General features: G+C 41.1%; 6 protein-coding genes, 1 long non-coding RNA gene and 1 other non-coding gene across 9 annotated transcripts; 5 read left to right on the top strand and 3 right to left on the bottom strand.

The window, feature by feature from the left end:
• Positions 1 to 51: 51 nt before the first annotated feature.
• trnaa-ugc lies at positions 52 to 123 on the top strand. The gene has a single exon. It is a non-coding gene; the product is annotated as a tRNA-Ala (tRNA).
• Positions 124 to 52,788: 52,665 nt separating this feature from the next.
• Positions 52,789 to 60,199, top strand: LOC121606730. Its single transcript, XR_006006845.1, has 4 exons — positions 52,789 to 52,930; positions 54,742 to 54,874; positions 58,660 to 58,806; positions 59,146 to 60,199. It is a non-coding gene; the product is annotated as an uncharacterized LOC121606730 (long non-coding RNA).
• A 4,277-nt stretch (positions 60,200 to 64,476) lies between these two features.
• Positions 64,477 to 69,513, top strand: zgc:64051 (leukocyte surface antigen CD53). Its single transcript, XM_041937643.1, has 8 exons — positions 64,477 to 64,629; positions 65,393 to 65,476; positions 66,281 to 66,469; positions 67,313 to 67,387; positions 67,494 to 67,601; positions 67,722 to 67,826; positions 67,991 to 68,074; positions 68,969 to 69,513. The coding sequence occupies exons 2-8, from the start codon at positions 65,414 to 65,416 to the stop codon at positions 69,038 to 69,040; spliced, it is 696 nt and encodes a 231-aa protein (XP_041793577.1). The 5' UTR covers positions 64,477 to 64,629; positions 65,393 to 65,413; the 3' UTR covers positions 69,041 to 69,513.
• Positions 69,514 to 70,023: 510 nt separating this feature from the next.
• Positions 70,024 to 90,385, bottom strand: araf (A-Raf proto-oncogene, serine/threonine kinase). The gene is made up of 16 exons (XM_041937642.1): positions 90,352 to 90,385; positions 88,241 to 88,451; positions 86,731 to 86,834; positions 86,021 to 86,123; positions 85,747 to 85,901; positions 84,616 to 84,714; positions 83,462 to 83,606; positions 83,090 to 83,117; positions 82,851 to 82,981; positions 82,481 to 82,683; positions 82,208 to 82,384; positions 81,837 to 81,883; positions 81,470 to 81,588; positions 79,657 to 79,788; positions 75,682 to 75,816; positions 70,024 to 75,412 (listed from the first exon to the last, which is right to left on the bottom strand). The coding sequence occupies exons 2-16, from the start codon at positions 88,346 to 88,348 to the stop codon at positions 75,272 to 75,274; spliced, it is 1,827 nt and encodes a 608-aa protein (XP_041793576.1). The 5' UTR covers positions 88,349 to 88,451; positions 90,352 to 90,385; the 3' UTR covers positions 70,024 to 75,271.
• Positions 90,386 to 90,815: 430 nt separating this feature from the next.
• Positions 90,816 to 95,763, bottom strand: imp4 (IMP U3 small nucleolar ribonucleoprotein 4). Its single transcript, XM_041937370.1, has 9 exons — positions 95,681 to 95,763; positions 94,736 to 94,844; positions 94,530 to 94,613; positions 94,313 to 94,422; positions 93,154 to 93,286; positions 91,935 to 92,089; positions 91,745 to 91,839; positions 91,575 to 91,648; positions 90,816 to 91,234 (listed from the first exon to the last, which is right to left on the bottom strand). The coding sequence occupies exons 1-9, from the start codon at positions 95,681 to 95,683 to the stop codon at positions 91,122 to 91,124; spliced, it is 876 nt and encodes a 291-aa protein (XP_041793304.1). The 5' UTR covers positions 95,684 to 95,763; the 3' UTR covers positions 90,816 to 91,121.
• A 335-nt stretch (positions 95,764 to 96,098) lies between these two features.
• Positions 96,099 to 99,256, top strand: si:ch211-102c2.4 (uncharacterized protein LOC568178 homolog). Its single transcript, XM_041936993.1, has 5 exons — positions 96,099 to 96,160; positions 96,624 to 96,911; positions 97,595 to 97,684; positions 97,976 to 97,998; positions 98,111 to 99,256. The coding sequence occupies exons 1-5, from the start codon at positions 96,124 to 96,126 to the stop codon at positions 98,195 to 98,197; spliced, it is 525 nt and encodes a 174-aa protein (XP_041792927.1). The 5' UTR covers positions 96,099 to 96,123; the 3' UTR covers positions 98,198 to 99,256.
• Positions 99,257 to 101,542: 2,286 nt separating this feature from the next.
• Positions 101,543 to 117,066, bottom strand: rabl6b (RAB, member RAS oncogene family-like 6b). 2 transcript variants are annotated; one of them, XM_041936991.1, is made up of 17 exons: positions 116,933 to 117,066; positions 114,149 to 114,534; positions 113,883 to 114,017; positions 113,458 to 113,505; positions 113,224 to 113,253; positions 112,786 to 112,838; positions 112,529 to 112,617; positions 111,077 to 111,217; positions 109,601 to 109,706; positions 108,783 to 108,886; positions 106,647 to 107,032; positions 104,738 to 104,891; positions 104,312 to 104,515; positions 103,115 to 103,376; positions 102,669 to 102,855; positions 102,286 to 102,344; positions 101,543 to 102,209 (listed from the first exon to the last, which is right to left on the bottom strand). In XM_041936991.1, exons 2-17 carry the CDS (start codon positions 114,276 to 114,278, stop codon positions 102,018 to 102,020), a joined length of 2,280 nt encoding a protein of 759 aa, XP_041792925.1. In that variant the 5' UTR covers positions 114,279 to 114,534; positions 116,933 to 117,066; the 3' UTR covers positions 101,543 to 102,017. The 2 variants fall into 2 exon arrangements, with proteins under 2 accessions (XP_041792925.1, XP_041792926.1); XM_041936992.1 differs by lacking the exon at positions 113,224 to 113,253.
• Positions 117,067 to 118,459: 1,393 nt separating this feature from the next.
• traf2a (Tnf receptor-associated factor 2a) lies at positions 118,460 to 141,093 on the top strand. The gene is made up of 11 exons (XM_041936431.1): positions 118,460 to 118,647; positions 122,059 to 122,137; positions 122,599 to 122,697; positions 126,515 to 126,676; positions 127,835 to 127,909; positions 128,046 to 128,120; positions 131,829 to 131,915; positions 132,117 to 132,311; positions 132,680 to 132,857; positions 132,992 to 133,140; positions 140,875 to 141,093. The coding sequence occupies exons 1-11, from the start codon at positions 118,460 to 118,462 to the stop codon at positions 141,091 to 141,093; spliced, it is 1,506 nt and encodes a 501-aa protein (XP_041792365.1).
• Positions 141,094 to 143,851: the final 2,758 nt, after the last annotated feature.

The following is a 143,851-nucleotide window of genomic DNA, read 5'->3' as shown; positions in this document are numbered from 1 at the left end:
GAAAAAACGTCAGGCTCTGACGAAAAATATGTGATATCGTCTTTTTCATAAGGGGATGTAGCTCAGTGGTAGAGTGCATGCTTTGCATGTATGAGGCCCCGGGTTCAGTCCCAGGCATCTCCATATTCAAGGTACAATATCTTTACCTGTGTTAACCTAAGCTTGTAGTTAAGTTGTATGTGGGTCCATAATCAGACAATTATAAAACATCAGGATGTACCAGACTATTAAACATTTATAGAAGATTATAATGCATCACTTGGACACAGTAATTAATCAGTATTTGGGCAGACAAAAACAAACAAGGAAAGAGAGAGACAACACAATAACTGTTGTGTGGAGGCAAAATGTCCTCCATGTTTATTATGTTTATTTGCACTTCTGTCTGCTCACACCTACCCAACAACAAAAAAAGTGTTGTGTTTCTTGCACTTTGATGGGTTTGTGTGTTTTTATGAAGTGCAGATTTACATCAAAGCAACAAACAATTTACAACAAAGCAAAGTTCTTCACTCAGTTAAATACGTTAAATAGGAGGAACATGTAACTGAGAGTAAAATCTGTGTTTCAAAAGAGTTGCACTGCAGTATGTGTTTTCAGTACTTCAAAGACATAACCTCTTTTAGAATGAGTTTTTCTGCACTGCAAAAAGACATTCACACGTTCAATTACTGACATTTCCATTTAGATCCAACACTGTGGCTACACCGATGCAGATGAGCTTGATTTTGTGTGACCTTATCACAAAAGATTAGAACCAAACCAAACGATAGTTAACCTAAATAACATCTCAATCGGCTATGGGTTGATACAGAAAGTATTCATCTGTGGCTCTGAGTAAACAAAGGTTGAGGTCGTGCGATTGAGATAATGAAGTTTAAGATAACATGAGAAACTGCTTGGCTTCTGTTGTAAGGTAGCAAAATAGCTTGTTTCAAAGTAAGCAGCCTAAAGCTCATTTAAGTTATATTATATGTGATATTATATGGATAAAGCTCAGACTGATATTTGCGAGAAAACATTTCCATCCATCATGTTTAACCACTTCAGTGGCTTCTATAACTGCATAAACTGCATCAATAACTGGATCAAACTGTCTGGTCGGCCTGGAGGCCGGACATCCTCCGGCCCTGCTACTGTGTGTTGAGTTGTTTTTTTTATTTTTATTTTTTTTGTGCATGTAAAGCATCTGCCAAGATGTAAAGCCCAAAGTCCATGCCAAAGGGAGTTACCCTCCTACAGATAACACTGCTCCTGAACTGCCTGGAATTCCTACTTAGTTTGAATGGGCATGATGCATCTGACAGGTACCAATACTAACAGACACCGATGCGTAAAATGCACCATAACTTTGGGAAAATGTCTTTTTATTCAACAATACAAATAAAAAGACAACAACAATACAAACAGGAATGTAACAGAAACTTGAATACAGAAAAAAATACAAACTTCACAAATGAACTAGAATTAACTGACAGAGTATGAGTGAGAATGGGATGGTTAAATATCTGCAGGGCTAATGGCGATGAATGTGTTTAAGCACGTGGGAACGTGGTTGAAGGGAAGGACAGAGAGGCAGATTGTGACATGTGGCAGTAATTGGTGCAGCTCAAACTTGCATGGTTCCTGGACAGTTCCAGTACCAATGGCACACCTTGAAAGCCAGCCTTGAAAGGGACCAAAGCAACAATGGTAAATGTGTTTTTAAGTAACCAAAGAAGCAGAAACGGTAAAAAGAGAAATTATCGTTGGATACTCACATTTCTGACTGTACTTGAACAGATCATGATACTGTAACCCTAAGAAGGTGGTTTGGCTCGAGCGTCTTCAGGGCTGTGGGTCTGGCGGCTTACAGTTATCTTTATTGTGAGTTATTGTTAGGTTTTGCTATTTTCCATGCTAATACATCACCAACACGGCAGGACAGTTCAGCTCATCAACCAAGGCTAACCACGCTCTCATCTCATACGCTCTCTGTGTATCCCCCTAATCTGCAGTACCAACACAAGAAAAGTAGGAACTAACACGTGGACATACAAGAGGGCAAGGAGTAAATGTAAAATAACAAAATATCTGACTTATTAATTAATTAAATAATATGTATGGCACAACATAAATGAATACCAAAATAAATGTAAATGTATATAATTAGAAACAAATCTGTTATACTACCAGTGCTTCCATCAGGAAAAATCATCAAATCTATTGCAAAAGTAGATCAAGATCACTTTATTCTGCAGGTCTCATTTAAAATTCAGCCAAAGAGCGTTTGCACTAACCAGTTCTTGTAAACATGTAATTCTGAGCTCATCAGTACATGAAACACGCTGATCCTGGTTTGAATGTTCACTCATAAAAAGAGCTCTTTTGATTAACCTGTAACATTCACTGGAAAAGCTTTAGCATATCACACATCACTCATAGCTTTCTGAACACTGAAGATGTCTTGCCCTTCGGGCTGGCTTGAAGTTGGCTCCTCAGATATCGTGTCACAGAAAGCAGAGGACAAATAATAATAGTCAATCTGGATAAGGACTAAAGCACCAATTTCTTAAGTAAGTGATCATATATTTAAAGAGTGAAAGCGAGACCTACGTCTTGACTTGTGGTTTCTCCCGCTTAAGGCTATTTAGCAGACGACGAACAGGTGGGTTTTCGAGCAGGTTGATGGTAGATGGATCCAAACAGCACAGATGAAATTGAATACCAGAATGGTTTTAACTATTGTGAAGCAACAGAAAAACTTCAAAGAGTTACACGTTGTTTGTAACTGAGCTCATCTTCAGGGAGAAGTAAGGGGTCTCTTCTGCTTCAGCTCTACGATCCAAACGTGGGCTGCCACCTACAGGGAGCCTCCATGTGAATCTAACATCATGTAAATATTTCTGTGTATTCCTGTAATGTTATATTATTTAAAGGCTGCTGGACACTGTGAGACTTGACTGCAGCTTTTTGTCAGTGTCCCTGCTGATCCGAACCTTTGCATCCGAAACACAGTTCATCTCAAACTGTAACATTCCTGTCATGTTTCCTGTTTTATTTTTGTAACTCTACCTCTTGTGTCATTCCAGTTTCCTGTGTTTCCCCGCCTCTCATCAACCCCACCTGAGGCCACTTACTCACCTGCCCCTGATTAGCCTCCCTCCCTTCCCTTTGTGTATACATCCCCACCAGTTCCACATGTCTCTGCCAGATCGTCTTTGTTCCTAGTGATATTTCCTTGTGCTTAGCTACGTTTGGCTTCCAGTGTTTGTTGAATTTCCCTGCCTTAGTTTTTGAAGAGTTTTGCCTTTTTCCTGTCTGTATTGTTTGCCTTCGTGTTTGGCTTTTTTTGATAACTCAGTAAAGACAGTGATTTTTGTTTCAACTGCTACCTGCCTCCTGTGTTTTTCTCTGCGTCTGGGTCTGAGCTCACCAGGGCCATCACAGTACGATCTGGCCATGTCAGACCCAGCAGAGAATGACGCTCTCCGTGCTGCTCTCCAGTCGCAAGGGCAGCGACTGAAGGACCATGAACAGGTGATGAACAAGTTGGGCGGAGGTGTTCAAGAGCTTCATGTACGCCAAGATGCCTTCCAGAATGCCATGAAGGAGCAGCTTCTCGCACTCACAACCCAGCTCCAGCAGTGTTTAACGCTTCTTGGCAAGCAAGCTCCGGCAGAGGCTGCCTCTACTCCGCCTGCCCCCCCTGCCTCCACAGCCACGCCTGATCCCCAGCCGGTCCTTCGCCATGAACCACGTGCTCCACCCATTGAAAGGTATGACGGTGACCCTGAGACCTGCCGCTCCTTTCTGACTCTCTGCTCTCTAACATTTGGCCTCCAACCATCAGCGTTTCCCACTGACCATTCCCGTGTTGCCTTCATGATCACCAACCTCACTGGAAGAGCACGGGAGTGGGCTACTGCGGAATGGGACAGACAGTCACCTGTATGCCAGTCTGAGGAGACTTTTTCTGCTGCCCTAAAAAGGGTTTTTGGACATTGCACCCCTGGTCGAGAGGCAGCCCGGGGTTTGTTGGCTCTTAAACAGGGCAACAGTCGTGTTGCTGACCACGCCATTCGCTTTCGGACTCTGGCTGCTGACAGCGAATGGAACACTCAGTCTCTGTCTGACACATTCCTGCATAGCCTGTCTAATGAAATTAAGGATCACCTCGCTCCACTTGATTTGCCCTCAGACTTTGATGCTCTTGTTGCCCTAGCCATCAAAATTGATAATCGCTTGTTTGACAGAAGGAGAGAAAAGACTCAGGCTGAGAGGAGAACCCCCGGCCACTGGGGGCAGCCCACCTCCTGGTCTCCAACCAAGCTTCATTCCAGTTTTTCTGGGAGCTCCAGGGGGGAAGTTACAGCATCTCCTGGGGAAAAGGAGGAACCTATGCAGGTGGGCCGAACTCAGCTTTCCCCAGAGGAGCGACAGCGCCGCTTTAGAGAGGGAAGATGCATTTACTGTGGTCTCAAAGGACATTTCCTGGCAGCTTGCCCAGTAAAAGGCAGTGCTCATCAGTAAATGGAGGGTTACTGGTGAGCAGAACTTTTTCTACAAAACCCTCCCGTGCACTTACCCAGGCCCATATTTCATCTCCTGTGGTTTCCCTGGAATTGGCTGCTTTCGTGGACTCCGGAGCTGATGAGAACTTTATGGATCAAGGCCTCGCTCGCCAGCTCCAGCTGCAACTCAAGCCTCTCCCCTCCCCCCTGGTGGCCCACGCCCTTGATGGTCGTCTCCTCTGTCATGTGTCACTCCAGACTCCAGCTCTCGCCCTCCTCATGTCAGGTAACCATTCAGAGACTATTTCTTTTTACATCATTGACTCTCCTGAACTTCCTCTCATTCTTGGTTTTCCGTGGCTGACTAAGCACAATCCGCATATAGACTGGGCTACTGGCACCATCCTGGGCTGGAGTAACCAATGTTATTCATCCTGTCTCCTATCTGCTGATCTCCCCAAGCCTGTTGACCCCTCCTCAGAGTTCCCTGATCTGTCTGGCGTTCCCTCTGCTTACATGGATTTGAAGGAGGTTTTCAACAAGGCTCGTGCAACTTCACTGCCTCCACACAGACCTTATGATTGTGCTATCGACCTTCTCCCTGGGACCTCCCCCCCCCAAGGGCCGCCTCTACTCCCTGTCAGCTCCTGAGAGGGAAGCCATGAAGCAATACATCCAGAGCTCCTTAACTGCTGGCATTATCCGCCCTTCTTCTTCTCCTGCTGGTGCTGGATTTTTCTTTGTGGATAAGAAGGACAAGACCCTGCGACCGTGCATTGACTACAGGGGCCTCAACGACATCACCATCAAGAACAGGTACCCCCTCCCTCTTATGTTTTCTGCCTTTGAACTGTTGCAAGAAGCCACCTTTTTTACTAAGCTCGATCTCAGAAATGCTTACCACCTTGTTCGTATTAGGGAGGGGGATGAGTGGAAGACTGCCTTCAACACTCCTAATGGCCATTATGAGTATCTGGTGATGCCTTTCGGACTCACTAATGCCCCAGCAGTCTTTCAATCCCTGGTCAATGATGTTCTTCGTGATATGCTTAACCGTTTTGTCTTTGTCTACCTGGATGATATTTTGATTTTTTCTAAGAATGAGAATGAGCATGTCCAGCATGTCCGGCAGGTTCTTCAGCGGCTGTTGGAGAATCAGCTTTTCGTCAAGGCGGAGAAATGTGAGTTTCACCAGCAGTCAGTCTCTTTCCTGGGGTTCATTGTGTCACCTGGAAGTATCCAAATGGATCCTGCCAAGGTTAGTGCAGTGGTTGAGTGGGCAACACCCTCTGACCGCAAGCAGGTGCAGAGATTCTTGGGGTTTGCTAACTTCTACCGACGCTTTGTCAGGAACTACAGCTCCATAGCAGCCCCTTTACATGCCCTCACTTCTCCTGGTTCTAAGTTTCAGTGGAACACTCAAGCAGAAGAGGCCTTCAATACCCTGAAGCAACGGTTCACCTCCTCACCCATCCTCTCCATGCCGGACCCCAAGCTTCAGTTCATCGTTGAGGTTGATGCCTCAGATGTGGGGGTCGGGGCGGTGCTTTCTCAACGCTCTCTCAAAGACAATAAGGTTCACCCATGTGCTTTCTTTTCTAGAAAACTGTCCAAAGCAGAGAGAAATTATGATGTGGGTAACCGGGAGTTGTTGGCTGTAAAGTTGGCCTTGGAGGAGTGGAGACACTGGCTGGAGGGGGCTGAACAGCCATTCCTAGTATGGACGGACCATAAGAACCTGGAATACATCAGAACAGCCAGGAGGTTGAACTCTCGTCAAGCCAGGTGGGCCCTGTTTTTTACCCGTTTCAACTTCACCCTGTCTTATCGCCCCGGCTCCAGGAACACCAAACCTGATGCCCTCTCCCGCCAGTTCGAACCTGATGACCTTCCTAGGTCTCCCTCTACCATTCTGCCTGCTGCCTGTGTGATTGGAGCTGTGACTTGGGACATTGAGAGTGAGGTGAGGCAAGCACTGGAGGGGGCTAAAATTCCGGAGGGATGTCCTCAGAACCTCCTCTTTGTCCCTATCCCACTTCGTCCACGGGTGCTGCAATGGGCTCATGCCTCCAGGCTGAGCTGCCATCCAGGGGTGAGTCGGACGGTCAGTCTGCTTAAGCAGCGATTTTGGTGGCCTTCCTTAGTGGAGGATGTGGGGGAATTTGTCTCTGCCTGTTCTGTTTGTGCCCAGAATAAGACCTCACGACAACGACCGCATGGGCTGCTCCGCCCTCTCCCAGTACCCCGACGACCCTGGTCCCACATATCGTTGGACTTTGTCACGGGCTTGCCCCCCTCCGAAGGTAACACCGTCATACTCACCATTATCGATCGCTTTTCCAAAATGGCACACTTTGTTCCCTTGGCCAAACTCCCCTCTGCTAAGGAGACGGCACAGGTCATGTTGTCTCATGTGTTTCGTCTGCATGGCTTGCCACAAGATGTTGTTTCAGATAGAGGGCCTCAGTTTGCCTCCCGGTTCTGGAAGGAGTTCTGCCGACTGATTGGTGCCACAGCCAGCCTCTCCTCTGGTTTTCATCCACAATCTAATGGCCAGACAGAACGTTACAATCAGGAACTCGAAACAGCTCTCAGATGCTTAGTCTCCCATAATCCATCCCTGTGGAGTGAACAGTTGGTATGGATTGAGTATGCTCATAACGCACTTCCTGTTTCTGCCACTGGTCTGTCCCCCTTTCACTGTGTTTATGGGTACCAGCCACCTCTGTTTCCAGACCAAGAGGGTGAGGTTGCCGTCCCATCTGCTCAGGCCCTGGTCCGTCGTTGTCACCTTGCATGGAAGAGGGCTCGGGCAGCTCTTCTTCGGGCCTCAGGACGTTACAAGAAGGAGGCTGACAAACGGCGTACTCCGGCTCCTCGTTACCGTGTGGGACAGAGGGTTTGGCTCTCCACTCAAGACCTGCCTCTCCGTGTGGAAAGTCGCAAGTTGGCTCCCAGGTTTGTTGGCCCCTTCCCCATCTCCAAGATCATTAATCCTGTGGCTGTGCAATTATGTCTTCCCAGAACCATGAAAGTGCATCCCACCTTTCATGTCTCCAAAATCAAACCTGTGAAAACCAGTCCCTTGGTCCCCGCCTCCAAACCCCCTCCGCCCGCCCGGGTCATCGATGGAGGGCCTGCTTTTACTGTGAAGCGCCTGCTGGCGGTCCGCCGCAGGGGTAGAGGTTGCCAATACCTGGCTGATTGGGAGGGATATGGTCCTGAAGAGAGGTCCTGGGTCCCGTCTAGGGACATCCTGGATAAGTCCCTCATAAGGGATTTTCACAAGCGTCATGCAGACCAGCCTGGGACGTCTGGAGCCGTCCATTAAAGGGGGGGGGTACTGTAACATTCCTGTCATGTTTCCTGTTTTATTTTTGTAACTCTACCTCTTGTGTCATTCCAGTTTCCTGTGTTTCCCCGCCTCTCATCAACCCCACCTGAGGCCACTTACTCACCTGCCCCTGATTAGCCTCCCTCCCTTCCCTTTGTGTATATATCCCCACCAGTTCCACATGTCTCTGCCAGATCGTCTTTGTTCCTAGTGATATTTCCTTGTGCTTAGCTACGTTTGGCTTCCAGTGTTTGTTGAATTTCCCTGCCTTAGTTTTTGAAGAGTTTTGCCTTTTTCCTGTCTGTATTGTTTGCCTTCGTGTTTGGCTTTTTTTGATAACTCAGTAAAGACAGTGATTTTTGTTTCAACTGCTACCTGCCTCCTGTGTTTTTCTCTGCGTCTGGGTCTGAGCTCACCAGGGCCATCACACAAACCTGAGTATTATCTCTGAGTATTATCTGTGTTTGTCAATTCACCCATGAGCTCAACGTTAGTCCTCTACACAGATCTCTACAGATCGTGAGTCGCGAGTCGTGAATGACTTCAAGGTCTCCACCAAAGATTATGTCGACTTTACTCAGATATTTAAAGCTTCCACTTTGATAAAAGTACTAACTTAGCTATGCTTCATTATGTATTATGACAGCTGCTGTAAAGGAGGAAACGTGTTGTGGAGGGAAAATAAAGAAAGACTGTGCTGTTGAGACCGCATGGCTATTAAGTTACACTGAAAACAGAAAGGTTAGTGTAACTGTCAGCTATCAATTATGGGGCTATGTGATGTTAACGATAATTAACAAGACATTTTGACACGTTTTTTCACCAGCTTGCCCCTGTCTTTATTAAAGTACCTGAATTTATCTGTAGTGGCACTCTGTGTCTTCAAAGTTCGTGTGTCACCTTTGCAGCTTGTCTACAACCAGTATTGAATCACTCGACTGAAACCAAGTCTTCCTTTTATGCTTTTTACTTAACAAACTTAAATACACATTTTACAGAAAATGAAAGGGTTACAAATCGTTTCAGTACGGTCAAAAAACTGTGTTGCTTCCTTCGCGTCCAGCTGCAATCTGCCTTGACACCCATGCAAGCAGAATTAAAAAGTATTAAAGTATTAAAACGTATGACGCATTACGTAATGAAAGCCAAAATGACATTTCACAGTAAAAGTTTCTCTTCAAATCAACTAAGATATGTATTCCCATGAAACATATAATACACATCATGAATTTCCCAAAACCAAACCAAGCATATTTATACATTTTCAACCAAATTATCATACTCTACAAATTCCCCATCAATTGGCTCTTACATTATCCATTCATGAACTTGTCATGGCCTGGGTTTTGTCACTTCCTGTTTTATGTTGAAGGTTCACCTTATGTGTCCTCTTTTGTTTTACTTCCTGTGTTTTCCCTCCTTAGTGATTGATTTGTTTCACCTGTGTCTCATTAGCTGTCCTCCCCTGGGTAGTGTTTTTCCCTCAGTCATTGTCAGGTTGTCATCTTTGTTCCTTGCGTCAAGCCTGTGAGTCTATGTGATTGTTCTCTAGTGATTCCTGTGATTTTGAACTTTTGCCTTGTTTTTTCACCTGGACCTTTTGTTCGATTTTTGGATTTGGTTTCTTCTAGCAGATTTGTTCTCCTGTTTGGACTTTTTGCTTTTGGAATTACAATTTAGCTTGTTCCTTCCCGTAAGCCCTTTTGCTATTTTCTTTTGTTATTAAACCCCCACGTGTCTGCATTTGGGTCTATCCTTGTTCACCTGTGACCCTAACCTTGTCAGTTCGACGTGACCTAACATAAACCCAGCAGACATGCACCAGTGGCCCCTATTCTGGGGGACGCGACTGGCCATCGAGCCAGTTCCCACCAGGAGGAAGCAGGGTCCCTGACGTCAACATGCTATGCTGTGACACGACTCCTCATCCTTACCCCTGCCAGCTCCTGCCCTTGTGTCAGCTAGCTATCGGCCTGCTAGCCTCCTGCCCTTATCTCCTGTGTCCGAGCTGCAGCTGCTGCCGCCACCGCCTCTTGTGCCCGAGCTTCCCTCGTCCCTGGTGCCACAACTGCAGCGATTCACTGTGTCAGAGCCGCAGCCATCTCCTGGGTCCATCTCCCCCCCGCAGTCTCCCCAGAAAATTACAAATGATGGTAACTGACACAGGATTTATCAAAGCACACCAAATACATTCATGTTCTAAAGTTTGTTTGATGAATCCATCTTTTAAAAAGCACAATTTTCTTAATGTTACTGTACTGTTACTCTATCAAAAACTTAAAACACCATGTTCAAAACTTGGACTTGAATTGTGACTTGCTGGTCTTGACATCGGTCCTGAACTGGGACTTCACAGCTAAAAGAATGACTTTGTCCCGCCTCTGAGGACCAGTGTTTTATGTAAGAACACACACACAAAGCTTAGCAGAGGTAGCACATGCAGGTGCTGTGATATGTCTGTGATAAATGTCATTCTTCAGTATTTTAACCACTGATAAAGCTAAAATAGTTTAAGTGGCATTTGACTTACAGTGAAACATTAAACACTACATTCAAGAACTGAATGGACAGAAAATCTGACATCTACGATAAATACAGCCACTGGAGGATTTTGCTGTTTTATTTTGTATTAATTCAAAATGAGCATCAGGTGGTTCCTGAAATCACAAACAGTCTGTCTTCAGCCCGTTGACCCTGGTGTTGTCCTCTGTAACAGGAGGCATCTGAAGGTTCTGCTGATCTGACAAAATAAAAACCATGAGATCCTGGTACAGATGAAAGAAAGTTTCATGTATCTCTTCTGCCATGATCCAGAGTGTTAATCAACACAAACCATGTTAAGATATCAGTCAGATGATTTCCAGGTGACAAACTATCACAGCTGGGAACTTGAAACTGCTCTGTGTTATATCTAACTCAGGCTGCTGAAGCCTCACATTAACTTCAGATAAACTGTGGAATATATTTGTGCACAGAATGAGCACTGTGGATTTTGTCCCCATCAATTACATTGGACACTGACTGGGGGGCTCTAACTGATAAATATGAACAGGAAGAATGTTTACAGCAGGTAAAAACTGCAGCTGACTATTACTTAAAGACAGACTGTCTTAAAGCAGAGATTCACAATTTTTCCAGAGACCCAAATCTCAGCAGTGTTTTCAGATTGGTCAAGGCTTGTCCGTCTCCACAATTCTACAGGTGGAGACAGCAGTGTAGGTTGGTGGTGCACTAGACCAGTAAGTCCAGGTGACCTTTACATTTCAGGTCCACTTTGTTAAAGGAAATAAATGCAAATTGGAAAGTAGGACTGCAGTCACTGATGACTTGTGACACATGAAGCTTCTGTTTCATCCCAACTGGAAATACTCCTCAGAACAGCTGTGAGGTCTAAAGCCTCTCACACTCGGTCATTATGCACTCTGCAGCTGATGTAGCTGTGGATGGTGCTGCAGGTTGTGGCTCTGGACCTGCCGGTGTTGTGCTGCTCAGGGTCAGAAAAAAAGAAGAAATGAATGTGATGATTGGAAAACTGAAGGGCATAACATTAATATATATCCATACCCTGATGTGATCATGCTTTAAACTCTGAGAAGTAACAGCATTTCAATGACTCCACTCCAGTAATTTCAGAGGTTACACAACTGATACTGATGCTATTTATTTCTTTCCTCAGCATCCAGAGACAACAAACTGCCATATGAATCAAAGGGGGTCAGACAATTAACAGTGTGTTGAAAATAATCACGTGTCATGTAAAATCCTAAAGTGTAAAGCAGTGACCATCAACTGGCGGCCCGCAACTCTATTCCAAAGTTGTGAGGATCAGCTAGCTGACTCAGGGGAGGCTTTGGCATCAGTCCCACAGAGGTCACTGAGGTCGTGCACAGAGGCAAGACGCCCTTGCAATCAGTCCCATGTAACAACCGTGTACCTCAGAAACCATCCCAAACATGCATAATGTTTTTACTGTTATTGTTGCTTTTATCGTTATTGTTGCCTTTATTGTTACTGTTGCCTGTACTGTGCTCTTTGAGATTTGTGTTCAAATGTAAAGTGCGTTATAAATAAAATCTATTATTATTATTATAATGATTTGTAACTACATTTCTCATATAGTTGTCATGCTTTTCCGTCTCAGGTCCAGTCATTGTCAGCATCTTTCAAGATTTTACTTTCAGGGGGGCATCAGACCCTGAGGAAGTGTATTAGAGATCAGTGATAGGGTCCCAGTCCCAGGTATCAATAAACACACACCATTCAAAGGCAAAGCAAACACTACTACCTCCTCCAAACTGCATCATTCTGCTCAGTAGGATTTAAACTATACTATTTCCATGTTCTTGCACAAGAACACGAAAGATGGTTTTGCACACTGTGCCTGCTCACAGTGGCAAACAGGCCAAGTACTCGTGGCTGTGCCTGCCTTAGGTTGACCCCAGGTTCTGCAGGGGGATCTTACCCGTCATAGGCGAACCAGTCTTCCATACTTGCCTTTTTTTCTAATGTTTTTTTCTAATGTTTTTTCAGAATGAAATAAGTGTGCTGACACACACTGGGCCTGCTCACAGTGGCGTGGAGGTCAAGTACTCGTGGCTGTGCCTGCCTTAGGTTGACCCCAGGTTCTGCAGGGGGATCTTACCCGTCATAGGCGAACCAGTCTTCCATACTTGCCTTTTTTTCTAATGTTTTTTTCTAATGTTTTTTCAGAATGAAATAAGTGTGCTGACGCACACTGTGCCTGCTCACAGTGGCGTGGAGGTCAAGTACTCGTGGCTGTGCCTGCCTTAGGTTGACCCCAGGTTCTGCAGGGGGATCTTACCCGTCATAGGCGAACCAGTCTTCCATACTTGCCTTTTTCTCTAATGTTTCCTATTTTTTTCTCCGTCTTTTCATTCCCTATCACACCATGTACTGTGTTCCTGCACATTGTACAAAAACACAAGTCACAGTGTTGACGCACACTGTGCCTGCTCACAGTGGCGTGGAGGTCAAGTACTCGTGGCTGTGCCTGCCTTAGGTTGACCCAGGTTTCACAGGGGATCTTACCCGTCATAGGCGAACCAGTCTTCCATACTTGACCCTTTCTTTTGTGTGATATGACTTTATTTAGTTTTGTCTGAACAACTGGGAACGTATCAACACCAGTAGAGCTTGAGGAGGATCTGAACATGCTTGACCTGATGTGTGCAGAATTGATACTTCTGGGACTCTGGACTCTTTTCACTTGTCTCATTTACTTTCTTCAGGGCAAATATGTATCAGAGACTAAACGCTAAACACTCTTAGCTTTTTCGTTGAAAAAAATACAATTTTTTCTTTTTATTTTCCTTTCTCTTTTTTAATCTCAAATTTTTTGCACTCTTTTATTTTTCCCTTCCTTTTTTTTTAGAGGCGGGGCTTCCATGGTGGCAAGGGGGGAACCCGCCCCCCCTGCAGTCTGATTGGCCACCCCGTGTGCCCCCCCCCAATGGCCATTGACTCATCATAATGTCAATCATTGCGTTGCATAAAGTTACCGACGCTGCATGACGGAAGTAAAGCCAAAACCTTGTTTGATTAGACTATGTTAAAAACTCATGAAGGCTTTTATTTTGAAAAAAGAAGGAAGTGGCTCCTTGGCTCCACGCATGAACTCCTGTAACATCACCAGTCATGGACTTTTTTTCGACGTGATGCTCAAAGGTGCACCAAGCTAAGGTAAGAACAGAACACTACAGGTTCTTAAAAACAGTGTTTTTCCAACTTCTGTTCCACTTGGTTGAATTGGCATGGGAAATTGTTCACTGTGTTTTACTTTAGTTAATTCTCCATCTGGATAAATGTAGGCTAAACATCTCTCCACTGTTTCAGTAGCGTTAGCATCCCTCGCGTGTTGAGCGTTTTGCTACATGAATTAATAGTCAACAACAGAGTATCATGTTGCCACTGTGATGTGACGGTACAAATAACATGTTGCTTTTCGCTGTGTTTGTGGACACGTTTTTCACTGTAGACTGTAGTATGAAACGGAGGCAGGGAGATATCTCCAGCTTCTTCACAAAGAAGAAAATTAGGGAGAGTGACCAGGAGGAGTGTGAGAATCAGGGTGAATGCAGCCAAGCTAACATTGACCAAAGTTCCCAGGGCCTGAACAGCGCTCATGGACTTCCAGGTGAAAATGCAGGAATTAGGGAAATGCTTTAAAATGTGTAATGTGTGGTGCTCTCTGCAAAATTACAGTTAAGGAATTTAAATAGGCTACCTCCTTTTAATCATGGTACTAAACCACTTAAAATTGTGTAGTTGTTAAACAGTTCATATATTCATGCTATATATTATTTAAAAAATTATCATGTACACTTTATAATGTATGTTCAATTAAAAAATGAGTTAATTAAGTGCTGACTTTGTCAATCAATACTTTCAGATGCACAAAGGGAGAGGACTGACAATGGTGATGAGTCTGACCGTGCTGAGTCAGATGACAGCTGCAGCTACAGCAGTTGCAGCAGCTCCAGCAGCAACAGGAACCCCCCAGTCCATCCAACCTTTGCTACGCCGAAAGGTCCCCAAGGTAGAATATTTATTAAAAATTATATTAACCTATCACCAGCAACATCTGAATTACTCTTTTGTATTAATTTTCAGCTGAAATGCAGTTGTCCCTTTATTTATTATAAAGGGCTTGACAATCAAAATGTTACTTTCGAGTTGTTGTTGCTTAATGATCCAACTCAACTTTTAGAAAGTTTCATAAAATCCTCATTTAAAAATTCCAGAATCTTTGCATATATTTTTCAAACATTTGCCATAGGAAGAATAACAAAAGCATATTTCTGTCTTTAATTGTCAGTGTTGATCATGAGTATTAATTTCCACAGACTTATTTTGGATTTATTTTTAATACTTCCAGACATTTCTCAAACCAGAGCTGCAGGTCCTGCGCAACCTGGTCCCTACAGCAAACATCACAGTGTTTTGCAGGTCCTGTGACAACGTTCACCTCAGCTACTGGCTTTTCTGTATTGTTCTTTGCTGAGCCTTTTTTCCTCTGCTTGAAAATTGCATATAATTAATAAAATGAGTACATCTGGAACCACAAGGTCTGTTTGAATAATTTTGGTGTCATAGGGAACACTTTGAGGATTTGTTGAGATGGGTAATTATTAGTGTATAAAAGCACCAACTTCTGACTAACTGTAGGCTACAGCAAACATCACAGTGTTCTGTGTGTTAGCCACTTGGTAAAAGTATACCTAGCAGATTTAATGTGGCCAAGAAAAGCAAGATGAAAACATGCACAAAACAGCAATGGAATATTGAAGTGGGCCGCCTTCATTTTTGTTACTTTTGGGCGGCCCCCCCAGATTTATTGTTGTCACCCCCTGTGCCCCCCACCAGAAAATTCTCTGGACCCGCCCCGGCTCTTTGTTTAGTTTTTTTAAATTGTTTTTCTGTATTTTTCCCGTTTTACGTTTTTTTTTTTTTTTTTTTTTTTTTACATTTTTGACACTTTTTCTTTATTTCCACTTTATCCTTTATGTTTTTGAACTTTCTTTTTTAGCTTTTTGTTTTTTTTAATTTAATGCACTTTTTTTTAGAAATTTCTCCCTCCTTCTTTTTTCATTTGTTTTTTTTTACATTTTTGCACTTTTTTCTTCCATTTTTTATTTCCCATTGTTCCTTTTTTTGTTTTGCTTATTTTTGTATTATTTTTAAACAATTCTTGATTTTTTTAAATTTCCCCCTTTCTTTTTAAATTTAATTTTTTTTTGCACTTCTTTCTTTTATTTTCCCCTTCCTCTTTTATTTCAATTTTTTTTGCACTTTTTCTCACTTATATTTTCCCCCTTCCTCTTCTTTTAATTAAAAAACTTTTTTCTTTTATTCTTTATTCCCCCTCTTCCTCTTTTTGTTTTGTTTATTTTAATTTTTTGCACTTCTTTCTTTTATTTTCCCATTCCTCATTTATTTCAAATTTTTTGCACTTTTTTCTTTCTTATATTTTCCCCCTTCCTCTTTTTTTAATTAAAAAACTTTTTTCTTTTATTCTTTTTTCCCCCTCTTCCTCTTTTTGTTTTGTTTATTTTAATTTTTTGCACTTTTTCTTTTTTATATTCCCCCTTTTTTTTTTTTTACTTTTTTATTGTTTTTCTTTATTTCCCCCTTTTTCCTCTTTTTGTTTTTATTTCTTTTTCATTTTTGCACTTTTTTCTTTCTTTATTGATTTGACCCTCTATCTTTTTGTTTTATTTATTTTTATTTTATTTTTTTACACTTTTCTTTATTTCCCCCTCTTCCTGTTTTTGTTTTTATTTTTTATATTTTTACACCATTTTCTTTATTTATGTATTTCTCCTCTTCCTGTTTTTTTTTTTTGCATTTTTCTTTTTTATATTTTCTCCCTTCCTCTTTTTGTTTTTTTAATTTTACTCTTTTCCCCCCCTTTCTTTCTTTCTTTTTTTTTTTTTTTTTGCTTATTAATTTTTGAAATTTGGCATCTGAGATGGCTTCTCTGTTTGTACACGGTTGTGGAACTTCTTTGGCAGTGGTTTGCAGGGATGCTTGCAGCCTACCTCTGTGCCGTGTGCCTCTACCTCCATCGGACACATCCTGTTCATGTTCCTCCCTCTCATCTTCAGTATCTTCATGCGGCGTTCTATTCGCGTTCTCCTGCCAATCAGCTTGACGCGCCTCCACCACAGCCTCTGAAGCTTCATTGCTTGCTGGCGAACAGTGTCTCCTGCAACTAAGAATATATGAAAGGTTAGTCAAGGAACGTCCAGTTGTACACCTGCCCCCATCCCAACATACTCTATTTGTATCATTTGTTATGTTGTTACAGAATACACTTAGTGAGATTAGTGGGTTATCCAATTATTTCTGGGTCTAACTGAGGTTTTCTGGTGTAACAAAACTGACTCACTGAGTCAGACAACCCCAGCGACCTATGCTGCTCCGCTAACATGCGTCAGAGCAGTTTCAGTTCAGAAGATCAACATCTGACCAATCAGCTGACTGGAAAAACTCATGGAGTTGCTAGTGCTACAGATTTTACAATGCAGTGACAAGTAATAAAAAATGACATTTTTCTACTTTACTGATTTCTATGATGATAATCAGAGATAATGATGGAATATGTGCTGACGGTGCTGTGGGATGAACACAAGTCTTCCAACAAACAGGGTTTACCAAACTACAGCAGCCTGAATGCTGATTGTAGAAGTGGGTTTAGATACTGTAGCTTCTTAAATATTATTACACTGTTACATATTAAGATTTTCTGCAGTTCAAGATAACATGAGCTACTTTGCAAGAATTCAGTCTTTTTAGACAAAATGAGAAAAATCATATTAAAGCTTGTGAATATCTAAATACTGTCATGTGTTTATCAATATCACTTTCATGTCTGTGTGTTAAGTACAGAGCTGGAGTCAGGAGGTGAATGTATTTGGATGTTATTTCTACTGTTTCTACAGCTTCTTGGTTTGGTTTGGTTCATTCAGTGTGTCAGACTGTGTAACAGACTGTGACTTTGGAAGACACACACTTGATTTGTCTCCCTCAGACTTCTGAAGTGACATTAGTGTTTGCTCAACCTCAAAAGCATTTTCATACAAAATGAGGACTGTGGAGTCTCTTGTCTGTTACATTGAAATCACTATAGAAGAGATGTCTTTGCAGCCAGTACAGCAAATAACTCGTTCAATGTCGACGTGAGTCCGTGAGGACAGTTTGAGATTGACATGAAAAAATGCAGCTTTTGTTTCAGTAAAGCTTGAAATACCACAGTGCAGAAATACTTTGTTACAATTAAAAGTCCTGCACCAAAAACCTTCCCAAGAGTTCAGAAGTATTCACCTCAAAATATACTTCAAGTAGAAAAAGTCCTCATCGTGTAGAAGAATACACATGATATAACTGGATTAGAACTGTTGAGTCATTCATGTGTAAACATCACATTAATGTTGGAGTGGGGTCGATTTGAACTACTTTATATAATGCTGGGTAGCTTCATGTATAATAACTCTTTTTTTCTTTTTGTTGAATATTCTTTATATCAATCATCTGAATCTGAAAAGTAACTAGTAACTAAAGCTACCAAATAAATGTGGTGGAGGAAAAAGTGCCAGATTACCCTGCAGATTATGGAGGAGTAGAAGTATGAAATAGCATAAAATTGAAATACTCAAGTAACATACAAGCCTCTGAAAGTTGCATTTAAGTATAGTACTTGAGTAAATGTATTTAGTTACTTTCCACCACTGAAAAATGTCAACTGAACATTTACCTCTTCCCAAAGTGTTTGGGAAGTATTTCTGTAAATTTGTGAGATTCGAACAGTTTATTGGAGTCATGTGACTAACGTGAATCCATTTGCTTATTGAACAGAAATATATGGAAAGCCGTCAGACATCAATGGAAACAATGAGAAGTGAGCGTGTATCAATAGGAGCAATGAACACTTGTATGAAACTTGATGTGAACGTGTGAAACTTACTATTGAGGTTGATGTAGCTCTCCTCCATGAAGCTTCTCTCGATCTCAGACACGATGCGTCTCCTCTGAGCCTCGAGCCACCACATGTAGAGCCGAGTCAGCAGGTCTTGTTTGGGAGCCTTCTCCTCCTCCCTCTTGTGTTTCTCTTTCTCCTGTCTTTTTCTCTCCTTCTCCTCCCTCTTATGTTGAGCTTTCTCCTCCTTCTCCTGTATTTCTCCCTCCTCCTCCTCCTCCTTATTCTCCTCTTTCTCCACCTTCTCCTGTCTTTTCCTCTCCTTCTTTTCACTCTTATGTTCTTCTTTCTCCTCCTTTTCCTGCCTTTTTCTCTCCTTCTTCTCCCTCTTATGTTTCTCTTTCTCCTGTCTTTTTCTCTTCTTCTTCTCTCGCTTATGTTCCTCTTTCTCCTCCTTTTCCTGCCTTTTTCTCTTCTTCTTCTCTCGCTTATGTTCCTCTTTCTCTTCCTTCTCCTGTCTTTTTCTCTCCTTCTTCTCCCTCTTATGTTCTTCTTTCTCCTGTCTTTTTCTCTCCTTCTTCTCCCTCTTATGTTCCTCTTTCTCCTCCTTTTCCTGCCTTTTTCTCTTCTTCTTCTCTCGCTTATGTTCCTCTTTCTCCTCCTTCTCTTGTCTTTTTCTCTCCTTCTTCTCCCTCTTATGTTCCTCTTTCTCCTCCTTCTCCTGTCTTTTTCTCTCCTTCTTCTCCCTCTTAAGTTCCTCTTTCTCCTGTCTTTTTCTCTTCTTCTTCTCTCGCTTATGTTCCTCTTTCTCCTCCTTTTCCTGCCTTTTTCTCTTCTTCTTCTCTCGCTTATGTTCCTCTTTCTCTTCCTTCTCCTGTCTTTTTCTCTCCTTCTTCTCCCTCTTATGTTCTTCTTTCTCCTGTCTTTTTCTCTCCTTCTTCTCCCTCTTATGTTCCTCTTTCTCCTCCTTTTCCTGCCTTTTTCTCTTCTTCTTCTCTCGCTTATGTTCCTCTTTCTCCTCCTTCTCTTGTCTTTTTCTCTCCTTCTTCTCCCTCTTATGTTCCTCTTTCTCCTCCTTCTCCTGTCTTTTCCTCTCCTTCTTCTCCCTCTTAAGTTCCTCTTTCTCCTGTCTTTTTCTCTTCTTCTTCTCTCGCTTATGTTCCTCTTTCTCCTCCTTTTCCTGCCTTTTTCTCTTCTTCTTCTCTCGCTTATGTTCCTCTTTCTCCTCCTTTTCCTGCCTTTTTCTCTCCTTCTTCTCCCTCTTATGTTCCTCTTTCTCCTCCTTTTCCTGCCTTTTTCTCTTCTTCTTCTCTCGTTTATGTTCCTCTTTCTCTTCCTTCTCCTGTCTTTTTCTCTCCTTCTTCTCCCTCTTATGTTCTTCTTTCTCTTGTCTTTTTCTCTCCTTCTTCTCCCTCTTATGTTCCTCTTTCTCCTCCTTTTCCTGCCTTTTTCTCTTCTTCTTCTCTCGCTTATGTTCCTCTTTCTCCTCCTTCTCTTGTCTTTTTCTCTCCTTCGTCTCCCTCTTATGTTCCTCTTTCTCCTCCTTCTCCTGTCTTTTTCTCTCCTTCTTCTCCCTCTTAAGTTCCTCTTTCTCCTGTCTTTTTCTCTTCTTCTTCTCTCGCTTATGTTCCTCTTTCTCCTCCTTTTCCTGCCTTTTTCTCTTCTTCTTCTCTGGCTTATGTTCCTCTTTCTCTTCCTTCTCCTGTCTTTTTCTCTCCTTCTTCTCCCTCTTATGTTCCTCTTTTTCCTCCTTCTCCTGTCTTTTTCTCTCCTTCTTCTCCCTCTTATGCTCCTCTTTCTCTTGTCTTTTTCTCTCCTTCTTCTCCCTCTTATGTTCTTCTTTCTCCTGTCTTTTTCTCTCCTTCTTCTCCCTCTTATGTTCCTCTTTCTCCTCCTTTTCCTGCCTTTTTCTCTTCTTCTTCTCTCGCTTATGTTCCTCTTTCTCCTCCTTCTCTTGTCTTTTTCTCTCCTTCTTCTCCCTCTTATGTTCCTCTTTCTCCTCCTTCTCCTGTCTTTTTCTCTCCTTCTTCTCCCTCTTAAGTTCCTCTTTCTCCTGTCTTTTTCTCTTCTTCTTTTCTCGCTTATGTTCCTCTTTCTCCTCCTTTTCCTGCCTTTTTCTCTTCTTCTTCTCTCGCTTATGTTCCTCTTTCTCTTCCTTCTCCTGTCTTTTTCTCTCCTTCTTCTCCCTCTTATGCGCCTCTTTCTCCTCCCTTTTCTGCCTTTTTCCCTTCTTCTCCTCCCTCTGATGTTCCTCTTTCTCTTCCTTCTCTTGTCTTTTCCTCTCCTTCTTCTCCCTCTTATGTTCCTCTTTTTCCTCCTTCTCCTGTCTTTTTCTCTCCTTTTTCTCCCTCTTATGCTCCTCTTTCTCCTGTCTTTTTCTCTCCTTCTTCTCCCTCTTATGTTCCTCTTTCTCCTCCTTTTCCTGCCTTTTTCTCTTCTTCTTCTCTCGCTTATGTTCCTCTTTCTCTTCCTTCTCTTGTCTTTTTCTCTCCTTCTTCTCGCTCTTATGTTCCTTTTTCTCCTCCTTCTCCTGTCTTTTTCTCTCCTTCTTCTCCCTCTTATGTTCCTCTTTCTCCTCCTTTTTCTGCCTTTTCATCTCCTTCTTCTCCCTCTTATGTTCCTCTTTTTCCTCCTTTTTCTGCCTTTTTCTCTTCTTCTTCTTTCGCTTATGTTCCTCTTTCTCTTGCTTCTCCTGTCTTTTTCTCTCCTTCTTCTCCCTCTTATGTTCCTCTTTCTCCTCCTTTTTCTGCCTTTTCATCTCCTTCTTCTCCCTCTTATGTTCCTCTTTCTCCTCCTTTTTCTGCCTTTTCATCTCCTTCTTCTCCCTCTTAAGTTCCTCCTTCTCCTGTCTTTTTCTCTCCTTCTTCTCCCTCTTGTGCTCCTCTTTCTCCTGTCTTTTTCTCTCCTTCTTCTCCATCTTATGCTCCTCTTTCTCCTGTCTTTTTCTCTCCTTCTTCTCCCTCTTATGTTCCTCTTTCTCCTCCTTTTCCTGCCTTTTTCCCTTCTTCTTCTCTCGCTTATGTTCCTCTTTCTCTTCCTTCTCTTGTCTTTTTCTCTCCTTCTTCTCCCTCTTCTGTTCCTCTTTCTCCTCCCTTTTGTCTTTTTGCCTCTCCTGCTTCTCTTGTCTTTCTTTCTCCTTCGTTGCCCTTTTCTCTCTCTTCTTCTCCTCCATTTCCTGTCTTTTTAACTCCTTCCTCTCCAACTTCTCCCTTTTTCGCTCCTCCTTCTCCCATGCTTTTCTGTTAATTGCCTCCCACTTCTCCCTTTCTTTCTCCAGCCACTCCTGCTTTTCTCTCTCCTTCATCTCTTCCTCCATCCATTCTCTTTCTCTCTCCTCCATTCTTCTGCGCCACCTCTGGACAATTAATGTGGCCAATCTCTTGCTTTCTGTTTCTTCATCTGATTCTCCATTGTCCTCATCCTCCACTGAAGGAGAACAAGATCTGTTTGTTTCTCTCTCCATCTTCTCCCTCTTCTGTTCCTCTTTCTCCTCCTTTTTCTGCCTTTTTCTGTCTTTCTTCTTCCTCTTAAGTTCCTCTTTCTCCCCCTCCTCCTGTCCTTGTCTCTCCTTCCTCTCCCTCTGATGTTCCTCTTTCTCATCCTTCTCCTGTCCTTTTCTCTCTTTCGTCTCCCTCTTATGTTCCTCCTTCCCCTCCTTCTCCTGTCCTTTTCTCTCCTTCCTCTTCCTCTTATGTTCCTCTTTCTCCTCCTTCTCCTGTCCTTTTCTCTCCTTCTTCTCCTTCTTATGTTCCTCCTTCCCCTCCTTCTCCTGTCCTTGTCTCTCCTTCTTCTCCCTCTGATGTTCCTCTTTCTCCTCTTTCTCCTGTCCTTTTCTCTCTTTCGTCTGCCTCTTATGTTCCTCTTTCTCCTCCTTTTCCTGTCCTTTTCTCTCCTTCCTCTCCCTCTTATGTTCCTCTTTCTCCTCCTTCTCCTGTCCTTTTCTCTCCATCTTCTCCCTCTTCTGTTCCTCTTTCTCCTCCTTTTTCTGCCTTTTTCTGTCTTTCTTCTTCCTCTTAAGTTCCTCTTTCTCCCCCTCCTCCTGTCCTTGTCTCTCCTTCCTCTCCCTCTGATGTTCCTCTTTCTCATCCTTCTCCTGTCCTTTTCTCTCTTTCGTCTCCCTCTTATGTTCCTCTTTCTCCTCCTCCTGTCCTTTTCTCTCCTTCCTCTTCCTCTTATGTTCCTCTTTCTCCTCCTTCTCCTGTCCTTTTCTCTCCTTCCTCTCCCTCTTATGTTCCTCTTTCTCCTGTCCTTGTCTCTCCTTTCTTGCACTCTTCTGTTCCTTTTTCTCCTCCTTCTCCTGTCCCTTTCTCTCCTTCTTCTCCTTCTTATGTTCCTCCTTCCCCTCCTTCTCCTGTCCTTTTCTCTCCTTCCTCTTCCTCTTATGTTCCTCTTTCTCCTCCTTCTCCTGTCCTTTTCTCTCTTTCGTCTCCCTCTTATGTTCCTCTTTCTCCTCCTCCTGTCCTTTTCTCTCCTTCCTCTTCCTCTTATGTTCCTCTTTCTCCTCCTTCTCCTGTCCCTTTCTCTCCTTCTTCTCCTTCTTATGTTCCTCCTTCCCCTCCTTCTCCTGTCCTTGTCTCTCCTTCTTCTCCCTCTGATGTTCCTCTTTCTCCTCTTTCTCCTGTCCTTTTCTCTCTTTCGTCTGCCTCTTATGTTCCTCTTTCTCCTCCTTTTCCTGTCCTTTTCTCTCCTTCCTCTTCCTCTTATGTTCCTCTTTCTCCTCCTTCTCCTGTCCCTTTCTCTCCTTCTTCTCCTTCTTATGTTCCTCCTTCCCCTCCTTCTCCTGTCCTTGTCTCTCCTTCTTCTCCCTCTGATGTTCCTCTTTCTCCTCTTTCTCCTGTCCTTTTCTCTCCTTCCTCTCCCTCTTATGTTCCTCTTTCTCCTCCTTCTCCTGTCCTTTTATCTCCTTATTCTCCCTCTTATGTTCCTCTTTCTCCTCCCTCTCCTGTCCTTTTATCTCCTTCGTCTCCTTCTTATGTTCCTCCTTCTCCTGTCCTTTTATCTCCTTCGTCTCCTTCTTATGTTCCTCCTTCTCCTGTCCTTTTCTCTCCTTCCTCTCCCTCTTATGTTCCTCTTTCTCCTCCTTCTCCTGTCCTTTTATCTCCTTCCTCTCCCTCTCATGTTCCTCTTTCTCCTCCTTCTCCTGTCTTTTTATCTCCTTCTTCTCCCTCTTATGTTCCTCTTTCTCCTGTCTTTTTCTCTCCTTCCTTTCCTTCTTCTGTTCCTCTTTCTCCTCCTTTTCCTGCCTTTTCCTCTCCTTCTTCTCCCTCTTCTGTTCCTCTTTCTCCTCCTTTTTTTGCCTTTCTCTCTCCTTCGTCTCCCTCTTATGTTCTTCTTTCTCCTCCTTTTCCTGCCTTTTCCTCTCCTTCTTCTCCCTCTTATGTTCCTCTTTCTCCTCCTTTTCCTGCCTTTTTCTCTCCTTCTTCTCCCTCTTCTGTTCCTCTTTCTCCTCCTTTTCCTGCCTTTTTCTCTCCTTCTTCTCCCTCTTCTGTTCCTCTTTCTCCTCCCTTTTGTCTTTTTCCCTCTCCTGCTTCTCTTGTCTTTCTTTCTCCTTCCTTGCCCTTTTCTCTCTCTCCTTCTCCTCCATTTCCTGCCTTTTTAGCTCCTTGCTCTCCAGCTTCTCTCTCTTCCGTTCCTCCTTCTCCCTTGCTTCCCTGTTCAACGTCTCCATCTTCTCTCTTTCTCTCTCCAACCTCTCTTGCTCCTCTCTCTTGTTCTTTTCTCTCTCCATCCATTTTCCTTCCCTCTCCTCCACTCTATACTTTCGACCTTTCCAGGAGGTAGACGGGTTGATGTTAAAATAAAGTGATGTTTGTGGTCTTTCTTCCAAAATTGAATGAAACATTGTCTCTCGTTGTATATCTGCAGACACAAACACACACAACTGTTAGTTCACTGGTAATCACATTGTTTTTTCAAGCAGTAAACTGTCCTTCTCACTGAACTGACTTTCTAACAGAGCTGCACCAAAGAGTTTGAAGCTAAAAGATTCAGTCATAATCTTGACATCCAAATTTTAAATTAATTCCCCTCATGAAAAAAATGCACTAAAATATTTTAACATTCACTGAGCATACCAAAGTGGGCATGCATCCAGACCATTAGTGTACTATTATTAATCGTGTACTTTTAGTGTACTTCAAGTGTGCTAAATGAACTACAACTAATTTTGTACTTGTTACAATTAAATCGAATTTAGGTGTGCAAATTCAACTTAAGTCGTATTAAGTATTCTTGACTGTGCTAAAAGGGAACTGTTTTAATTATTTTTTAATATACTGCAAATGCACTAATTATTTTATATTGGCTTGTGCCGTTCTTCAATTTAAAATACAACTGAATTACATTTATAATGTAAAGTAACTTGTACTCTTAGTGTGCATTGTACATAAAATCTCACACGAATAGATTACAAATCCATCTACGTTGGGATACTAGTGTATTTTTCCATACTTCTTGAGCATTTCAATACACTGTAAGTTTACTTGAAAACCCCTAAAATGTATTCGAAGTGAGAATTTAAACTGTACTACTAATTTCTTTGAATAGCCTATATTGCAATAATAATATACATATATAATATGACTGAAATGTGCTACTAGTGGATTGCAAGTACATCTACACTAATATACATTGTATACTTGTATACTTGTATATGTATTGCCTGAGCATTTCCAGAACACTGTAAAAAGGACGGCATAATCCTAAAATTAGTGTAGAGCCATTTTAATATAAGCAAATGCAAGACACTAATTGATCCAGTAGGTGTCACCATAGACATACATACGAAGACAACGCATCATACGTTGACGTCACCGCCATATTGTGTGAGGCAAAAGCGATCGGTCGGAGAACACACACACACACACACACACACAAAACTATGTTCATCAGTGCCCCCCCGTACAGATGGACGTATGTATATAGGTTCATCAATCACTGAATATCAAAATGATTAATAAAGTCAGTTAAATGTAGCTACATGTTCGTGCTCTTTATTCAGAAAACCGACCTGTCACATCTACGTTTCAGGGGTCTGGTTAGTATAAACACAGATGTTTAATATGAATATTTCAGTATTTATCACAATAACAGTGGTACCTACACTGGTAGCAGTAAATCTCATAACATCATTAGAAATATACACACATCCGTTGTTTTGGTGCTTACCTATGGAGTAATTTATAACATAACATTTATAACTCATCACATTAAAAGCTACATACGTTGTGTTTGATGCATGTATCTCTCCTGAATGTATTAGTGCGTGTGAATGGGTACATAAAATGAATTAAGTTATCTCACTTTGTGAAAAGCCACTTGATAAAGTTCGGTTCATTTCCTTGCATTAGTTTACGGGACAGATCTGCCTCATCCAATATGGCGGACACGCTGACGTATCGCAGCAGGTGTTGCTGGACGGAGGAGCACGTTTGACCGCGGTGCCAGGAGTGGTAACATGCTGTATTGTATCGTATTGTATTAACGAGTTATGCTCATCAGTCATGGCAACGAAGCTTAAGGGTAAGTTAATGAAATACCACGAAGTAAAGAAACAGAAGTCGGACTTTTAATTCATAAACACGACACGGCAGCCTTACAGCAAGCGCGTCAACTATCCTCATTAGCCCGTTCATGCGGCCCCTCAGTGGCTTTAAGTCTAGTGTTAGCCGCTACAATCAAGTTGCGAGAGTATTTTTACATACTTTTTGAACATTTTATATACATTACATATATTCCACTCTAAGTGTACTTTAAAACTAAGGATGAACAGGATGTAGTGCACATATTTGTTCTCAGATGAAAGTGCAGAAGGACTGCAAACCTTTCGTCAATGTGCAAAGAGCACTACAAACACAGTCCATTTGTCACATATGCAAAGTTTACATGTTAAAACTGTGTTGTGCAAGACAAAAAATACATTTGCATGTCCTGATTACAGCACAAGGTGCACATCTGATTGTAAAGGTGTTTAAAATGCAGCTTAAAAAAAAGAAAACAGCAATTTCCTTAACAGAATAGCAGAAGGAAAACAAATGTACTTCTTCCCCAACACAAAGCAGTTCTACTAAACAGAAAAAGTCAAGTTAAAGTATTTCTACCACAGCTGTGAAGTAGTGGACTTACCTCTCTCTCTCTCAGTCGCAGATCTGACTGTTGCTGAGTGTTGTCATGGAGGCCAACAAACATTCTATTTCAACATTCTAGCATGTTAAAAAAAAAAAAAAAAAACATCCATTCGCTTTGGCAAACCCAAACTTATACTGCCGGCCTGGAAATCAAAGTAGAAACCTTCTGGTCACAAGCGTACATCACTACCCTCGGGTGGCCATCAGTGCTGTTCATTCTGCGGGGCAGCTGGGGTTATTAGCTGTGGTGATTTAGCTACTTCAGAGCTGAAGCACTTTATTTTGCTGCCACATATAGATCTGCTGAGCTTTCCTCAGTCCCTGTGATAGATATCAACCCTGGAGTAGGAGCTTTGTAATACTTTAGTTTTATTTCCATGTCATGCCACAGTCATGTATGTGTATCACCAATACATACCACTCATCAAAAGATATAACAGGACATCTCTCAGTGACAACCCAAACACCAACAAACACAAAACCAACAGGAAGATGCAAGTCACAGCACTATAGAAACATCTGCATTATTTATTTCAGCTCATGTGACTGTGCACAAAATTTCAAATAAATTGTGCAATGAAAAGTTTAGAAAGGGGCTTTTTTCCCTGATCTTCAATGTTTTGTCCAAGTAACTAATCTTAAATGTTTCACATGAAAATAATTTCATTACTGCTTCATCTGTGTTCGGAAACTTAATCTGTTTTATGCATTTTCTAAAGAACATGTTTTCCAGCAAAGGTGACAAATGGAAAACCAAATGAAACTCAAGGTTTTGGACCGTTTTGCTGAGTCTGTTGGGTGTTTTTTAGTGTGAGCTCTCACAGACTGAGCTTCACTTTGTTGTTGTGTTTTCCTGTTTAACATCATATACACAAGAGAAAAATCAGGTGTCACACAATCGCTGGAATACACTGAAGAGAAATGTGTTGTTTTACGTGCACATTGTAGTTGTGGCTTGACATGAAGGATGTGGATGACGTATGAGTGAATGAATGAGTTATATGATGCTCACTGTGAAGCTGCATCAGTCCAGGCCCTCTAGGCTGCCGTACATGCTAGAAAATCAGCTGCCTCCACCTTCCTCCAAATGCTTCAATAGTTAATAGTTTGTTTTGTGTGTTTTTATTCCAGAGCTGCAGTTATACACTACAAGAAAACTAATGAGTACAAAACTGAAATGAGTCATCAGATGATCCAAAAAACTGCAAAAACTAAACCAATCAAAGCATTCAGTACAGTGAATAAACCACACAATGCTGTTTGACTGAAAATAAGATGCTGAGAAAACCAGGATCATGAACAGCTTTAATAGGTGAAGTCTGTCTCCTGTCTCATGTGAGACAGTCTCAGCATTCTGTTGCCACATTTTCTTGTGGATTAAACTTTGTTTTAAGAGGTGATTAAACCTACACACTAAATCTAGTTTTAAAAGCTAATAGAGTGGAATCAGTGCAATCAGAGTAATTACAAAACAACTATTCTGATGAAAGCTGTGGAAAAGTCAACAGAATATCAGAAACTGGAGTTACCACCTTTAATACATTTTGGCTAAACAAAATGCAGCTCAATCCTCAAGTTGTACCAAACTCTGAATTTCAGGTGAAAACAATGATCTCTGTGGACGTGTTTTTACAGTGGGCTGCATGGAAAAGATAAAAGAAGATGAAGTCAACTTTCCAGAATTCATTTCAGACAGTAGAGTCAAATTCACTGTGCGGAAGAACAAAAGGAACAAATAACAATCAATCAGAGCCACGACGTGTTTTGATGCTCTGCACCTCTGACACTCTGAGTGGAAAGTGTGAAACACTGAAATGAAAACATGATGAAACCTGAAATCACTCATCACAGATGAAAACTGATGTCTGATGACGAATTAGACAACTACACGACAGATTTTGGGAGACGACTGCAGCCAGAACCTCAGAGCTGTTTCCAGTGAATGAATGTGTATATTGTCCCTCCCTCCTGCAGGAAACTGGATCCAGAGCTGTGTCAGCGCGTTGCGGATGTGACCATCTCCAGCGTCTTCATCACGAGCGTCCGTGAATCGTCGTCTGCTGCTTCTTCACCTCCTTCCTCCACTTCATCCTCTCCTCTAACCATCAACTCAGGTCCTCATCTCCAAACTACCAATATCTGCAATAAATCACATGGAGACATTTTTGACATCTGTGGGTTTTTGTTAGAGCAAATATTTATTTAAGTTAAACAAAACTGTCAAATTCAAATTTGCCTTATTGGAAAAGTTCATAGATGTGCGCTTGGTTTCATGCAGTTCTGATATTTAGCTACAGTTAGATGCTGACTGATATTGTCGCCAGGTAGCGCGATTGAAATGATTCATGTCGTCACTGCGGCTGTGCAGCGTGCGTAACATGCGCGCCGCACTTGGAGACGCAGATGTGGAAGCTGCTGCTGTGCGATGATAACAAGTCTTTCATAAAGTGAGAGGACAGAAAAGTTCATATAAACAGGTTGAGCAACAAACAGAACATCATCTGCAAAAATACAGATTAACAGATTGCACTGACTGGATTTGTATATCATGAAGATACAAGCTGAGATGTGGGGCTTTCACACAGCATCTCTTTCACGTCTGTAGACCAGAAAAGACGGAACATTTTCAAACTGTGTCAGTGATTCACAGGCAGACGTGAACTTTCAGTGAATAGATAGACAGATAAAAACAACACTACATGTTAATAGCCTGTACTGTAGTTTCTGCTGTATTTGTGTGTATAAACAGTGAAACAACGTGTTCGACGTTGCTGAGCATTTCATAAACAACCATGTCATTTTTCTCACATTTTGGGTTCCTGGCACATTTCTACTTTGTTAAATTGACGATTGATATGATCAGACTCACAGCAGCAGAGTGGAGCTCAGGCCTCCATCAGCTGAGCTCCTGCAGACTCTCAGGGTTCATGCTGATGTTCTTCAGAAGCTGTTTTATTGAGTGGTTGTGCTGCTCACTGCTCACATTGTCGAGCTCCTACAATATATGAAAAAGACATTGTCACTGTGTCTGTGTCCACGACTTCTTTTATTAGTCAAAGTCAAAGTCAGCTTTGTCAATTCTGCAGTATGTACAGGACAAACAGAGAATCGAAATTGCGTTACTCTTCAACCCTTTGTGACAGGACATATATTAAAAAAGAGATAAATAAAAACTGTACAATCTAAGTAAAAACTGTACAATCTAAACAATGAAACATTGAGAATGTAATAGTGCAAATGTAAACGGTCGTGCAAAAAGAATTAGCTTAACAACTGGTGGTGAATAAAGTGACAGTGTGTTGTTTTCCTGAGGGGATTGAGAGTTTGTAGAGTCCAGGGTGTATACGTGTGTGTGTGTGTGGTGGTGGTGGAGGTGGTGGTGGGGGGCAGCGGGGTGCATTTCAGAGTCCAGCCAGGGAGTGTGTGTGTGTGTGTGTGTGTGTGTTGGGGGGGGGGCAGCAGGGAGTTATAGTCCAGGTTGAGTGTTTGTGTGGAGGAGGGGGAGGGCAGGGAGAGAGTTCAGCATCCTGACAGCCTGGTGGACGAAGCTGTCCCGCAGTCTGCTGGTCTTGGCCCGCAGACTCTGCAGTCTCCTCCCTGATGGCAGCAGGCTGAAGAGGCTGTGTGACGGGTGGGTGGGGTCTCTCGCAATGCAGAGGGCTTTGCGAGTGAATTTAGTAAAAACTCCCGACTGTACGTGTGCTTGTAGACAAGTCACTCAAAAAAAAAAAAAACTCACATACAGCATTTCTTAAACCAATACATACTGTGTTCTGTATTATAGGAGCGTCTAATCTTTGCAGCTGCTTCGTGTCGGTGTGTGAAGGTCTGAGAGCAGCCTCTGAGAGGAAGAACATTGTGCTGACACATCAAATGTACCTTCACAGCTGTGAAGTCCTTCCTCAGTTTCTCTTCTTGTAGCCACAAGGTGGAAATCTGATGCAAGAAGAATTCAGGTCGTGTCAGCTGAGTGCCCCCCTGTACAGAGCTTTACTTTATCATTAGAAGAAATGCTTTAAACATCTGATGCTGAAGCGAGACTTTATCTTCCCTCCTGGCTTGGACCAACAGACTCCTTGGTCTATTGGTGCAACATGTTCCTGGTAGACAGCAGGGACCAAAGGTCAGTTTTCTCTTTTCTGTTTATACAGATTATTTCAGTCTTGAAATCATCTATAGATGCAACAGATAAACTGTAATAGACTGTTGCATTTGGCGATTCACTGCCCTCCAACTCACCTCTTAATCCCTCCACATTCCCAGAGGGGACGGTTCTAGTGCTTGAGGATATTCACAGCTCTGTCTCAGAGGACAGAGGCGCTCAGAGCGTCACGTCTTACAAACTGCTATTGAAATATGTATGACTTTATCACAGAATGTGACGTCTATGTGTACAGCTCTGTGCGGCTCAGTCTTGGCATATTCAGTGTTTAAACTTGTATGAGCATGTCTGAGTACCCATACAGAAGACATGCAGAGGAAATAGAATAAAAGATGCACTCTTGGTTTTATCATAGCGTCCAATAGAAGAGATTTCCTTGCAGCTCGTTGATGTTTAATGACTTTGATCTGTGCTGGTTCAAAGTATGAACAGAGAGCTGGGAAGACTTTTTGGTTCAGGAAATGTAAACAAAGAAGTGATTCCTTCCCTGTCGATCTGTAGCAACTAAGTATGTAATTCTGTCTGAAATAAGAGTTCCAGTGTGAAGTATGTGAATCTTTATAATCAATAAAAGAATGCATCATATCCTCACAAAACAAATTGATAATAAGCTTTGTTTTGCACTGGCATGGTCAGTCTGGAAGAAGACGAGGTGGATGAGTAACTACAACTAGTAACTAGTAGCAATCGCAATAGACAAATTAAGCCTCCAACGTATGACAGCTCTCCACAGACACATGATGGCAGCTGGAGGTCAGCTTGGTGGGTCAAGGTCCACACAAGTAAATGCAAAGTAGAGAAGTGTAGTTACCGGACTGCCTCCACTTTCAGCTCCATCTGTGCTGGTACAACAGCAGAAAGCTCCAGCACCTCTCGAGCGGCAGGCACGGGTGGCTTGGTTCCTCTGTGGAAATAATAATGCTCATTAGAAAATCTCAACAGAAAACACAAATTGCATTAAAACCTGTCATTGTCGCTTTGGGGTGAATATTTTTTCCTAACATTCATGAAAACTAAATATCCACTTTAACCGAGCTGAAGGAAACATTTTATGCGTCGTAATCTTTGGTGAAGTATCAGAATCATTCATGGGTTTCGCTGCCTGTGTGGGAAGGCTCAGAGTGCAGGGCTGCTTGTTGCTCACAGGCTGGAGAGAAGGAAGGAAGCAGAGGGCATCCTCTTCCAGCTCCAGCTGAGGCATCGCTGCTCTTCCAAGCCACAACTTTGTCTGAGGGGACAAACCTCGGCCATGGAAACTGGAACAGGCCAGAGTTGCATATCAGTTTTTCAGCACTGATAATGGTTGGAATTAATTCTGTAACAATGATAGCTCCAAAACTACTAGGGGACCCTTTATTATGGCAATGAGAGATCCTTTTGTACAGCCTACATGTCTTTACTGATCACACTTTTTTCATTTTATTACAAACATTTTTGGGACCAACAAGAAACCTATGATGCCCTAAAACAAAAGCTCCAAATATTCACTGTGGGAAACTCAAGGCTAACCATTATGAGAAACTATGCAAATCTTACTCTCTGTGCACTTTGTTTGAAAGCTGCTCTTACATGTACAGAAGCCAAAGTGCCCCACAATCTACTGCACCACTTCAGTTCCATCAACACCTCGCAGACAACAGCTCCAGAGTGAAAGCAGCACCTCAGAGCCCAGCACAACACACAATATGTACTGGAAAGCAGAAATCAGAAGCTAACAGACTTGAATATAAAACATTTCTTCTGACCACAGCTACACACTTTTAGTGTCAGTGAGGCATCCAGTAGGTGTTGACAGCAGCATGATTTTGATGAACTGAATTGTATCTGTTCAGTCAGATGGACACGAGAGAGACGAGCGAAGAACAAGGCTGAAACTCGTGCCGCCAGTTTATCCCAGTTTATTAAGCACCCCAACTCAAATGAATGCCCTAAATACAACAGCCCTGCAATGATTCCAGCATTCAGGAATGCTACAATGTTCAGTTCTTGTTCAAACTTGATTTTGAGAGGTGTTGATTCCACTTTGGTGGCATTTTTGGAGGATGTACTGCAGTCTGACAGGTGTTTTTACTATTGACTGTATGTCAGTCAATACACTGGATGCTCACCGACCTGCTGCCACTGCCCATGACCTCCTCAGGTTGGCTGAAGTCCTCTCTTCTGCTGATGACACCTAATGGGGCACCTTGCAGCTTCACACCTCCCAGATCACCAGCTGCTCTTCTTCATGCGACACAATTGAGCGTCTCTGCTGTCATGGCTCTTCTGCACGTAACATACCAACAGTATAACAACACAATAACATGGGTTAAACCTGTATCAGCAGTTACCTGAATGGATCACAGCATGTCAGCCCACTGAGGTTTGCTAATGGCCGTCTGACCTCGGTTGAGCTGGGGGTCACTCACTGACTGCCTTTTGGGAGGGAAACTTAATCTAATTGATTGATTTTTAATGAACATTTGATTGATATTCTTTCTCATACAGAGGAGGCGATTTTATGTGACAATGTTTTGTTTAATGAAATATGTAATACATCTGGAACAATGAGCTCCAAAACGAGCTTGAGGAAATGATACTTTAAATTTCCGCTGCAAAAGTTCTGAACAATGCATGCTGTTTCTTTGTACCACAAGAGGGAGCCAAAGCTGCATGAACAAACAAAAAGTACCGTTTGCATTTTGTAACAGAAAACAGGAAACTGAAACTACTCAGCATGCATGATGTGAAATGAGGAGCATCACTCAGTGCTCTCATCACTGTAGTGATGCATTTTAAGGGAGACTTGATATTTTTCACCTGAACCCTATTTCCCCATGTTTTTGCTTTTTTGGAATTGGTCCAGCATTGAGCGCTGCAACTGGCAGCTGCAAAACAGGCTGCAATGTGTTCTAAATGCGGTGAAATAAACCCTTAATTCACAGAGTTAGATGTGAAAATATTGGGGAAAGACCAAGAGGGAGGACAGATATCAGAGCCAAAATATTTTCTCATCTAACTTGATCAATTCAGGGTCAATTTTGCTCAAACTGAGCAGCTGATTGTTGGAACAGTGGAAAAAATAACTAAGGTGGTTTTGATGAGTTTGAGTTTGTTTCTGTGGAGCTTAAAGCTTGAAGTATCACAATGATCTGCACAGTAAGATTCCTGTTTTTGTCAATAAAGTCTGGTGGTTTTGAGGACAGAAAAATGGAAACTGGATTTTGTGCTTTCAGCGCAGCATGGTGGCGCCACTTCTCAGTGTAAACAATTAAGTCTAATAATTTCACACTACACCCTACTGTCAGTGCACTGAGCAGTTCCTGTCTTGCTGTCTTGGCCTTATACTTACAACCAAAGTGACCTGTGACCAGATTTACATTTCTCCAGACCCACAGCAGACCATTCATATCATCCACTCCATCGAGATATATGATATCAGAAGAACAAGAAGGTATCTGTGTAAGGATCCTTTCCATGATGTTGTCAGGCTCTTAGAATAACAATCTGAGCCTGTCAGTGGAAAAATCACACACCTTCAGTAGACGTACATTGACGTTCCTCCTGCACTCTCATTCAACACTGAAAAAACTTCAGGATGTGTCTTCCAGGATGTGTGGACTCCGACACCAACTGGAAACTCGGCGCCCACAACCTCACTTTCATCAACTGAAAAAGAAATGTAGATCGAGCTGAAACTGGGCATAATTCAAAAACATGGACATTATTTTATTTATTCTGTGAACATTTTAAACCGTTGTTCAAATACATTTATATTGAAATAATAGACAAGGAGTATGTGTCTTCTTGTATTGCTTTTCCCTCTTATTGGACATAATGCACAAAAATAGACTGAACCTATGTGGGTTTTTTTTTTTTTCAAAAAGAATAATCAAACATAATTTTTGGCCGATGTTGACAGTCCTCGTGTACAGTGTACCAATGTAAAGACTTAGCATCATCTTCATCTTGCTAGAGTAGCAAGTGCAGTACATCTCAGTTTTCTTTGTCTAGTAATACTATTTCTCCTCCTAAAAACATCAAAAATGTTTGAATGGTCATGAAAACAAAGAAATTTTGGGATATTCTGCAGCATTTTCACAGAGTACAGATTGTTTTTCCTTTTGAACAAGCATGAGACAAGTCCATGAGATGTGGCATGAAAACGTGTTCAATATGAGCAGAGCAGCACATCACAACACAAATGTCCACAAAGCCTTGTTATTATTTATTTTGAGAGAATACGCTCAGATTATAATATCCTATATATCATAAAAGAATCATGCCAGTATTTCTTACAGATGCTCAACCAGCCAGTGTTGATTTAACACTGAATAATTATGCGACAGTAATGATGTAATTAATGGAGCAAAGAAAATGGCCTGAGTGGTGTGCAAGTGTTTTTCCATTTTGCCAATGAGCTCACTACACAACGTTAGTCCTTGACACAGAACTGCCTCAATCCTGAGTGAGGAGCAATAAATGAGTGAACTGTTTCAAGGTCTCCACCAGAGATCAAAAGAGGCAAAGGACAAGTGAGGGCTGTCTATCTATAACATTGGTAGTACAGCCTCAAAATGCATTCAACTCCATCTGCCAAAACTAACACCGCCCTGGTGAGAGGTAGAGATGTAAACCTCAAGCCTAATGTTGTCTTATAAAATACATACAGATCTACTGTATTTAGGATGAAAAGCTGGTTACTTTATATGTCAAACTGTCCCAAGTATTTAACACATTGCTAAGTTTTATTGTTGTAATAGTTTACTGATGTGCAGCTGCGGTAAAAGAGGAAACATGTTCGTGTTGGGGAAGGAAAAGAGAAACAGTGTTCATGAGACTGCATGGCTAATAAGATAGCTATGCTTAAAGAGGTGACGTTAGCCGAACACAATGTCAGCTAGCTATCTATTATGTGGTTGTCTGACTCAAAGATAACATTAATTAGCTAGACATTATGACAGCTTATTTCACCAGCTTGCCCCTACCATAATCAAAGCACTTTTATTTATCCGTTCACCGACTAGTTCACTTCATTTTCTAACAGACACAAACAACTGCTTGCTAGCATGGCACCACAGTTAACCTAGCGTTAGCTAAAACTAACAGGAACCTAGCTACCTAACTAGCATGTTAGTTCTGAACATCACATGACAACTCACTTATACCCAAGGGATGTGTCTTCACCCTGGCATAGTGTCTGAAATCCCAACTGAGTAAATGCAACAGAAAGAGATGATTGATAATATCTTCTCTTGACTACTCTTATTTGGTTTACCGAACCTGTCAATCTTTTAGCTGTATTTACATCATGTCATTGTTTTGTCGCCCTCTGGTGGTTACCACCTGTGTACCTCAGGCATACAGGTGTCGGAACAACTGAGCAACCTCAATCATGAGAGGTACCAAAGTGTTGCAAATGTGCAAGTGTACATAATTATCAATAATGATTAATTTTTAATATGAGTGACCTACATGTCCCCTAATTGAAATAAAAAAACAGAGCTGATTTGAATGCAAACTCATGAGGTGCATCCCAGGTTGGCCCCTTTGGAATTACTCACAATAATAAAATTATTCTATCTTGATCATGTTAAGTAATGCAACCAGATAACAGATAACCCAGTAAACTGAATACTATATAATGAAACTGTATTGCTACATCTGCTGAAACAATTTTCAAACACTTAAATTTGCATTTGGCCTTTTGATTGGTTATTCACAAATCATTTATCATCACACATTAATTATGCCTCTGATCTATGTGGGATATAACGGTTTCACTGTCACCACATGAAGTACTCAGATATTTGCGTGCAATACTCTGTAACTCAGTATTTGCTGTGTTGAATTACAAATCTTTCACTAATTGTCTCACTTCACTACAATAAGCATTCCTCCTCCTCAAGGTCATCTACTGACATGCACATAGATCTGTCTCTCTTTGTTATTTAAAAACATTTATTAATACGAATGCTGAAGGAGGCAGATGAACATTCTCAAAAGTCCAAAAGTCCACAGAGCTTTGGTTTTCAGGTCACCGGTCAGGCATATTGGCAATTAGTCTGTGACTCTTTTGAAATAATCACTAAAATGCTCCCAGAGGTGTTGAGGTGATGACTTTGTGCTCACATCTGCTCTCTGGAGGATTAAATGACTCACTGCTCCAGAAAGGAACCATTCCTTTGCTCCTGTTATATCACTGTTTTTGTGGAGTGACCAGATGGGATAGTGCGTTTCACTGCTGTCAGATAAACTCTCCTGCAGTCAACATTTAAGAACATGACGGACAACAGTTATTAACAGTGAGATATTTTTAGATTGATGTGACACACACAGGTAACTGCCACAGATATGAGCGTCACACTGACCCTCCATCATGAATATAAGCCCTGTCCCCAAAAGCCAAAGACCAGACCAACATTTGAACAGCAGGAGTCACCAGATCATGTGTGATGCTACAGTAATTGTGTCACGTTAGAAACACTCACTTATATTAAACGTATACTGACTCATGACTCCCTGTATCGGGCTCTGAATAAACGCCTCAGCAAATGGAAATGTAAAATAGTGCAGCTGACAGCTTGTCAGGAGGGAGGTTAGTTTCATCCTAATTAGAGAAAGGCTTTGTTTCAGATTCATGGGGGTATTCAGCTATCAGTACGTTTTTGCCTGATGAGAATAAAGGTCTCGAGCCAGAGGAGTCTGTGACCTTGTGCTTTGACTCCCAGCAGGTATTTTTTTCTCATCAGTGATGTTCCTTTGAGCAAGGCACTTACACCACTAGTGTTCAGTGTGGCTGCTCAGCAGCAGAGGTATGTGGCAGTCTGCAGGCGTGATTTGAATCAGGTTCAGCATGCTTGCTCAGCAAACACAACTCCACAGATAAATAAAGCTGAAGAAACTTTGAAAACCCTGTTCCCCGTTAGCAATGAGTCAGCCTTGCCCACATCACTGAAACTGACAAATTGCCTCTTTCTAAAGTGCATTCTGTTCTTTTTTTGATGCATAAAAAACAAGAACACGTGATTATCCTCAAAGCAGTATGATTTGTTTCTGAAATATTAAAATCAAATGCACCATGTGCTTAATCGGGCTTTCAAAAGCACCGGGAGCATCCAACTTAAGGGCCTTTTGATATGTGGACAATAAAACCCTGTGATAGTACGACTACACATGCCACTAACAATACCTAAATCTGTTACAAGATAAATCATAATTAAGAGCTCTACATTAACAATTACTATTGCTACTACTCATTACTATTTTATTGTTTATATAGCAGGGACAATGCACCGTCTTTTGCCCCAGGTACAGCTGATACTGGACGGGGCTCTGACAGAGTCCTCCAGGGCCAAGATGGAGAGAAGCGCTTTGGTATCTACTATTGGGACCTGATAGATCGCACTAGTTCCATGTCAAAGTAGAACATTCAGCGACATAAATACCTTTTACTGATTGCAGCCATGTGAATACCCCTCGCCTCAACCCTCCCTTTCCAAGCAACATCAGTTGCCATGAAACTCGAAAAACATGAAAGGCCCCCACTAGAGCCAGTGTTTGGTTTGTCCTTTCTGGGCTACTGTAGAAACATGGTGCTGCAACACGGCAGACTCAGTGGAAGAGGACCGGCTCCTTCTGTAGACATAAAGAGCTCATTCTAAGGTAACGAACACACAATGATTCTTATCATCAGGTGATTACACACTAATGGAAATTATTATGCTCCATATCTGCAAATAGATGGCCCTGAATCCACACTGGGCCTTTGACTCTGTCCAGTGGACTCTGACCAACATTGGCAGTTCTGCTACAGTGAGGAGTCACATGTGACTGGCTTTGACTCAGTTTACTAAAGCTAAGAGTGACGGTGCAGCCCTGCTGTGAGTCTGCTTCGACTCTTTTTCACATCAGAGTGGGAGCTGCTCATAGCAGCTGTGTTAAGAAAGAGAAACGCCACGAAACACTGATTGATACAGAACCTAAAGGCCTTTTGTTGCTGCGGCCATGACGTAGAAAATCTGGATTTACTTTTCTGCGTCAGCATGAACGTGTGTAAGCGAACACTTCTGCAAATGGTCTTAATCTGATGTTTTTTTGTTTTTTCCGAAATGACACCTCTTTCTTTGTTGAGTTTTGAAGACTTATTCTTACTTTCTGAGACAAAACCTCTTTGAGAATTTCTTTTTCTGCACTGTGAAAAAAACAACACCCAAGCTGTGAGTGAGTTTTGCTTTCTATTTTAGACGTTACTCTCAGATCATTCTTTTCCTCACGATCACACTTTCCATCCCTGACATTTCCATTTAGATTCGACACTTTGGCTACACTGATGCAGAGCTTGATTTTCAAGTGTGACCTTATCACAAACCAAAATGACCAAACCAAATAATAGTTCATCCAAATAAGATTTGATTGATTGTGTGTGGTTTGTTACTGAAACTGTTCATCTGTGGCTCTGAGTAAACAAAGGTTGATACATACATGCACTGAGACAGTGTATAATTGAGATAAATGGGTTTAAGATAACATAAGAAACTGCTTGTCTTCTGTAGCGAGCTGATACGAGTAGCTTGTTTAACAGTCAGGTACATCTAAAACAAATGTGTTGTTCTGTTATGCTCATGTGTTACGTTTTGATGTCATGATGAAATTACCTGTTTGCTGCCTCGCTCCTTGCCTGGTTGTGTCACTTTATTAAGGTCATGTTTGTGACTCCTCAATTTGCTGCCAAGAAAACAAGATAAACAACGTTTATCTCCCCCCTGGCCTGTGAAGAGGGACGATCTCCACCTGCCTGCCTTCAGCTGCAATCTACATCTAGAGGACAGACGCTTCACTTCAACTGGCTGACTGATAACATTATGCCAGTTCATGTCAGAGGCACAGCTGGGCTCCAAATCGACATCATCAAGAGTCATACTAGTCACATGTAACGCTGCATGTCTGGATAGGGCCTAAAGGGTTGCTTTGACAGTCTGTTCAGACATTTAAACATCTGAAAATTATTGATGTGTTGGTGTAATTACAGGTCAAAATGTAAAAATTGATGGCAGCCTGCCTCGTCCCTGTGAAAGGACATGTTAACTTCATTTTTTGGTTTCATGAAGGTCATTACAGCCCAATTAAAAGGCGTCCAGGGCTTGTGTGGAAAGTCTAAAGTCACATGGACTCACATGAGGCTTGTTTAATGGACAGTCTTAGTAACCTGACATCCAAACAGGCCACTTGGGATTTTGACAGCAAGGGGGATCAAAACAAGTTTTGCATTTTACGTTTTCCTGTAATTGGTTCAAATGACACTTTTACTTCTGACAAACCACAGTCCGGTTTTAATAAAGGTTGAACCTGAATGCACCAGAGTTCAACTGTCGACAAACTCAGTGGTTGAGAGTTAGAACAGATTCCATACATATGTGATGCCTGGAAACACCACAGACTTGGATGGATCACTGAAGGGGCTCGCTGAGTGCTGGCCCAGGGCCCGAACCTCTGTTTGAAGCTCCTGTCACGGCCACGGCTGTGCCTGCAGTTATTTCCCTCTTCCCCTGATTCTCCTGTGCTCCCGTTTTCTGGCTCTCTGTGTGTATGTGGTGTGGGCGTGGTTTTCCTCCTGACTCCAGATTCACCTGCCATCCATCAGCTCAAACACCTTTTTAGTAGATCAACGTGGGCTCATCTTCCACTCGTCACCAGATCATTGCTTTGGTTACGATGGTAGACGTGCTCCAGGCCTCTCTGGTGAGAAATCTGTTGTTTGTGCTCTAATCCTGGATTGTACCAACTGTCTTTTCCTTGTGCTCAGGATCATGCCTCGTCTGCCTGCCTGCTCGCTTGCCTGCTACCTGCTTGCCTTCTAATCCTCGTGTAATTCCAGCCTGCCCACACTATTTGCCATCACTCCTCGACACCAAGCCATCATCTCCCAGCAGACTCTTAAACCTCATCTTATCTCCTGAGTCTGTGTCCTGCGCTTGGTTCCTTCCTGCAACACTGTAACAGAACCATCTGGACAAACATCGACTCAGCAGAAACAGACAGCCACCAGTGTTGCTTGTCTTTTTCCTGACACGACTTTGGAGTGACGCAGGATGTTCTTCATGAAGATGCAAACTTCCCGAGGCACCTCACTCATTTCTGAAAGCAGGACCTGACTTAGTGGCACATTTATGGTGGCAGTGTTATGTTAACTCTCCTCTGCATCTTGTTCCTCCTGATCGTGTCACTCCAGTCTCCTTACCACTTAAAAGTGCAACTTTCCAACGGGTCCCTTTTGTTCGATTTCTTGGTTGACACGCTTAAACAATGAACTGAGTCCACGATTCTTTTTAGTTACGTTTATTGACCATTTCTTCTTTTAAATTAAACAAAGGATTTCCAGTAACAGCAGTGTCGAGTTGAAAGCAACAAAACAAAATCCAACACAATGAAAGAACTCAGTTGTTTCAAACGGTCAAAAAAACGTGCATCTACTTCATCAAAAAAGGAGCAACTCACATACCGCTCCTGACCTATATATACACCAGCTGATGGACCTGATGGCAATCAGCTACATGTTGATCAGCTGGTTGACATGACGCCGCTCCCTCTGACAACAATCAGCTGATTGTCAGAGTGGCTGCGCGTCAGGACAAAGCCTAATTAAACAAATTATAACTGAATCAATTCAAAATAGTAAAGTAACAATAGTATTAATTTTATCATAATTTTTCCAATTACCAAATTATGATTTTGGCTCCAACACCACTCAAGCCTCAGCCTCAGTCCCAGGTTCCCATTCAGTCAAAGTCAAAGTCAGCTTTATTGTCAATTCTGCAGTATGTACAGGACAAACAGAAAATCGAAATTGCGTAACTCTTCAACCCTTTGTGACAGGACATATATTAGAAAAGAGATAAATAAAAAACTGTACAATCTAAATAAAAACTGTACAAACTCTACCTGAGCCTCAGTCCCTGGTTCCTAGCATCCAGTCCACAAGCTAACAACCTGCGCCTTGGTCTGCCAGCATCCCACCTGCTTGCTTCCAGTCTGCACCTTGGCTTACTAGCATCCTGCCTGCTAGCTGCCAGTCGGATTCCTGGCCTCCCACCTGCTAGTCTGGAGCCTGCACCCCTGCTTGCTTGTTCCTAGCTGATGTGGCAGTGTGGAGAGCGTGCGCCCTCCCCCACCCGTTTCTTGGAGTGCACCTGTGTGCGCACCTGGCTCTCACGCTGATTGCGGGGCAGGACCGAGGGGATTTAAACCCAGGTCTGAAGTGGCTCAGATTCTCTTTTGCCTCTCCTGTGCGTGGATCCTTGCTGCTTTCTCGTGGGAGTTGTGCCTGTGGCGGCGCTTGGTGTGTCCAGCTGCGTTGGATTTACTCCGCATAAATAGCACTCCACTCTCCGTGGGTGAGTTTTGTTTTGCTTTTACGCACCATCCTTGCGATTACTTGGCACTTAACGCCACTTTGTTTTAGTGCACTGGTGGCGTGTGTGGACACCTGGTCAGCTGTAACAAATTACAGCTGCCGTTGGGAACCTCGCGCTGCTCTGTGGGTGAGTGTGTACGCGTTGCCTCCTTTCATGGTTTTGTGCGGCGCGTATTTGGCACTTATGTATGCGCTCCCTTCTTACAGTGTCTCCGCTGTGCGTAAAGGCCGCCGTTTGCGTGGTCTTGTGGCATTTGATGTTCGGGTAAGTGGCATGTCTCTCTTTGACCCATTGGGCTGTGCCCAGCCAGTCTAATGCTCTCTCTTCTTTGTGTAGTGTGGTGGTTTCTAGTGCGTGGTAACACACACGTTTATTCGGAGGCTGAGAGTACGCCTCCGTGGGGGTCTGGAGACCGGTGCTTCTTTTGCTTGCAGGGTTAAGCTGCATCTCCTGAAAGCGCCGGCTACGGCTGGCACAACTCCTCCCACCTCCGCTGTTCTGGATTGCGGGGTTCTGGATTGCGGTGTTCTGGATTGCACTGGCAAGTGTGGGGTTGGTCCATTCTGGATGTCCCTCCTCCCAGTTCAGTCGTGGGTTCCGGACTTCTGGTAAAAACTGTTTCTCTTTATTTGACTGGTACTGCACAAAAAGAACTTTAGGTCCCGTGGTGTTAGAAGCAGTCAGGATTGATGTATATATTGTAAATTTTAACTGTAAATAACTGGTGGTTTGTTAATGTGAATTTTGTGTTTATATTCTTTGCATGTTGTGTGTATTTTTGGTTTGGGATTTCTTTTTTTGTTGTTGTTGTTTGCATCATTTGTCAGATTCATGTTATATTGGTCATTTATTGAAGCCTAATTTTAAAAGAATTGTATTAAATAAAATCTGTATTTTAAATGTTTAAAAGTACTGTCTCTGCCCCGTACTTGAAGGTGGTAAACGAACCTGTGTCTGCCTTGTGCAGTGTCCTAGGCCTACCCTAGGTGGCGTTGTCGACAACAGTAATACAAATTCTCCTGCCGTCCCCTCGTTCATGCCACACTGACTTCTGCAGCTCTCCTGCAGCCTTTCCTGTCCTGAGTTGGCTAGTCCGCTACTTGTCAGTCCTGCATGTCCTGAGTCCTGATGCTTGCCTTCCCTTAATCCTTCATTCAAGATCGTCTTTATTGTCACTGAGCATAACATGTCAATGAAATTTGCATTGCAACCCCCATGTTAGAAACAATAAAGATACTAAAATAAAATAACATGCAGATAAAAATAAACGTAAATGCAATAAAAATATCAGAAATAACAATATACTAAGACAATAAGAATATACTTAAGTCCCAGCTGTCCAGTGCCACAGAGCTGCCACCAGCCCTCTCAGACTCCTCGTCCTGCTCCCTGTTCCCAGTCGGCGGCCAGGCTGACACCAGTTACTGCTGACCTGCAGTGGGCCCCTGTCCCTGAACTGCAGCAGTGCCTAATTTCACAACTGCAGATGTTCCAGTTCTTGAGCTGCTGTTAAGACTGAGACTCCAAAGCAGAGCATGGAAACAAATGATCCAAATGAACGAGGGGTTTATTGAAAAAACAAAAGTGAACAGCGAGGAAAAAAATCTCGTAGAGTTTCTCAAAGAGCAAGCTCAAGGGGTTTGTTGCAGCCGCAACAAGTTTACCAAGCAGGCAAATCAATCATCTGGCAAAGACTGGGGAGGAGAGAAGGTATCTATCCTGTAGCATCTGATCAGTGGATGAGCTGCAGCTGTGACAGCTGATGGCAAAGAGAGAGACAGGTGTGGATGAGGAAACCCCCAGGCCAGACACACACACACACACACATTAAAAGACAATATAAAACAGGACTGACATGACACAGAGAGGAAGAGGCAGAAACAAAGGGAAAACACAAGGAAGAGGAAGGCAGCAAGCCCCAAACACCTGCTAACTTCCGGCCTCGTCATCGGCCTCCAGAGCGCTCCTGTCTACATCAGGAGTGCCCAGGCCCTCCTCCAGTGCAGCTCTGCCTTTTGGTCCTGCCTCCTGGTCGCCCTCCAGACCTCCTCCACCCATCGCGCTTGCTCCCGGGCCGTGCTCCTGAGGTTTCCTGCTTTGCCCCTGTCAAACCCCCGGGCCACCTGCTTGAGGTCTCATCCTCTGCCCCCTCCAGCCATCCATTCTTCAGCTCCAAAGCCAAAAATACAAAAGGACCACAAAGACGCCCAAAATGTACTCAGACTAAAAATGACCACAAAGAGACAGAAAATGACCACAAAGATGCAAAATAACCACAGAGACAGAAAAGGACTACAAAGAGACACAAAATGTAGTTCATTCCACAAAGAAGAAACACTTCCATTAACTGTTAACAATTTGCACTCAATTGATTGGAATTTGTCTTGTCAAGCTTTCTCCTAACCATCTGTCATCATTGCTCCCAAAGCATGTGTAATCCATACCTGTTTAACCCCTCTCATTATAAGACCATCAGACAGGCTCAATGAGACACTGACATGCTGACAGATCCATTTACATAAGCCCAGAGTACTCACCTCAGAGGCTTTCCACCCTGGAAACGTGACCCATCTGCTCTGACATCCATGCATCTGTTGTATCGTTGGTGTAAATGGGACAAATTTCCCTGACAGCAGGAGGTCTAGCAGAAACTGGTAGTGGTCACTGCATTCATTTGATATGACAATCATTACTGACTTGTCTGTCAGACTGAGTAGTAGGTAATGGTGAATAAAAGGCCATGTCTGTGGTGGCTAGCATGTGAGGGGGCTGGGATGACAGGCTAAGGGAACTGTGGGAAACAGCACGGGCCCCTCCAGAGCCAGGGGGGACAAACATGCCACAGCTGTTGCTGCCTGGACGATGATGCAAGCAGCCAAAGTCCAGGGAAGCTCTCCCGTATGTCCTCACTGTCTTCCAGCATCATCAGCAGTGCTGGACTTCCTCTTTTGATTTGTCTTCAGTGCTAAAATTTGATGAGCTGACGCGACCAGGAAAAGCATCAGCGTGATCGAAAAGCATATTGTACACGTCAAGAAAAAAATGCACTTTTTGTTAAATGGTGTTGCTTCTGAGTGTTTTGAGATGTTCTATTTATAAACGGGTGATTTTTGCTTGTTGCAGGCACTGGCAAAGTGCCACGAGGTTCAGTTCCTGTCAAATTCAAGAGGCATGTGGGAAAAACAGGGATTTTTAAAACAAAGTTTGCTGCATGATTTTTTTTTTCTCCAAAAAAGGACTGGCTGTGTTTGAGGGCTTTAAAACAAATGTCTGTCACAGGGATGCCAACCAGCTCATTCTGACCATCATCACAATACATATAGATGTGCACTGATGAGTAAAAATATAATGTGTGATAATATGTGTCATTTTTGTTATATTAATTCACAGCCACATATAAGAGTGCGAAAAACGCTGTTAATAAACCACAATCATTATTTTGTGATCAGTATATACTCTCATTATCTGTCACTGTGGTAATTAAAGTGTGAGAGGGAACCCTGTGCCCAAATGCACAAATAGCCACGACAGTATTCGTGCTTTTGCACGCTTGGAGCCCCCTGAATAATCCACTTCAAAGCCGCTGCCCTTAACTCTCTTATTCAGTCAGTCGGCTGTCGGTGCGTCTGAAGTGATGCGTCATGCTCAAATAGGTGCGGTTTGCGCAGCGCAACTTGCAAAAAAGACCACCGTGGTGCACTGAGAAACACTTCGGGAGCAGCGATGTTGAGCTTCTGCAACTTCTTTTCATGTCGCAGTTTTGCAATAGAGGTTGTTTTTCTCTCTGGGGATGGAGCACGCATCTCCCGCACTTCCTCAGACGGATCATTCTTTAACAGGAGCCTGTCAGGATCCCCTGTGAGTTGTTGGTAGCTCTGATGTGGTGCAGCTGCAAGAACCTCGATGTAAAACCGCTGGTCAGGAGCCAAGAGCAGGTCACACATATCCAAATATGCGCGTAATTGGAGCGCGCTGGCGAGGCGTCCCTTGCACCCATACCGAGATAACGTTGTCGTGATGTTCAATACTTCGGGAATTGTGCTCACTTTCAACAAGAAGGAGGATATTTCCGAAGTTATCAATGGCACTCTGCAGCTTCTGTACAACGTCCTCGTCCCTATCAGTCCCACAGCCATGTGGAACGAGTCGTGCGAGGAGCAGCTGCTGGATTTCGGGCGCCCAGAGAAGATCATTATCGGGGTGATGCTGGCGATAATCACAGCGGTCACCGTCATGGAAAACATGCTGGTGGTGATTGCGGTGTGCGTGATGAAGAAACTGAGGCAACCTTCAAACTACCTTCTGGTATCTCTGGCAGTGGCGGACCTGTCAGTGGCCATAGTTGTGATGCCGTTTGTTATAGTGACAGACCTCACCGGGGGCAAGTGGCTTTTTGGAGAGGTGTTCTGTAACATCTTCATCGGCATGGATGTAATGTGCTGCACTACTTCAATCATGACCCTGTGTGTTATCAGCGTCGATAGGTAAGTTTCCAAAGTTAGCAGCTAAAGCTGCTTTGATATTGAAGCCTATTGCTTTTCAGTGGCACCAAAATTACGCATGCAGTGCGTTTAAAATGACGAGGAGAAACATGCTGTCTGTGGCCTTTTATAAGCTGCTACTAAAGCACATTGAGGGCACGAACAGATCAAGTGCCAGATTAAGTAATGAACACATCAAATTGGGCGTTTTTGCGCCCGAGAATGACATTTAATGCCGAATCAAGATCAACCATTCCTCTGAATAATGATCTGACATCTGTGAAGCTGAAATCACTGAACCAGAAAATTAATACGCAGACTGTGATTAATTTAGAGCTCCCTTATTCATTTTCATGCCGGAACCATGGGCAGTGGTTCCTGTAATTACGTATTTTGGAGCAATACAGCAGTACCATAAAGCTGCTATGACTGTGATAGATTTTTCACCATCGTCCTTCATCTGTGTTCAGGGCGCACAGGGCGCACCTGCTCTCTGTTATTACGCCCCCTTAACAATCAAGTCAAAGCAAAGCTTTGCTGCAAGCTGATGAAATATAACTTTACACAAACAGTGCATTCTGTAAAGGTCACATCTGAGAAAACCCCAAAACAGCTTTTCTCTCTATGTACATATAAATCTGAGGTTTGCCACCCTGGTGTTTTGCAACATCACCTTGTTCCAAAATTATTCATGAAAGTTAGTCCCCAAACGCCCCACGGTGAGTTGATTTCAATTTACATTCAAAATGGGGAAAGTAGAGGCTGAGTGCTCCTTCCCAGCCATCAAGATCCAATCTGCATCTCAGGTATACTGCAGCTCGCGATGCCAGCGCTGAGCCTGATAGCTTGTGACAAATGAGACTTGTCCACTGCTCTCACTATAATCCACAATGAAATAAAAGTCAAGTGATCAGTGTCACTGTTCTGCCTCACTAAACATAATGAAGACAGACGCTCATTGTAGTATTGATCATGTGATTATTTCCTCCTGCTCTCCGATCAGGCGTTACCTCAGTGCATTATGCCCAGAATTATGCATGTTTCCTTCTTGTGGTTTTACTGAGGAAAAGACACTTAAGTATGCCTGAAGAGCTAATGATGGGAGGAAGTGGATCACAGATAAAATGCTGTGATACAGTGCGATTGCTTTGTATTCCAGTGGAAGATAAGTGGGAGTGTGGCAGACCGGCACTGTGGGGTCTCATGGTCGCTGTGAATTGCTCATATATTGCTCAGAAAGGACAAATGGACCTACCTGTGAGCGAGCATGTCTGAAAAGGTGATTGAATCTGCTGCCATGAAATCATAGTGCACACCCACGAAACCTCACCATTCAAGAGGATCGCTTCCATGTCTTTCTGCGTCTCGTCGACTACAAGATCAACTGAGAACTCAAATTTAAACGGGATGTCAGTTTAGGATTATTTTCATCCCCACACAAGCTGAACAGACAGTTCTGTAAACTGTTTGCACTGATCTCCATGAAAACAGGCTTGTTCTAATTAAACAAAGCAGAGTGTGTTTGGCATATGATTCACAATGGGAATCGTAGAGATAATTCATTAGGATGAGAATTGCCAATTAGACACATGATTAGCTGTAATTAGGGCTCTCTGTCATTTGGGATTCCCATGCCAGGACATGCGTTGTAAAATAAAGCTGAACTAAGGCTGAGTGCTGCAAGTGAGGCTCAGGAGTGAACAGGGTTGTTTGTGGGGGTTATACATATACTGAAGACGAGGTGCTCTGCTGCACAGAGGAATATTGATTGTCTGTCGGAGCTCCTTTAGGTTTAGAGGTGAGATGCTGCACTGTATATGCCAATATGGACAATTTGGTGCGAGAGGAGTGGTCCCTAGTGCACAGAAGCAATGAATTTATGATCCTGCAAGGACTTGATGTCGTCTTAATGGAATATAGCGTCTCTGACATTCATCATCCACTCAACATGAGTCTAATCAGCACCGGTTTTAACCATGTGGGGCTCTGGGACAAAAATGACTTGTTGGACCCCATAATATAAACTGAAATAATGAAGATTTAAAACTGCTTTTGACACAGGCCCTTAATAAGACAGCGTCTGTAGTTAAAGAGTTGCTTCAGCAATGTATTGCACCTCCATGAAATTTGGGAACAAGAGATATATTTAGAAAAGAATGATTAAAATCGATGCTGCAGAGCATTAGCTATCCTGAGTGTTAGTCTTAAGGATAGATCAAGACAAAACACTGAGTCCTACATTTCTCATATTGCAAGTCCATAGTGTCTTTTTTTAGACCATCCCTGCTGGGTAAAAGTCCATGTTTTTCAAACCCCACAGCTTAAGAAAGCTCTCGGCTGTTTTTCACAGACTGAGTAAGTACTCACTGTGGGTAAAATCTGAGGAGGGCCGCTTTACTAATGCAGGACCTACTTACTGTTGCTGTTACAGTTTGGTTGTCCATATTCATGAAGAAATATGCAATTAACTAAACCGCCACAATGTCTTATTGCGTTGCAACTGAAGTTGCACATGCAGTCATCTTGTGTTTAAATGTCAAAGACATTTTAAATATTTAAGCAAAAATTTAAGCACGTTTTAAAAGACTGTTTGATTTCTGAGCAGCTAAACAGATGACAGTGGTCGGGCAAGAAAACACGCATTTCCTGTCTCAGCAAACAGTGTGGGAAAATAGTATTCTCACTGTGGTGACAGGGCTTGAAGCAGTACAAATTCAGTATCATCTAGATTAGGGGGCCAAATACTATCTGCAACTTAATATTAGAGGTGGGCGATATGAATAAAACTCATGTAAAAATTCAGTATGGCCACGAACACCCAGAAACATCCAAACAGCCAAATCTTTAGTGTCTATGCACCCGACGGTGTTTCATGTGCATTATGTGTCTTAAGGAGGTGAGATATTACCTTTCAGCTGTTCAGATAACATTTCACTTAAATAATAAGCAAATAATTCCAAATCTGAGTGTCCAACCTCTTGTCTCTTTTCCCTCCTGCAAAATGCTTGAAAAATCATCTCCTCTAGCAATAATTTCCCTTATAAAACATAGTTTAGTAACCGTTCTTACCCAATAACAGTAGGCTATTGGCAGACTTGAAAAGGTCATGTAGCCTGGGTCACATGAAAATGACTGCAGAATCCTCTTCTGAAGTATTGATTTTGTAGTGTATGTGCAAATGCTGATTTATGGCTGTGAAAGCCATGCTTGTGGATGAGTGCCCATCGCCACCTCCAGCCTTTTAAGCGGAGATTCAGTACTGCACATTAAACCTAACACGCCACAGCATTGACCCAGTCACAGCAGAAGTGTCCAGTGTCAGTGTTGTGAAGTGAATAAACGAGAAGTTATATACCCAAGGCCTCCTGTCTCAGTGAATGTAGGTCTGCTCTTTCACAAGATATCCCAGCATGCACTTTGGGCAGAGGTTTAGCCGCTTTCGTGCCCACTTCCCTCAAAGCTAGTATCTCTTTTTTTACCTTCACTGAGAGTAATATGTTGTATGTTCAATAATTCAAACGTCAAATATGAATGATTTATTCACAACAGTGGGAAGAGAGGGTAGTCCTTTTCTGTTCCTCAGACATCTAAGAAAAGACAGTGCTAAAGGAATGGCGGAGGAACGGTATAGCAAGAGATAGACAGCAGCTAAATTTGCAGAAAATCAAATGGAGCCTGGCTAAAATATCAGTCAACTTGTGGAAAATGGCTTTGATGTAGGTCAAGAAAAAATATCACACAACTGCAGTCAAGTAAACTCTTCCACCGAGGTTCAGACTAAAGAAAATACAGTGTAGGTGTGATCACACCCGTTTTAGAGCCACAAAAAAGCCACAAGAGACACATTTAATGTTACAAGCCACTACAGATGTTTCATGCACAGTCTACTTCCTGATGACACGTGAGATGATCAGAAACAGAAAAAAAAACATTGCCAACTTCATATGCATATGAATGTGCAATGTCTGTACAAGTATTCTAGGAATCTCATTCTTCCATGACAGGCCTATGCAAGGTCCGCTAAATTATATAGAAATATCTTAAGAGGCTCCTGACAGCTCATGTCAATCAATCGAGCTAATTAAACCATGGAAAACTGTAGAGAATGTGGCCAGTATTCATGCAAAATATACATTAGACTCTGACGGATGACATACATACTTGTCATGACGAATGTTTGCCATACCTACCTGCCACAAGACATATGTTGCTTAGCCATCAAAGTCTCTGATCTGCAGCTCAGACAAGGCCTAAGCAGAGGGGCTGGCCTTTTCTCTTATTATGGACTGGTTAGAATTTATGGCTGAGAAAAATAACATATGAAACTGCTACATGTGTTTAAATAGCACAGAGATTCATGCGCCACTGACTGATCTGTGATCAGATTTATTTTGTTGATTCATTGATTCAGATTTGCTTACGTAACTAATGAGGGAGCTCTTGAACCAGATCCAGCTATGCGTCGTATTTGAGTAGTAGTATTGGTGTCGATGGATCAAAGACTAGAATGAAAATATCCGACCAAAGTACTTTCACAAATGGCAATGAGGTTGTGAAGGGAGTTGTTCTGGGCAGCTGCCTTTTCCGAATCATTTGCATGCCCCTTCTTTCAGGAAAAATCCGTCTGACCCCAATGTGATGTTTCTGTTCCATTCTTGCTTTAACTGAAATCCTATGCAGTTATTAATGTTTTGAGGTGGTTTTATGAAGATAGGGTGTGTGAAAACCGTTAGAAACCCTTAATTGCTGAAGGGCTGGGGAGACACAACTTTCATACATCAGCAGCAGTATTGGTATGCATTGTCCCTGCTATATGAACAATAACATAGTAATGAGTAGTAGCAATAGTAATTGTTAATGTAGAGCTCTTAATTATGATTTATCTTGTAACAGATTTAGGTATTGTTAGTGGCATGTGTAGTCGTACTATCACAGGGTTTTATTGTCCACATATCAAAAGGCTCTTAAGTTGGACGCTCCCGGTGCTTTTGAAAGCCCGATTAAGCACATGGTGCATTTGATTTTAATATTTCAGAAACAAATCATACTGCTTTGAGGATAATCGTGTGTTCTTGTTATTTTTATGCATCAAAAAAAGAACAGAATGCACTTTACAAAGAGGCAATTTGTCAGTTTCAGTGATGTGGGCAAGGCTGACTCATTGCTAACGGGGAACAGGGTTTTCAAAGTTTCTTCAGCTTTATTTATCTGTGGAGTTGTGTTTGCTGAGCAAGCATGCTGAACCTGATTCAAATCACGCCTGCAGACTGCCATATACCTCTGCTGCTGAGCCGCCACACTGAACACTAGTGGTGTAAGTGCCTTGCTCAAAGGAACATCACTGATGAGAAAAAAAAATACCTGCTGGGAGTCAAAGCACAGGGCTTCTATTCATGATGGAGGGTCAGTGTGACGCTCATATCTGTGGCAGTTACCTGTGTGTGTCACTAGATGGCATCACATCCCTTTAAACGAACATCATTTCTCAGTTTGTTTATGTGATGTTGTCCTCCAAGCACCGAATGATGAAATGACTCCACTGAAGACTGACTTTATAAAAATAGAAAAAAGGCAAACCCATCAATCTAAAAATATCTCACTGTTAATAACTGTTGTCCGTCATGTTCTTAAATGTTGACTGCAGGAGAGTTTATCTGACAGCAGTGAAACGCACTATCCGATCTGGTCACTCCACAAAAACAGTGATATAACAGGAGCAAAGGAATGGTTCCTTTCTGGAGCAGTGAGTCATTTAATCCTCCAGAGAGCAGATGTGAGCACAAAGTCATCACCTCAACACCTCTGGGAGCATTTTAGTGATTATTTCAAAAGAGTCGAAGACTAATTGCCAATATGCCTGACCGGTGACCTGAAAACCAAAGCTCTGTGGACTTCTGGACTTTTGAGAATGTTCATCTGCCTCCTTCAGCATTCGTATTAATAAATGTTTTTAAATAACAAAGAGAGACAGATCTATGTGCATGTCAGTAGATGACCTTAAGGAGGAGGAATGCTTATTGTAGTGAAGTGAGACAATTAGTGAAGGATTTGTAAGTCAACACAGCAAATACTGACTTACAGAGTATTGCACGCAAATATCTGAGTACTTCATGTGGTGACAGTGAAACCGTTATATCCCACATAGATCAGAGGCATAATTAATGTGTGATGATAAATGATTTGTGAATAACCAATCAAAAGGCCAAATGCAAATTTTAGTGTTGTTGTTTCAGCAGATGTAGCAATACAGTTTCATTATATAGTATTCTGTTTTACTGGGGTTTGTTATCTGTTATCTGGTTGCAATGCCTGAGGTACACAGGTGGTAACCACTAGAGGGCGACAAAACAATGGCATGATGTAAATATAGCTAAAAGATTGACAGGTTCGGTAAACCAAATAAGAGTAGTCAAGAGAAGATATTATCAATCATCTCTTTCTGTTGCATTTACTCAGTTGGGATTTCAGACACTATGCCAGGGTGAAGACACATCCCTTGGGTATAAGTGAGTTGTCATGTGATGTTCGGAACTAACATGCTAGTTAGGTAGCTAGGTTCCTGTTAGTTTTAGCTAATGCTAGGTTAACTGTGGTGCCATGCTAGCAAGCAGTTGTTTGTGTCTGTTAGAAAATGAAGTGAACTAGTCGGTGAACGTATAATTAAAAGTGCTTTGATTGTGGTAGGGGCAAGCTGGTGAAATAAGCTGTCATAATGTCTAGCTAATTAATGTTATCTTTGAGTCAGACAACCACATAATAGATAGCTAGCTGACATTGTGTTCGGCTAACGTCACCTCTTTAAGCATAGCTAGCTTATTAGCCATGCAGTCTCATGAACACTCTGTTTCTCTTTTCCTTCCCCAACACGAACATGTTTCCTCTTTTACCGCAGCTGTTACAGAGTCCCTGCACATCAGTAAACTATTACAAGAATAAAACTTAGCTATGTGTTAAATATTTAGGACAGTTTGACATATAAAGTAACCAGCTTTTCATCCTAAATACAGTAGATCTGTACAGGGCTGTCAACAGACTTGCTGGGGCCTGGGGATAAGAGACCATCATAGGGCCCCCCAAGCACCCCCCTCCCCTCCCTCCTTAAGTGCGCCAGAGCGGGGTGAAACCATTCTCTGCTAAGATGGGGGGTAGGGGTGTTGTGCAAAAAAAAGGAAAATATATATATTTGAAATATTTAATATGTTAAAGTTTTTAAGTATATGTTGAGTAGAAAATAACATTTAATTCATCAGGCAATGATTTAATTAAAAAGAAATATGTGAATGTAAAGTAAAATAAATTGAGGGTCATTCAGGGGCCCCTATGGTCGTGAGGCCCGGGACAACATACCCGGTTGCCCCCCCCTGTCAACGGGCTTGGATCTGTATGTATTTTATAAGACAACATTAGGCTTGAGGTTTACATCTCTACCTCTCACCAGGGCGGTGTTAGTTTTGGCAGATAGAGTTGAATGCATTTTGAGGCTGTACTACCAATGTTATAGATAGACAGCCCTCACTTGTCCTTTGCCTCTTTTGATCTCTGGTGGAGACCTTGAAACAATTCACTCATTTGTTGCTCCTCACTCAGGATTGAGGCAGTTCTGTGTCAAGGACTAACGTTGTGTAGTGAGCTCATTGGCAAAATGGAAAAACACTTGCACACCACTCAGGCCATTTTCTTTGCTCCATTAATTAAATCATTGCTGTCGCATAATTATTCAGTGTTAGATCAACACTGGCTGGTTGAGCATCTGTAAGAAATACTGGCATGATTCTTTTATGATATATAGGATATTATAATCTGAGCGTATTCTCCCAAAATAAATAAATACAAGGCTTTGCGGACATTTGTGTTGTGATGTGCTGCTCTGCTCATATTGAACACGTTTTCATGCCACATCATGCCAAGTTTTTCTTTGTTTGTTTTCATGACCATTCAAACATTTTTAATATTTTTAGGAGGAGAAATAGTATTACTAGACAAAGAAAACTGAGATGTACTGCGCTTGCTACTCTAGCAAGATGAAGATGATGCTAAGTCTTTATATTGGTACACTGTACACGAGGACTGTCAAAATCGACCAAAAAATTATGTTTGATTATTCTTTTTGAAAAAAAAACCCACATAGGTTCAGTATGTTTTTGTGCATTATGTCCAATAAGAGGGAAAAGCAATACAAGAAGACACATACTCCTTGTCTATTACTTCAATATAAATGTATTTGAAAAACGGTTTAAAATGTTCACAGAATAAATAAAATAATGTCCATGTTTTTGAATTATGCCCAGTTTCAGCTCGATCTACATTTCTTTTTCAGTTGATGAAAGTGAGGTTGTGGGCGCCGAGTTTCCAGTTGGTGTCGGAGTCCACACATCCTGGAAGACACATCCTGAAGTTTTTTCAGTGTTGAATGAGAGTGCAGGAGGAACGTCAATGTACGTCTACTGAAGGTGTGTGATTTTTCCACTGACAGGCTCAGATTGTTATTCTAAGAGCCTGACAACATCATGGAAAGGATCCTTACACAGATACCTTCTTGTTCTTCTTATATCATATATATATATATATATATATATATATATATATATATATATATATATATATATACACACACACACAAACACTGGAGCTGGTTGCCACTTTCAACAAGGTGGCCAGGCCTGTTGGGATGCGTCTGGAGCGGCCCATTTGTGTGGAGCTTTGTGTGGGAAGCACCTTCATCATGACTCCCATCGGCCATTTGTTCCTTCTTGTCTGGATGTCCTTCATTAGTATAACGTCGCCTTCCTTAAGGTTTGCTCTCTTGTGTCACCATTTCTGCTGCATCTGGAGTGCACTCAGGATTTCCTTACGCCATCTTGGCCAGAATGTCTCTGCCAGGAACTGCACTCTCTTCCACTGGTGCTTGAAGAGGTCTTTGTTGGTCTACTGAACTAGTCATTAGGACTGTAAATGTGTGGTCTAGTGACAGTACAGAGGAGCTGAGAAGATGCATTCTGTCTATAGACTTGAACATTTTCTTCCAGGATACAGATATTGACCTGGTCACAGACTCAAACTCTGTATTTTTTCTGTGTGGATCTAATCATACCTTAGATACCTTACTGTTGAAAGACCAAACCCAAGTAATAAACACTTTGTCACAAAAGAACTGAAGGAATGTATTCATAGGAAGAAAATGGCCTCCAGATCAGGAGACACTGCAGAACAAGATTTGTTTCAATCTGATACAAAGAACTGCTGAGTTTCAGTTTGAGAGTGAATTGTGGACAGAAGTCCGGGTTCCCTTCATGTTTGTTCTGTGGTCATAAACATTGATCTGTCCCTCTGTCAGTTAAATGTATGAATGGGCAGCTCCTGGCACTCAGACGGACAAAGCTTAGCAGAGGTAGCACAGGCAGGTGCTGTGATATGTCTGTGATAAATGTCATTCTTCAGTATTTTAACCGCTGATAAAGCTAAAATAGTTTAAGTGGCATTTGACTTGCAGTGAAACATTAAACACTACTTTCAAGAACTGAATGGACAGAAAATCTGACATCTACGATAAATACAGCCACTGGAGGATTTTGCTGTTTTATTTTGTATTAATTCAAAATGAGCATCAGGTGGTTCCTGAAATCACAAACAGTCTGTCTTCAGCCCGTTGACCCTGGTGTTGTCCTCTGTAACAGGAGGCATCTGAAGGTTCTGCTGATCTGACAAAATAAAAACCATGAGATCCTGGTACAGATGAAAGAAAGTTTCATGTATCTCTTCTGCCATGATCCAGAGTGTTAATCAACACAAACCATTTTAAGATATCAATCAGATGATTTCCAGGTGACAAACTATCACAGCTGGGAACTTGAAACTGCTCTGTGTTATATCTAACTCAGGCTGCTGAAGCCTCACATTAACTTCAGATAAACTGTGGAATATATTTGTGCACAGAATGAGCACTGTGGATTTTGTCCCCATCAATTACATTGGACACTGACTGGGGGGCTCTAACTGATAAATATGAACAGGAAGAATGTTTACAGCAGGTAAAAACTGCAGCTGACTATTACTTAAAGACAGACTGTCTTAAAGCAGAGATTCACAATTTTTCCAGAGACCCAAATCTCAGCAGTGTTTTCAGATTGGTCAAGGCTTGTCCGTCTCCATAATTCTACAGGTGGAGACAGCAGTGTAGGTTGGTGGTGCACTAGACCAGTAAGTCCAGGTGACCTTTACATTTCAGGTCCACTTTGTTAAAGGAAATAAATGCAAATTGGAAAGTAGGACTGCAGTCACTGATGACTTGTGACACATGAAGCTTCTGTTTCATCCCAACTGGAAATACTCCTCAGAACAGCTGTGAGGTCTAAAGCCTCTCACACTCGGTCATTATGCACTCTGCAGCTGATGTAGCTGTGGATGGTGCTGCAGGTTGTGGCTCTGGACCTGCCGGTGTTGTGCTGCTCAGGGTCAGAAAAAAAGAAGAAATGAATGTGATGATTGGAAAACTGAAGGGCATAACATTAATATATATCCATACCCTGATGTGATCATGCTTTAAACTCTGAGAAGTAACAGCCTTTCAATGACTCCACTCCAGTAATTTCAGAGGTTACACAACTGATACTGATGCTATTTATTTCTTTCCTCAGCATCCAGAGACAACAAACTGCCATATGAATCAAAGGGGGTCAGACAATTAACAGTGTGTTGAAAATAATCACGTGTCATGTAAAATCCTAAAGTGTAAAGCAGTGACCATCAACTGGCGGCCCGCAACTCTATTCCAAAGTTGTGAGGATCAGCTAGCTGACTCAGGGGAGGCTTTGGCATCAGTCCCACAGAGGTCATTGAGGTCGTGCACAGAGGCAAGACGCCCTTGTAATCAGTCCCATGTAACAACCGTGTACCTCAGAAACCATCCCAAACATGCATAATGTTTTTACTGTTATTGTTGCTTTTATCGTTATTGTTGCCTTTATTGTTACTGTTGCCTGTACTGTGCTCTTTGAGATTTGTGTTCAAATGTAAAGTGCGTTATAAATAAAATCTATTATTATTATTATAATGATTTGTAGCTACATTTCTCATATAGTTGTCATGCTTTTCCATCTCAGGTCCAGTCATTGTCAGCATCTTTCAAGATTTTACTTTCAGGGGGGCATCAGACCCTGAGGAAGTGTATTAGAGATCAGTGATAGGGTCCCAGTCCCAGGTATCAATAAACACACCATTCAAGGGCAAAGCAAACACTACTACCTCCTCCAAACTGCATCATTCTGCTCAGTAGGATTTAAACTATACTATTTCCATGTTCTTGCACAAGAACATGAAAGATGGTTTTGCACTTTTTGTTTGTTTGTTTTTTCAGAATGAAATAAGTGTGCTGACGCACACTGTGCCTGCTCACAGTGGCGTGGAGGTCAAGTACTCGTGGCTGTGCCTGCCTTAGGTTGACCCAGGTTTCACAGGGGATCTTACCCGTCATAGGCGAACCAGTCTTCCATACTTGTCCCTTTCTTTTGTGTGATATGACTTTATTTAGTTTTGTCTGAACAACTGGGAACGTATCAACACCAGTAGAGCTTGAGGAGGATCTGAACATGCTTGATCTGATGTGTGCAGAATTGATACTTCTGGGACTCAGGACTCTTTTCACTGTTCAAATGTAGGCTAAACATCTCTCCACTGTTTCAGTAGCGTTAGCATCCTTCGTGTGTTGAGCGTTTTGCTACATGAATTAATAGTCAACAACAGAGTATCATGTTGCCACTGTGATGTGACGGTACAAATAACATGTTGCTTTTCGTTGTGTTTGTGGACACGTTTTTCAATGTAGACTGTAGTATGAAACGGAGGCAGGGAGATATCTCCAGCTTCTTCACAAAGAAGAAAATTAGGGAGAGTGACCAGGAGGAGTGTGAGAATCAGGGTGAATGCAGCCAAGCTAACATTGACCAAAGTTCCCAGGGCCTGAACAGCGCTCATGGACTTCCAGGTGAAAATGCAGGAATTAGGGAAATGCTTTAAAATGTGTAATGTGTGGTGCTCTCTGCAAAATTACAGTTAAGGAATTTAAATAGGCTACCTCCTTTTAATCATGGTACTAAACCACTTAAAATTGTGTAGTTGTTAAACAGTTCATATATTCATGCTATATATTATTTAAAAAATTATCATGTACACTTTATAATGTATGTTCAATTAAAAAATGAGTTAATTAAGTGCTGACTTTGTCAATCAATACTTTCAGATGCACAAAGGGAGAGGACTGACAATGGTGATGAGTCTGACCGTGCTGAGTCAGATGACAGCTGCAGCTACAGCAGTTGCAGCAGCTCCAGCAGCAACAGGAACCCCCCAGTCCATCCAACCTTTGCTACGCCGAAAGGTCCCCAAGGTAGAATATTTATTAAAAATTATATTAACCTATCACCAGCAACATCTGAATTACTCTTTTGTATTAATTTTCAGCTGAAATGCAGTTGTCCCTTTATATATTTTAAAGGGCTTGACAATCAAAATGTTACTTTCGAGTTGTTGTTGCTTAATGATCCAACTCAACTTTTAGAAAGTTTCATAAAATCCTCATTTAAAAGATCCAGAATCTTTGCATATATTTTTCAAACATTTGCCATAGGAAGAATAACAAAAGCATATTTCTGTCTTTAATTGTCAGTGTTGATCATGAGTATTAATTTCCACAGACTTATTTTGGATTTATTTTTAATACTTCCAGACATTTCTCAAACCAGAGCTGCAGTTCCTGCACAACCTGTCCTGAAGACCTTCCCTCGCACCCAGCACGGACAGGGTAGGACCAGAGCGTTCAGGGCTTCGTGGTACAAAACATATACCTGGGTGGAATACTCCCAGTGCCAGGACTGTGCTTTTTGTTTTGCATGTAGGCATTTTTCACTGCCCTGTGTTCCAGAGACAACGTTCACCTCAGCTACTGGCTTTTCTGTACTGTTCTTTGCTGAGCCTTTTTTCCTCTGCTTAAAAATTGCATAAAATTAATAAAATGAGTACATCTGGAACCACAAGGTCTGTTTGAATAATTTTGGTGTCATAGGGAACACTTTGAGGATTTGTTGAGATGGGTAATTATTAGTGTATGTGTTACTGGTGAATAGTAAATGAAGATGACACACAATAAAAATTAAATAAATGTAATCCCCCCCCCCAAAGGTATACCTAGCAGATTTAATGTGGCCAAGAAAAGCAAGTTGAAAACATAAGCAATGGAATATTGAAGTTAGCAGCCTTCATTTTTGTTACTTTTGGGCGGCCCCCCCCAAATTTATTGTTGTCACCCCCTGTGCCCCCCACCAGAAAATTCTCTGGACCCCCCCCTGAGTATTAGAATATAATTACAATTTACTATTTCATGTTCACTTCCTGGGGGGGTGGGGGGGTTGGACAGGCCAATCAATATTTGTGATTGTACATATACATTTTAATGTAAATGGAAGTTCAGTTTTAGATTTCTAAGTATGTTCACAGTTGTGTAAAACTTGTGTCTGCACACATTCACTCAGATTAATTGAATTGCCGCATGTTTGTTTGGTGCCTTAAAAAAGCCTTTTGTGGTTGCACTTCTTCAAGTGCACACAGGCCTTCCACAGTCACACAGCTACAGAACGGACCTTTAACCTTTGTGCAAATGTTTTTTTTTGTTTGTTTGTTTGTTTGTTTTTTTGCGATTTGGAAATGTTTTTCTTTTTTGTAATTTCATTCCAGTTTATTTCATTAAAGCACCACAGACACGGTATATGTAGCACGTGGCAGGTTGGCTATGCTTGTTTGACTACACCTCAGATGGTCTATTAATAAGGTGATGTAATTTGTCTCAATTTATTACAGGGTGAGACACCAGACATCCCACAAGAAAGTAGAGAAAAAACAAATCTGAGTTTACTTACAAAAAAAACTCATCACTCATCTGTGCAGATTTCATTACAAATGGACCAAGACATGTTCATCATTTGATATTAAAAAAGTGCTTCAATTTCATTTGTGCATGGTCGATTTAACTGTTCATGAAGTTGTTTACCTGCAAGCCAATACTACAAATAATATGCAGTGAGTTAAGATATTTTCTAAGGAACAGTTTTGGTTGAACAGGTTAATGCTCGAGCGAATCCAACGCCTGATTAATTTGGTGAGAAATTAAGTGCACATTGTATCGCGCATAAAACAGTCTTTAATGCTGCAGCACGTGTAGTCCATTGTTATAGACGCCAATTTCACTGGATTGATACCATTATATACCTTGCATGTGTATCACTGCAATAAAAATAAGCCCTTGAAGACTACACCAATGATCCTCCTTAGTGCAGAGAGAATTGTCCACCCTCAGACATTCAGCAGGACTTCAGATCTCAATAAGGTGTACAGTTCAGCAGCAGAAAATGCATCTCGAGGAACATCCCATCCTCTCTCCTGCATCAGAAGACAGCAGGGATCAAACACAGTGTCAGCACATGGGTATTGGCTTTTGGAGATGTGCTCTTCCTTACAAAGGGGCAACTCCTCCACGTCAGTGGTCTTGAGATTGTCCTCAGCACTACACATCTCTGGAAGTGTGTCCATCAAAATACGGTGACATCTGAACACGCCTTTGCTCTTGTGGGAATCCCTGGTTTTCACGAGAGGTGAGTTACTGTCAGCTGCACTGACTGCTGCTCTCGGCACGTGCCAGTGAGGCATATACTAATGTATAAAAAGTCTGTTTTGTCTGGTAATAAACATTGTAATAAAGCAGACTGTGACCTTTCCTATTATTCATTACATGGTGCAGTGACCGGGGGCTTCACAGGCTGATCATTTCAAGTACAAGTCAAGATATCTGGTGTAAATAATTCACAAAACATGGCTGGTTAAGGCACAGGATGATACAATGTCATTGTTCTTAAACCAAAAATGCTGAACTATTATAATCATCATCATTGACTTCAATTATCATAATAAATAACATATTTTAATATATGTTCTTTTTGATGTACAGTATTTTCTATGAACACACAACTGTGTTTTGATGCCATTCATTATCTGTTTATGCACCAGCATTCAGTTACAGATACTTCACAAGAGAAGTTTAAGTTGTTGACAGCTACATTCATAGACACTTAAAAAGACCTCATATTTAATCATATCTGTCAGATATATGACAGTACAACAAAAGTTAAGGGATCACCAGAGTTATTCAATTTCATCCTTAAGGAGACACAAATGTCTGTGGCAAATTAAATGGCGATCCATCCAATAGCTGTTGAGCTACTTCTCTCAAAACCACACATGTCAACCTCATGGTGGTGCTACAGGAAAAGTTAGGGGATCACCAAACACGTTAGAATTCATCCTCTGGGCACCATGAAAGTCAGATGTTATTGGCAATCCATCTTCTGGATGTTGAGATGTTTCAGTGTGTGGTGGACAGACCAACAGACTGATGCACAGATGGTTCACCTGCCAGGTATTTTATGAAAGCACCTGCCCCTTTCCAAACACTTTCCAAGGATGACTTCCCAGATGGTAGTCATATAGTAATCACTGCATAATTAAATCTTATAGTTTACCAGCAGCCCAGTCAGGGGCGGGTCCAGAGAATTTTCTGGTGGGGGGCACAGGGGGTGACAACAATAAATCTGGGGGGGGCGCCCAAAAGTAACAAAAATGAAGGCTGCAAACTTCAATATTCCATTGCTTATGTTTTCATCTTGCTTTTCATGGCCACATTAAATCTGCTCAGTATACTTTTACCAAGTGGCTAACACACAGAACACTGTGATGTTTGCTGTAGCCTACAGTTAGTCAGAAGTTGGTGTTTTTTTTAACACACAGGGCTTTATTCAAGCAACCTACTAACCTCTTCACTAAGTGCCAAATCAACAGGCTAAGAAACATACACTAATAGCAAGAACAGGAAAACATGGGCATACAAGAAAAATAACAAGGTAACAAAAAACGCTGAAAATGAGGATGGGAAATAAACCACTACAGCTACAAAACGAGAAAACCAAAACGCTCCGGAAGCAGGATGAACACAAAGAACAGAAGTCAAAACAAAATACACTCCTGAAAAATGGAGGAACAATAATCTAAATGACAAAAGTAATCAAACAGAAAATCACTTTAAAGAGGAAAAACAAAACAAAAACTATAAACTTGAAAAAGAAACTAGATAATTAAAGATACAAACAAAAAACACTCACGAAGAGGAACAAAGGCTTATGAGAATGAACGCTGTGGCAATGGACAAGACAGGCTCAGGTGAATCGACCATAGGACAAAGACACACCGGCACAAGACAAGGGAGACCCAGACTATTTAACATGTGGAGGGTAATCAGGAACAGGTGGAGACGACAGGTGACACATGAGGAAGGGCAAGTGCTCTGGAACGAGAGGAGAGTTAGACCTTCAAAATAGAACAAGAAATGACAAGACAAAAAACCCAAGACGAGACAGACCTCACCACGATGTGACAATTATTTTTGGGGTACTTAGAATAACTATGGGGTATGTCTGTATATTTCCTTATGACACAGCAAACGTGCTGGACGCTTATGTTCACGCAACCGAGCTGTAATTTCAGCCACTTTGTGTTATTATGTTGCCACTTTTATCTGATTTTACTTCTCGACCACTTTACGAAGGTCACGGTGGTGGGGGAGAGCGCAGGCTCTGACCCTGTTGCCCACTCTCTGAACTCACTAGCCCAGTTCAGATAGCCTGCTTATGTGATATTCTCCTGCTAGGGGACCAATCATATTTAATATATGTTATGTTGCCTTTCTTATGGTAAAGTTTTATTTACCACATGAATGTTTATTAGCATGTTAATAGAAAGATAAGCTATTCAGTTTGTACACTCACATGGTTTATGCTGTTTTAAGGTAAATGCAGAGCCATAGTTTTACTCCTCGTGAGTTTCAGTTTGTAGTGTTAAATCTAGAGCACAGAGCTGTTTATTGGCTCAGATGGTTGTGCCTGTCAGAGCCATTCGCCCTCTCTCTTTTAGGTGGATTTCTAATGAAGCGTCACTGCTGCTGTTGTCCTGTGGTCACTGGAGAGGAGCTGGTGGCTGATGCTAAACAACCTCCTGGGCCTTCTTGAATATCGCAGCCAAAATACCCACATCCACATTTTTCTATAAAGAACTCTATAGATACACTTTTGTTGTGTGAGCTGGCCAGCTTTCCATTTCTCAGTTCAAGGCAATTAAAGGACCCCTTTGGATTCCTGCTAACAAAAACCTGCCTTGCCTTTGGATTGTGATGGATGGATGTGAGATGTGTATCCATGTACCTGACAAACATTTGGAAACTCGCGTGGAATGTGGTGGAAGGATCGTTTCTGTGTGTACGCGTGGTTTATACATTTGATCCTTGGTCTGCTGATATCAAAGGAGTGGACAAGTGCTCCTGAATGTGACTGAGACAGAAAGCAACATGTTTGAGACGTTCCTGAGATGATGGAGAGCTACCTTGGTGATCTGTGAGTGAGGATTAATGTCAGCGTGAAGATTTGAGTAGGGTTGGCTTGTGTAGGTTCACAGCTCTGTGTCTGTGAACGTGTTACTTTGCCATGTTGTACAATTGGCAAAAAGGGAAAAAAAATTGTACCTATTCTTGTACTTGTATTTTAAGCAGCTGATTTTCACAAGTACCCCAGTCTGCTGTGAAGTGGAAACCACACCCTGTGGTCCACTAACAGGCTCTCACTTCAAACTGAAACTTAATGAAGCACTGAGCTGTTTTCACCTCTGTGACAGTGTTAATCTCCAGCTACTGAACTATGCAAAAGTAGTAAAATAGAAGCACAAACTGTTATTGATACAGTTATTCTCTGACATACTGATTGGCAGCTCATATAATTATTCAGTGTGTTTTCAACCTTACATCTCTTCACTGCAGTTTGGCTGTTTCAGAGTGGTCTTTATCCCTGAATGTGCATCTAAACACGTCAGTGTGTCACAGACATGCATCTTCTCTCTTTTATGTTCTTCTTTCTGTTATTTTGGTTTGTTCCCCGCTGCACTTTCTCAGTCATAGATTTTCCATGTTGCTAATGTTGAGATAGAGGAAGTGAGAAGGAGGTGCTGAAAGCCCCATGAAGCGTTGCACAGGCCATAGCCTGAGAAGAAGTGGAAGTGGAAGCAACAGCAAACTTCACTGAGCACGACGAAAAGAGAGACAACAGATTATTGTACCAAACAGGTAAGACCTACACTTTATTTCTCATCTTTATTTGTCTCTTCTGAGCGTCTGAATAAGATCATCAAACTTTAGCGTGTTGTAAAGATCATGTTTCACTTTCGCTGTTCTCGTGATCATATAATATAGTACTTATTATATATTATTATATTATACTTTTATTTATCTCTTGATGAATCAAACATGTCAGATGAATAATAACTGTGTAAAAACACTCACGTATCTGAAAAACAAAAACAGCAGCTGTTGTTTAGTAATGTTGAGCACCTAAAAATATAAAAGAATATCAGCAAAATGATAATTAGTCATGTCTTAATTAATCATTCAGCAAAGATCAACAACCTGATGCTTTTGATTACACATAAATATTCTGGTCATAAGTTGGAGAGGACTTTTTGCCAGAAGTATTTATTATGTATTGTGGGAAAACTGTGGTAATCCACAGTAGACCAAACCCCTGTGATGTCATCAGAAAAACAAAGGATGAAGCCTGTGATGTCATCAGCGACACCATCCATACTATATTAGTGTCATGTTTAATAAACATAAAAAATGTTCGACACACACACACACTGTTCTTGTAAACTGAGGGGAAACACAGGAAGTGAAATGTGTCTGTGTCTCTTCCCGCAGTGCGAGTTAAGACACGCAGAAACAACAGACCTAAATAACACGCTGCCTTTGAGTGCAGATCACATCCACTTTATCCTCCCCCGTTCATATTCAGTGAAACACATCATGTCTTGTTTGTTCGTTCTTGTTGCAGGTCTGATCACAGGTCTACAGAATGGCTCAAGGATGCCTCAAGTGTTTAAAGCTCACCATGTGTGCCGCCAACTTCCTCTGTTTTGTACGTATGTCTCAATCATCCAGCATCATGTTCAGAGGTCATTATGGTATGTGCTGTTATTATTGTCAACAGGGGGTCCTTCTTCAGTTGATAGGGGGTGTAGTTGTAGTGTCGCTCAGCTGCTAACATGAACAATATGATCTGACAAATGTCCATACATTTGTAGCACCATGTAGCAAAAACAAGTTAACAAGCTGTCAAAAAAGTCTAAATGAATAGCTAACAGTGCTGGATTGATGGCTTAAAGTGGTGGTGGTACAAACTCAAGCTGAACTTACTGAGAAAAGGAAAAGGCCTGTGCTGGAGCAAGCATTCAGATCCTTTCCTTATGTAAAAGCACTATCAGTAAAATACATGTAAAGCAGCACAAGTAGAAGTACTCACTATGAAGAAAGAAATGATCCTGTCAGTGTCATACTCTGGAGATATAGTTACAGGATTATTATGATGCAGTCATGTGTAAGAAGCAGCTGGTGGAGCTGGAGTTCAGGTTAGCTTTGAACTGTGCAGCGATACGTTGTGTTACATATTAATGCCTGTTAACTTCACCTGTACAGGAACTAAAGCTGTTAAATAAATGGAATGGAGTAAGAGGTACAATATTTCTCTCTGAAATGTGGTGACGTGGAAGCACCTGAGTAAGTGTAGTACATCACCTTACAGGAACAGAACGCCCTTGAGCAAGGCACTGACCCACTCCTGGCTGGTGGTGCTGCTCAGTGAAGAAACTGTTGAGTGAATGTCTTTGTGATGAGTGTGTGTGGCGTGCAGCAGGACGTGACTGCAGTGTATGTGTCCTGTCAGATGTGTGGCGTGGCCGTGCTGGCTTTCGGCGTGTACATGATGGTGAACTTCAGGATGGCCGCGCTCACCCCGAACTTGGCCAGCTTCAACTCGGCCAACATACTGCTGATCAGTGGCATCGTCATCACTTGCGTGTCCTTCCTGGGTTTCCTTGGCGCTCTGAAGGAGAACCGCTGTCTCCTTCTGACAGTATGACACACACACAGCTGTTCAACACCCTGTGTTAGACAACCCTGACAAGATAATAAATAATGCTCATAAGTCAGTTATTCACACTGATTCTTGTTATTTATCTCTTTTTACACGCTTTTATACAAGCTTTGTGTTGTGCCGACGACACATCATAGTGGGTAGGTAGGTCAAACTAATGTGACTTACTGCAGACGAGGTCAGTTCACCAAACAAGCAAACAAACAAACAGACGAACAAACAAAAAGTAATTATTTACTTTAAGGCACTACTTTTTAAGAAGTCCAGCTGTTTTCCAGCTGTTCTGTGGATAATTCAGAGTCACTGAGACATTTCTTGGGACACATGTTGCTTGAGATTCCTTTTCTTTCTTTTTTTAATTAAAAAAATAATGTGTTCCTTAAAGGCCAGTTTAGATTTATTACAATCATTGCAAGAATAAATAAAAGGGAAATAAATAGGAGATCAACAGGGGGCAAACAAACCAGCAGTCTATGCTGTTGTTAGCATAATTACCTCAAAGGGGCTAAAGAAAAGTGTGCATGCACAGCTACACTGCCAACACAAATAAGGAAGTTGGTCTGCAAGCTCTGATGGATGTTTATAATAGACCAGTTTATAATAGACTAGTTTTAATTTTGCAGCTCGTCTTTGTTTTCTCCTCCAAATACGTCTGTGTGATTGTCTGACTGCTGTGTTTCTACCTACAGGAATGAACTTAGAGAGTGATAAGAAGTTGAAATGAATAATAGTTAATATTCTGTGAATATTATGTGGTGCTGTGATGCACGTGAGAGCATTTCAAAGTAAAACAGAGTGATGTGAAATGTACTCTGCTCACAGTTCTTCCTGCTGCTGTTCTTTCTGATGCTGGTGGAGCTGACTGTAGCATGCCTGCTGCTTGTGTATGAGGGGGAGGTAGGGTCGCAGCCTTTTCTTCTCACACATGTGTTGTGCCAATAAAGGAAACATATACTGTATGTATAATGTGCAAATTTCACCATTCATCACTATTACTATTTAGATTGCTAAACTGGTGACAGATGATCTTACTAAGGGCTTGGAAAAGGCGAAAGCAAAGCCTGTGAATTCAACCAATGTGATGAGTGAGTGGGATCTGGTTCAGACTAAGGTAAGCGAGTCAGAGCAGAAACATAGTGTAATCACATCAGTGACCATGGATGTGAATGATGTGCTGAAAATCTCTGTGAGCTAAGGGATCTCAGTCTGTTCTCTGGATGATTTCCTTCAGCTTGATTGCTGTGGAGTCAATAATGTGACAGACTGGGGAGACAAAGTACCTAAATCTTGCTGCGCCAACGACTGTGAGACCCCGAGGCCCCTGTACAGACCCAAGGTAAGCACAGTGTAGCCCCTGAGCACAGCTTGGATTAAGGCATGTTTTTTTGGACAAACTGTGAAATTCAGGGTCACGTGTTTTTGAGATTACTGCAGCTGCTTTGTTATTGCATTTGACTGCTGCTCGCAGTTCATTTCAACTTCTATGCTCTTTGTTTGCAGGGCTGTTTGGTAACGTTGAGGGCCTTGTTTGAGGAAAATTTCCTAACCACTGGGATTTCTGTCATTGTCCTCTGCGTTGTTGAGGTAAAATGATGCTAATTAAATCGACCATAGTAACATATTCACTAAATGTCACCGCCAAAGTGCATGGAAAACAGTCTTTGTTAACTTCTCCACACAAATGAACACATGAATCGTGAACCTGAGGTGGACTGTTGATGCAAGTTATCAAAGAAAATGAGTGACTCACTTGCTACTGTATGTATATCTGTCTATATAACTACTTACTACTCTATTTTCCTGTTATCTTGAGGCAGCAAATCAGGATTCTGTGGATTTTTTAGCCAATCTCACTCTGGCTCTCACCAACCTCGTTTGCAGCAGCAGCAGGCAGCTGTTTTGACCTAAATACTCTGATAAACCCACTGTTTGCTACCTTGCTGACAAATGCAGTGACTTGCTAGTTACATAGTAGAGCATTTAGCTGCTAAAGACCATTTCTGTCCATCAAGTGGCAAGAAATAGGACTCTAAATGACTGCTGATGCTGCTGTGTCAGCGGTCCACATTTTTAAGTGGCACTACAAATGACTTGTACTAAATTTCACACTCACAATAGCAACATTAAATGTATGTATATTGTCCTTTGAGTGTTTTCAGACAGCTAATATGTTAATGCCGTTTTTAGCTTGTTGCACCTTCAAGTGGCCAAAAAATAATTGAATGCAACTTTAAGTCTCTCCAAATAAACTCAAACTAAAAAAAAATCATAGCTTTAATAATAATAATAAAAAAATCTCAAAATAAAAACTACTAATTACACATGGAATTTTGATGTTTGCTTCAATTTACTACAAATATTGATCGAGGTTTTTACATTTGGTAACAGCTATGAAGATGTCACCATGCTGTGACACCAGACAACAAGTTTTTCTGTACTGTTTTACAATCTAACCTTTGTCATGTTGCTTGTCGACAGGTCTTGGGAATGTGTTTCGCCATGACGCTCTTCTGCCACATCAGTAGATCTGGACTGGGCTACAAATTATAGACAATGTTCTCTCCAACAATACATCTTAAATACATAGTTCAGAGTTAATTTTGTTGTACAGTTGTCGTTGCAGAAGGAAAAGCTTAAAGATCAGAAAAATAATTTTATGAAGACAGTGATTTTAATACGCTTTGTTTTACCGTTATCACAAAATATTCTTGAAGCTGATGCAGATCAAACTTTTTCATTCATGTGAAAATTGAATAGAAATGTTCCAGGCATCTCTGGCCTTCCATAACTGTGAGTGATCAAGTAATGTAAAATGCTGTTTCCGTCCGAGCTGTGTGAAATGAAAGTCATTTTGTCTACTGTGGGACTTGCTCGTTGCTACATTCCTCTCCACTTACCGACATTATACAATCATAATGAAAAACAGGTGCTGTAAAATAAAACATATCCTCTGTAACTGTCTTCCACAAACTTTTCAACTTTTGTAAATTCTATAACAAACCAATAAAGTATTTCTAACAGTATCAATACTGCACCATATGCTCCATTTTGACTGACATGTTGTCAGATGATCAGCATTTCCTGTATTGAGCTTGCAGTTCACCCATCTGTGGTGGAGCCAAAAATGTAACCACTTCCTCTTTTGATGCTTAACCATCAGTTGGTTCCTCTAAAAATTGTGACACTCGTGTTCCTCTTAAGCTCATTTGAGAGGCAGTGAAAATTAGAAAAGTTAAAGACATCCAATTTTTAAAGAGGATTCTGTCAAGACACTGACACTAATATAAAAATAATGTAACCTCACAAAATCTCTTATGAAGTGGCTGTAAAAAATGTGGAAAACAATAGCAAGTAACACAGATGAAATTTATTTATTTAAAGAATAAAATCCTGCATCAATATTTTAAGACAAAAAAAAACTACAAAAATACTAAGATTTCCTTTACACTTTAAAATAATTTTGTTCTTTTTGAAACCATCACACAAAAATAGAAACAAGTACATTTTTTTGTAATAAAAAAGATGTAACTGTACACAGCAGAATATACCATTTATTGCAAACTGAACACCCCTGACACCTCATAAACTATAAACACAAGTATTGCAATTCACCTAGAGATATGAAAGGACAAAAAAAAACAAAACAAAACAAAACATAAAAATAAAATATTAAAAATAAAATAAAAACCTACTCTGATACAGCTCTCTCATCCTCTTCTTCTCTGAAACGAACAGTTGTGCTAAGTCTGGTTTTCCCCTCTGGTGCAGGCAGCAAAGTATCTTGTATGTGTCATGAGGCCAACAGGTCCATTTTAACAGGGATTTCCAGTAACTGTGGCACTTGCTCCTTCCTCCTTTAGATGACACATGAACACAGTTCTCTTTGGGAGACACCATGGTAACACAAAACTGAGCCAAAATGATTGAATATCCTTAAGGAAATAAAGGGAAACCTGATTAATGTGGTTGTAAAGCACTTCTGATTTTGCATTATGGAAATTTAAAATATACAAAAAGATGGTTTTTGTTTCATTCTGCAGGCCATGACTTAACTAACTGTACATATCACAGGACATGCTCAAGTTTCACTCACCGCCCACCATATCACTTACTTTTACAGTATTTTGAAGTGTTGCCATTAACAAATGCCATTGTAGTGAAAATATATGAACAAAATTCTGCTAAAAAGTTTGATACCTAGTTTGTGCTCAAGATTAAAAAGCTATAACAAATGCCCCTGCAGGAGACGGTATCAGAATAAAAGTCATTTGAAGGAGCAGACAGTACCATGCCTGAAGCACATTCTTGTTAGAGAGAAAGTGTCCCGTGATGACGTGAATGTTGCAAAGAGTTATCTCTCTCTGTAAACATTTAATCCATCTCAAAGAGCCGTGGTTGCAGACGAGGACCTGCAAAGACGTCAATAAATAAGAGAAAAACTGAAACAAAGTCTTTCCCAACCCTGGTTCACAAATCCCCATCCCAACCCCTGCTGGTAAAACCAATTTCCCTGTCACCACCATCCACTGATATAACTGCAATGAGTAAGAACAGTTAGGGTACCCAGCCCCTATTATTACAACATTAAAATATCAAGGTTTAAACGTCTCAACTGCTGTCAATCATTGATGACCGACACAGACCATAGGCCAGGTCAGCTCTGTTCTGCTTAATGATCAGTCACATCACATACAATATACAGAGAAGCAAGGCCAGTTCACAGAACACCAAACACCACCCTCACAGCTGCTGCTTGTCCATTTACACTTGAGTGTGACACTAAAACCCAGAACTCATTCTTATCATGAAGCTAATAATTTCAGAATGACCAATCACTCCAGGGCAATGAGCTCTGTTAATTAACTCCAAAGAACACATTAGAAGAGTTACCTCGGTCACTATTAAAATGCAGGAAAGATAGTGGTCATGCATAAGAGTGCTGTGGAAATGTTGAAAATCAAGACTCTGGTTAAAAACAGAGACAATCTGAAGGGAGGTGTTGCTTTTCCTTCACTCAGTAACTGTTCCCACCCAACAATCAAGAGAAAAAAAGGGCACTTTTTGCTGTGCATTAGCCCATTAGTCCTGTTTGAACAGGACTAGTAGAGTTATGAGGGATACCAGTGACTTTAAGGATAGTTTTAAATTTCCTTCACATCAGCTCTTACTACAGTTCTCACATGACTTAGTGACTGCTGTTATCATCCCACCTCCCCATACTGGCTGTGATGTTCTTCTTCTTAGTGTGACAACATAGTCAGTGATTCTGGCAGCTGCATGTAGGTTTGTTGCCAGTTGTTTAGGTCTTCCTGGCAACTAACCTATGTGCAAATATCAAAAACTAACACTCACGCAGGGCCCGCAAGGAAAAACTGTCCATGGAAATACAGGGAGGAAACGTGATGTTAACAATGTGTCACCCTGAAGGTTAAGATAAAGACTCATAGGTTTCTGTACAAAACGAGGACTGGAGTTTGTCCCCCATCTTTTACAGGGTACTCTCATGAGTGAGAATGACTACGGTAATCAGGAACTGAAGGTACTGTACAGTATATGGCAAGAAAAGTATTAGGATGCAATAATCCAAACCTATCTTTTAACTAATACTAAACTGGAAGCTGAGATTCTTTTTTGGCTGTACTTTGGACCACTTTCTAACCACTGCCAACAGAAACTATATCATTATCTATCGAATCAGTCCCAAATGTTTTCTTGCTAAATATTATCAACTGTGGTTTAAAACTACATGATTAAATTACTATGGCTTATAAATGTCTAAAAATCTGACAACTACAGGCATGTCAATTTCTAAAAAAAACAAACCTAAGAACACAGAGCAGGCGTCTGCTGATGTGATAAACAATGAGCTTGAATCCAAGCAAAATCCTTACTGCTAGTAGTTAAGGTGCCAATAAAAGACAAACTTTCAGAAGTCAGGAATTCTTCACTAGTGTCACAGATCGTACAGGACACAGAGAGGAAAAGCAACTCCGGGCATGATAGCAACATGATCATTCTTCTCCTGAGAAGAGAGCCCAGACAAACGGACAGTGTACAGACAGCCTGGCTTGGCCACATGTGAGATATTCATTGTTCATGCCCGCTTTAAAATAAGCAGTATTTGTACTTCTCTTTCAAGCTCCTCACATAATCACCAGTAATGGAAAGGAACAGTGTGAACGCCTTCCAGGAGAGACTGTCCGAAAAGGTCCTGATTAAACTGACGCGTTGTGTCCAGGCTTTAAACAGGGAATTGTTGGAGAGAGGCTGGTGGCTGCCTGGGGTATGGCCATTTGGAACAGGAAAACACTTCTGCCTCTAGACATGGTCTGACAGTATGTCTTACAGCCCAGCTCATTTGAAGCATACTGAACCTTACAACATTAATTACCTCCCACAGTGCATCCACATCGGAGTGACTAAATAACCAAGTTACTCACAGTGTTAATGTATCATCAACAGCGTATGTGTGTGGGCATGTATCTGTGAAATATCAACCAGTGGCTAATCTGTGATGCTGAGTTTGAGAGAGATAAGAATACATTTTGAAGACTAAACTGCACAAGACTCATTGTAGCAGAGTGCCATGAGTGCACTCCAATCCCAACGTCTCTCATTTCTGAGTTGTAGAAAAAAAAAAACTGAACAAAAAATTCACTATATGTAGCAGCAATACAACTATTAACATTAAGACCGCAACTTAATAAGGTATGTCAATTCCTCATTAGGCTAAAAATGACTGAATATAAGTCATAACATGACATGTGTGAATCTTATCTTCAATCCTGCCATCTGGAGTGTGATGACATTCTGATAAACTAGGAGTCAGTGGAATAAAAAGCCTTGGGAGGGTCCATGTACGTTTGTCATGGGTGTGTTAGGGGCAGACCAATTAACTGAGCTGATTTTACACAATACTAAACTGTAGCAGTTAATACATAGTTATAAAATTAATCTATACTAAGCTGTCTATTGACCTGTCTACAGTATTTCTATCTGCATCAAAATGTTAATATTCTGGGTGTTAGTGCGCTGTGATGACTAAACTCATCTTTTAAGGGGGGTGTCTTTGAACCGGTAAAAATTAAATGCTTGAGAAAACTCGTAATATTTTGGCTTGGAAATTCTAAATATCAGAATGACATTAAATCATCGGACAAACCCTTCTGTTCAATCTGAACGTATTACAACAAGCTAAAATAAATCCCAGTGGAGTACGGTGTATAACATTACAAGCATGAAATTAATGTGTCTGAGGAACTGACAGCGGCTTAAAGCTGCGTTCGGCAAAAAACCTTCTGCCTCGTATCACTGCGCTAACCCCTCCCACCAAACCCACGAGCTGGAACGGCAGCGGGGAGGGTCGCTTGCCATGCAAAACCTCATGCCACGTAGGGTCCGATCTCCACAACGTGAGCCTCGCCAAGACCCTGGTCCCTCTCACTGCAACTCATCTTCTCAAGGAGAAAGTCTAGTTTTCTCTCACACGACTTCAATTACAATATGTGAAAAGATCATTATGGTATTTTTACCCAATGACAACAAAAATCAACTGCCTACCACAGCTGTAGGCATGACGTGCAGCATGACATTCTTTGTTAGGTTTTAGTGACTCAAGAAAATTAGTAAAACCAGTCCAACTTGCCCTATTGTTGTACTGTTTCTAAACAATAAGGTTTTAAGACTCAACAGAGGAATAAAGGAATTAAATGCCTGTCTCTACCCTGCAGGCAATAGAAACTTATTTCTGTTTGGATCTATAGCCAATTGTGCCCAGTCCTGTTGGTTTAGCTGTTCACCTTCCATGTGTCCAATGCTTTTTTTTTTTAGTTTACTTTTTTAGTCCATTGCAACAATGGAAACGTGGGTCCTGGATGAACTAGATTTAAAAGACAACTGTGTGCCTCCTTGAGGATGTCTATCCAAATTTGATCAATTATTCTGAGATGTTTGATTTACAGAGATCCACACACTCTGAACAAGGTTACTATTCATTTGAATTTTTCTCTGAACCTTTCTGCATAGTTCAGCGTCTGAAGTCGTCCATCTATTCTGGCTTCTCATGTTGGGCTGCTGTTGTAGTTAAATATGTTGCATGTGTTTCCATAAAGACAAAATGTTGTATCTTTTACAGAACAGTCTCAAACAGGCACACAGTTTGCTTTCAAATCACGACATTCACATCTCAGATCTCAGAACCCGTTTCCATTGTTTTAGACTGAAATGGGCACATGACACTGAGCAAGTGACCTGAACCAGCAGCTCCAGCATTATGGCTGATGAACTGATTTTTGGCTATGATCACAGTGCTCCTCAAAACATCTGAATAAAACTAATTTACTACTAAAAATGGGAAACACAATTTTGTATGTGCAAAACAAGTCTATTTTTACTTTTCCTCAAAACAACTGAAGAAACCTCCTAATAAGTCAGCGTATCTAATGCTAGTCAACCAGTCTGATGGCTTTTCTCAAGTGGACTAACCAGAGGTATTTTAACATACTTCTAGAAACCGTAGACAATTATTTCACCTAATGAGCATATCTCTGTCATCTGTTTAACGGACATGAGGATTCACTGTCAGACTAAACAATGTGTTAAGGTTATTTCTGCAGACACAAATATTTGCGCTGAATGCTGTAGCTCCAAGGCTCTGCAGGGCCAGGGAGTGAGTTGGGGGTCAGTGTCCATCAGGACAGTCAGCCTGTGGCCTCTCTGAGGCACAAGAATGTTGTGGTTCTGGACAAGGTGATGGCCTCTCTGCCCAGTACTGTGAGGAGCTTAGAGTGGCATCAGCCTGGTGGTGTGGAACAGGAGAGGGTTCAGGTCCTCTGCATGGACGGCCCGGTGGAGCGATGGCTCCGAGCGACTCCGCTCAATTTTTGGCAGCAGATCTTGAACCTGCTCAATGGCTACCAGGATCTGTTGAAGGAAAACCAAATGCAAAGGCAACTGTCACCATGAGATTGAAGTGTGTTGTTCATATACATGTGGTGGTCACCCTCAAACCACCTGGTCTATTTCAGACCTGGTGGTTTGAAACAGACCAGGTGGTTTTCTGCTTCCTATTTACAAACAAACATGGACGTGCACAATGTGCAGACATGTACATTACCAGCATTTAAATGTAACTTGCCAGATAACGATGAAATTTCTTTTTGTGGTAATTTTGTGTAACCTATGCTCCTCACCTGTGGAAATAGGGGCCTCTCATCACGTTTGAACTTCAGGCAGTCAATGATAAGCCTTTTCATCGACTTAGGTGAGGTACTATACAGCTTACTGAGGTCTGGAGACAGGTAACCGCGTCCAACCATAAAGATTATCTGAGGAAGAAAACAAGGAGCAGACAGTTACTGAAATCTGTCTGCGCTATTCATGCAGGTTCAGATCAGTTCATGTGAACAAGCATTTTGATGACAGACTTTTGGAAGCTGTGATGGGTACTTCTTTGACACTTTTCTTAGATCTTGTTCATAGAACAAGTAATCCTGCAGGAATATAATCTCCATACTGCAGTGATTTTCCTGGATTTTCCTTTTGACTGACACAAAGGTGGCCAAGGCTAGAGAACATACGTCATGTATGTTCTCTGCATGTTCTCTAGCCCTCACCCAAAAAACCCCCCATGGTTTCACTTTTTGCTCAACAATTTGAGGGCAGACAAAGAAAAGGGACAGAGAAGGATTGAAGGGCACAAGATGAGAGGGATGAAGGAAAATAGCTATGTCCAATATGACAGTGAACAGATGCAAAGAGGCGGGTCACATAACATGAAAGTTCTGAAAAAAACAAAATATATGAAACATTAAAATCCAAATAAGAGGTGTCCTATCTAGATTCACAAGTCAGGATTGATTTGGAGGCACTGGGTCACGTGACATGAAAGCTACTGGAAAAAATTGAATCATTGAACTCTTTATGTAATATAATGAATTACACATTAGCAGTCAAAACAGGTGTACTACTTGAGACCAATTCAGTGATTTTTTTTAAATTACAATTTTCACTAATACAGGCAAGTCAGCACAGAGGTAATGAAAATTACATGGTGATGGCCAAAAAGTGAAACCCCTGAGCTTAAAGGCAAGGGCTTGGAGGTGAGCTAAATTCCCTCTTACTGCCATCACTGGGTGAAACTGAGCAGGACGATGGTGTTGGATCTGGAGTGAACGTCCAACAAAATGTTTGCTTTCTGAAAGTGATCTGTCAAGTACCAGCACTCAGAGAGAAGGCTTCTGAGGTTCAATATTCAGTCCTTCTTTACTTCTGTAACTTAACCCAACTTTCATTACAACAGGGTTCTGCCACTTTTTACTTGACAGTACACTTTTCAGATTATATTTGACATTTGAGCTGCAGGGTTAGGAATCAAATGTGGGTGATTTTCTGTTGTGGATGGTGAATTTGTGCAACCTGCCAGCCACAGGGACAGGTACATAAAAGAAGAGTAACTGAGTGAGTTGTGACATTCTGCAATGCATACTGAATCTCGAGTCTGCTTGTTTCACTTGGACACTTAAACGAGGAGACACAAAAAGACAGTGTGGTGTTATATTTCAGGGGTTAAGATGTCTGCACAGAAAACTTCCCATGAAGAGATACAGCCTAAAGAGGTGGAGGTCAGAAAATGCTTTTTATGAGAAGTGGAGAAAAAATGATAATGGAGAGTCTCATGATTAGTTAGTTTACGAGACCGGCCAAACAATGCTCTGTTCAGCCTGTGGTCAACACACGACAGATGCCAAGACGAGAACTAATAGTTTCATTGTTAGGACAAAACATTTAAAACTACAAGCAATAAAAGACCACAAATCAAGACAAAATGCCACATAAAAAGACAGTCAAAAGACAGCATGGGCAAAATCAGCCTTTGAGGATATGGCTTCCATGAAAGCACTAACTGGCCTGAGAACAGCACATTTGGAGAAAATGAGCATACTTAAATATCTGAGCTTATGAAATAAATATTGAATTGCTTGAATAATGCAGTTTATTTTTCATTATTTTGGCCCTCCCATTGACTTTTTTCTCTTGTGCAAACATATCTCAAAATCTGAAATGCAGGGTACACGGCTGCCAAGTACAACACACGATCAAGCTGGAGGGACAGCAGCCGTATGCGGGGGCCTCACCATGTGGACAGGCCTGCATGTAAAAACAAAAGCCTGAACAGAGGCCCACAGGTAAAAACTAAAGCCTGATAAAAATGCAAAACAAAAAACCCCAAACAATAACAACAACAAAAAAAATATCACACCTGATTGTAAGATTTTCCTGAATCAAATCCTGGTTTCCTGGATGAGACCCAGTGGAACTCAGGAGAATCCCCATGACACAGCCAAGAATCAACACGCTACGCTCCACCTCACCTTTCCACTGCAACATGAAGTTGCTACAGGAGATGTAATGTTTGTACTTTAATTATCCTAAGCAACAGTCCTGTAACTCGCTGGATGAGTAACGGACTCGCTGTGTTCACTAAACACATTTGGATCCTCAAAAAGATCAGCAGTCTCACTTCACCTGCAGAAGGAAGACACAGGTTTACCATGCAGCTGTTTCCTGCCTACGAGGACCAGCCTGCTGTTGCCAACGAAGCAACACAACGACCCTGTTACCGTCTGAGTTGGAAGAAATGCTCGAGGCACTGAATGGACAGAAACACACTTTCATTGCTCCTGGAGCGAACTGAAGTAAGAGGCTTTTGTCTGGGCAGAGACGGATTAATGATAGTGTTACTGTAAGCTTCATGGCTGTATAAGCTTCACTGTATTTTGGAGAAATGAACAGACCACCAAGTTCTGTTATTGCTGTCTGAGATAACTCAATCACTGTGCTTGCTGTTTGTTTACGTGCACTTAGCACATTACATTCATTGTGCGTCCCATGTCGTCAGGCTTTGTTTGTTTTGTGTTAGTTTTCTGCTACTGCCATGAAGGTAATAAGCTGCTCATTATCAGTTAAAAACCAGTGCCACAGCTGGCAAACAATGAGCTGAGTTTGCATGGCGGGTTTCTGTGTGATAATGAGATGGCTACTGTCTTTCCACTAATTTTGCTTTGTTTTGAGCACCTTTCCTGTATTCTTTTATTAACCCAAACATCCACGTGCCTTAACAGGCATTCATTCACACCTTAAAGGAGGAATAGCAGCGGTACAACTCAGCTTTACTTGCCTCCATCTTGTTGCCATCCATTGTGCTTCTCGTATCTCTTTGTTTAGCCCTGTGGTCTTGAACCTTGTGCGACATGGTCACTGGTGCGGCCACGTTCACCAATTTCCCTTCTCTCTTCCTCCTCCCCTCACACACACATGCATTCATTCACATGTGCAACACGCTTGCTGCCGTTATGCTTGTTAGTGTAGCTGCTTGCATTATAGCTGCTTGTGTTGAAGTTGTAGCTGGAGAATAGATGTTTATTCATTCCAGGATTATTGACTGTTCATCAGTGTTGCCAAAGTGATATAAAAGCTACTGTACATTGAATTGCGATTATTTGTGCATGTGTATTGTAGTAGCAGCTGGTTGTGAGAGTCAGTGACTGTTCACCTGGTCACACATGTCAAAAGGTATTTTAAACATTGTCATTTCAAGTGAACATCCATTATGTGAAAGTGTATCCATTGGTGGTTATTGATTCCCTGATCTCAGGGTTGTGTTCTTTATTATCAATTCATATAAATAAATTTGCTGATATTAATGCAGTTATCGGTATCAATAGCTATCCTTGAGATCTGTTAATAACCAAGCCAGCTCTCACCACCAGCAAACACCTATCAGCAAGTAAACAGTCTCACGTTTGTCTCTGCAGTGATTTCTGCTCTTGTGCCACTTGCGTGTTGCTTTTTTTCATTCTTCAAATCATCTGTTTTCTTGTGTGCAATAAAAGTCACAGCCCTTAGGTAAGCATGCAACCCAAAAATACTACCACTAAAAACCCTAACACAGTAGTGTACAGTAAATGTATTATATGATACTGTGTAATATTAGATAGCCATTCCTCATGACTGGAAAGTAAACTGTGTTCTTAACTGGTTGGAGAAGGTAAAAGTGAGAACAAAATTGCCAAAATTGTCAGGAAGATGAATTGGATTAATCAGGTACTGTGCTTTAGACTGTGTTGGTGTTGTGTAAACTCAAAAAAAGAGCAGTGTCACGTTACCTGATCTCTGTTGTTGATATTGGAGTAAGGCAGGGTCCCTGACATCAGCTCAAACAGCACTACTCCATAGCCGTATACATCAGACTGGAACGTGTATGGGTTGCTGTCCTGCATTCGGATCACCTCAGGAGCCTTCAGAAAAACAGGAACAAAAGTAGGCACTTTATTTGTGCAATGACCTTCAAAAACATCATGACAAATTAAACATTACTGGTTATTTCCAATTTAGCCGCTAATTAGGCTGCCTATCTATGCCATCATAGAGTACTTGTCTTAACATAACACCTGCATGTTTGAATATGACATGTATCCTAAAACCATTGAAAAGGCATGTATTATTATAATTTTCCAGATTTACATGAATATTTACGAAGTAAGGTGCAAAATATGATCATCAATACAGGGAGAAACTATTTGACATTTCTATTATATTATTTTGAGAGACCAAACACACAGATGGGTGACAGATTGAAGGAGAAACCTGTCTTAAAACATGTCTTAGTTAGGTGTTGAGCAAGAACAGCTTCAATGTGCCTTGGAATTGATTCCATAAGTCCCTGGAGCTCTACTGGCAATTAGCAGTATTATTCCATTTCTAGTAGTAGCACTGACAGTATCTGTACTAGTAGTAATAGTAGTTGTAAGATTTGTAGTACATTACTAACAGTGCTGTTGGTCAGCTGTTAGTGTCAGTCAGTGCTGTCGGGCTCAGGTCCATTAAGTGTCAGTCTCGAGACATTTTGTCTATTATCTCAGACTTGTCTCAGTGTAGTGAGTGTTGAGACTCCCCTCTCTCGCTCTAAGCCACCGGCCTCACCAACTTAGTCTTTTGTTGAAATCCGCCTACCAGCACCTCACCCAAGAACACGTCGGGCACATAACCCACACAAAATGGTGAATTATCATCATTATCTTTCAATTTCTGTGCTAATAAAACAAACAAGGCATTTTGTGTTACTCAATGAGTTTTATTAAGCACCTTTCACAGTCACAGTCACTTTTCCTCTTGCCATCTTGACATAAAATCAGAATCAACTGGGACTGATCAGCATTTTTATACATGCCAAAGAGCAAAATTGGATGTTCATAGCTTATTTCTACCATGCAGTATATCTGTATGGAAGTATCTGTATTTGTTGTGTTTGTCCATTCACTTATTCAGGTCTTTCCTTTAATTTGTCACCCATCTGTAATTTCTTGTGATCTAAACCAGCTGTGATTAGTCTGAGTTCCTGTTAATGTGATTCATTTCATTAAGATGATGAAATGACAGGCGCCACAGCTCATAAAATGTGATCAAATATTTGTCATTGAAAAAATTTGGCTTAACACAAACAAGGAGTGTTTGCCAGAACTCATAGAAAGAATTGGCTAACTGCTCCAGCCAACAAAATGCGGACCACTGTTAACCATTCTGTGTAGTCTTGTTGTTTCTACTGGCTACAAATTCTACTGTGGCAATTCCCAAAGCAGGTGAAAAACAGGTCAAATTGAGGGTGGACCATACAGTCACATGCAAAAAGCAGCCTTACTAATGCTGAGGTTTCTTAGTCCAAATCAAAGAGAAGTTGAATATTTTAACCAAACACAGGTGGCAAGTATGGCTGGCTGTTTATGGTATCAGAGAACTAGAAGAGGAAAACAGGGAACCCTATCCTTCAGAATGTGAACACAGTGAGTCCTACAATCTTGGCTAAAAAGTTTTCAATCAATACTTCAGTTGAGTTCACCAAATGTTTGGTTGGCTAACAAAGTCCAAGGTATTCAATGTCATAGAATCCGTGTTATAATATACATTAAAAGAGAGGCTTACCATCCAGAGAATGGATCCACTGGGCTGTTCTACCTGCTGAGAGCCGCTCCACCGAGACTTGACTGTGGCCAAGCCAAAGTCACCAATCTTAACAGTCCAGCCCTCATGGAGAAAAATATCTAGCAGCAGAGCTCAGGATACATTACAACAGACAACAGGTGTACATATTCATGGTATTAGTATTATAACAGGACACATTACTATCCTAATACTTTGACTTTGCAGAGGTTATTTGTGGCTAATCTCTTGCTTGCTACAGACCATGTCGTTCAGATTTGACATTGTGGTTATCAATCTACAGCAGTTTAAGCACAAAAATCTACAGACCTAAATAGTTCAAAGCTACCACTGGACAATACAAGGATACTGTTTGATTTCAGATCTCGATGAATTATGTTCTTCGCATGAAGATAACTGAAAGAGAGAGAGAAAAAAATCATTGATTTGATTTGTATAGCGAAAATGAAGAGCACCACATTTTGGGGGGGTCAAATATAGTGGACTCTTCGTATTGAACAGCAAAATCCACTTGAATGACAAAATTTTATGTTGGATACAATCCTATTTCAGACCACAGCTGAAAGAAGTTAAATATTTAAACAGAGTTAAAGACATTAGGAAAGTTCAAAGTTTAAGAAATGGATATGTGACGTTGACACTCGATATCAAGGACTTGGAATAGAGCATCAGTAATGGGTAAGTGATAATGGTGAAATGGTGTCAAGTAGCAAGTCTTACTCCATGCCCTGCGCCGTCTGTCTGGCCACATCAATGCGACGCATAGTGTCAAACTTGGTTTCTGTGACATGCAGATGGCGGTACAGGCTGCTGCCTTCACACCACTGGGTGATGATGGCAAAGTTTGGCTTAGTCATGTAGCCCATGAACAGCAGGATGTTGACGTGGCGGGTCTTCCTGCAGAGACAAGGAATGGTAATAGTATAAGAAATTCCACCGTTTCATCCATGATCAGATGAACACCATATGTAAAACACAGACAGCATTTCTCACCGCAAGACCTGCATTTCATTTTTGAAGGCCTGTAACTGCTCAGGCGTTGGCTCTGTGACTTTAAGGATCTTGATTGCCACGTCTCCATGCCACTTGCCCTTGAAGACAGTTCCAAAGGAGCCAGCACCTATTCTCTTCTGAATGTTGACTTCTCGAGAGTGGACCTCCCAGTAGTAACTTGAGTCTCTGTAGCCCCCTCGGTGCTGAAACAACATATGGATTGAATGTTTTGATCGACTAACTCACCATAAGCAAATCCCCTGGCCTGGAATTTTTTCTCACCCAATTTGTTAATGGACCTCATCACTATTAATTCTCTAAATATTTGTCTGAAGACAACCACTGACGAATGAGGTCAAAGACCACATACCACTTTCTTTTTGTCATCGGAGGAAGAGGGCTTTCGCTCCTTGTGCTCTGAAGGAGACTTGGGTGGTCTCCTCCCTGGAGAGCCAAGAGAAGACGGTGGGCTGGTGGAGGGCTTCGGTGAGGGCTCGGGACCTGCAGGAATGAGAAAGCAGGACAAGAGAGTGCTTCAAATGGTGAAAAATACCACATGTAATATAGGGAACGAACATACATTTTGAAGAAAAAAAGTCTAAAACGTACCCATTGTGTTGTTGAATTTTAGTGCTTCCTAAAAAGACACAACATTATATATTAATATTTGATAACAAGCACTGGATGGGTGTGAAAACAGTCTTCGGTGTTTACACTGGATGCAAAGTTTGGATTTGTGGTGTTGTACTGACAACTGTACCCAAATGCTTGTTAAAGCTGAACATTTCTGAGGCACTGCAGCCAGTTAGTTTTCTGGGATTTCTTTTTTTTCCCACCAGGTGTGATTTTGGCTTTACAGGCAACGGTTACCACAGTTTACCAGTTCCGTTGTTGTACACAGAACAGGCAAATGACGACATACAATCGGCTCCTTGTAACAATAGCAACCAGTAAAGCATGGACCAAGCGGGTAACACTGACCTCTATAATGCTGGCACCTGCAGGGCCCACTGTGCTGACCATATGAACATTGGGAGTGGAGGTGGAGCGATGCCTCTGTAGAGACTGGCCATCTCCACCTGGCATGGGGAAGCGAAAGGCCGAGGTCGGGGACAGGAGGTCCATCCTGAGTGATCAAGTACAATCGTCACAAATAATATATATTGGAATATCAATTACATTTATTGAGGGGGTTTTCACACCTGCACTTTTTAGTCTGGCAGCTGTGAATACAGTACTCGCACATGGGTGCAGAAAAAAGTGCACAAAGAACCTTTTCAGGTGGTGGCCTCAGTCCATTTCCAAAAGACCACTGAAGTAGTTTCTTTGTGGTAGCAACATGGTCCAAACTTGATCCAATCCAACTACTAGGCGTACTCAGTTTGAGCAAAACGCCTGTCATAACCAGGTGGACTTTGCATAGTGGGACAAGAATGAGCAAATTCAACAGTTGCTAGCAACTAGCTGGAGAATTAATCACGGTCGGACCTGGACCAGCTAAACACAGTACGTTGTGTTTGGCCAGTGGTCCTCCTCCAGGACCTTCTTCCTGCGTTTATGTTCTTCCTCCCATTCAAGACACATCTGACCAATAAGTCATGTGAATGGTCTCATTTTGCTTGATGTGCTGCATTTTGGCTCACTTGGAATTTCCTCTGTGTGAAAAGAAACCAAATGAAGAGGAAAACGAACCAAGTTCACCAACTAGCTGATCCAGACCAGAGTAAACAAACCAACAGATGTGAAAACATCCTAAGACTATACTGTCCTTTTAAAAGTCCAGGGTAATTAGGGGGATCTATTGGTAGACATGGAATATAATATTTATTATATTATCATATTATTCATTAGTGTATGCTCACCTGAAAATAAGATCTGTTGTGTTTTTTGTTACATACAACATTTACATCTACAGAGAACAAGGGTACTCTTGTTGCTCCACCATGTTGCTACAAACCAAACACAGGCTCTAGGGAGTGCCTTGCATGTTTAAGCTATTTAAGAAACCACCATAGGGGACTGTGAGGCTAAGGATATTCAGTTGGTTGCAAGCTGCAACCTCACTACTAGATGCCACTAAATCCTACACACTGGACCTTTAATTACAATACGATTTGTTTAGTATGGTAGATTACCCAGCAGGCTCTGGGGTTAAGGCTAGGTTGCACTGCGATGGGGATTTTTCTGGCAACAATATCCGCGGGTACTCCTCTGTGCTGGCATTGGAATCACACCTGGACAAAACAGAGGGAAAGGGATGACTGAAGACTGAACACGCACAATGAAACAAGGTGTCAGACAAAGGAGCAGTCCTTTAACTACTTCTAGTAAGGGAGGCTCTGGGTATATGAAACTCATGTTTTTTTTAACCTGCGCTCCTAGACCCTAAGATGAATGCTAGCCTTTAAGCAAAGCAGAAAATGCGATCTGTTGAGCACACCAACTGAGCAATTTAGCAGTTGGTGCTGATTTCTTTCATAAAAACTGAACAAAAGAAAATATATTTATCAACAGTTCTTTCAATGACTTTTGACACAAAATTTTACACTGGCAAACACACTGATTACATTCTTCATGACATCACAGACAAAAAACAAGGAAACAAAACTCTATGGTGATATAAAGGACGGGCTGATGTGATGATTATCGACTGGTAACACATTTTTACACTATCATGTTGCACTCAAACTCTCTCCACCTTAACACCTGCAGCACCGACAATACTGGAAATGTTTGCTTCTTTCTTCAATAAATGCATAGTCTTGCCTTTATTCTTTTTATCTGGTCCTGAATACTCCTCTTTTTGAATGTCAATGTTAAAAGAGCAAAACAAAAAAGCTGTTCAAACGAGGGAAGGCAGTAAAATGTGGATTAAAATGCTAGTGAGTAGACTTTGAGTTAAAGTTTTTTTCCGTATTAAAACATGCAACATTTGTTTTATTTTGAGCTAATATATATATAAAGAAAAACTCAAACATAATTCAGGAGAATTCAGCTTTCCCCTCCCCCCCCCCATCCATGCTAGAAGTGGCAGCTATACTAAACTACTAAAGTGCTAGTACTAATACTAAAGTGTTATCTAATCTAATTTAATCTAATCTAAACAAACAGTGAGGAGTTGGAAAATCAATCTGGCCCTTGTTGACATCATATGAACACAAAGGAACTTGGTGCCCTTATCTTGTATAAGCACACAAAGTGCCTAAACTCACTAATAAACTGACCAGAATCACTGCCCAATACTCAACATTTCTTATCCAACTCACCGTTTGCTCACTGTATCCATGTCCACACACACAGTAGGGACTTTGCTACTGCAGTGCTGGTGAAATTTGTAGCCGCATGTCTGACATCTGAATCCGTTAAAAAGAAACTTGTGGCAAAAATCACAGTAAGCCAACTTGAAGAAGGTTTTCCGTACCTGCAGAGCCGAAATAAAATATAAGGTAGGTCTCGATAGGTTGGTATTCTGAAAATATAAGGTACTTCAGAGAAGCTATGAACATGTAAACAGGGTATGTGTGTTTGAAAGCTACTTACAAAATTGTGCATGGTGAGGGGAATATCATCCAGGACCTCAACTAAAAGCTCCTCTCCAACCAGAGGAGTGATGTCTGTGTCCCAATCTGTCAGCCTCTTACGACTGGAGAGGCAAAAACAGGAAAACGAGAAAGACTTACATGAAAAAGAAAGTTTGGACATGATATCAGCTTCATACCCATAGATTTTCAAACCTGACATTTGAAGCTTTTTTTTTTTTTTTTTATATGTTTCACTGTTTTTCAAGATAAAATTATCTTATTTTATAATATTGTGAGGAAAATGTTGTTTGTCTTTATCAGCCAATGGTACATGATAAACTCATCATGAATATGTTTGTATGTTTATTAACATTAATAATAACATCTATAACACAACATCAGTACACTATATATTTATATCGCCCTTTCAAATGATGTTGTTTTTCAAAGAAGAATTTAAAATGATAGTCAGATTTAAAAAATATTTTAACCGGATCGTGGCTTTTCAGTCACGATACACCAATTAAAATGAGTTTGCACCACAATACTCTGCCTTCAGTCTTAATGTTTCACAAATATATGAACAACAAACTCCACTATACAATATGTGGATCTGAGACTTTATTGTTTGCTGTTGTCTCTTGATCTTTTATGTAGGCAATGAGGAATGCAACCCATTATCTCTACATAGTGTGGGAGGACATGCAGCAGACTATAACTCAATCTTACCCTTCCAGAAGGCGAAATACAGCACAGCACTCTTGGCTTAGGCCTCTCACTTTGAGTGCTTTATCTAGACTCTCATGCACGGTCTGTCCTTGGCGAACATTCACCTGAGAACAGAAAAAATTTGAGTATTAAGTGTGTCTTTGAATTGACATTCACTGGCCAGGTACACACACTTAGTATGTAGAAGGAGTTATATTAAAAGCACTGACAGACAAAAATGACAGCTGCACAATGAGTTAATGTTGACACTACTGATGGTGTTGCATTCAAATGGATTCAAGCAGAAGGCAGACAGGAAATTGGATTTTATTTTCATGGATGACAGCAGAAAGGTAGAATCAGGTGAGGCTGACAAAGAATACTGGCAACAGCAATGGTAGATGGCATTGCTGTCCAAAGTTAAAATATTTCCACTTTTCCTGTCCTCTGCAGCTCCCTCACACAAAAGAAAAAGGGCAATCTGGACAACGACAAGCTAATAAGAAAATACAAATAGAATTCATTATTTATCATAGAACTGATAAATATAGAAATATTACATCAATTAAAGAAATCTTTGTAAACAATACAGCATCACTATGGCATCATTATCGTCATGAGTGTTTCATTTTGCAGACTGTTTGTTTTTCCATGTCGTCGTCCTGCCTTCTACCTGAATCCATGTGAATGCAGCCTTATCCATGCTGTGACAGAACTTCCAGCAGACTAGAATTTCAGTCCAGTGTAGCTGGTCGTCAGTCTCCAAATAATAATGCTATATTACTGTTCTGACCACAACAACGCTCTTAGGTCCTGTTTATGCCTGGCATTAACATGTGTCTTGGGTGATGCGATCACAAGTGGACAGCTCTGACTACATCAGTTCGCACCTGACAGTAGAAAGCATCTCCATGTGTCTCAAGTGACCACTTGTGATTGGATCTCACTTGCCTGCTCTATATGCAAACAAACATGTATATCAATTCTGTTTCTGTTGTACTGACTCTTCAGTATGGCTCATGACACATTCGCGCAGACAATGTAAAAAGAATGTGGCCATAGGTCACCCTGACCACCTCAAAATGCGGTCTAAGCAATCAGATCTCAATGCATCCTCAATGCATTCACGCCTGTAGTTAGAGCTGTCCACTTGTGATCGGATAACTCAAGAAGCATGTTAATGCCAGCCGTAGACAGGGCCTCAAAGACAACACTGTGGGATGCCAGTCAATCACAGCTGCTGGTTTCATGGTGATATTACCACACAAGCTTTTTCATAATTATATGGGTGTTTCTAACACATCAATACAAACACACCATCTGTGAAACTTGACACCAACAATCCTCTAGCTTACTCAGGAACATTCTGTTAAATGTCAAATTTGTAAGGAACCAACAGTACTGAATAAAATAATTCCTACTCAGAGGTAGTAATAGTCAACTATCAATATTTGCTGTCTGCAAAAAGGTGATTTCCTGACAAGAGCTGTTATGCCATTGATAAAGAGCAGTACAGAACCAATCATCTCACCACTGTCCTCTGTTTGTTGGGGAGGTAGACTCGGATGGTGCCCCCACCTCGGGGTACATCCTCTGGACTAGTCTCTCCCGAGGAGGAGTAGGAGGAGGTGGAGGACATGATGAGAAACAGGAGGAGCTGGGGGGTGCAGGAATTAGACACCACAACCTCAGGAGAGCTTCATGCACCGTGGGATTAGAATAGTTAGCCCTTTACTTAGAACCTGCAAAAAGATAGACATATATTAGTTTGTACACAACATACTTCATGTGTAAACAAAGTGAATGTGATTGTTGGTGGTTTGTGATTGTTGGTGTATTATGATGATAGCATGGGTTGAGAGTGTGGATCTGACATGATTGAAACAAACTTTAAGAATCCAAGATAATGCACAAAATGTGTTCCAAACACCAAAAACACTGTGCATGATAACAAAAACATTTGAAAAAAAAAAAAAAAAAAACTAAATAAAACACTGATTTCAAAAAAGTTGGGATGCCTAAACCTAAATAAAACAATGTGATAATTTGTTATTCCTTTTAGACATATACTTAATTGAAAAAGAAAATATATTTAATGTTTTACCTTATCAACTTCTTTGATTTTTGTAAATACACCTTATGCTTATTCTGAATCTGATGCCAGCAACACATTTCAAACAACTTGGGAGAGGAGCAGCGAAAGACTGGGAAAGTTGTGGAACGCTCCAAAAACACCTGTTTGGAACATTCCACAGGTAAACAGGTTTATCAGGAACAGGTCAACATGAAACGTGCATCCTCGAAAAGCTTGTTCACAAGCAAGGATGGGGCAAGGGTTGCCACTTTGTGGAACACAGGATTTGAGATGATATTACTACATGGGAAGGGAAACATTTCAGGGCTGTAAAATATCACATACAGCTACATCAGCACAAAGCTGTCAAAATCTATCAATATCACAAAAGGGTATTTATCAAGACAAACAATTCCAGTCGTCTCCATTAACATCACCAGTGTACAATATATCAATAATATGCAAAGAGAAAAAGCGATTACTGGCAGATGTAGTTAGTTGTCAACACTAAAAATGCTGACAACTAAGCAGAGAGAGCTGCATGTTTCGCATTACAACAATCACTAGTCTGGTAAATAGCAAGCTGAGCGTTCACGTTAAAATCTTGATTTTACAGCGTTACTGAAAGTACAGTGTTTGTTTGGGGGATGCCGGATACACCAAAAAACACTAACGAGTCGTGAAAGGTTCTTAGTAATTCTCACATCAGCATAACGTTAAATATTTGTCACTGAAGAGGAAAGTAAGTAGTTCAGTTGTATCTTCTGTGTTGTCGCACCGGGTCTTCACGTTCCATCAGTACAATTTAGCGACACTGGCAACGACAACGATGTTCACAGGAAGGGATACCTAACAGGACAAGTATTAACGTACCCTAAATAATGTACCCAACGATGTGCACGGCCGAGCCTTAAATCAATGTTAAAATGAAGCGCTGACATTCAAAGTTGCAAAGCACCAAACTTGCTACTACTAGCTACTCGCATGACGCTAAGGCTAGCTGACGTTAGCCAGTTAGCTTAGCGTAGGATTTGCCTGCTATGCAATATGACATTTCGAGTTTTGGGGAGGCCATGTTTCTATCGGAGCGCCACTTTAACGACTTTAGCTACTAGCCAACTACTTCTAAAAGGTAGCATAGTAGCAAGTCGATAAGAAATGACTTTATGGCAGTATATTGCTAATGATGCAAAGTTATCAAAGCTTTTGAAAATTCCTCTCAGCTCGATTTGAAACTGTGATAGCTAGCTGGCTAAGTGCTGATTGGAGAAGGTGAGGAGATTATCTAGGTAACTCAGTGGCTAGCTTTACTGTGTACTGCTTTTATGCTACGTATTCCTAGCCAGCTAACATTAGCCAACTTGAGTGTGTGTGTGTGTGGGGGGGGGGGTTACCACCGCGTCAGCTTGTTGGTTACTTCTGATGCATTCCAACAATACACTACTCTGACTGATTCATTTTGCATGCGTGAATCATTAAGATACAGTTGTTTCTTTTGTCAGTATAACAGCAAAACCTCCTTCCATCAAAGTGTTGTAATACTATTTGGATACAAGTTTAATTCTTACCTGTGGCAGCCATCTTGAATTCTCTCAATCTGAAGTCGGATCTGTCAAGAATTTAGCGGAAAGCGGAAAACCCGGAAATGCTCCGTCTTCATTGGCTGATTCTTGTAGTTGCGGTCTTTCATTGGACAGCAGAAGTTCTACATGTAAGAGGTGGGAGCTGCGAGTATACAGTTTTGTCATGTAAAAATAAATGAATACATAAATGAATAAGAGTTTGTCATGTAAATTAACTATACAATACAGTTTGCAGCAAGAATGTACCACTACTATTTCCACTAATACAAATAAATAAATACATGTTTTGTCAACTATATCAAAGCAGATTTGCACTGCTACATACAGTATATAGTTTAAATATTGGTTACATATCTTTCATGTTTGCATGCATAGGTAAGTAGGAACTTTTTTTTCATTATGGGCAAAAAAACAAACAAACAAAAACACAGTTGTGCCAATTCTAGTCTTTAGAAACACATTTTATTACAAAACATACAATAGTTAACCTGTAATAGCCAGTAGTGTGTGCATTAGGCATCTGTTAAGCAACAAGGAAAAAATCAAAAAGTTTACTGTCAACATTACCATAATTGTTGACTATAGGAAACCTTGCGATGCCTACTCTTCCAGTCATATATCTGGTAGGCTACTCTAACAAAATCTCATTTGTCATTTTATGAACTTCAAATTTGAAGTACTTTATGAAACATAGTCCAAAAAGCACGGTTTTTGACAACAGTTTGGTTATGCTTTATTAGTTCCTTTATCAGTTCCTATTGCACACTGAGGAACCTCCTTTTCTTAGCTGTGTGTGTGTATGCATGGTGACGCCACTCCACGTCTGCGGTGCTCTCATTCTCCAGAGTGCCGAGTTTGATCATGTACACTAAACAAAAGAACAGATGTAAAAATTTTATACATCCCAAAAGAAAAATGGCACAGAACAGAGGAATTTCACTGAAATGCCCAAAAATTACAATTCCCTGAAAACAACTCCTCATTCCACACTATTTATTTTTCTTCCTTACACTGGTGTCTCTTCAATCGATCTGAATTTGTAATTACGTGCATCCAATGCAGAGATTTAGCCTGTGTCAAGATCACAGAATCAACATCGTGTTGAGACTGACTTAAGCACTGCATGAAAAACCCTTGCCGGTACTGGATTTTTTAAAGTCCTGATGAAGCTAGATAGTGAAGAATCTGTTTTATCTATCAATACTCACATTTCATTTCAAACCTTGGTCCTACTTCTGTCAACTCAATGTTCTTGTGGTCTGTTTTCTTGTAGGTGTGATGTCTGTAATAAAAAAAAATATTACTTTTAGTGCAGTTTACCTCAATAACACAAAGTTTGTATAGCATTTGCATTGAGGGAGTCCTTTTATACACGGACCTGAAACTGATGAAGTCCTCTTGGTTGGCGAATGTGATTACACGTCTACTATCCTCCTTCGGCACTGGAAAAAGATACTTGAGGATATTCGATACCTGTGCACACAGAATTAATTAATTTTATGCACAAACAAGTGGTGAAAGATAATATCACTGGAATGTGTATAGTGCATGGTCCAGCACTCACTCACCCTCTTGCCAAGTCGTGAGGTGAAGTTGTGAAAAATTAGGTGAGGGTAGGCCTCAGACATGGTACCTATGTCTGGAACATCATGCCTCATTACCACATTGTAAAGTGTGAAATAAGCTGTCGGCCCAAATGGCAAGTGGCACACCACCAGACCATCTGTAAATACACAGGAAAAAAAATAATTAAATAAAAATCAGATACAGCCATGTGCAGGTTTTTATGTGCTGACTGTACTTTACTTCATATTAATACTCTGATTACAGGATGCATGTTGTTTAATATGACATTCTACCTTGTTTTCTGACTGTTCTTTTACCACTTGGACAATGTTGTGTTTTTAGCCGTGGGAGCAATATGGCAACAAGGATAGTGATAGACAGCTGGTGGATCGATATTCATTTAATTTAGTGCGTACACAGAACACAACATGCAAACATTCTAATGTTTAACAACTGTGTTTACCATGAATACCATCGAACCAGCGTGTTACCATGCTACAACTGAGGCTGAGGAGAATTAAGTTATTATAATTCATCCTCTGGGTAACCTGAAAGTCCTCATACAATTTAGTGGCAATCCGTCCAATGCTTGAGATATTTCAGTCTAGACCAAAGCGGAGGACCAACCGACTGACTGACCGACCGTCAGAGCCACACAAGTGTAGCTAAAAATGAACAGAAAGTGTGCAATCTGTGTTTAACCAGAGAATAGCTCTATTTCTCCAAAAAAATCTGTTTGCTTGTGTGTGTAATGAAAAACAGTGCCCTAACTCTATACTATATTCAAACTGTTGCTATCATTGGTGCAGCTCAGCATTTACACTGTATACAACATGTACTATATACTAATGCTCAAAATGTTCTGTTATTGCTGTTTGTGTACAACAACAACAAAATGAATTTGAATGTTTTTTTTACAAAGATTTAATATTAATTTTCTAGTACTTGTTTTCCAACATCTGCTATTTACCACAATTCACACTTAGATGAAATGACTGACAGCTGTCAGCTTGTGAATTCTGCAAACTGACTTTTTCAGTATACTTTATTTTTCTAAATAAAACACACTACATGTTCAAATATGTGCATAGAATTAATATGTAGTCTAAAAGTGGGTGACAACTTTAGCTTTGTTAGTGGTTGCTTCATGTGGTTCCTGTAGTACCTTTAAACATAGTGGCTAGAGACTACTTATTGACTACCTGAAGTAAGCGGGCATACCTGGCTGTCCTCTTGTTTCATGGACGATGGCAAGGTCTGTAACGTTGTTGGCTTTGCAGGCTCGCACAAGTGCAGCGATCTCATGGTTACCTCTGTTCATGCGTTGGGCTCCAGGAAACATCAGCTTTACCTCCTGTAGCAAGTTACATAGTTACAATGTTTCCTGTTACTCCCCACCATCAATATTTTGATAAAGAAAAGTCAGTTGGAGTGGAAGGTGTTTGAGTCTTCATCCTGCTCTTTTCTCTGGCATGTTGCGCAGGTGAATCAAGACTCTAAAGAAAACTTCAAAAGAGCACAGCCATACAGTGGAAAGACATCAGGAATGGGATTGTACAAACGAAGAAAAATGTGTTACTCAGATGTGTCTGTTGTTCCATATTTTGTTCGGCATTTAACAAGCACCAATTACTAACCACAGAGTTAGTCACAAAGGGTTGCTGTAGCTGTGATGCATTTAAGATTGTAAACAGCAATAAGCAGCCTTGAACTGTCCCTAAATGTGAATGTAGGATTATCTGTCTGTGCCGTTAGGTAGTGATAACCTGTCAAGGTGTTTCTGTCTTTTCAGCCAGTACATGCTGAGATCTGTTGATCTATAGGTTTGCTTGTAAACAACTTTTACATTTTAGCGTGTTCAGATGACATGTTGTGCTGACAAAAAGAGACACTCTAATTATGGAGCATAGCAACTGAACAATGTCACCAATTTCTCTACAGTTAGCTTAAAAAATAGATCATTTTAGGAAAATAATTATTTTACATGGAAATTAAAGACCCGAAAAAAAGTATGAATATAAATGTTGAATGCATGTAATCCAGGGCCAAATCCAAAACAGTCATTTTCAGTCTAGAAAACCAGACTGGCTAAGCCATAGTCCAGTGGCTACTGTCCATATGGAACCACACAGCACACACACATATACATTTCATCATGGGGAGTGAAAAAAACACCTGCAGCTTGAATTTCACTGCCCTGCTCAGAGACACTAAAACAATGAGCTGTATGTGAAACATGGACCATCATGTGGCTAGTTTACATCATTTTCTTGGAGTCCAAGAATCATGTTAACAGCTTTCTGTTATTGGTCAGCCAGACAAACTTGAGGTCTACCTGCTGTCTTAACAGAGCAATTCATCACCGAAAAACTGGCCTGACCTTGGCAAACATTTTGAGTCTGGAGCTGGGGTCTCTGGACGTGGTCACCATGACTTTAGGATCTTCAACTCCGGCCCATTTATACTCATCATCCATGTGTGAGCTGACACCTGTACAGAAGAAATCACCATGAATGAAAAAACTGATGATTAAACAAAAATGGATGAACACTGATACAGTGGTGCTGTTGATAATAGCAAGAAACAATAACACTCGCCTTCTGCCCCTCCATCATCATACTCCAGTAGTTTCTGTAGCTGCAGAGCTTCTTTGCGTACCTCAGTTGGAAGAAGACGATTTTCTGTAGATAAAGAAAGCAGCTTGTGTCACACCAGAATTCTTGGTAGGATCATTTACATAGCTGACCACTTGGCTTACAAAATGCAGTTTGAAATATGGAATCTCATGATCATGCCATCCTACCATCAAGTGCACCCTTCAGCTTCTGTTTCTTCTCCTCAATTGTTCGGTGCCTGTCCTCTTGTGCTTTCCTGTACAGGTACTCTCGTCTCAGTCTCACCTCTCGACGAAACTGTAATAACATTACATCAAGTACATTAACCAAACTATCTCAAGGAAAGAGATGCAGACTCTTTATAGACAAATGTCTGTTTGATATTAATATGTGAGCTTGATTCAGAAGCATGTTAGCAACATCAAAAACTGTATTATTTTGACGTTGTGTTGATTTTACATTTTTAAGAAGAAGGTTAGATGGTGGCATTGTCAGAAAGATTCTTAAATGACTTTCAAAACATGATTGTTAAATGTTATAACACATTAAATAGTATTTCAAACATGCTACTACTTTAAATGATATTCCTACACAATAAGAGACCACATATCAATTCAGCACACATGAGAAATGGCAATATTTCTACGTGAGTCACAGCTATTAAGCAGTGGGAGTTGTTTAAAAGTTAAGACCTGTTTTAGATCCTGCTTGGCGAATCGGACCTATGCTAATGCCGAATGTAGCATTTGACGATCAAGAAAATATCTAAATTGCTCATGTTTTACGAGATGTTCGGGTTTGTAAGAATTAACGTAAACTACTCTGATTTACCAGATTTTGAAATGCAGTTCTGCGTGTCTCCTTTGTACCAGTCAAAAAAGGTGCTATTTTCATGACTATATGAGACGAATATAACTTAGTTGACTATGTTAACTATGATAACGATAATCATTACTTCAACGAGCTTTATCAAGTTGTGGACCAGACTGTGGTGTTTAGCTACGTTCAATGAGGGCACAGGAACAAGCGCACATGAACGCAGTAACGTCAGCGGTGCTAGCGTAAATTTCACACCAAGCTATTAAAAGACTTAATGCTCATACACACATTTTTTAAATCAATTTTAAACTTACCATATTTTTTCTTTAGCTAGTAGCTACCTAGCAGGAAAGCACTACTCACATGGAGACAGGAATACATGGGTATAAGAGTTTCCTTCATTGGCTGACAGAGGAGCCAATGAGAGCACTGCATACTGACTAGCAAGCTTTACAAAATAAAAGCCTGAGATTCAAGGACTTCAGTATCTTTGCTGACAGTGTTGAGGGATATGGGCTACAGACTGCCACTAAAAATACTCAAACAGGTTATTACAGAGATGAGTTACGGTAGGGCTATTTCTGGGCACAAGTTATTAAAGCAGTTCTGTGCTTGATAAAATCACATACCACCACCCAAAGCATGAAGACTACACAGTAATTTTGTGGGTGGGCATTTCCTGCAGCTATGTCACACAAAAAAGCACCTTCTCTTCCTTTTTACTATATCCGACTTCATCATAACCACTCTCAGCATTATGCATCTGCTAATTTTGGTGCTGCTTTTAAGTATAGGTAAGTGTAAAACCTCACTGATGGAGAAAATAATTCAGATGCTCCCTTACTCACTTGATATACTTTATTTTATATTAGGCAAGTATCTATTACTGAAAATGATTAAAGGGTGTGCAACTGACACAAAGTAAAGAGATATGAAATCAATGTGTCTTCTGTCATGCTAAGTATGCATTTGTCTCTGTATTCATTTTAAATGATTTTCTGCTGTTTTTATTTAGAAGCTGAAAACACATCAGCTACCACCGTGCATTTGAACAGGTTATCCTCCTTGAATTAAATTCACAGTGCAGCCTTTCCAAACAGTAATATACAGCAAATTAGTATTGGAAATGAAGGAATAAACTGTGACAATTATGCAGATGATACAGTTTTTTATATTGGTTAAGATCCTTTGCATGTTGTTGGTAGGAAGTTACACAGTTAACCAACTGTTTAGTCACCGTGATATGGCTGTGTGCAGGTGCCTGTGAGGCAGTGTACTGGCAGAAGCTGAAATGTCCCTATGACGTACAGCACAAGAGCCTGCCAAGGATTTGGTGCAGGCAGAGCTCCACTGACTGCTGCACTGGCCTCACCTTCAGCCAGAGTGCGCACCTATTGGATGGAGGCAAACTCAAAGTGACACAGAGTGCAGACTCCTTCACTGTGGCAGTGCTGGAGCTAAGCTATGGAGATGGAATGTACTGGTGTGGTGTGCTGAGCAAAAATGACACCATCATCAGGCTGGCTGAAGGCTACTTTCACAGCTGTGAGTAGAAGAGAACACTGAAATGTTAATGTACAAGACCAGTGGTGATGTGTTTTATGTCAGCGAGCAATGATTGGTTTGCTGGAGTTGAAGGTGGGGAGCTACCATTGCTAAAGAGTGGCCTACAGGAAAGGAGCATGGTGGAGCATCATAATCATGTCTCCAGTTTATGTAATTACTCTTACTGCCAGAGGGGGGAGACAAAAATCGGAATATTATTGTTAAATCATTTATAACCAAGTTGGTCGATATGCAAGCGCGAGTACAGCTGCATTAATTGAGTTTATCAAAGCTTTTTAGCTGAAAGTAGCTTCTGGTTGAAAATGAGGTTGATATAAGGCTTGAAAAACAAATCTGTGATCTAAAGAAAACGTGCTGTAGAGCTCAGATGAACCACAAAGTTGGTGATAATTCTCTGTGGGTTTGTCACTACTAACGACACGCTTCACATCACATATAGTAATTTTTATGTGTTCATGTTAATAGAAAATATTGATCAGTGCAGCTCTAAATCAAGTGTAGTTGTGTTTTTATAACTGCTGTTACTTTATATTCCTGGATATAAAGACACATGTTTGACATAAAAAGTACAGTATTAATGTTCTTCAGAAATCATTACTGTAGGTAATGATCGCAGCCAATATTCAAATCACATTCTGCTTCTCTGTCATCTGCTACTGCAGCCCCTGGTGCTTACATCTGGAGTGTCACTCGCTGGATTCTGCTGCCTCTACTCCCAATGGTGACCATAGTCACCCATGTTTACTCCAGAAGTAAGTCATTCTGCTGCTCCACCAACACAGACAGACATTTACATTTAATTTTAGGCAGTCAGATGTGCAACATAATGCACAGTCAAGAGTAAGGAGTACAATGATCAGAAACAACATACAAATACTTCAAATACAAAACAGGCGATGAATGATTGTGAATATTTAAAAACTGGCTGAGAAAATAAAGGCTTTGAAGTGCTAAACTGACATCATTTAGCTACAGTGCAGATTGTTTATATGACTAATTCACATGAGGAGGATTTTAACTGAACTCAAATCTTTCTCCCACAGCGGCAACAAAAAACACCTGTAAGGTAAAGCACTGCACACTTTCTGCAACATTTTTTAAAAAAATTCAAAATAGAATTCCAACATCATGGTGCTTGAGAGCAACTGGCGCCACATCTTTCTATCTTATTTTTTTAGGAGGCAGAGGATGATGACATTAGTGTGAGCAGAACTCTGAGGGATCCACAGTATGTGAACGCTGCATCTTTGCGTGTGCTGGAATGATGAGGAAAATGATCAAAGGTGGTCTCACATGGCATCATATCCTGGTTAGCATCAATGACACAGGAGTGCACCTGAGGGCAAGACTTACACAAAATCATCCAAGTCATGGTGTTTTTCAAATTGTTTCAATGGTGAAATTGTTAAAAGAAGGAAAAAAAAGGTGAGAAAAATTCTTTGTGAAGAAATAGGTTTGCATTTATTGGACAAACCAAACATAGGCAAACTCACACATAGTGTAAAGATGGAACATGTCATCGGGTGAAACATAAATGAAGGGTTTCATTCCAAAATGTCATACAGCCATTTGGAAAAACGACCTGAAACAGTATTTGTCTGCCTCTCAGTTCTCAGAAATGTTCTTACTTTAGACAGCACAATTTTACAATGATTTCCCCCATCAACATAATCTTATAGGATTTCATTGACACTGTTTCTACATGGTGTACACTGTATATCATTTTTGGAACAACGCTCTTCAAATATATAGATTCATTTATATACTTTATACATTCTTTTCTTGTTGTACATTTGAGTCCCATGCTTTGCTTGAAACTGTGCTTTCAGCATTTATCCTCAATCACATGACAAAGACAAAAAAGAGCAGAAAGTATTCAGGATCAATGCTGCATAGTTTCAACTTTGGAATATCAAACATGATTTCTTTGTAAACCAACAGAGTGCAACCATGTGGTTATGAGAGATGAAAACTGTATGAAATCTGCCAGTTGTCAAAACACCTCTAAAAATACATATCATTTCTCTTAGATGCAAGAATGCTTCACTTATTTGAAACATTTTGGTGATGCAGTCTATGGAAGATATTGCACGTCATCGCTGTCTATTATGAGCAGGTCATTTGAGGCATTGGACAAAAGAAATAACATGTGAAAGGTTTAGCAGTTCATATCACCAAGTACATGTCCTTAAAAGCGGTGGAAGTAAACCACTGGAGGATGTGTTACAGGAGACAGGAAAACGATAAAAAGCTGCATCATGTGATTGACTGTTGAGGACAGTTTCAGCACAAAATCACACCAACTAAATCCTGACATTTTGAAACAAACAAGACAAAAGCAATAAATAAAATAAGGGTAAAACAATGAGAAAATGTTGAAACTGTTACTTACAGATAAATATTAACAAAATTCCACAATACTCATTTATAGGGATGGTATTCTTCTGTCCAAAGAGAATCAAACAAAAACAAAAGATACACAAATGTACAGATTCACTGCAATATTATAACAAGCGTCAAGGATGGTATATATTCTGTTTCACCAACATGAGGAGGACAACAATCTGAACTCAAGTGAGCTATCTAACACTTAACAGTAAGAACACTTAAAATGGTGTATGAGGATAGCGGCACATCGTTCCCTTGTAGTAACCTCCATTAAGGCAATCGCAGAAGACATGAAGAGAAACTGTACTTGTCCTACAGGCTGAAGCAGAGAGAGGTGCGCTTTAAATTAATGGTAAAGTTGTGCTACGGGCCAGGGGAGTAGCGTGTATCAGTTATTTTGACCAGTAGATTAAATCATCATCATCATCACCGGTGATGACTTGTTCACTGCTAAAGGGGCTTTCGGGGGGTGACAAAAAGCCAACACTGGACAAGTGGCTGTTGTCAGTTTCACACCAAGACTACGTTCACACTACGCTGGCTAATGCTGTGAAAATGTCATACGTCCATGTCAGACTTAGAACAGTGAATATCAGGAAGACTGCTAATGCTGGGATCAAATTCCAATATATTTGTCTTTCAGCAGGGTCACTGTTGCATTAGGCAGTCCAGAGGCAGACATTCTTACTGTGACTTGACAGAGAGACGAGGCAGACTACATACACACTTTAGCCTGCTGCAGTGTTACGTACAGATCAGTAAGGTGTCAGGCCCTGCCTCACTGCTCCACCTGACAGCACCGACAGCAAACGTTTCCATGTACGAACACAGTTTTAAGACCGACAGTGAACAAGGATCGCTTCATGGTCACTGGGTGGTGAAGGTCGGCTTCCCAGTCAGCAGACAGGGGGTGAGCAGCAGACATACAGCATGTGTGTGTGTGTGTGTGGGGGGGGGGGGGGGGGGGGGGTGACGTCACACCCACGTATAGGTATAGGTATAATTCCTTCAATGTAATGCACCTTGATGGTGATAGTCAAATTGTGACAGGTTTTTAGCTTTATAACAGTTATAGAGAGACCGGAAAGGGGGGAGGTGGGCTGTACTACCGGGGGTGTCCCCTCCATGTTTACACTTTTGTGTAAAGGGTTTTTTTTTGTTGGACTTATGGGTAAACATCATGGAGCATGTTACAGAGGTTGTCAAAATAAGCAAAAAAAGAAAAAATCCCGACATGCTAGTGTTTTCTTCCAGGACACAGAGAGGCGTCTCAGATGCTGAACTGGTCGTCCTCTACTATACACGACAAAAGTGCAACTGTCATGCCCTGTGCTAATTTCTGTTGTGGATGTCTTTGTATCATGGTCTAAACTTGGCACCTCCTGTATCTCCTCCTTCACTGTCTTCCCATGCAAACAACAACCTACACTGGATCAAACAGACACAGCCCGGCTGCTCTGCTGAGGCTCAGCTGTTTAAACCTCTGTATCAGCTGCTGACTTCAAATTGAGTGATCACAGAGAGTTAGAGAAGAAAACTCCCCTCTTAACTTTGCAGCAACACGGCCACATTTACAACATTATTTTCCAAAAGCTCAGTTTTCCTGGTCAACCCTGAAATGCGCAGGCAGGATTTTACCACCCATCCACTCTCTAGACCATTTTGAAAAGATCTGTTTTCAGGATGGAGGTCAAAACAAAGCAAAGACATATTTCAATTTAGCTGGCTTACTGTGAACATACTCCAAGAGTGAAAAAGGGGATCATTCACTTTGTTGGTGATGGTGCAGTGTGTTGGATTTAGTGGCATCTTGCGGTGAGGTTGTAGATTGCGACCAGCTGAATACCCCTCACCCTGCCCTCCCCTACAGTGGTCACAAAAGGCGCTGTCTAGAGTCAGTGTTTGGTTGTCCGTTCTGCTGTAGAAACGTGGTGGTGCAACAGGGTGGACTCTGTGGAAGAGGACCCACACTCTCTGCAGATATAAAGAGCTCATTCTAAGGTAGCGAAAATGCAACAGTTCTTATTTTCATGTGATCATACAGTAATGAAAATATACTCGTGAATATTAGAATCCGTTTCTGCCAGTAGATCAGCCTAAATCTTACAGATCGGACCTTTAAATAAACTTATTCAGTGTTAATAATTAGAGACACGAGACTGAATCTGCCATTAACCATTTAAGCAAATAAGTAGGTGAGAAAGAAAAGACAGAAGACTATGGAGTCTGTCAGGAGTCGGTCATCACTTTTAGCATGCTCTCGATTATTACACCAACCAAACAAACATTCGGACAAAATGGTAACCCTATTTACAGAAGCTGATTCGGAGTGATCGCTTGCAGAGTGTATCAAATCAAAGAAAATATTAAGCCAACATATGGAATCATGTCAAAGTACAAAGAGCCAATTTGTGGCTACATCGATCATCAAACTTTAACGTCACTTCTCACAACAGTACATGTGGGTCTCCTCGCCATTTCTTACAGGTTGGAATGGAAGTGACAGCAGTAGTGCAGATGGGGAAATCAATCAGAAGGAACACACAGGTACCAGAGTCCTTGGGTATTTTACCTGGGTGTCGTCAGTAGCCTTGTGTATTGCGTATGGCTTGGAGATGCTGCTTTATGCATGTACAAGTCACGACCACATGCTTCACTGCTGTTCTGCGGCTCCATTTCCTAATAAAACAGGAGCTTTTATAGTTCCTCATAATCACCGTCATCTCTTTTAACCGATCCTGCTCCTCCACCCAGGAAGTCCTCCAGCTCGTCCACTTCTGTTTTCTTGGTCCGGGATTTTTTCTTCTTCTTCTCTTTCTCATCCACTGCTGCAGCTTCATCCTTTTCCTTTTTCTTGTGTTTGTGTCTCTTCTTGCTCTTTTCGTCTTCCTGAAAACAAAGGACACCATTTGTTGTATTGATATTTCTGGTTTTTACAGTACGTAATACAAAGAAGTAATTTTACCTCTTTGCTTTTCTTCTTCTTTTTCTTCTTTTCTTTGGAGGAGTGCTTGCTTTCTTTCTCTGAAAGAGGAACAGATACATGCTGTAGTCTTACAGTGATAGATGAATCCCATTTTAAATATGCTAAAAGCAGGTCTTTTAATTAGTCATGAAAAACTGAATGTTTCAAAGAGGAGAAAAGGCAGATTTTCAACCATTTGACTAAAACATTCTAAAGGAGAAACTTTATACTTCATTATTGCTTGAATATCCAATATTACACTATTATAAACATTATAGGCTGGGGCCAGAATCAATCATTTGGGGATACTAGTTTGATTCTAACCAAAATGTCAATTGAGTTACAGAGTTAAAAAGATCATACACAGATATTTCATGACTTGCCTTCCTGCTCCTCACTGCTGTCTTTGGCTGCAGGAGCCTCATCTTGAATGCCGAGGCCGAACAGGTCGGTATCGTCCTTGTGTTTGAAGGAGATCACAGTGGGCTTCAGAGGTTCTGGTACCTTGGCTAACTGCATGTCATTGTCAGAGAGGTCGGACAGAAGCTCATCTCTGACTGGAAATGCATCCTGGGACGAGCGGGGTGGCAAGAAAACGAATGATCACAAGAGGAAATGTTTAGAATTTTCCATTAAACATTATGAAAAACTTGATTTTTTAGAAGTTGCAGTGTGACAGTAAAGCAAGAGAAGAGTCTCTTTAGTAGTACTAGCTGACACAATCCAACAATTCCATTAAAAGCTCAGGCTTTCAGCAGTAAAAAGAGCCGGCAACTGAGTCAACCTCTCAACCTGAATCTGCTGCGGTGGTAAATCTGTCCTACTTTACCTTCGCTATTTTTGGTGTGTCTGATGCTTCAGACTCAAAGTCGGGGTCATCCATGACAAACGAGAGCATCTGCTGAGCTACAGGGGCCTCGGGGTCTGTATCGGAGTCCTCAGCTTTGGGCGTGCTTCCCTTCTTCTTGCCTTGGTGTCTGGCCGGCTGCTCTGCTGCTGGAGTTAAAGTGAGGGAGATGGGAGCTGCAGACTGACCTCTGGGCTCTGGAGCTTTAGATGCAACCTTTGGTTTCATGACGTGGATCACAGGCCTGAAACGGGGTGATATGAAACATTTACCTTACCTTAACATATGCTGATATATTTGTTTGATATACAAGATACATTGCATAATTTCTTACATGTCTTTCACTCATTTTTTTACATTCGTTGTTTTTCCTTTTATTTTCTCATCTGTAAACTGAGTTTTTGCTGCAGCAGTAGTGAATATTCAAGTGTCTTAACTAAAATTCAGAGAAAAAACAGGAAGTCGCGAACTGTCAGCCTTTACAGTGTGCTTGGTAAATCGTCTTGTGTGGCAGATCTAAATCATTCACAGCAGCACTGTTGTACTCTGAGGTTGCCATTGGGAGTCTACATCATTTAGGCACCATTCTCTTACAATAGAAAGAAATGACAAAGAAGAAATGGTACAGACGCCTTCAAATGGAATAAGTGAGTTTGTGTTTTGAACAACTGATGACAAAATGGGATCCAAAAAAGTCAATTTGATTCCTGTATTTCAACAGCAACAAGACAAGAGGACACGCCAAAGCTGTCCATCCCATATCAAAGCATGCTAACTTGGAGTTATGGGGGAATTTTCAGCGTGAAGACGCTGGTTGTTGACATGGACTCCTCTCATCAACTCAGTATGTGTTTACCACGTTAATGTGAAGACAGGCCTGTGATTACTCCCAATCTGAAGGCACCTATGCAGATCATGACTTCGAGATCTTTGAGTTTTGTATGAAAGTACAGTAAAACAAACTAAATATGTTGCTTTGCTGTTGTCCATTTAAGATTGTTGCTAGTTAATAGTAATCCCCTGACTGGTCCACTTTTATTGTGCTCCCTATGACAGACTTAATTTCCTCTACAATCTCTGCCAGGTTCCAACATGGATATCAAGACCACAACATGTATTTATGTTAGAGTCTATGAACTCCAGGAGTTTAAAACCAGGTCATTCTGAGAAAGGACTTACGCTTTCAGCTCAGGTTCACTGTCCAGGTCTTGGTCATGTGTGATAGTGGGGGCTGCTGGTACTCCCTCCTCCTCATCACTGGTCAGAGTGATATCTTTACTGAGGGGCAGGGTCTTAGGTTGAGGAAGGCTGGGATCAGTGTCATCAGGATCGAGCTCATCCTGGAAACCAGACACCATGGGGTTTCCTCTGTCTTCACCATCACTGGGACAGAGAAGAAGATTTATTCATTGAGACAGATTATTGTGGGCTACTGTGTATATATATATATATATATATATATACACATATATATATATACATATATATATACACATATATATATACATACACACACACACACACATATATATGGCATAAACACATATGAACTTTGCACCAAGGGATAAACAAGCTAAGCCAAAAAAGGCTTCGTAGATATCTGACCTGTCACTGTCTACAGCAGGAGCTGCTGCAGGCTGGGGCACCTTGGTCTTCAAGGGCAGGCTGTCCTCCAGGAAGCTTTTATCCAGTCCCTCATCTGGCACAAAATCATCCACACTCTGAACCTTAGCAGGACACACTGGTGCAGGTGAGCCCTCTGGGGAAAACATAGAGGCCAAATTATGTGACTAACTACCAAACAAATTCACGTCATTTAAATCTAACATGTAGCATCTGAAAGCTCCCGTCACTGCTCCATGTTAATCACACAAACACTCCAGTGAAGCAGTGATCATCATCACATGACATTACTGGCCAACGCCAGCCAGTCCTTTGAACATTTCAAAAGTTCTGCATTTCTCAGCTGCCGAGTGTTGAGTCTTGTGACTACTTGCTGTGCACGTGGAAAGTTTCTGTCGTAGCTAAATAAACCATTCAGCAAAAAACAGACAAACTGTTGTCCAACCCCCTGCAACATATATGCCAGACTGAAGCACCAACAGCTTCTTTACATCACCAACAACTTTATACCTGCAACCCTTCTAATTGGTGGAATCATGCTGAATCACGTAAGTTTGAATAATAGATTAAAAAAAAGAGAACCGCTGTTTGAGCAGCTCATTTGACATTAACGTCATCCCACTGAGTCAGAGACGAACAAACTCAAATGCGCTCATGTTTAATTTATAATGTATTGTTATTCTTAAGCACTTTTAAGAAACAGACAACAATATACAGTACATAAAAAAACAGTATTTGAAATGTGTGTCTATTACAGGAATGTTCCTTAAGGCTTTATTCAGACAAGCCAGGACATTTAAGGAAGGAGCCATGTGTTCATGCAATATTTAGCACCGTGTTCACAAGTACTGTCGCTGCTGGAAAATGCTGTTGAATTGAAAAGTTAAAAATGAATGAAGTATAATATGACTAGGAAGAGTGGTTTCTGTGTCCATACAGACTTACTTTGCCACTGAAGATTTGATTACTCGCCGTTTAAGTGTGTGGCATTCTTGACCCCTTTTCTCACAGTGAACGCCCCAATACATTTTCATCATTTATTTAACAGACAATTCTGCTCCTGATTTTATTTACTTTTTACTCGTCACGACTGAATTCATGCCAACTGCAATACTGAAACTTGAATATATAAAGAGGGAGACTGCTGGCCTAATTATCATTATGGCTGTACACGGTTTGTTTGAGCCCTTTTGGACAGCACTGCCAGGGGGAAACTATATAGACTAAACATAGACTGATTACCAGAATGATTTTATTTTCTTAGAACACAGGAAATGAGGGAGATTAAGGGAGATAAGAACAGTTCTCTTGAATGACATGTGGTTTTACTCGGTGTATTTAACTTTGTGTTGCTGCAGTCTTTACATTAATGTGACAGCTTTCTATTCAGACTCGTACCGTGTAGGATGTGTTACACTGCACTCAAGAGCCCACTTAACTATGAATTTATAACAGATAAGAGTACAAGTTAGGGCCTCTGTATGGTTCTTGTGCCAGTGTTCACACCTACATGCATGCACCCACCAACCACTGCAACTGCATATGTACATGCTGGCTCATGCTGTATGCATATGGCCCCTTGCTGATGTTTGTAATCGTAATTGTAATCACGTGGTGGTTACACAGAACAATATTTTGTCCATTGAATGACTCTTGATATTGCTTAATCTGATTCTCATCGGAAGACAATGTGGAGGTCCACTATAGCAAATATAAAACATACATCAAGATGTATGCCTTTGTTCTGTCTCTGTTATGGACATGCTGAAAAGATTATGTGTAGCCTCAATTTCAAAATAAAAGCACAGCTAACCCTAACCCAGCTGCAGGGGAGATGGCATGTGGACTGGTGCGGAGCTTTTTACTGCTTGAGTAATCTGTAGAATCTTACCTGGTGCAGAAGCACTAGCCTCAGCAGCAGGAGATGAACCAAACCAGCGGGAGATGAAGCTGCGTTTCTGGGGGGCTGAGGCCCCAGATGCAGCTGAGGACTGAAGGTGTTCAGGTGACTGAGCCGATGGCTTCGCCTCAACAGCGGGTGAAGCTGCCACACTGACTGCTGTTGAGGGAGGTGGAGGGGAAGAAGCTGACACAGATGGCGACTGTGGGAGCACCTGGGAGGGAATGGGGGGCTGAGGGGTGCTGGGGCTGGAGCTGCCTGTGGAGGCCCCACTGGGAGGAACGATGGGGGACTGGGAGCCTGAGGAGGGACTCTGCCCGTTGGCTGGACCAGGAGAGCCATAGCCCTTACTGCGAGACTCCAGGTTCTCCAGGAAACTGCAGAAATCACAAGAGGGACGGTTAATAAACTGTGACTCATCAGAAATAATATCTGAGGCTAGGGGCCCAGCATGGGGATGGTAGAGTGTAAATGCTGCTCTTGATTCAGTCAAAGTCATGAATATTTCAATTGGTTTGATGTCACTCAGTGCCATAATCACTTGAAACACAGAACATGTGGAAACAAATTCACAAATCTCTCAGAGAGGAAGAAATGTGGAATGAACTGTGATGAAAGTTTTCTTTGTTAAATTATTAAGGACTCTACATTGACTGCCTAGACCAGGGGTCGGCCACCTTTACCACTCAAAGAGCCATTTGGACCCGTTTCCCACAGTAAAGAAAACACTGGGAGCCACAAACCCCTTTGACATTTAAAATGAAAAAAACACTGCATGTAACGTTTCTTTGCCTTTAACGATAATGTGTTGCATTTATGAAATCACTGAACGACTGCAGAGAAAACGAAATGACATTTCTACATGCAACAACAACATTTTGAATTTCGGATTGAAAGTACTCTCAAGTAAAATACTCAGTGTCTATTGGAGTGCTTCTTGCATTTATGAAAAAAACACCGAACTTAAATTCTTCACCGGCAGCAGCTAAAAATGCCGTCCACTCTCTGCGTGCCGTCATCCTTTCACTGACACCTGCAGTCAGCTGTCAACCTGAATAATAAAAGGACTATTTCACTGGACAATGAAAAAATATGAATATATGCTCAATAATAGGCAATTAAAATATTAATCAAACGCAGTTGATGTGATTTCTGCTACTGAACCTCAGAGCAGAGAGTCTGCACATCAGCGCTGTGCACTGTCACCTGCATCTTTACGCAGGATAAACTGTCATCTGTGAGCGCGAGCAATTTGTTTCAAAACGAACAAACTAAAATAAAATACATTTTAAATAAATGCTCATTCATTATTTTCAGGAGACGTATCAGAGGGATGAAAGAGCCACGGGTTGCCGACCCCTGATCTAGACAAATGTGGATTGTACTTCTTTAAATGCAACTATCCACTAGCACCTTTACATGTTTGAATTGATGTGACTTCTGACAACATACAGTCAAAAGCTGAGAATCAAGAACACTAGTTATTCTAGTTTGAAACAAACATTGTGCATGCTTACAGAGGACAGTTTACAATCCTGTGTAAAGATGAAGGTGACAGCATGTCCTGAGCTGCAGACGCTCTGCGCTGAGGTTCAGGAGCAGAAATCACATTAACCACGTTTGATTAATATTTTAATTGCATATTATTCAGCATATATTCAGATTTTTCATTGTTCAGTGAAATAGTCCTTTTATTATTCAGGTTGACAGCCACCTGCAGAGGACGGTATTTTTAGTTCGCTGCAGTGGATAATTAAAGTTTGGTGGTTTTTTTCTCAAATAGACATTGAGTATTTTACTTGAAAGTAACCTTCAACCCAACATCTTTTTTTCAGGGTTCAAAATGTTTTTGTTGCATGCAGAAATGTAGTTTAGTTTTCTTTGCAGTCGTTCAGTGATTTCAGAAATGCAACACATGATAGTTTGTACATAGCATAAAGGCAAAAAAACCCCCAAACATTATATGCAGTGTCATTTCATTTTAAATGTCAAAGGGTTTTGTGGCTCCGTGTTTTCTTTACTGTGGGAAACGGGTCCAAATGGCTCTTTGAGTGGTAAAGGTTGCCAACCCCTGCTCTGGGGGCTCTGCACAACAGCACACCAGCAGAAAGAAAAAGCAGACAGTACATCTCATAGTTCTGATCTTCAGTCTCCTGCTGGACACACAGTTCCTCCAGGGTGGCATCCATGTCAAGTTGGTTGGTCTCCAGCTGCCTTAGGAGCGTCTCTCTCTGCGCACACGCGCGCACACACACACACACACGCACACACACACACCTGTAAATACTTGTAAAACACAACAGGAAGAAGTAACTGAAGGGGTGCAAACTAGTGATGGCCCAAAAAGGTGTGGCACCCAGGCCCCATGCTAAACCTTTTTTATGTGAGCTCCGTTCTACTGGCACACATATTCAGACCCAGTATATGACAATAAGAGAGACTCCTAATTTTAAGATGTATTTATCCTTCTTCCTGTCCTCCTCCTCCTGCTTCTGCTGCTGCTGTGATTCACTGCCTGTAACTACTGCTTTATTGGCACCTACATTTTGAGATATTGTACGTGTCAAACTAAGCTAAACAGTTCAGCTACACACAGACAGCTGTTAGCTGGCGATGAATGAGAGACTACAAGCCAAGATAAAAAGAGAGCTTTCTACACTTTATCTGTTTTGGTAAAGCACTCTTACTGGCTTTTTACACTTAGCTTAACTTACAGTAACAAGTGCTGTTGTCCACTTGAGAAAAACATTATCTTGTACTTGACCAGGTTTCAGTATGTCACCTCCCTGCTCGACAATCCGCTGGAGTCATGACCTGCCCTACTCCGCCTCTGACTGGCTAGTCCTCGTTGCTGGTTAGGTTTATGCTGGGGACAAGTCTGCACCCCGAACTAAATAAAAATAAAATTATACCTGGGATGTCACATGAGGGTTAAAAAAAATTACCTGCAGCTGCAGGAAGGGGATGTTGAAAAACCTGTGCAGATATTTCAAGCCAAAACCATTCTTCATTGAGGACTCGGCATAGTGGATGTAAGATGATCCCATTGGTCTGGAAAACACAAGTATTACTAGTTATCTTTCATGTATTACGCACAACATTTGTACGTTGTATTAAATGTGTTAGTGATCCTCTTTATTATACCAGGGTTAAGATTGTAAACATGTTAAAGATGGGTTCATTTTTAAGAATTATTATTGGGTTCATTTTTTAGCCACTTGTGGACAGGAGAACAAGCTTTAAAAATAACACCTGAATGAGGTGTGCTAGTGTTGGGATTCAATGGACACTGGAATGGAATGGCTGTCATACATATCATACAGATGCTGATTTCAGAAAAATGTGCCGTGGTCTCTCACTATCAGTGTTTTAGAGCTATCAGCGATTGGCTGAATCCATTGCTGGCTGCTTTGTTGGGCGATTTTTGACATTTTATTTTGCTAATTTAATGGTGTGCCTCCGAACAACGAGTGAATGCTACAGAGAGATACAGCAACAGACACTGTTCAGCAAGCTAACACAGTAGCACAAAGAGGCCAGCAATGGCATAGAGAGGCAGCAGGGATAAACAGTGTAGAGCAGAATATTTTCACATTGCACGCAAACGCGTTCACGCAAACACACACACACACACAAAAATTTTAATTTAGCCTACAGAGCAACCCTATGATTCATTTGGAGTGAGGCTTTCCTCCACCTGAAAAATTCTCTTTGTGTTGGTCTGCACCATCTCCTGGGGGAAAGTAGCTGCTAAATGCTCCACTATGTTCACCACGGTCAGGTACAGTATACCACAAAGTTAGTGGACACTCCGACTAATTATAGTTCAGGTGTTTCAGCAACACCCATTGCTAACAGGTGCATCAAATCCAGCACATAGTGATGAAATTGCCATGGACAAACTTTTAGAATGGGTCATAAAGAGCTCAGTGACTGTGAAAATGTGGCACTGTCATGGGATGCAACATTTGCCTCAAGTCAGACTGTGAAATTTCTGCCTTACTAGATCTGTCCTAGTCAACTGTAAGCTCTATTACTGTGAAGTGGAAAAGCCTAGGAGGAACAACAACTCAGTGATGGACTACATAGGCACACAAATTGTCTATCATCTGCTGCAGCATTCACAACAGACTACCAAACTGCCTCTGGAAGGAACCTCAGCCCAAGAACTACGTCCTGGGAGCTTAATGATATGGGTTTTCATGGCCGAGCAGCTTGCTTTGCCAGCCGATGCTTGCTGGAGTAGTGTAAAACACTCTGCAGCTGGACTATGGAGCAGTGGAAACTGGAGCGATGAATCAGGCATGGCAGTCTGATGGACAAATCTGCATTTGGCAGATGCCAGGAGAACGCTACATACCAAAATGCACAGTGCCTACTGCAAAAGTTCGGTGGAGGGGGGGCATAATGTTGATCTGTACCTGTTAAGTCCAGCAATCAGGTCTCTTATATCATCAGGGAGGATGACACGATGCTCGCCCATGTCTCTGTGGTTTCCCAACACACACACTGGCACATGGGTGGGTACTTTGGGCAGTTCCCTCAGGATGTAGTTAAATGTCCTGCAATTGACAAAACCATAACAAACCATTGATGGGTGGGTGGGTGAACAGAACTTACCCACATCAGTTTTCCGAACACGTTAATAGGTACAAATATATATCAAAAATACACATAAAATGCTATATAATAAATAGAAATACATGCTGCTGCAAGCACAAATGAACAGGTAACTGTGGCTCTGCACTCTTACAGAAAAACATAATAACTTCTAATGTTTCAGAAAGGTGTATTAGAAAAGGTACACAAAAAGCCTATTGAAGCATATGAGTTTAAAAGCCATCTGGTTCAGATGCCAGAAATCATGAAGTAAAATAACTTTACACATCACATCATGCAAGATGGTGTATGCCCATTAATGGGTGCAATTAAGGATCTTGTGTAATTCAGACTAAGATATATACTAATAAGGGATCAAATTTGAAAAACTAATAGGCTTTCCTCTACTGTTTGTTGAAATCTGCACATTCAATGTTAGCTACTGAAAATAATGATTTTGATCACACTGATGGCTTTTATCACAATATTTATAGGATTATTTTTCACAGTCAACAAAACCCCCAAAAGACCACAATTAACAACATGTGAGTCTTTATCAATACTATGTTGCTTCCCTCCCCTGTCTGTGCCTCTAACCGACTCCTACTGAAGACATAAATATTTCACAGTGGCTCTCTGGTGTATTCTTACATTTTTAGATAAGACTACTTGATTTCCTAAACTGCTGATCATTACAGTTTTCAGTAAACACTGCTCAAACAGGGGGGGATAGTTCATTTGTTGGGGGCTGTTTTCAACTGCTGATCAATCCACACTTGGTGCTCTAGTGAATATGTGGGGCATGATGGTGTATGTGGGACTGAGTCCAGATAAACTACAGAGTTTGTATTCATAGCAATGAAGGAACATGTGGAACAGTGTGGCTTCTGGTTGTCTTTTAATAGTTGTGCTATGGAGTTCATTGTTATCCAACAGTGGAACCAAAGTAGAGTATATCAGGTTTTAGATACACAAATTAATACATTCATTGTTAGTTTGGTGTTTTGTGGGATTTGTTGATAATAAGAAATATATGGAACCAGACTAATCTATAAAATCTATTTATTCCCTCACACATGATTCCCAAAATAGCAATGTTGAAAAGTCTTCGCAGGTGTTTGCCTTTGAAATGGAACAAAATCCAGCAGTGGAAACTCTCAGCTTCGCAGCCACATGCAGTCTGACTGAAACCTCATCCGTCCATGCATATTGTAGCATTAGAGTTCACTGACCAGACAGAGCTAGGACAACAACTCAAGACAGACAACTCTTACCACTGCTTGGTAATGTCAAACATCATGATGACTCCATTACAGTTCTTGTACACATCCAGAAACTCTGCATCCAGAGCCACCTCATCTGACTACAACACACAAACGTTCATATTAATCAAACATCTTCATCAGACAGCATAGGAAAGAAACACGATACTTGTATTTTGACTCCTTATATTCTTGATCATTTATACCCTCTATGAAAAGCCACACATAGTAATACATGAGCATTTGTCCTGAACACAAATGATACTCACCTCTTGGGGCTCGTTCTCCAGTTTCAAATTGTCTCCGCGTCTTTTGCCTTTGCCTGAATGAAAGAAATCAGAAGTGCCAGGTTTAGACAAACTGGAAAGTTAAAAAACATCCCAATCTACAGCTAAGTTTGTTGCTTTACGTTAGTTTATAAGTAAAGCAAGCAGAGCAGTGCAGCCACTTTTCTAATGGAAAAGCATCTTGCAGCCTAATCTTCACACACATTATTACACACTGGTGGCATTACGTCATGGCTCACAGGGTCAGACGTTCAGGCTCTAGCTGTCTACAGCAGAAAACTCAGCCAAACTCTGAAACGTAGCCACGCAGAGGATAGCCAAACCTTAAGACTACTGGTGTCGGGATATGAGTGGAACAAAGCATGGCAAACCCACGGCACACAGGCGAGTTACATTTTAACACACTGTTGTGTCGCTCACCTACACCTTCAGGAAGAGGATATTTTTGGCCTGAGATGAGCGCGAGAGAGGTGCAAAAAAGACAACATCAACAATGAGGACAGAAAAGAACACAAGCAACCATGCGTCTATTTGATGTCATGACATACTGTAGCAGGCTGACAGCAGTAGACAGAAAAAGGTGTAACTTTTTATACTGAGGTAAGCCTCGGTAGAAAGTCTGCTTCTTTAACCGGCATGTGCGTCAATACTCACCTTTGTCAACCACGTCCCACACCTCTACCTTGACCACATCATCGGTAGCTGAGAGAAACAGATAGGGTGTTTTCATTATTCAAGTTCCTGGGCTGCAGAGAAAAATAATGCATGTGTACAGGCTGTTAAGTGACTAATATGGATCCAGTAACTAAACATACTAGAAGGCGCACGGGTGGAAAAGCTTTGCTTTGTATGGAGCAACTAACACAAATACAGGACACCTACTCCAAAAACTGGTTAGCTGAAGCTAAATCTATGCATGGTCTCTCTTTTTACCTTGATATGGAGCCACTGAAACAAATCACCGAGGCACAAACAGCAGATGTCAAAAAAATCACCAAAACATAAACATAAGCAAAGCAGTCATAATAAGATAAAATAAATGCTGATACTCAGAGATGACATGAGTTGCAATGACTTACTTTTGTAATTCCAATGGATACTTGTGGCTTGGATCTCCTGAGTGGGTAGGTACTCCTCCACAAACTTCTTGCCCTGCAGTCGATGCCATAAAGTACTCTTTCCAGTGTTTCTATCTCCCCTGATGACTATTTTCACTTTAGAGGGAAAGAAATTGTACATTAAATTTATCAGAAATGAGTTTATCAACTTCACGGAGAAGCAACATTTTACAAATGACACAGACATGTTTGACTGCAGAAACCTGTTGACCTGATAAATTACTTACTATTATATTGGACCCCTTTGGCAAAGCGTCTCTGCAAACTTTGGTTCATCGACTGCAGGCCAGCTGGGATGTTCTTGTCCCTGAGCTGCCCCGGCTCAGATCCCACCAGCTTCTTAAGTGCTGAAAACATCTTGATGAGACTTCACAGGCTTGAACAGCAGCACGTGATATTTCAGAGGAACTTTCCGGACAATTCGTCACAAGCAACTGAAGGAAAAGTGTAACAGTGTATCCTGATGGCTCAGGAAGTTATGGGTCCATGCTTAGCAGCAAATATGATGCCAAATCACTAAAAACTGACTGAATTTAGCAGGGGCGCTCTTGAATCTGACTAGATGTCCTCGCTTGCCAGTTAGAAGCAACTACCACCTTGTTTTGAGCATCATCTGAGGAAAAACAGAAGAATACAGAAGTTATGGTTGGAAATTAACTACCATTCCCTTAGTCAACCTTAGTCAAACACCATGCAATATCATGTCTTCATTACAAGCTATGACAGAAATGTACTGTCAGATCTGCTGACTTCGAAGGATTTAGACCAATACCTAAAATATTAAAAGCATTTTAATTGATAAATATCAACAAACACAGACAACTTAGATGGAAATAATACCATTACGACTCAATCTGATGTAGCCTCAGGTTGTGCCTCCCATGTTTTGTCATGACATAGCATCTTTCTATTTTGATTCTGAATGTATTTTCAGAAAGTTTGTAGTTCTTTGAACCATCTGGAATGAAACAATTCTCCATCCACTGTACACAATAAAAGATTTTTAACATGTTTCCCAGGTTGCACCATTGCTAACTAATCCACAAAAAGATGGTGGCCAGAGATGACATGTCCGTGCTGAATTTGCACTTCATGAAACCAGATTTCAAAATGTGATTCGGGTTCAAGCCCTGAAGGGTAAGAATGATATTGTGTTTGTGCCAGTTTATATCAGTATTATCATTTCATTTTATTTATGAAACATGAAATGTGAAACTTGGAAAATTCTATAAATGGAAATGACGTGCAAGTGCTTCCCAAGAAAGATGAGCCTAATCAGCCAGATGGTGGCGTTGTAAAGGCCATGGCCATCACACTGCAAGTCTGATTAACTTGCAATTTAACACTCAATGTGCGCTACCATTGTGTGGACCATAAATGTCAATGAGAGATTTGCCACCATTCTGATTTTTTTGAAAGGCTGGATGAATAGAACTTGTTGGATTTTGACTCTGTTAGCATTGCGGTACTGAGATACACATTTCTATTCTAAATGAGCAGATCACAAAGAGGGTAAATGGCCATAACTTCTTAATGATTTGTCACACACATCACAAATACCAAAATGTGATCTTCTAAATCCACTGAACGGAATTTCACCAATTTAGGTGAGCTCTGGGGGCAAATATTAAACAAAATCTGGTCTCATGTTGATTGGTGCGAATGGGCGTGGCCCGTCACATTTCCTCATGACTCAGGATGCCTTTGAGCAATCCAAACTAAACTTGGTGGAGACATCCCCGGGATCTCCTGACCACACACAACATTTCACGCTGTTTTGTTCAAATTTGATGAAGGGAGGATGAATGGTGGAACTTTGTGGGGATGAAATAAGCCTTTGGTTGGTCTTCTGGCTTGTTTAAACAGAATTAAACTAGCTGAAGTGACTTTGCTCATCATCGTGATGCCTGAAACCAGCTTGCTGCTTTCATTTTGCCCATCAGCGCTGCTTTTTTCTGTTGTGTGCGAAGGGGCTTGAAGCCTGAATATATCAGTATATTTGTCTGTATTGATGTTTAATTGTATTGGACCCAAAATGACTGTTCAACACAGAGTAGTGAAGAGTTGAGAATAATTTCAGAAAATAATCAGCAGGGGAATAACAGAACAGAACAAGCAAGGACATATCCGGCAACCTTGGTAGGAAGTGGTCACAACATGGGAAACAGCCAGTATTTTTTCCCTTTAGATCTTAAATTTTCTGGAAATTCCATCAAAACAGCAGTAACGTTAGACAACCTTCTGAGTTATTTCAAACATTGCTGGTTATTGGCTTTCAAAAAATTCAGATGATTGTCTTTAGATATGTAAGCTAACTTGAATGTAATGCCAATACATAGGGCACAAACTGGAGATACTTGTTTGCAGTAGGTCCATTGAAAGGGAATTAGCGACTGACTCACAGATTTCTTAGTGAAACAATGGATCTGGTTAGTGATAGGTGAAAGATGGGCTTACAGCAGGCTATCACAGCATATGTCCATGTCCCAGTAAAATCCTACAGGGAGCTGTCAGTGTCCCTGGAGGTGTTAACATTAACTATTCATTATCAAGATCAGTAACGGGACTTGTCTCCAGTTGACAACATCAAAACAGTATGTATTTCTCTGTTCGGTCAATTTCAAAGCCGAATTGTACAATTCTGTGATACAACACAGTGAATGAAGTCTTCTCATGGGTGAATTTTCCCTTTAAGTCCAGCTAGCATTAGCTGCCTAGGCTATTAGCTCGGCTCAGAGTGCTGTACCGATTTCTTAAAGCGACGCTTAAACATGTAAAAGTAAAGTAGTCTAAGGGTACGTCAAGGTCAGCAGAGGCTTCAGACAGTGATGAGGCAGCTCGGTTTGTTACCTACCCTGGCTAAAAGGTAACGTTATCCTTTGGCTCTGTTTTAGCTAACGTTTGCTACCCAGCCGATATTAGCTTAGCTTTTTCCCCTGGACGCTTATTGACATGGAACGGCAGCTAGACTGGGTGTTTCCTTCCAGGTGATATCAGCGACAAATACTCACGGTTATTTAGTAAGATCAGAAATGGCAGCCCCGACATCTTTTTCTCAAAACATCTGTCAGAGCTCCATCCCGACGGCGATAAAGCAGCGACATTCCTTTGCAAAGGAGGCAGCCTCACCGTCCCAGCGTGAAGGGTGACACAACAATGTACAGCTTCCGTGACAACTTTCAAAATAAAGCTCATGATTAAGAAATGACAGTGCAAATGTGAAACCTAATATTTACTGAAGAAAACTGTTAAAAATTCAAACACTATTGTCCATTTCGAGTTTATGTAAAGGAAAGTTGATTGAGTATTTCTTTATGGAATTTTATTCCTGTCACATAGGTGTACTTGACCTGAAGATGTTTTACTCTAGGTTTGTCAGCACTCACGTGCCTCACCTGCTCCAAAGTCAGACATCAGGCTTTTTTGAGTGGGGTGGCCTGAATGGGCACTGACTAATACAGGGATAAAGCTGATTCTCATTCTGATCACTTGTTACCTCCACAATCCTCATACTAAACATATATAAGAAAGGGTCAGCTCACCCTAGTTACAAAATCACATCTTTTGTCTCTTAAATCCTGTGTTGCCTGCCTGGCCATGCAGATAGCTTCAATTTCAGGTCATTTTAGGTCCCTGTCATTCAGGATAATACAGACATCTCAGAGAGACGTATCTAAAAACCTGAGAGCATAACAGCAAAGCTATCTGCAGTGCCAGATGCCACTAGTGGTGAGTGCAAGTCTTTTGTACTTTAGATTAACTGAGCCTGTCATTCATTTTACAGATTATTGCAGTGGGTGGTTTACTGCCGATCACTGAGTGCCTCTTGCAACACCCTGTTGCAACACCAACAGGGGCTGCTTAAACTCCTCAAACATATCCATGCCATCCCATCCAATACCCATACTGAGGGAGAACACAAGTCATTCACATTTGTCATTTGCTAAAATGTACTATCGGTGTCATGTGACACTGTTGATGCTACACATCATTACTGCAATGTGCAATAATGATGTGTAGCATCAAGTCTCGGACATCTTTAGAATTTATTATGTGAGCACAAGATCCCATTCTCTACGCCATTCTGCTCGACCTAAAACTGATAAATACAAAGACCTTACTTTATTTTGACGACAAAACCACACTTCCGTTACCATGCTGGCTAAGTGTCGCCACCTTGCCGCAGTTTTGGTGTACCAATCCATATTGTCCAATCCAGTGGAGCTGCTTCCTCGTACCGCTCGCCTCGATGCTCTTCTCCCGGGCTTGCGGCACCTAGCGGTAGACATAGTGACTTACAACTCAACATAGCATCCTCAGATGTCACTTTTATCACATGCAAACGCCTTGTTTATTATTCTATGAGTATGAGGATCACACATCGTTATGCGTTCTTAACATAAGAAGAAATACATATTTTGATAACTTGTCAAAGAGCAATGACTCATTGGTGGCGATTATTTCGAAAATTATATTTAGCTGTATTTGCGGTCTTGAACACACCCCGCTGAGTACCCCGATATTGTTCAAGGGGAATAATGGCTGCACAGGAGCCGTCTCCACCATCTTCCCTGGAAGGTAACAAACCGGGCTTCTCTAAGAAAATCCTGGCCAACAGCCTCGAAGACAAGCATTTGTGCAATTCGTGCCAGAAAATCCTGAGAAGGCCTCTGCAAGCTCAGTGCGGCCACCGTTTCTGTTCGTTCTGTTTCAACAAAATTGTGAGGTGAGTACTGTCATGGTTGCCAGTAAGCTAGCTAGATGTGTGGTCTGTGTGAGCGACCAGAACTTGCCACCATCCTCCTTCACATGTCTTTCAGTTGAATGCCGCCCTGCTTATTGTCACACTTAACGCTGCATACACTACAAAGACAAGTTTGGCTATTTAGATTGCAGAGACCCATCGAGGAATTGGGCATACAGGTCATTCACCAGCCACCACTTGATTGCTCTAAAATGCCAACTTGTGTGACGGTCGGCCAGGTATCCTCCCAGTCAGCTCCCGCTAGCCTGTGTTGTGGTTGGCCGGAGCAAGCAGTGCAAACGTGGAGGACTTGAACTTCACTGTGTGTTGTAACCAAGTATTTTCAGCTCGCTTCGTATACCGAATTTACTAGAAGCTCCGGCAACTGTGAGAGCCTTTCCAATACATCCCACTCAGGGTGTTATTGAGGCCAGAAGCGAGGCGACATTAAAGTGGACGTTTTTTAAAGGTGATTAGGATGACCTTTATCCAATGTGACGTGAAAAGTCTGTCCAACCCGTCACAGATGTGTACTTGTCTGTGTTTCTTTTATGAGTAGTAGGAACGAGTAGACTTCCATTCTTTAAATCGTGATATAGAAAAAAGAAAATGTAAAAAAAACACCTTATTTATCGTAGTTGGACTAACAGCTCAGCCAGAAGACAAGCTGAGAAGTGAGATCACTGATTTTCTTTTCTTACACTGCGCATGTGTGTGATGGACTCAGACTCATTTATTCATTTCTCACTTTTATTTGCAGTTTTTGGTGCAAGCAGTGACTGCTGCCACAGCAGGACTTGTCTCAAATGTTTGTTAAGCACAAGCCCTCATAAAAAAAAATCCCCTGAATCTGTGAGCCGGAGCTGTGGCTCTGTAGGACTAGAAGGCAGCGGTGGTGGGATTCAGATCCTCGTGTCAGGAAAACTTCTGATGTCACATTGTGACAGATACTCCACTACAAGTAAAAGTCGCAGTAAAATGTTCCTGTCAGTGTTTTTCTGTTCTGTCTGATGTTTGTGGATTAATGTTACTCGTGTATGCTGCATTTTACTGCTGTAGACGTTTCAGGTTGAGCTCATTTGAACTACTTTATATACTGTTGGCTGGTTTAATCTACAGCAACGCATCATATTCTATAAGATCATCATATGTTTGTAGCGTCACTGTCCCGTGAGAACCACGTATGTGTAAAAAAAACACATCTGTAATCCAAGAGGCTTTTTAAACAGTTTATTTATCCGAAGAAGTCGGAGAACCTTCTCAACCCATGGTGGAACACGTCACCTGTCACAACATTCAAAATCAACACATTTGGAGATACATGGTTTTGGTTATGAACAATTCTAATCTTAAAACTAGACAATTCCTGCGCCGTGGAAATTTTGACAGTGGCACGAGGGGGCTGCTGGTGTTATCTATACCACTGTTTCTCAAGCCTGGTCCTGGAGTACCACTGCCCTGCATGTTTTAGATGTATCCCTGCTCCAACACACCTGATTCAAATGAATGGCTCGTTATCAGGCCTCAGCAGAGCCCAGTAACGAGCTGAGCATTTGAATCAGGTGTGTTGGAGCACACCTTACATCAGGCAGACCAGGCCAACCAATCAACATCAAGGGATCCCTTAGTTATCAGCTGAAAAGGGCGATCAGCTGATTAAATGAGTCCAGCCTGGTGCGCTCCTCCTTGGTTGGAATGAAAACCTGCAGCCACACGGCCCTTTATGGAAGAGTTTGGACATGCCTGCCTTACATGGAGCATGGAGTATTGGCTTCCGTGGAGCAGCAGAGCAGGGCAGCTGGTGCAAGATCCCTCTTTATTTAAATTTGGTGGGGGCTAACCCTTTCAAATTAAACTTTGATGAGAGAAGAAAGGTTTGTCTACAAAAAGATCCAAAAATTATGTGTCTCCTATTCACCGTTTGGATTTTACGGCAATTTTAGAAAAACATTTCAGGCGATTTCTCACTGGCTCTTTCACTCTAAGTGATGATGTCATCCACTCTCGGGGGAGAAATTCTGAGCATTTTTTGAGAAACTTTATGGTCTTCAGATGGTCATAGCTCGAAAACCGTAAGAGATATCAAAAAATGTGCCAAGGTTAATTTCAAGCCTACGTTTTAAAGTTTGAATGAAGTCTCTAGGAGAAAGTATGGCGAAGCAGCGGACAATTGAAAAAGGCTGCAATTTGAGGAAATTTCCCATTCATTTCTTATGGGAAATTTTTCGCAGTTTTTTGCGTAGAACTTTGCGAATTATTGACGGAAGAGCTATAAAAGTCATAGCACACCATTCCCGATCGAGCCGCACGTTTTGATATATAGTTTGCGAGGGTTTTCTCAAAGCTGTGGGACTAGTTACGAGCCGTAATTCTGGCGGAAGATGAAAAATGGGAAGAAAAAACGTGCGGGATAACAATAGTTATCAATAGCCACTCGCCTCTATAGCTCAAAGAGCTATAGAGGCGAGTGGCTCTTGCGTTGCCTCGTGCCACCAATTAAGTATAAAGTTGCATAAAATGCTTTGGTCAGTGCAGTACAGCATGTGACTACAGGAAATAAATAAGCTCAACAAGACATATCAACATAGTGTCACAGATTTCAGTATCAGGTACATATGACCAAAATATCAGGTGACTTTAGTGTAAATGTCCCTCTGTTTAAATCTAAGCTGCAGTTATGCTACCATACCATACCCGTAAATACATTTATCTTTAGTTAAATTCTCACAACTACATGAGGCACAGAAAACATGGGGTCAGATCATATTCCACAGGTAGAAGGGGTGCTGGTTTTACTGGTTGGTGTACACTGTCCCTGAAGGGGGACTTGTCAGGGTGAATATACAGTGACACAGAGGGTTGGGGGGGATGTCACCAGGAGCCTCAAAGAGTTTTTTTCCTCCAGGTCGTCCTAATAAGATAATCTGATCATGCACTGGCAGTGGTATGGAAACTGATTACTGAGCAGCTGCATGTAAACAGGGTTTTACAGCAAGAAGACTAAGCACCACAAACACCGCAGTCTTTCCTTGTTCACATTTCTTGCAGTAATCTGGTTTCTGGTGTGCATGTCAACATAAACCATATAAGTCGCAGTCGGACACCTTCAGACTTCACTGTTTTATTTAATGTTGTTCAGGCAGTGAAGCCAGTGTTGTGTCTTCTTCCTGAATATCTTCTTTGATAAAATGACAAAGGTGACTTCGGTTTTATGAAGACTGTGAGAATGTAGTTGAGATTTTACTGACATACCCACTGTTCCTGCGGTCAGATTTAAACAGCGTGTGGATAGTGGCGGTGGTAATATCAAGTATCTTCGTTGTTTTTTGACACGTGCTGGATGGCATCGTGTACGACACACTAATGGAGATATTTGTTTTTCCTCCCTTCAAGTTCTGGACCACAGAAATGTGGCGCTTGCATCAAAGAAGACTTGTTTGAAGAACCCACTTCCATTCTCAAGCAAGGTGGTGTAAGTGATTTTTTACTACATGGCATCTTTTTTTTTATTACTATGAGTTCCTCACAGTTACATTAAATACAGCATTAGTTTGCACTTAAGATCCCTAGCTTGTTAACATATTGAAGGGTCTGTCAGTAGGAGGGAGTATTTTTGGGTTGCAGATGGACATCTAAAAGCCCTCAAACTGAGCTCAAGAGTCGTCACTGTAGCGTCGTTGCTTGTTTTCGGAGTATAGAGCCAGCAAAACATAACATTTTGTGAGTGCTCTATAACTGTTGGCAGTGTAGACAATAAATGGAGCAACTACAGTCCCGTGTCCCTAGAATGACCATATGTGCTGGAGAAACTGGATCCAGGAGAGAAAAGCGAGCTGATGCAGAGTGTTTGTAACAGGAGCCTTCACACTGTAACTGAAGACACAAACCAGACCACAACTGACACAACACAACACCCTCTGTTTCTCTGTGCAGGCTTTCCCTGACAATGCAGCTCGGAGAGAAGTGGAGGCCTTGGCAGCTGTCTGTCCCAATGAAGGATGCACGTGGACAGGAACTATCAAAGAGTTTGAGGTGCACACTAATGCAAAGCCACCCACGAATAGTCAAATGTCCATTTAATGTAGACTGTGGCCCGTGTATCAGCCACTTCCTGGGACTGTGTGTGTTTGTGCCCTTTCAGAATCCCCGCAGATGTTTCCTTATGCTATCATGAATAATGTCTCTGCCATCACATTTTGATAGTTGTAAAGCTCTACAGTTACTAAATTGCTCTGGCACAGAAAACGATGCAGCATGTAGTCCATCACAATTTGATCTGTCTGATATCAGCATCACTGTTGACCCCCGGGCTGGGGGATGGTGGATCAGTTGGTGCTGGGCCACACAAGAAATAATTATTTCCGTTTTATTTCTCGTCTGATTCTAAACATCGTTTATTTAAAAAAATGACCGGATACTTCGGTTACATCTCGGTCATTTCAGCGCTCAAATTTAGCCCAAAGCTCGCAAAATGAGTTAAAACAGACGTGTTTGGAAAGTTTCTTTGTGAAGGGGAAAAGGCCCAGTGAAGAGACAGAAGAAGAGCGACGACTTCCAAGAAAAAGAAAGATTTTAACTGACAATAACATGAGTCCTACTTGAAATATGGATTTGTCGCGACAGGTGATTCCCATACACCGAACCTGCTCTGCATCATATGCAGGGACCGGCTCTCTAATGAGGCGATGAAGCCTTCAAAACAGCTTCGCAACTTGGAGACCAAGCACCCTGGATTAAAAGACAATGTTGTTGGCGCAGTGTTACGAGGAAGCTGCTAATAAAGTTGCATACTAGTACACAGTAGATTTACATTTATTTTTATATTTACAATATAAACAATCTACGTACACCCCCTCCCCTCCTGGGCTGAGGTAAAATTGTCAAGTGTTGACTGGTCCGCAGTGATAAAAAGGTGGGGGACCACTGCTACAGTTCTATCAGAGCTGGGTTGATTTACTGCGAACGTTAACCCAACATTTCCACCTGCTGTTGCTTCACATTCAAAGTGTTCAGCTGGAGAAACGGAGCGGCCTTTACTGTTGAAGCAGCTGTAGGGAACCCGCTGTACGTGTTCGACCGCAGTCGTTCATCAGAAATGTTCCTGAGTGGACGAGTCAGGAGCAGCCACAGTCAGCTGTTAGCTGAAGTGCTGCAGGTGACAGCCTCCTCAGTGAGGTGGCCGCTGCTGTGTGGAAACCTTCCCGCTCTGTGCGCAGCCTGACATCAGGGCTCATATTCACAAAGCTTCCTAGTAGGAACACTTGCTCGGACAATTTTTCCAAATCAATCCTAAACAAGGACTCCCTGCTAGAAAAGTTTTGCTAAGTGAGGAGCTCTGAGAGGACTCCCAGACTGTTAGTGAGTACGAGCCCTGGTTCATCTGCCGCTGTAACAGCGAGTGAGACTTACTTCTACAGTAAACACTGAGGAAAACAACAGCTGAGCAGCTGGTGTGTCCTTTTAATAAACTCACATTGTTTGAAGAAAGGAGACAGTCAGTAATCATCCCGGGGTGGAGAGACCTCTCAGAGAGCTCAGCAGCTCTGTCCTCACATAGGAAAGTTCTCAACACAGAGACTTTGACCTCAGTGAGGAGTGAGGTGATTCACTGATAAGAACACATGACATTCTTAGTAATCATGGACAGTGAAATCGATTGGACTAATCATAGAGTTTAGTCTCGTTAAGACATGGTGTAATAATGAAAACTATTTGATGTAATGAATACATTGTATGCCGTGCTTGTGGCCTACTTGCGCAGTAACCTGTTCACATACTGAGAGTTTGTCTCTTCATTTGCTGTTTGTTACCACACTGGGAACTTTAGCACACGATTTATTTCAAAGGCTGATTAATGGCTCAGCTTTCATCAGTTTCCCTGACTGCTGCCCTGACAGAGTTATTGCGTTGGTTTGGAGATGTGAGCGCATCTCTAATGAGATCAGCCATGAACATAAAGCCTTTGTGTCATGAACTCACTGTCATTCAGCTTATGGAGAGTATTTCTTTTACTTCTTTGTCTTTCTACCATTTTCTCCTCTGCTTAAGAAACTCCTCAGCCTGTTTAAAGTCCTCTTCCATACTCCTTTTTTACCTTAGGAAGGACCTTAAGGGCTAAGATGATTTGTAAAAAACTTTTATCTTAACCAGAATCAAGTCTCAACTGTAAAGGGAAATTCTTAGTTTAGTTTAGTTTGTCACTAGGAGCAGCTCTATGACCCCAGGACTTTATTTGTGCTCTAAAGTCAATGCTTTGTGTGCACAAATGAACAGAACAGAACACTTAATGGTAGCTGACATTTTAACATGAGGTATGTCAAAGATAACAGAACATTGCTCCAGAAAGAAAAAAGGCTGCATACCTTCCAAAATAAAAGAGAACTGCATAGAAGCCAAGCAGCTCATCCTGACTACATTGTTCACTGCTTGCATCACTGTGCTCATCCAAACATCGCCCTGTGGCACCCTCTCATTCATCTGACTGGAGCCAGGCCTTTGATGCCGCGGGGCTGCCGACGCTCAGGGCTCCAGATCGTGCTGCAACACAATGCGGTGTAATCTGGCAAGGTACTGTGTTGGCCGACTAAATACATGCGAGCGCACATTTACTTTGTAACGTGAATGCCACATCTTTGTTCTTCACCTCCTGATCATCAAAAGATAAACTCATTTCTGCTGTGATAACATTCCACCCTCATATTATCATAAGCTGCTGTGCAGTGTTTTCTACCCCGTGGATCTGTTACTCAGACTGAGCCTCACTGGTGCACTGCTTCTACATGACACTCCATGTAGAATAACTTGTTCCTGCCAAAAAAAAAGATTGTGTCAGATTATTTGAGTGAGAAGGAAACTCAAATGTCTTCTTTGCATCCTCCTTATTTGGAAAAAAACTCACAACTTCACATCACTGACAAAGGCAAAGCAGAAGAATTGAATATGGTATACTCTAACCGAAACTTCTGTTTATGGAATAAAAGACTTGGCCGCGGCAGACGTGTTGGAGGCCCGTCCTCCAGACTGCTGTTCTGAAGAGCACATCTAAATATCGAAACACAAATGAGTCCAGTGCTCAGTCACATGCTAAAAAGACCGAGAGAAAGCTGTGTCAGCGTGTCCTCTCACTCTGTGCTACCAACATGTGTGCTTTCAGATCAGTGGAGTGAAGGAACTGCATTCATGATGTTCAAAACTAACCCACAGCCAACATGACACAAACCCGTCTGAACTACTACATGATGAATACCCAACTTATAACCTCCTCTCCAAACTCAAATACATTGATAAGAATTTTGTACTACTGAGCCTGACTGGTTGCCTCACTTATTTTAGGATCGTAGTCGAATGTCTTCTGGGAATGGTGTCATTTCATTTTTTGTAGTGAGCACGTCAGAAATTCTCTATCATTAAATTGTAAAGATGTTATTTTTTACTTTTAAGAGCTCATATAAAATGTTCTCATTTTATTTGGAAAATGACTGTGATAGCAGCTCCCAGTTTCTCTGCCTTAAAACAGGAATGTTTTTTCTACTTAATGTGTTAAAATACACAAACAAAAAGACAATTAACCCCTGTGAAATACATTCAGGGTTTATTTTCTGATCAACATCACATATGCAATTCTTATCTGGTTTATCATTGTGTTTCTATTTTTGACTTATCCTTTTAAACTTATGTTTGTTACCTGAAAATCTTTATTTAACTTCATTATGGACTAACGTCATGGAAAAAAAACAGCGTCAGACACATCCTTATATACACAAACACAGTCAAAGGTACACTCAAGTTCATCACCAATAATTGACCATTAGAGAAAATGTTTCAAAGATGATTTGTTGGTCACCCGCAGGCCAACCATGAGGGCAACTGTGACTTCATGATCATCCTCTGTCCTTCCTGTAAAGAGCTGATGAGAGCCAACGAACAGGAGCGCCACAACGAGAGAGAGTGTCCAGAGCGGACGCTCAACTGCAAATACTGCAAAGAACCCTTCCTGTTAAAGAACATCAAGGTCAGGCTCCTTCGTCCACATCACACTCTGCTCAGGTGTTGTGTGTGTATGTGACTTTATTTAGGGAGCTGCTCTTTCAGGGACATATTGCATTGGAATGTTCTAACATGATACTTGCAGCCTTATTTAGTCAAAGCTTATAGATACTAATGTTACCATCAATGTATGTTATCAAATGTCTGTGATGAAATATTTTTAACTAGAGGTTCAATAAATAGCTTTCCCAGAGCATTCTACCTTCTCCCGGCCATCCTCAGAAACTGTCTCAGCTGTCATAACATGATGCCAGAGCAGAACGTTAGTCACATGACAACAGGTGGCGCTCTCTCTCCAGCTGCTCACTGACTCCTGGTGAATGATCAGGGGAAGTTCCCATCTTTAGGCTTTGTTGAATGGTATTTGTTAAGTGCTCACTCCTCATTAGTTAAAAATTCTGGCGAGGGATTTTCCTTGTCCACATTGTATCCTGTGTCCACTAGTATAAGAGAAAAAGTCAGTTGGAGCTGCAACATTGTGGCACACAGCTCATGGAGGAAATGACGATGCTTTGAAACCCTCAATGACTGATTCTCTCAGTTTGCATCAAATTCATACTCGTTCCCAGGTCTTGTTGGAGTCTAATCTGAACACACACAGTACACATATTTTTAGATTCATTGTGACACACTTCCCAAAGTGTAAGATGCTCCTTACAACCCCAGATCTTGCCTGAGAGGTTTTCTTCGGTATGAAAAGAAATCCAGATTCAGGCAGATTTTTAATTCAAAGCCGAATTTCCACAATGGGAACAAATATAGGTCATAAAAATGAACTGCATTTCATTAAGATTAATATTCTTTTGATACACTGACACTCTTCTCTATCCATTCATACAGACAAAAAAACTCCCACAGTGTTAAATTGTGGGGGGTGTTGGGGGGTGCAGATGTCTCGCTCTTTTTTTCTGAGAGGACCCAGAGTGTCAGACTTGCGGCAGGTCGTGTAATGACACCTGAGCCGGTTCAGCCAATGCAACCGTGAAACAGTTCAAATTCTTTAATGAGCCAAACCCTGTTGCAAACTTTATACCTGAACAAACAGTATATTTAGTGGGCTGAGTAGAGACGACTGCCCTGGGATGAGATATTTCCTTGTGAACTAACTTTGCTTTGTTTTTAGGCTCATGATGAAATCTGTCCAAAGTACCCGATGATTTGTGAAGGCTGTGCAAAGAAAAAGATCCCCAGAGAGAAGGTAACCCAGATATGTACTTCATAGCATTTTTCCTAATTCTGTTAGATTGATCTCATTTACCATTTAGCTAGGGATCAAATTCTACATTCTACATATCCTACAGATCATTGGCTTTTTTCATTTTTTTGTTTTGCAGTATGTGGACCATATTAAGTTCTGCAGTAAATTTAAAGCACCATGCAGATTTCATGTTGTTGGCTGCGATACGTCTGTAAGTAGACATTTTTGTCATAATTTGCTATTTGTGTAACGCTGGCTAATGTAATAACTACTGTATCATGTAATAACTTGAAACATTTATCAAAATCTCCCACTCAGTTCACATCTTCTAAACTGACTAAACTCAAATTTTTAGACTGATGATTTAACTAAAAAGGTATGAATAACATGATTTTTCCCAACACTATATAATTTAATATCTAATGATAAAATAAAATACTATTATTTTCATAGAATGGTCTTTGTTACATTTAGAACAGTTCCTTAGTTTGCCAAGGTATTACATTATTCAACAGTTATTACAGAATATTTTGCCACATGCCTGTAAATTAACCCTGTGCCGTTGAGTGTGAAATGTGTGTGAGTGTGTGTGTGTGTGTGTGTGTGTGTGAGTGTGCACATGTGCCCGTGTATACGTGTGTTTGAGCACAATGTCTGTAGAAAGTATTCACCTAACTTGGATTTTAGAGTAACACGTGGAATGCTTGTGTTAAAGCTTTTGACACTGATCAACAGTGAGGGTGAAAACAATTGAATTCCATTTGTGGAGACTTGAGTAGAAATAGAAAACCTAAATTTGATTGCAGTATTTGTCCCTTCATGTACTATTTAGTAGAAGCAGTGACAGCCTTGAAGAAAATACCCCACTGATCTAGCATTGCACTCCTGTAACACTGCTGGGCTCTCATTGGACAGTTACAAAACAGTTTGATCCATTTGAAGCAGAGGTATCGTTTTTGTTCCATGCTTTCTACTTCCTTGTCAAAACCTGATGTTTACATTACTCATGCTGCAACTCGACCATGAAACTCGTCAGAAATTCAGGTGTGTTATGCTAGTTGCATCAAATGTAGCGTGGAGCTGCACAGATCTGATAAGCACTCAAGCTCGATTTTTTTCATTTTCAGACTTGTAGTCTTCAACCCCAGCTGTAGAGACCATGTGGGAGGAGCTGTTTTTAAGTCCTGTCACAAGTTTTGGATTTGTTTCAGATCTGGACTCTGGTTCAGCTGCTCCAGGACATTATTTCTGACATTCTTCTCATGAAGCTTTGGCTTTAAGTTTTAGTTTATTTTTTTAATTTCATATTTCTTATTTTGCTAGAATATAAATCCTGTCCCAAGTGGTAGATCCCTTGCAGCAGGGCCTCCAGATTTTTTGGACCCTTGTACCCATGTATGGCCTACACAGCCACAACAAAAACTGTGACGAAAAAGACGCGCTGATGACCTTACTAACATTTGAAAACGAGACCTACATTGACAAATGAACCTAATTAATGTTACATTGGATACCCAAAGCGCTGTACAAGTGGCAGCTTGTTACAGCAGTTCCTGCTCACTGTTGAGCTTTCTCCTCTATTTTCTCATCCTCTGTGGAGTGGTCTGCTGGGGCAGCAGCATCTCGTCTGCTGTTATTAAGAGACTGAACAGACGGGTTAAGAAGGTCAGCTCTGTCTCAGGATGCCCACTTGAACTGGTGGAGGTAGTAGGAGGAAGGAGGATGATGGCTAAGCTATCATCCCTGATCCCATGCAGGACAGTCTGACGGCACTGGGCAGCTCCTTCAGTGACAGGCTGCTTCACCCGCAGTGTGTGAAGGAGAGATACTGCAGCTCCTTCAGTGACAGGCTGCTTCACCCGCAGTGTGTGAAGGAGAGATACTGCAGCTCCTTCAGTGACAGGCTGCTTCACCCACAGTGTGAAAAGGAGAGATACTGCAGCTTCTTCAGACTTTACAATCAGCACTGCTCCCAGCAGACCACACACTCAACTGACAAATCCACTCAGCTTCAATATCACTGTATGTTCAGTATTAGAGCCCTGTGCGGGACTGTTTTCTTAATCCCGCTCCTGCTGAATTTCTGACCGCCCGCAGCCGCAACATGTGTGTTACACTGCCGCCCCCTCCTGCAACGTGTATATCCACTCCCGCCCGCACCAGCAAAACTCTGAGAATTTATGCCTGCACAATAATAGAAATGAATTGATTTTGTGTCTTCTCCTGTCCCGCAGGAGAAAACCCGTCATTTTATAGGCTATTAATAGATAGTCATGGGGATGTTTGATTCGTTTCCTTGGGCTGCGTGTCTTTGACGCACTGGTAGAGACCTTGTTTTAGCTTTTTTTCGATTTCAGTTGTTGACTCCATCATCCTGTCACTCCCGCAGTGGTTTTTTTTTAGCCGCCTGTTCCCGCCCGCAGCAAAATCCAAACTGCCCGCTCCCGCGAGATTTGTGTTGGGTCCCGTGGGACCCAGCTGGACCCAATCCCAATGCAGCCCTCTATTCAGTATTCCCTTTGTGTGACCTCAACCATTGCCTTGTTTTATTTTTTATATTGTTTGCTTATTTGTCATAGTCATCATTTTATTTTTTCTGATGCTTCTTGCTATTAGATTTTCCTGCTGTGGGATTACTAAGAGATTACTTTATTTTATAATGTGGTACTCAACAGCCTCCATGCATCTGTGAATCGCACACTGAAACTCAAGATTAGTAAAAGGATATCCTCAAAGCTATTTCTTCTTCAGAGTTAGTTTAGCTGCAGACCATCTTTAGTAACATCTCTGTCAGTAATATTCACTAACATAACTGGAGGGAAAACATAATACATTTATGGACACAAATTCATCAAGCTGCAGCAAACCAGATGGCACAAATCACAAAATCATGCAGGCCACACGCTGACATTTATAGAAAGGTATGTTAATGCAACATTATGAAGGAATGTGGACGTGGATGTAACATGATTGTTACTTTTTGTCAGCTATTTTTCATGTTCCTGTCAGAAGTAGTGAGAACAGGATTTCATTTGTTGAAGAAATATTACTGCGTTAATGTTATCTGACTTCGTGGCTTCTACTCTCAAGCTACACCCAACAAAATGACGAACTGTATTATATTGAGCAAGGGAGTAAATACAACTGAAAACCACTGAAAGTGTGTGTTTTCATGCTCATTTTCATAATCCATTTTTAAGATAAAAAAGGCACAGACAAAAACTTGTCTGAAGTGTCTTTAGTTTTCAGATGGGCTGAAATTTGAAACTAATATAAGTTGTCATCAAAACGCTAAAACGCTAAAAGGACGAGCTTATATAAAACAGATTTACAGGTGTGCCACATTCTTGCAGTTTTGTTATGATTGACCTTACTGTAGTCGTAATTGTACATTTTCTTGCATCGTTTCTTTCAATGGTCCTTTTCATTATCATCATTTTTTGATTATTTTGAAATGTGTTTTTATCGTCATCCCTTTTTTTGTTTTTGATAAGAATCTGACTAATCAGCTATTGGACCATCTGGATACAGCTGCCTTTAACATAAAATCACCTGCACACATTCATTACACATGGAATGTCTCCATTTAACTTAAAAATGTGACTTCTGAAAATATGTCATGGTTAATGTAGGAATGCTTATGTTTTGTTTTTGTACTCAGTTTGTGAGATCACTTGGATGTCAAGACATTTTTTCTGTTGTTCAGTGTCAGTGTGGTTAACCAAAACCTGAAAGACTGCAGGGATGAATACGTTGTGTGGTGGATATATCCATTATTAGCTCCATTATTTCTTTGTTGTATGCGCTTCCTGTTTTCTTCTGTGGCACAATTTCTCATGTATCATTAAAATGTCATCTGTAATGGGTGACTTTTTATGTTCCTAATGTGTTCCTCCTTGTATCTTTCTTTGACACCAAGGTGGAGAAAGAGAAGATCCATGACCACGAGCGGCAGTGTTCGTATGAACACCTCAACCTCCTCCTGCATTTCATCATGGGCATCAAGGTGAGCCTGGAGAGCCTGCAGCCCCAGAGTTTGGAGGTGGCCAGTCACAAGCTGCAGGAGCTCCACCAATCCCTAAGGGATCTGGAGCTGAAGATGAGCCAGGTGGGTGGGGGTGGTGCAGCTCCCGTGCAGGGTGCATGTGCCCCGACCCTGACCACCTCCTTCACCCCGCTGCCCAGTGCTATAGGTGCTGCGCTGGAGCTGCAGCTCCAGAGCGAAAAGACCAAGGTGGCAGAGCTGAGCCGGCGCTGCCAGGAACTGGAGCTCAAAGTGAGCACATTTGAGAACATTGTCTGCGTCCTCAACAGAGAGATGGAGCGCTCCTGCACCACCATGGAGGCCTACAACCGCCAACACCGACTGGACCAGGACAAGATCGAGATCCTCAACAACAAGGTGCCCTGCAAATCCCAGCTGTCATTTCCACTAGGCTAAGTCACAGTCTTAATTATCCTTAAGGGAACTTAGACACTGGGCCTGTACTTCCATCTTGGTTTTTTTTTTATTAAAGGGCGTAGCTTTTTCAAAACACCTTTGCAAATGTTGTGTAAATGTTTGGTCTATAATTCTATTTAGTCCTATATTAATAAAATTATACCTATATTTAGCTCATAGAATCATTGCTAAAAGTTCCATGAGGCGTTTGCTCATCATGTTTTTCACATTACACTCCAGCAGTCTACCTACCAAGCAGGATTTGGCCTCACTGAAGACTCAAAGATCGCTTGTTAAGTTCAGTGAACTGTCGTGTTGCTGTGCTGCAGGTTCGCCAGCTGGAGAGGACGGTGAGTCTGAGGGACCTGTCCATCGTGGAGATGGATGGGAAAATGAGGGAGATGTCCGCCGCCACGTACGATGGCATCTTTGTCTGGAAGATTTCAGATTTCACCAAAAAGAGGCAGGATGCCGTGGCTGGCCGTGCCCCCGCTATGTTCTCTCCTGGTAACCACTTCCTATGATGACGTACATCTGAGTTATAATCCACGCAGTTATGAGGCATATGTCTGATTAAGGATTATCACTTCTACCTGAATAAAAGATACTATTAAACTTTATTGGTGCATTATGTTTTCCAGCCTTTTATACCAGTAAATACGGCTACAAGATGTGCCTCCGAATCTACCTGAACGGTGACGGGACGGGCCGTGGCACCCACTTATCATTGTTTTTTGTGGTAATGAGAGGACACAGTGACGCACTTCTCAAGTGGCCTTTCAATCAGAAGGTAACATTTCATTATAATCAGGTGTGTGTTTGCATAAATGTGTATATATACTGTGTGTGTGTGTGTGTGTGTGTGTGTGTGCACGCATATGCATTTCAACCCCTCAAAAAGAGGGGGTAAAATGGATGGAAAATGAAAATCGAGTGATAAAATGTTGTGATTTGATTTAGCCGATTTGATTAAGTTCTCGTGATATGAAGACAGCAGAGCCATGTTTCATCATTGTTCATTATTATTCATTATTATTATTATATTATTATCATTCTCAACACAAAAATGACATTTATTATTTAAATTAAGTCGCCTCAATAGTGGGAGTAACAAAAACTAATTGAATGAAATGACCTTGATGAAAATACTCATGAAGTGGCTAACACCATAATGACAAAACCGGTCTGTTAACATTGGCAAAGGTCCAGACGATCCACTGCAGTAAAATAATTTAGCCTGACAGAAGATAATAATCCACAGAAAGATGTTTCCTCCTTTCAAATTAGCAGGCAGTGTGCTCGTCTTCTGCTTGTTTTCAATGTCTTCCTCCTTACATCTTCCAGAAACATGTTCAGACCAGCTCTATCTTCTCTCCTGTTACTCTGTGGAGTCTCACGTTTCACCTCACTTGATCAATCACAGATTTTGCAGATGACTGACACTTAATGAAATGGAACACCGATATGCCACTTCAATGGGTTATTTACAGCTCTGGTCACCTCAAATCAAGGATTTCTGTACTAATAGGGATATTCCACCACTTCCTATGATGACTTAAATCTGAGTTATAATCCCCACAGTTCTGAGGCATATGTCTGATTAAGGATTATCTCTTCTACCTGAATAAAAGATATCATTAAACTAAGGGTTATTAATGTACACAAATATAATATATGAGAGCACACCTAGATATACCATTTGGAAATAAAATATGAAAATATTCAGTTTCTGTGGTATTATTGTCAGTTTTTATTGAACTTGGAATAAGGTAGGGGTTTGTGCAGTGATCCCATTTTGTTTTCCAGCTAATAAGTCCCAGGTACATTCATCTGCAACCATCTATTTGCAAAAAGTATTCAGGTAAAAAAAAAAACCTTTTAATTTCAGTGTGTTCAAACTTGTATTATTCAATGCCAGTAGCTCTTACAGTGATTCTGGATGCTGAAGGTAAAGGTTCAGAGTGTTACCTTTCAAAAGAGACCAAAACCATGCATGTACTCCAAATGGTTCGAGAATAGCTTTCAGTTTGCTTCAGGTTTTTACACATTTCTAACTGTCAACTGTCAGAACTGAACTGTATGAAATTCATACAGGTTGAATTCATGACAAAGCTGTTATACACTTCTCTATCACGTCCTAAAAGATAGAAAGATAGATAGAAAATATAGGAAAAAAAGGGTCAGTTTAAGATAATGTAAAGTTAAATGTCGTCCAAAAAATGCTCAAGTGATGTTGGTCAACAAGCACTCAACAAGATCTCTATGTACACATGTAACTGTTTCATCATTTTCATCAGTCACAGTTGGACTACAATTCCAGCCCCACAGCAATTTCTCCATTTTTAGAGAAATGAAAGAAATCAGAGCAAATGAAAGGAAAGGGAGAAAATGAAGCAAAGCTCAGCCACAGTGCACACCATGACTGTCTTGAACAAAGCAATACGTCGAGCAAAAAGGGATTACTTTTCTGAGATTATTACAGAGAATGCTGGGAATGCTAGAATATTATTCTCCACTATTGAACAGCTACTCAATACTGCCCCCACCCATCCACAGTTTGCTACTTCACATTGTTAAGAACTTGCATCTTTCTTCAATAACAAAATAACTTCAATAATAGCCAGCATTGGTGCTGATGTGAACACTGATGACCTCAACAGATCCTGTCAGACAGAGGTAGCCATGGCAAAATTCACCTGTATTATTAACTGAGTCTAACTCCTCCACCTCACACTTTGACCCTGGTCTACAGCTATTTTAAAGTGGGTCTTTGACACTGTTTCAAGTCATGTCCTGAAGGTTATAAATACATCTCTGCAAACAGGCATCTTCCTCGATGCATTTAAAACAACTGTTGCAAAACCAGTGCAAAAGAAACCCAACCTAGATGGTAATGCACTCACCAGCTTTAGGCTGATATCTAACCTTCCATTCATCAGTAAAATACTGGAAGGGATCATTTCAGTCCAAATTAACTCCTCTCTTAAAGAAAAAAAACATTTTGGAGGAATTTCAGTCAGGCTTTAGAACAGACCACAGCACTGAAACTGCTCTGACTAAAATCATTTGTGACCTCAGACTAAACTCTGATGAAATTAAGGTCACAATTCTTGTCCTTGGACCTAAATGCAGCATTTGATATGATTGACCATCCATACAGTGCCTATCATAAGTATTCACCCCCTTTGATGTTTTACCCTTTTATTGCTTTCATAAATCAATCATGGTCAATAAAATTTAGCTTTTTCAACACAAAAATTTATTGGAAAAAACTCTTTAACGTCAAAGTGAAAACAGATTTCTATAAAGTAATGTTAATAAAAGAAAATTATATAAATGAAAATAATAGTTTGCATAATTATTCACCCCCCTTAAGTCAGTATTTAGTAGATGCACCTTTGGCTGCAATCACAGCAGTGAGTCTGTGGATAGGTTTCAATCAATCTTGCACATCTGCCCACTGCAATTTTGCTCCATTCTTCTTTGCAAAACTGCTCAAGCTCTGTCAGGTTGCGTGGGTATCGGGCATGAACAGCCCTTTTCAAGTCCAGCCACAAATTCTCTATAGGATTGAGGTCTGGGCTTTGACTCGGCCACTCCAGAACATTTACCTGGTTCTTTTTTAACCATTCCTGTGTAGCTTTTGCAGTATGTTTTGGATCATTGTCTTGCTGGAAAATAAATCTTCTCCCAAGTCGTAGTTCTCTTGCAGACTGAAAAAGATTGTCCCCTAGGATTTCAGTGTATTTTGCAGCATTCATTCTGCCCTCTATCTTTACAAGCCTTCCAGGTCCAGTTGCTGAGAAACATCCCCACAGCATGATGCTGCCACCACCATGCTTCACAGTGGGGATGGTGTGTTTTTGGTGATGTGCAGTGTTCGGTTTCCGCCAAATATGATGTCTTGTCTGATGGCCAAAAAGCTCAATTTTGGTCTCATCAGACCAAAGAATCTTCTTCCACTTGACCACGGAGTCCTCCACGTGCTTTTTGGCAAACTCTAGTCAACATCTAATATGACTTTTCTTCAACAGTGGTTTTCCCATTGCCATAAAGCTTTGACCGGTGAAGAACCCGGGCAGCGGTTGCTACATGCACAGTCTCTCCCATCTCAGCAGCTGAAGCTTGTAACTCCTTCAGAGTAGTTGTAGGGGTCTTCTCTCACTAGTCTCCTACTTGCACGGTCACTCAGTTTACGAGGGCGGCCTGATCTAGGCAGATTCACACAAGTGCCATATTCCTTCCATTTCTTGATAATTGACTTCACTGAACTCCGGGGGATGTTCAGTGCCTTGGAAATTTTTTTGTAACCATCCCCTGAATTGTACTTCTCAATAACCCTTTCCCTGAGTTGCTTAGAGTGTTCTTCTGTCTTCATGGTGTAATGTTAGCCAGGAATACTGATCAACCACTCTCTGGAGCCTCCAGACACAGGTGTTTTACAACTCAATCACTTGAAACACACCCACACCACTCAGGTGATCTTCATTTCACTAATTGTGAGATTATTGGCAACAATTTGATAGACCTCTATTGAATTAGACCATTAAATAAAAAAGGGGGTGAATAATTATGCAAACAATTATTTTTATTTATATATTTTTATTTCATTAACATTACTTTATAGAAATCTGTTTTCACTTTGACATTAAAGAGTTTTTTCCAAGAAATTTTTGTGTTAAGAGAGCCAAATTTTATTGACCATGATTGATTTATGAAAGCAATAAAAGGGTAAAACATCAAAGGGGGTGAATACTTATGATAGGCACTGTATCTTAATCATCTTGAACACTTGTTTGGTCTTTCTGACTGGTGACTAAAACTTCTCTTTTCCACATTAGAAACACAGTTAAAGTACCATGTAAAGTATCATTTAAAAATCAAAATGAAGCTCATAAACTGATTCATGCCTTTATTTGTAGCTGACTCGATTCCTGTAACACATTATTTACTGCCCCCCCAGCACTTCAGTCCAGTTTTAGACTGTCTGCACTGGCTTCCTGTAACATTCAGAATTGATTTTAAGGTCTTTGTAAACAAAGACCTTAATTGGCTAGGACCAAGTTACATAACTAAATGCTAAATCCCTTGTTCACTACTCACCTTCAAGAACGTCATCTGCTGCTGGTTTATTGGAGATTTCCAGCAACAGCTGGAAGAAAATTGGGGATGTAGCCTTTGTTGATTACGCCCCAAAGCTCTGGAACACACTACCTATAGATATCAGGGAAGCCAGCTTTCTAAGTATTTTTAAAAGAAAGCTAAAATGTATCTCTTCACTTTAGCCTTTAACTACCTCTGATTTCCTTATACAGGCCTGAAACCTTTCTACTACTGCACTGCTTTGAAGTAGTTGTATTTTACTTTATTTGCAGTCTGTGCACTCTTTACCCTAGATTTTATTGTTTTATTCTCTATTATCTTACTTCTGCTATCATTGTCAAGTGGATTTTATTCTTCATCATCTACACATACATTTTTTATAGCTGCTTTTATGTCCATTCTGTCTTTTCTATGTGTACCCCTAACTTTCTGTGATGTCTTTGTTGTAAAGCACTTAAGAGCTCAATGAAATATACAAACATATTATTATTATTATTATTATTATTATATTCTAGTTGCAGGTGTTTACATTTCTTTACACAAAAGGGACTGATGAGTGAGACAAAGATCTCACATAATGGGTAAAAGTGATGAAACATGGCTCTGTTTTCATCATATCAAGACTGTCTTAATGAAATCTATCTATCTTGTATGTGTTGTTCTCTCTCCCTCTGTCACACAGCACAGCATAATGTTAAAGATGACACATTTCTTCAGTATTTTAAGAGAGATTACTTTTTATTTCTATCTCTTGTAGTTGTAAAATAACAAAAAAGGAAAAGGGCCTGAAGCAAAAGTGTGGGCACCCGGCATGGTCAGTACTTACTAACACCTCGTTTGGCAAGTGTCACAGCTTGTAAAGGCTTTTTGTAGCCAGCTAGGAGTTTCAGGTCTTGTTTGCAGGACTTTTGCCCATTTTTTCTTTCAAAAGGCATCTAGTTCTGTGAGAATCTTGGGCGGTCTTGCGTGCACTGCTCCTTTGAGGTGTAGCCACTGATTTTCAATGATGTTTAGGTCAGGTGACTGCAAGGGCCTCTGCAAAGCCTTCAGCTTGTCCCTCTGGAGGTAGTTTATTGTGGATTTTGAGGTATATTTAAGATCATTTTCCTTTTGTACAACCTTGTTTTTGCTGTGTAAAATGGAAATTGATACAGAAGATGATGATTTGCAAAACATTTAAATGCCGTATTTAATTGAAGATAGCACAAAAACAAACGAATGTTGAAACTGAGAAATGTCATTGTTTGTTGAAAATTATATCCTAATTATACATGTTTAAAAAATGGGACAGTGGCAACAAGATACTTAAAATAGAGTTGTGAAATGCTAAAAAAAAATAATAATAATAAATGAATAAAATACACCTGGTGGAACATCTCACAGTGAATCAGGTTAACTTGCAGCAGGTCAATAACATGATTGGTTATCAAAAGTCTTTATGATTTAAAGATGAGGAGTAGTTCACTCTGTGAAAGACTGCGCCGACAAATAGTGCAACAGTTTAAAATGAATATTTCTGAATGTAAAATTCAAAAATAATTTCATTGTCTGCAGAATATAATGTCATTAAAAGCTTCAGAGGATCTGAGGAAATCTATGTATGCAGGGACAAGGCTGAAAACCAACACCTGGTCCTGATCTTCAGGCCCTCAGACAGCACTGAAAACAGATGATTCTGCAGTGGAGCACTTCCAAAAACCATCATCTGTAAACACAGTTCATCGCTGCATCCACAAATACAAGTTTGTGAAGGCTCCATTAATGCTGAACGATATATTCAGGTTTTAGAGCAACATATGCTGCCAAGAAGACGACGTCTTTTTCAGCGAGACAATGCCAAACCACATTCTGCATTCTGCAAGCAACCCTGGGGAACGTTTCACTTTCAGAATGACAGCAGATGGTCTCCTCAGAGTGTTGTTAGAAGAAGAGGTGATGCAGCAGAGTGGTAAACATGACCCTGTCCCAACTTTTTAAAACGTGTTGCTGACATCAAACTCTGAATGAGGATATCATTTTTTAACAATGATAAAGTTTCTCATTTTCAACATTTAATACGTTGTCTTTGTACTATTTTCAATTAAGTATGTGGTTTCAGTCTTTCAGTCTGTTTCTATTCACATTTTTCACAGTGTCACAACACAAGCTCAAAGCATGTGGTCCACCCCTGTGCTTCACAGTTGGAGAGGTGTTCTTTTCATGTAATTCTGCACCCTTTTCCTCCAATTTTCCTACCATACCTTTGCTCACTGTGGCCAAAAAATTAATTTAACCAAAATGCATCAGGCTTATGTCGTTGTTCCTTTGCAAACCTCTGATGCTGAATTTTGTTATGAGGACACAAGAAAGGTTTTCCTCTGTTGATTCTTCCGAGAAGGTGATAGTTGTGCGGGTGTACTGCATACTAGAGCAGTGCACCACCACTGTACAGTCTGATAACTCTTCCTTAAGGTCTTTTGCAGTCAAACACGGGGTTTGGTTTGCCTTTCTAGCAATCAAACAGCAGATCTTTTTCACGTTTTCTTGGTCTCCCAGGCCTCAACTTGACCGCCATCATTCCTGTTAACTGTCATTTGTTAATAGGTAATGATTACCTGAAAGTGCTTTGCCATGCTTTCAGCCTTCTCCTGCTTTGCGGGCATCAGTTATTTTAATTTTCAAAGTGCTAGGCAGCTGCTTAGAGGTGCCCATGGTTGTTGGGACAAGGTTTGAGGAGTCAGAGTATATATAAAGCTTTGAAATTTGCATCATGTGACCTTTCCTAATAATGACTGTCCTGAAGCTATAGCCCTTATAAGGTGAGAGACCTTGGTAATCCTGAAAGCTCAAATCTTTAGGGGTGCTCTAACGTTTGTATGGTGCTCCTTTCCTTTGTACAAAGAAGAGTATGTTTCATCTTTAACTTTAACAATGCCTAACTGCCTTTCGGAGGTCAGTCTGTCTGACACACACATATGTGTGTGTGTGGGGGGGGTTGTTTGTGTATATACTGCATTATCTGTATATGTATTTGTGTACATGTGTATACATGTGTATGTATATCCATAAATACATGTATGTGTATATACATAGACACATACACATACATATGTGTGTGTGTATAATATATATATATAGTAATCAGCTCAAGTGATTTTCTAATTTGTTTGCGGTTGTTAGTTTTTAAAGAACTTTGAAATCCAGCAGCAGCAGCCTGTTGTTTTGCTTTGATGTTATTTTTGGATTTGGTTTCAGATATAGTGAATTGTGGTTTGCACCAATACCTTTCCCATGATTACTAATTCAGAATGCATTTATAATCATATTATAATTAGCACCTTAAACTGTCATCATCTTTAAGACTGGAGCTGTATTAGTGGGTCGGCTTCAGTTTTGTTTGTCAGAGCAGATGTAAGGCTAGACTCCTCACCTGTGTGCCCAGGTCACCCTAATGCTGCTCGACCAGAACAACAGGGAGCACATAATCGATGCATTCCGGCCCGACATCTCCTCCTCATCCTTTCAGAGGCCCGTCAGCGATATGAACATTGCCAGCGGCTGCCCACTCTTCTGTCCGCTCTCCAAGCTGGACTCTAAAAACTCCTACATACGCGACGACACCATCTTCATCAAGGCCATTGTAGACCTCACTGGGCTCTAGGCAAACAACGAGGGCATAAATCCAACCCTGCCTTTTATAACTACTAAGCTGTTTGAATCACCAGGTTTTTGTAGCTGGCATTTATCTTTGGGGTCTGTCTACTTCTTTTGGTTTGTGAATGGATAGTTGGCGGCAATATGCAAGACCAGAGCAGAAAACTAGTTTTTGTTTTTGCCATATCTACATCGCTGGTGGTTTACAAGACTTCCTTACCCACCGTAACTATTTCACCAATCAAATTGAGTTTGTATTTGACAAAAACATAGATTACCTACCAAAGTGACTTGTGTTAATTTCCCACCCTGCAGAAGACCCTCAAACAGCATCTGAACTGGTAGAAGCATTCCAAGAACTAGGTGGAGTGTTATGCTTGTGAAATAAGTAGACAACTAAGATGACATGTCTCTAATCTCCAGTGATCATCCTACGGCTTCTTGTACCGTAGATAAGGCTCATCATCCAAAGTTTTACACAGGAAAATTACCTGACTTTTAAAAGAGAAGCAGATTGTTCATTCACATTTAGACAGTGTTGTTTCCTGCTGCAGTGTAACAAAAAGCAGATATTGCTGCCGGCTAATAGTTATGTCCCAAAATAATCGGGCCTTAACTAGTAGCTAGCATAATAACCATAAATCAAATCCCTCAAAATAATTCATGAATTAATAATAAGATGCATTAATCTTTTTTGGCCACTTTGGGCTAAACTCCTCAACAAGATAAGAATTCCACATTTGACATATTATGGCCTTAAAAGGTTGATTTGGATTACATGTTAGCAAAGTATCACTTATGTACACTACACATCCAGCAGAGACGGAGTAGCATTGGCATTCACTGGGACTCGAGTCTGTGGCAACTTGAAATGTAAGTGCAATATTCCTTTTATCTCTGTTTTAGTCTCCACCAACTCCTGAGAAAAATATCTGGCTCTTTAGCTTGCTATGCTTCACTGTGTTCACCAGCTAGTTGTTAACTTTATCTGTCAGCAGGTAGGGTAAAATCAAAACAGTAAAAGATGCTAATAAGCTGCACAGGGCTGAGGGGAGCTGCAGAATTGGTTAGAAGTCTGTTTGGGTACAGTTCCACTACGAGTGACCCCTCTCGTCATTACCTTAATTATTTGGCCCATTGTTAAAAGGAAAAATTGATGGTGCAGCTTTAAAGAAAAAAATCTGTTCAACTAAGTGCTTGTGATGCAAACAGTATTTTTGTTATCTGATTTTCACCTGGGTTTTTGTATTGTATTTTTGTAAAGTTAATGTTTGAAATTTCTAACACCAATGCATTTTCAGATTTTTTTTAAATTAAAAACTGAAAACAGTGAGCCTTAGACCAGTGACACCGTAGCTATGTAAATTAAACAGCCTACAAACACAGCGATAGATCAAGCAGCTATGCGTTCACTGTTTGCCTGCACTGCTTCACATTTGGTTAACTAATAATTTCCTTTGCATTTACAAAGGTGGAGTTCTGATGACAGTGTGACCCGTGTAGCCTTCAGACTATCCCTCAGCTTTGCACACAGTTTGTAGTGCAGTTGGACTTTTAAACTTGTTTACTGTTTCTTAACATCTTTGCCTCCAACTCTCAAGTTCTTAGTTCAATGGTAATCATTTGTGGTGGTGGACATTGCTTGAATTCCATGAATTCTGAGTGCAGTATCTCAGTTGTGAATGTCGTCATGTGTGTACTGTTCATTTCATCGCTGTTAGTTGTGTGTGTTAGTTTGCATGTTGGATCTGTGAAACATGCACCATAGCTTGCAACAATTTCTGGGCTGTTTGTGCCAGAAACCAATGCTAGTCAAGCTGTTTTTCCCAAACGGAAATATGACATATTTTAGTAATAACATATATAAAAACATATATTTGCATACAAGTTCTGATAGATCCAATAAATATCTTTTGATATTAAACTTTGGCTTTTTTTCAAGTATTTATTGTCTGCATATTTACAGTTTATTTGAGCATTTTACCAAGGATGTATTCAGTTTTATTTTTGCAATTTATAGTATTTAATAACATGCATACGTACAAATATTGAAATGGGCAAAATAGAATATTAAATGTCCAATGATTTTGTACATATTTACCTATATGAGAGGTATATCAAAATATGTCCACTGCAGTGTCTTCACAAAGTATTCACATCCATTTCTGTCTACATTTTTTGGTGTTGCCTAATTTAAGTCTTTCAAACTTAATGTATTCATAATGACCAAAGTGCAAATATTTTTGGGTCCTAATAGTAAGAGTGTGGGGTTTTCTAAATGTCATGTGGGTGGGTTGGTTGATAATTTGGTTCTAGACCTCCTCTTAGACTCTTGTGTTGTTGAGAAGAACATTATATTGTAACTACCAGTAACTGTACAGCTGTAATTATGCATGATGGGCTATTTACAACACACTCTGAGCTCCTCATGTGGTGATGCATGAGGAACCTGATTCATCAGACCAGACCAACGGTGGACTAGCAAATAATTGTTGCTAGACGCTTGAAGGTTGTGAACACTGTTGATATATGATGGGCCACCTCCAATATGGCAAACATTTTGTTTGTTACTCTGGAGCCTGTGTCGTGATCAGTCTTAGAGGTTAGCATGTTTTCTACAAGCATTTTCATATACGCTCAATGTCTTCATGCACTTCCCAAAGCAGCACTTAATAGCGAGTGCATGCACACAGCGTTAAGAGCTTCTTAACGTTCTCTCTGTGACGCTCAAAACACTTTAAAATAACGTCACATATTTAGCTGTT

This window comes from Chelmon rostratus, chromosome 5 (assembly GCF_017976325.1).
Source record: "Chelmon rostratus isolate fCheRos1 chromosome 5, fCheRos1.pri, whole genome shotgun sequence".
NCBI classification, from domain to species: domain Eukaryota; kingdom Metazoa; phylum Chordata; class Actinopteri; order Chaetodontiformes; family Chaetodontidae; genus Chelmon; species Chelmon rostratus.
This window is presented reverse-complemented; position numbering and strand designations above follow the sequence as displayed.

Coding starts and splice junctions, on each gene's coding strand:
- zgc:64051 (XM_041937643.1), top strand. CDS start 65,414: ATGGCTCAAGGATGCCTCAAGTGTTTAAAGCTCACCATGTGTGCCGCC. Junction 65,477..66,280: donor CCGCCAACTTCCTCTGTTTT/GTACGTATGTCT, acceptor GTGTCCTGTCAG/ATGTGTGGCGTGGCCGTGCT. Junction 66,470..67,312: donor ACCGCTGTCTCCTTCTGACA/GTATGACACACA, acceptor CTCTGCTCACAG/TTCTTCCTGCTGCTGTTCTT.
- araf (XM_041937642.1), bottom strand. CDS start 88,348: ATGTCCTCCACCTCCTCCTACTCCTCCTCGGGAGAGACTAGTCCAGAG. Junction 81,884..82,207: donor CAGACGGCGCAGGGCATGGA/GTAAGACTTGCT, acceptor TCTCTCTTTCAG/TTATCTTCATGCGAAGAACA. Junction 79,789..81,469: donor GTGGATCCATTCTCTGGATG/GTAAGCCTCTCT, acceptor GTTTTTCTGAAG/GCTCCTGAGGTGATCCGAAT.
- imp4 (XM_041937370.1), bottom strand. Junction 94,614..94,735: donor GCTGAAGGGTGCACTTGATG/GTAGGATGGCAT, acceptor CTTTATCTACAG/AAAATCGTCTTCTTCCAACT. Junction 91,840..91,934: donor CCTCACGACTTGGCAAGAGG/GTGAGTGAGTGC, acceptor CTGTGTGCACAG/GTATCGAATATCCTCAAGTA.
- si:ch211-102c2.4 (XM_041936993.1), top strand. CDS start 96,124: ATGCATCTGCTAATTTTGGTGCTGCTTTTAAGTATAG. Junction 96,161..96,623: donor GGTGCTGCTTTTAAGTATAG/GTAAGTGTAAAA, acceptor GGCTGTGTGCAG/GTGCCTGTGAGGCAGTGTAC. Junction 97,685..97,975: donor CACCCATGTTTACTCCAGAA/GTAAGTCATTCT, acceptor TTTCTCCCACAG/CGGCAACAAAAAACACCTGT.
- rabl6b (XM_041936991.1), bottom strand. CDS start 114,278: ATGTTTTCAGCACTTAAGAAGCTGGTGGGATCTGAGCCGGGGCAGCTC. Junction 108,887..109,600: donor TCCCCTTCCTGCAGCTGCAG/GTAATTTTTTTT, acceptor GCGTGTGCGCAG/AGAGAGACGCTCCTAAGGCA. Junction 102,856..103,114: donor ACACACCAAAAATAGCGAAG/GTAAAGTAGGAC, acceptor CGCTCGTCCCAG/GATGCATTTCCAGTCAGAGA.
- traf2a (XM_041936431.1), top strand. CDS start 118,460: ATGGCTGCACAGGAGCCGTCTCCACCATCTTCCCTGGAAGGTAACAAA. Junction 132,858..132,991: donor CCCCGCTATGTTCTCTCCTG/GTAACCACTTCC, acceptor TATGTTTTCCAG/CCTTTTATACCAGTAAATAC. Junction 133,141..140,874: donor AGTGGCCTTTCAATCAGAAG/GTAACATTTCAT, acceptor CTGTGTGCCCAG/GTCACCCTAATGCTGCTCGA.